The sequence below is a fragment of the Ixodes scapularis genome, unplaced genomic scaffold (genome assembly GCF_016920785.2).
Source record: "Ixodes scapularis isolate PalLabHiFi unplaced genomic scaffold, ASM1692078v2 PGA_scaffold4__175_contigs__length_147842914, whole genome shotgun sequence".
Classification (NCBI taxonomy): Eukaryota; Metazoa; Arthropoda; class Arachnida; order Ixodida; family Ixodidae; genus Ixodes; species Ixodes scapularis.
Window position 1 is genome coordinate 87,644,660 of NW_024609879.1, and position 144,179 is coordinate 87,788,838.

At 46.4% G+C, this 144,179-nt stretch overlaps 4 protein-coding genes, 1 non-coding gene and 1 pseudogene across 6 annotated transcripts; 3 read left to right on the forward strand and 3 right to left on the reverse strand.

Annotated features, from left to right (window-relative positions):
• Window positions 1-5,204: 5,204 nt before the first annotated feature.
• LOC8039615 lies at window positions 5,205-7,043 on the reverse strand. Its single transcript, XM_002413540.3, has one exon. It carries the CDS (start codon window positions 7,041-7,043, stop codon window positions 5,205-5,207), a length of 1,839 nt encoding a protein of 612 aa, XP_002413585.3.
• Window positions 7,044-14,901: 7,858 nt separating this feature from the next.
• Window positions 14,902-67,973, forward strand: LOC115325334 (baculoviral IAP repeat-containing protein 7-B). 2 transcript variants are annotated; one of them, XM_040207616.3, is made up of 6 exons: window positions 14,902-15,118; window positions 19,856-19,928; window positions 48,024-48,392; window positions 53,906-54,084; window positions 59,970-60,201; window positions 65,342-67,973. In XM_040207616.3, exons 2-6 carry the CDS (start codon window positions 19,919-19,921, stop codon window positions 65,524-65,526), a joined length of 975 nt encoding a protein of 324 aa, XP_040063550.1. In that variant the 5' UTR covers window positions 14,902-15,118; window positions 19,856-19,918; the 3' UTR covers window positions 65,527-67,973. The 2 variants fall into 2 exon arrangements, with proteins under 2 accessions (XP_040063550.1, XP_040063549.1); XM_040207615.3 differs by lacking the exon at window positions 14,902-15,118 and having other exon boundaries at window positions 19,768-19,928.
• LOC115313924 lies at window positions 33,219-35,241 on the forward strand. The gene has a single exon (XM_040207614.3). It carries the CDS (start codon window positions 33,223-33,225, stop codon window positions 35,239-35,241), a length of 2,019 nt encoding a protein of 672 aa, XP_040063548.3. The 5' UTR covers window positions 33,219-33,222.
• Window positions 67,974-99,182: 31,209 nt separating the features above from the next.
• Window positions 99,183-99,797, reverse strand: LOC121837559 (annotated as a pseudogene).
• Window positions 99,798-102,920: 3,123 nt separating this feature from the next.
• LOC115324647 lies at window positions 102,921-104,195 on the reverse strand. Its single transcript, XM_029985259.2, has one exon. It carries the CDS (start codon window positions 104,193-104,195, stop codon window positions 102,921-102,923), a length of 1,275 nt encoding a protein of 424 aa, XP_029841119.2.
• A 37,312-nt stretch (window positions 104,196-141,507) lies between these two features.
• Trnar-ccu lies at window positions 141,508-141,580 on the forward strand. The gene has a single exon. It is a non-coding gene; the product is annotated as a tRNA-Arg (tRNA).
• The last annotated feature ends 2,599 nt before the right edge of the window (window positions 141,581-144,179 follow it).

The following is a 144,179-nucleotide window of genomic DNA, read 5'->3' on the forward strand; positions in this document are numbered from 1 at the left end:
CGTGATCAAGTTTTTCGAAGGAGAGATTTAATGAAAACGCTCGTTTTTGTCCTTGAAATTACACCGCAGCAAAGGACTTTCTTGGCCAGTGCAGTTGCGTGCGAGTACCCTTGGGTTTCACCAGTCTTAGTAAGCTCGCGTGAAGTGAATGACACCGAACTAGATATCGTTGCACCGCCCCTTTAACTCGGTTCTCATGATATAGACCCTTTCTAGAGTGCCTCAATGTTGCTTGCCGGCTGCGCCTTGCTAGAGTGGGGACATCCTTTGGGAGGGCAAGTGCCGCTTTTTCTTGTTTTCCCCCTCTCGCTCCCGGCCGCCGCCGCCATTTTGCCTCCCCGATCGGCCGCCGGTGCACATGTGGGATCGCTGAACTGGCTTGTTCTTTTGCAAATGCCGGGTTGCTGCGTGCCGCAGTGTTCGAATCACTCGAGGAATGGGTGGAAGCTGTACGGCGTCCCAACAAACGCCGAACGGAGTCGTCTGTGGCTCGTACAGATAAAGCGGGACGACTGGGAGCCGAGCCGTTCGTCGTCTGTGTGCGGCGTGAGTACCAACTTTGTTTCCTTGAAATCGCCGGGTCTTTTGCCGCACAGTTAATTGCTAGATAGTGGTATTTCAGGTCGTGTTCCTGTAAGTTGGTTTATTTAGATAGGTTGTCATTTTTCTTGTGGGATGTATCTGTTTGGTTGTGTGAGATTGATCCTTTTGGATTTTGTGTGTGTGTTCTACATCTTTGTTTTCCTATCCAGGCATGCACCTACAAGTCCTGTTTTTTTGTACATCTGTGTTGTGCAGTCTCAGATTTTTTTGCACTACTGCATGTTTCAGTAAGTTGGTTTGTTAATGTATGTTGCCACCATTCTTGTGGAAAGTGTCTGTTTGATTATTTTTTTATATTTTATGTGGATTCTATATCTGTGGATTCCTATCCAGGCATCTATGTGTCCTGTTTTTTGTATTGTATTGTACAATCCCAGATATTTTTTTTTTTACTATTAGTTATTTTGGTAAGTTGGTTCGTTTAGGTGTGTAATCACTTTATGGAATCTGTGTTTGGTTGTGTGTAATTGATTCTTTTGGATTTAGTGTGTTTTATTTCTGGGGTTTCCTCTACAAGCATCTGCGAGTCCTGTTTTTTTTTTTTTTTTTTTTTGTATGTATTAAGCTGCTGTGTCAAATAAATCCTCATGTTTGAGATTTCTACGTTCTCTGCCTTTTTTTATTTCCATTTCCTTAGTGTCGGGTCTTCATCCTTAAATCTGACCCATGTCTAAACAATACTCTAAATTTTAATTACTGCCTTCAAAATGTCGAGTAAACACGTGTTGTAATGAATCCTGTACTGAGTGCACCACCATAACGATCTCCATCCTCTCCACTTTAAGCTTACTTTGTAAGACTTTCGCATGTTGTAAAATGTTCTTCAATACAACCCTGTTGCAGGTGCTGATACTCTGTGTTGAGAATTACTTTCTATTTGAAAACAGGGGAGCGCGTATGTTAATTGTAATGCTGTTTCTTATTTTAGGGATCAAGGCTATAAACCTATCTAATATTACATGTTACTTACCTAAAGATATGTGTAAACTGAACGTACATCTATTGATTTATGTCTGCATCAGTGCATTTTAAGGAAACAGATGAGCAAAAATGTAATAGTAACAAATAAAATATTTTGATTTCTGTCTGCGGAAGGTCTTTTGAGAATACAGGCCAGCAAACAAAATTTATAGACACCCTACTGTGGCCGTTTAGGGGAATATAGGAGAAAAACTTAAATCTCTCTGGATTTGTGCGTGCACTTGTGTGTGCGCTGGTGCCTAAAGGGCACCAGCGTGCATACAAAATAGGCAAGCAATTTTTTTTTTTGTTTTGAAAAGGTAAGGTGTAAGGTTTTTAGAACACCTGCACCAACAAGTGAGAAACTTTTAAATTCTAAATGAGCCATGGAAAAAAACAGAAATGTTTACTTGTCAAATTACCTCTCAACCCTGCACAGCGGCCGCCTATTCAGTGGTTTTTCTTGCATCAAATGGCCCATTTGAGTTTCATAGCTTTTGGAAGCACAGCGCGTCCAAGTATACTCAGAATTCCAGCGATATTAGCTTAGTTTCGGTTTCTAAATTTGGCTCCTTCCGATTAAAAACCAAACACAAAAACCTCAACAGGTCCTCATGGGATGTCTCTTATTAAGTAGCTCTTATTTCAGAAGCTCTGAATGCTAATCCAGAACTTATCACGATAACAATATAGTCGAATAAGAAGCGATAGAAAGCAGAACGTATATGTTCATATCAGCACCTCGCTCGTTGATCGCTTTCATTTTCCTCATTCAATGCAAGGCCAAACACGGGTAGGTATTGCAGCAGATGATAGCGCATATAGTCGGTATCAAATGTACTTTCATAGGTTGACCATCTGTAAGAACTGGGCCAGAATGCCAGCAGCAGCCGATGGAACTTTCGCGAGCACATTTGCGTTGTATGCGGACTAAATCGTAATTTTAAATGGGAAATCAAACGCATATTTGACTAAACGCGTGACGTTACGTGTCTTGAAGTGGTCACACTCTATTTCACAGGTGAGAATGCTCACTAGCTGCGTAGAGAGCTCACAAACGGCTGCATAAGCCCTCTTCCACATAGACTCGGCGGGCGAAGAAGGCGGCAATATGGCGACTCCGCTAGCAGACGACAGAGTTGTCTCCACTCTGGTACGGCGGGAGCCAGCAACATTGAGGCACTCTAACCCTTTCCAAAATTCAGTGCCATCTGGTGGTTCGTAAAGCAGTTTAGGTTTTGCCATATCAATGGCGGAAATGAACTTGTATCAACACCGTCACTTTCGCAAGTCAACGGCACGCGAGGGATTGTTCAGTGTGAGCTAGTTCTTTCTCGATCACTTTCAGTTCAATGGTGACCAAGAACCTGCATTCAGAACAAATCTCCAACCCACTCAGATGCCTCCAGCTGCTTCAAAGCCGATTGTGTGCCGCCCACAGAATGACTGAATCTGAGTTATTAGAAATCAACGCTTACGTAGCTCTTGTGTTCCATTCCTACGTCGCGTCGTACTGACCCCCCGAATGTACAGGCCTCGCATCATCCGCTTAGGAGCATCTTCAACGTCTTCCTTTATCAGTCACTAGAAGGCCGCCATTGGTATGGCACAGATGCCGTTCCACAGATGATGATAGTGATCAAAGTGGCCATACTGAATTTCGGAAAGGGTCTATTAGGGCAATTTATTTGTGTACTCAAATAGTCGCTCTTTAGTTTCAGTTAGAAGACGAAAAGAATTAAAAGGGCCGCGAAATTCAGAAAAAGGAATTGTAAGCAACAAGGTCACCATAACGATGTCGCAAGACCCGTCACTCAATCAGTGTACTTGACCATCCAGGTCCGTGAACAACATATTCTTGTGGACGTTTCGTGAAGGGTTCGTACTGTACTTGCAGCAGGTTATCATATTTTGCTTGTACGACTCCCACTTTGTCGGGACCATTGACACTCGTGCGAAACTATCTGTCCGGGAACCCTCAAATATGGCGGAAATTTGACAATAGACCGATCTCACCAAGCGTTCCACGCATGCTTGACGCCGCCATAACTGTAGTTCGTGGAGGCAGATGCCAGTTCACGCGACAGCTCATGCTGCCTTGTGGTCTGCTCGCGCAGACCTCCAGCAGGGTTGTCGCGCGTGCAGAAAGACTACAGCTCCCACGATGAATAGGGAGTTTTAGAATAGCGCACGCTAAAGCTTTGCGCACGCAAAGAATAGCGTCGTCGCCACTGCGCATGCTCCGAACGCAAAGCAGGTTTTGCGCTTTGCGTGCGCAGTTTTAGCGTGCGCTATTTCTCGGAAATAGCGTGCGTACACAAAGAGCCTTTGCGCTTCTCCTAGGAGGATTCGTGATGAGAAGTTGGCTAAAGCCAAGACGAGCACAGTTAAAAAAAATGGCGGCTTCCAGGATTATGTCGGCGGCTGCTTTGGCGGCGTCGTGAGTTCGACGTTGGCGGTATCCTCGCGACTGCAATTTTCAGTACGGGACGACATTGTACTCGGTTTGGCAGCGATCACCGACAACTTGATGCTTGCCACGCGCGAACATTTCACGGCGAAGGAACGATGTGCGAAGGTCAGTACACGAGACCTCTCTTGCCGAGGCGACGCAAACGGACACGACCGCTCAACCGCTCGCGTCGCGTTCTCATGTTTAAACAAATTAAAATGATACTCTGGACCATAAAACTCGTTTTTTTCCCTAAAGTTACAGCATTTCGTGTGTGAAATAAAATTTTTTACTGTATCTTGGTGGCGTCGCAAGCGCGAGATGCTTGGGCTTTTGCGTCGCGGCGGAGAAACGCTATTCTAAAACTCTCTTGCGTCGCGTGCGCTAATACAAGCGCTAAATTTAGCGCTAGCGTGCGCTAAAATTGCGTACGTTATTCTAAAACTCCCTAATGTCGGCAGCGGTGGCGTACTCAAACTAGCTAGTGAGATCGGTCTATTGATCATGGGTACACTATACTCTATTTCATCTTATGATGTACCGCAATAAAGGCTACAAGCGCGAGCTCCTTGCTTTGGGACACATGTCGGCGGCACAAGCTCTCGTGCATTAAGGGTAGCTGCCACAGCTACGAGCTCGTGCTTCCAGCCTTCACTGCGGTACAACGTAAGGTGAAACGGAGTATAGATGTCTTGTTTTTTTGCATGAGGTAAATTTAAGTTTCTGTACTTGTACAGTGACCATACAGTCATCTCGGGACCTCCGCTTGCTTTATTAAAAAGCCAATATATAGGGAGTTTTGTGATCTCGTATTTTATTTAGAGCTCTGCATGCACAAATTCATAAATGTTTTTTTTTTCTACATATATTTCAATTCTGGCGACTAAGTGTCTGATTTTATTTAATATATATAAACCTCGAGAAATTAAGTAGCTATTATGGAAAACTAAAATTTTCGGTTTTATCACGCTGTCGTGTTCAAACAATCATGAGCATTGTCACTAATACTGAATGATTTTCAAGTAATAGAAAAGCAGTAATAAGAAAAATAACAAGTAATGTATAAAAACAAGTTACCAAGTGCTTTACTATGAAAAAAAAAAAAAAGCCTAGCTAGGTTGTCTGAGCTCCGCAAGGTTAAGCGTTCCTAAATATTTCCATTATTAAGAATAATTGAACAACTTAGTCATCAGCTGCACGGTAACTTCCTCGAGCAGCTATGTCGGTAGCCCATGGCTTTGGCCCCGGAACAGTTGAAGCTATACGCGAAGCCGGGAATGTGTTTCAGAGGGACGTTACATCTCCACGCATTCTCCGCAGGCGTCCCGGCATAGTTGCACCAAACTGAGCAAAACCGAATAAAAAAGAACTGTCTCCAGGTGAAGGTCTTGCCATTGATCTGAACATTTCCGTCGTCCAGGCCAGAAGCGACTACGTCCTCCCAAACCAACTCGAGTCCTTCGCTGATGGCCCAAATTTCGTCGAGCAGAGAAGGCGATGGCTCGCCGTCGCTCACGTCGATGTACTCGCGCCTGAAGCAATTTTGCTGTTCCGCTATGGCAACATCCAGGTTGTGAGTCCACCAGCGTTTCTCGTTCCCGTTGGCGTCGTGATTCTGGCCGCTCCTTCCCACTGCCCGGTGCGTTAGACCCGCCAAAATAGCTCCTATCACGGCGTAGTTGACGAAAGGCTCAGACTTGGGGTAAAACATGGGCTGCTGGAACCACGAGGGCGTCAGGTACACAGAATTTTCCTCAGGGAAGTACCTGAAGCCCAACTTTTCATCGTCCATAATCCCTTCAGACATCCTGGTTTGTGCTCGACGGACCTTGACCTCTTGAGAGTAGCGTTTCAAGGCGATGTAGTTTAGTACAAAATTAGGCGTCATGGTGGGTAGTGCAATGTCCCGGTAAACATTTTCTTCCGGCATGCGGATGCGCAGTTTGGTCACCTTATCATGTACCAAGTGCCAAAGCTTGTACTTCGCGCCGCAATGTCCCACCAACTGCTTCAAGGCAGCCCTGGTAACGTCCTTCTTAATCTGCTGGACAATGAGGGTTCCATTCTGGGGAATGTATTCTAGGGAAGCTAGTCTCCACGTTTCTCTGAAAGAGAGCGCCTCCATTTCGCAGTAATGAAAATACCAATGAGGCCACTTCTTTCGATACTGAAGTGAAATCAGTTGATCGAGTATTGCGGCAAAGACGTTGATTAGTGCTAGAGTGACAGCCACCACTCGCTGGTTGGGTTGAAAAAAAGTGTTCATTGCAATTTTTATCACGCTTGTGTTCGAGCTCTGTATATTTGCCAATTCATTGAATTCAATCCCCTTAGGGAGAGAGGAGGATATGTGGTACCTGAAAGCTCTAGGTGAGACACCAATGATAATATCAGCAATTTCTTCTATCGATGTATTCGTAAAGCTTTTATATGCATCAGGCGGACCGAGGTTAAGAGACATCTCCATTCGATCTATCATGTCAATCGTGACGTTTGAGTGGAGATATGTGTTCGTCCACAATAGCATCCTAATGATCGAGTACCTAAAGTAGGCCATTTCGCCTCCCCATCTGGTTTCCAGACTGGGACCTAAGGCGAATGTCAGCGACAGAGAGCCATTCGATCCTCCGATGCTGACAAGGTTGATGGAGAGGATCGTTGGGATGTTGTAGCGAAGTGACATCAAGGTAATCAGCTGGAAGAGCATGCCCTGTGTGGCGTTGGAAGCCAATAAACCTGATGTCTCATTGATATGCTTTAAGAAGGCGACTGCCTGTCTGTCTGCTTCCAAGGGAGAATCTGCGGGACGAAGGCAAGAGCGATAGAAGCGCATAAGCGTCACCATTGCTTCCGACTTTCCGATCGTTTCACCCAAGTGCAATTCTAGACTGACGTTTATGAAGATGGCCTGGTACGCCCGGTCCAATATGCTCCCTCTCCATTCGGCATCCGAACCGCCGCATACGAACGCGTGAAAGTTGCGACACGGGTCCACGCCGAAGCTGACGGTCCGGTTAAGGTACTCCATGACGTCGGAGCAGCAAAAGGGAGGCGAAACGGGTAATGTTGGAAGCGTTGCTGACCTGATGGCCATCGCAGCGATCACTGCGGCCACGAGTAAAAGCATGAACAACGACAAGAGTAAGCAGCAGCGGGCGGCTTTGGAGTGTTTGTTTTTGATGTTCGGCTTGGCTGTTGAGATAGCCCGTGTCGTTTCGAATTCCTGCAGTAACAGCTGCATCGGCGTTGATGGCTGCAGTTTCTGTTCAAACTGTAATGACCGTTCAGGCGGTGAGTTTGGTGGCGATTGGGAGGACCGTCCTGGCTGCACCGGTTGGGAAGTGGATCCTGGCTGGGCTCGTTCGGATGGCAGTGATGGTTGTGGTGCACTTTGGTGACGAAGTAGACGTTCTGGTTGATCTGATTGTTCTGATTCTTCTGATACTGGCATCAATGAAAAGAGCATCGACCTCTTTGGCAAATGTTCTGGTAGCGACGACTGTGTTGGTTGTGACGGGTATGCCGTCTGCCCTTGGCTTGAGACTGCCGAATGCAAGGACAACCGGTCGTCTTCACTCGAAGAAGAACTAGAAACAGAAATAAATTAAGAATAAAAGGTATAATTATAACGGGCTATGATGTTAGTTTTTTAGCACCTTGGAAGATTATTGTTTTGTAGAACAATAAATCTAAAGATGAAATGAGATTGTAAGAGTGTTCCCGACTTGAAGCCGGGACGACACACTTTTCACGCTGCATGATTGGCTTAATCGCACGGCAGCGTCGTCTGCGGTCCGACTTTGCCAAAAGAAAGCTTTTTGACATTCCGCACTCTGTCTGATTTCCTGTGCTATAGAACAGCATGAGGTAGGCGCGCGAACGACTACTATACCTCGTTTCGCACACAGTTCGCGGGCGCAGCCGGCACTGCAACTCGATGGAGCCAACGATGCTTTGCCAAAAGCGAATCGTTCCGTATCAATACAAAAAGGAGCTGTAGCTAAATATTTCTATCCGTGAAACCTCGGATTTTCTTATTTGAGATAACTCCGATTCAAAGTTTTTCGTTTATTTTTTTTTTTTGCCAGATTTTTATAGAACGGGTGTGAGGGTTAACTTTCGTGTTTTATAAGTATTTGCTAAAAACGCATAACCCTCGGTGGATTTCGAGTGGTTTTAAAGCGGTTTTTTGCTGGTATATTTTGGGCGTACGCAACGAGCTTGAGTAAGCCAAAGGCCTGTTCACACATGCAGCGGAGCGCTACAAGTATGGCGCTGATCTTGCGCTAAGTGCTTGCTGACGAGAGCGTTCACCACCTTTGTATCGCACCTTCAAAACTGTTGCTCATGACAGACGATAAGTAGCTTGACGACACATGAGCAGCGCAACCTCAGCGCTTCGCTGCATGTATGAACCGGCCTTAATGGTACGTTTACACTTGCGGATCCTCTAGCGGATCTGCCCAGGTTTTGCCGCTGGGGCGAAACGCTGGGCGGAAAACGCGGCGGCGAGCCGTTTTGGTCCAGGACCTATTTCTGCCGCCGAACGAGGCGTTTCGCTGACCGGAAGTGACATTCTTGTGCGGCGCGACGTTGCCTACGTCACGAGTACGCGTTCTTCCGGGAGCAGCAACGCCCGGGAGAGAGAGAGCCGAGGCGGGAACTCTCGTGCCTTCTCGTCATATTTAACGAGATGCTACGGGAACCGCTGCCGCAGCCTGCGCTGCCGCCATTCCTCGAAGGAAATAGATGTAAACGCAACCCGCTCGTCGCCGCCGCCGCCGGAAGCGGATCCGCTCCCGCGGCAGCGGATTTCTTCTCAGGTGTAAACGTACCATTAGAGCGGTAAACTAGCGGCCGAAAATGGCAACCCCCCGGTTGCCGCCATTTTTCCCGTTTTCCACATTAGTGAGCACGGGAAGTTAAGATGGCATCGCCCGAAGGTGGGCCAGATCAGCTTATCACGGTGAGCAGGGCCGTGTTCCAAAATTTACTCGATCTCACTCTAGGGTAAAGCTGTACCTTGGCGTTCAAAAACCTTCCCTCGGCCATTTGCTCTATCTGCCTTGTCACGTGACATATGATCCATCCGAGTAGCTCGGATCCATTCGAGTGAGATCGGAAGACAGCGCCAGTAGGCCCATTTGCTGTCCGAGATCTGGCCAATCTGATCTGGCCCACCTCTGGGTGCTGCCATCTTGACGTCACGTGATCACCAATGAAGCAAACAGGCAAGATGGCGGCAACTGGGGGGGAGGGGGGGCTGCCATTTCCGTTGCAGGCCGTCGGTTCATGTCACGGTGTAAGATACACTCCTTAGGTGAGGACACGGCGGGGCTGAACACGTGGCACGAGAAATCAGATAGCGTTCGTTCCACGGGCATCCGAAAGGCTGCATCATCCCGCGGCCACCGTGCCCCCGGCTGACAGTGTCGCCGGCGGCCAGTGTCGCCGGCGGCCAAATGACTAAACTGTGTGAGAGCGAAAAAAATTATCTCGTTGCCATGACACCCCGGTACACCGTGGTGTTCCTGCACGTGCGACAACTTCGCTGGAGCTCTGCGCGCGTGGAGCATGAGGCGGCACGAGCCGTCTTGTGCACTGCTGCCTGCCTCCTGCGTCTTACACCGTGCCCACGGGTCGACGAGTCACCTGGCGGCGCCGCTTGAAACCATAGGGAGAGAGAGGGAGAGAGAGAGAGTGAAAAGCGAACTTTATCGGCACGGCCGCGAGGAGCGCGCTGTCCTCACCTGAAAAGTATTATCTTACACCGTGGTTCAGGTTTACCGCTCTAAGGTGATACTCAAGCTCGTTGCGTACGCAAGTGAGCTCTCTTATATACTATATAGGACTCCTGCTCTGATGCTCTGAGCAAAATGTGGTGCCTTTTTGTTTAGATAGAACAAGCTCACCTGATTTGGCTTCGCACTACTTGTGGCGCCATCGCTAAGATTTTTTTTCTTTTTTGTAGGGCTGAAGAACGGAAAAACACCTTTCGACGTCATTCGAAATAAGTTAGGTTCAACGACCGTTAAACAATTGAAAGTGCGGGATTCATACCACCATCGCTAGGGTACACGCATCCTATCACTGTGACGTCAAAATACCTAACTAATCTAGCATCAAGTTTTTTTGTGTTTTTTTTTTTTTTGCTTTGGAGTGTGTGATTGGCCTTTTTTGGCTCACGCTCTTAGCGTCTTAGCTTTGACAATAACCTCCTCTATACTCACAAAGCCTGGCACGACGACGGAGCCTAAAGGCCGGTTCACACATGCAGCGAAGCACTGAGGTAGCGCTGCTCACGTGCCGTCAGTTACTTATTGTCTGTCATGAGCAACAGTTTACAACATGCGATAAAAAGCTGGCGAACGCTCCCGTCAGTACGCGTTTAGCGCGAGGCCAGCGCTACACTTGTAGTGGTGTGAACAGGCCTATACAGTGCCCGGTCGCAGATTTGGAGCGCGAGGATCTGGTAGCACACAGCATCAAAGAGCCATTTCTCGGGGAACCTAAAGGGGAACCTGGGCGTCAGCGCACCACTTTTGCAATGGCGAAGACCCGAAACAAACTTGTTCGCTCGGGGGAAGTGTTTCGGCGTCTCGCCACAGCGGGGCGCTAGTCACGTGGCTCTCCTCTCATCCGTTGTCTGCCGCTCCACCTTTCTCATTTTGGTGGCCGCTTCTCGTAGCGATCTGCCAGCTTTCATAGTATATAGGAGGCTATGCTTTGGCCTGTGCTTCGACGGCGTTCGAATTCTGATTGTTTCTTTATATTTTACTCGTGATCGCGTTTAGCACCAGAGCAGGCACGCTTCTACCCGTGTGACAGGCTGTGTTCCAAATCTTACCGAAATGAATTCAAGTTACTCCAGAATGTCGTGTCACGTGACAACACAGATATACAGGGTGTCACAAAAGAAAATTTACATGGTCTTTTTTACCGCAAAAATAAACTAGGCATCGCCGAACGCTCATTCGTCTAAAGTGGCGAAGCGGGCGAGTTGGTTCCCTCTTTTGTCCTAGTCTTTGTCAGCGCTTTTAAATTTTAGCTCATTCTCCCCCAAAGGTAGCGCTAGAGGTCACAACCAAATGCCAGAGTTTCAGCTCGATCCGATTACTTAATCAAAAGTTATAAGTGATTTTCTGAAAATTTTAATGGGAAAATGGCGGCCGACGGAGTTTCCGAACACATGGGGCTCTATGGCTTCAAAAACCCAAAACGGGCAGTAATGGGCTCCATTTTCCCATTGAAATTTTCAGAAAATCAGTTATAACTTTTGATTAAGTTATCGGATCGGGCTGAAACTTTGGCATCTGGTTGGGACCCTTAGGGGGCTTTGTTTCGTTTTTTGCACTCCCAGGAGACTAGGGAGAGGGAAGTGACGTCAACAACGCAGCAAATGCAGATTGGTTGTTGATTTTGTTTTCTTCCGTCAACATCCAATCTGCGTTTGCTCTAGTCGTTGACGTCACTTCCTTCTTCCAAGTCTCTTGGGAGTGCAAAAAGTACAACATAGCACCCCTAGCTCTACCTTTGGGTGGAGGATGAGCGTTCGTCGATGCCTAGTTTATTTTGCGGTTAAAAAGACCGTGTAAATTTTCTTTTGTGACACCCTGTAGAAAAACGCTAAACGTGGGTATGTTTTTCGAACGCCAAGGTACAAAACCCTTACCCAAGGGTAAGAACGAGTAAATTTTGGAACACAACCTCGGTCTAAGGCGCAGAAGTTTGTACTACCCAAAACAGGACGCTGTTCGCAGCACACCGTGGGCAACGCAGGAGGCCTATACTGCACTAAAGGCGCGAACATGAACCGCTTTCGATTACTCCAAATCCAGCAAGGGAATAATCCCACGTTACACTAACAAGAGCATATTTTTTTAGTTTATTTTATTTTTATACTAGGAAATTCTAGACGCTTTAGCTGCCTTAATTGGTCATGTTCGTTCGCTTCGGATCGATAGTATAAGTGTTCTCAAGTGTTAACATAGTAAAAGTTTTCGAAAGAAAACTGGGAGAATGAGCTATTTTCTTACTTGCCCTTGGCGTCATTAGATGTTGGAAGTATTGAGGACTGATCCATCGATAGATCGCAGGCAGAGGCTGGCGTCGTTGTTCCCAGTTGGGTTGTGAGACAAAATTACGGAACCACCTCATGGAAAGATCAACAGAATCGAGAGCGCGAGCGACATCGTCTTTTACTTCTTCCTTCTTGTGCTCATAAGTAGCTTCGTCGTCCTTATATCAAATAAACTGTACAAACCTGCATATTAACTATTTTCATCTATTTATATGTTTATTTGTTAAATTGCTGCATTTATTTACGCATTCACTGATATGATATGATATATGATATCTTTATTTCAGCTCAGAAAAGCCGCGGCGCCATATCTAGAAGCCTTGCGGTGCCGCTTCCTGTGATCGGTGGGCGAGTGGGCTAGCGCGCACCAGCTCGGAGTACGTGGAGCGAAAGCTCGCGCTGCAGAACTCAGGGACTCAGGGATCCAAGGTTTAATTCCCACCCCTGCCCGTTTCGATCTGGATGAGCATCGTACCGGCGTCCGGTCGTGTATTACTACTGCGTGGTGCACGTTAAAGACCCCAGGCTAGCGGTTGTACTGCACTGGCTAAATTGCTCATCTACAGTGAGTGACTCGTCCCAGCTTTGAAATGGCGGACCAACTACACGCGCTGTCTAAATATCCACATGACACCAATTATTGTTGGTATTGTACAAATGAATCGTGTGGATGATAAGGATGATGATGTGATGATGAAGAAAAAAAGCCCCCTCATATTTCGCGTTGGAAAGGTTAGACTACAACCACTCTTTACGCGTGGGTTATGTGATCGCCTCTTCAAAGCAGCGGGCCCGATCGTCAACAAGCAAAGAAACTCCCTCCTGTCTGAAAATGGGAACAAACTTCTTTTCCTCCGCTGCTGGCATAACGATTTCTGAGTATCTTTTTGACTGTACTGAACTGCACATCCGATTGTGACTTTAGTTCAAAATATAGGGTGTCCCCAAGTCACCAGGTTCGATCTAAAATGGACTGTAAAAATCGACGCCTGCACGTAGCAATCTAAACTTTTCGTGAAAGGTGTATTTCGCACGTCGGTTGCTTTCTTGTAAAATTAAAAAGCGTAACTCCTTTTCTGTAAAAAAAAAAAAAAAAAAGGCAAAAAAACTTGCCAGGGTCAACGCCGGACGGCGACGCAGACGACCAATTTAAATTACGGGGGTGCGTTTGGCGCGTAGATGGCGTCGGGAGCAACGTTGGAAGGTGCAGCCGACCAGCGAAAGATAGCAGACGGCACGGAGACGATATCTGTTGGCAGCAAAAGCGCCGCCGTTATGCAGACGCGTTTTTCTTTTTACAGCGGAGCTGTTAAGAGCTAGGTTCCCCGGGATCGTGTCCGGTATGTCGACACAAACCTACCTGGACAGATACCACCATATATGCGCCTCGCAAGTGGGCTCATTTTCGTCTTCTGCGCATGAGAAAGGAAGAGCGGTGACGTCAGAACGCCGAGCCCTGATTGGCTGATCGCGACCCCCTATCTGAGCGTCGTCTGCTCCTTGGTCACGGTCCACCGAAGCTTGCTAATCCCCGTACTCTGCAGGCAGCCGAGGACAAACTGTCGTCGAGGACAAACTGTCCTACCGATTGCCCCATCGCTTCGACGAGAAAGGAAGATGGCGTCGAACGATGAGTTCGGTTACTTTGTTGATATTCGTGAAAAGCATGGCGGATGGTTGAAGTCCAGTTCTTAATCAATAATGTAAATATTGTCAGTCCGACGGTGCTCGTATTTACGTCGATGAAAAGATGAATCGCAATGTCAGACTGGCAACCTTATCGCTTTTGGCATGCAAAAAGGCGACGACCCCGAACTTTGCCATGCTTTTTACACAGCACGTCGAACTTTACGTTCAACGACATATTATTTTCTCGCCGGAACGGTGGGACAATCCCCAGCTCTCGGCAGAGTGATGCAATACCGGGGTTAGCAAGCATTTGTGACATGGCTCACGTAACTTCGAAACGCGATGCCGTCTGCTGCTTTGTGCGTGGAAAACCTTCTTTGTGCGAGTACATCGTAATTTGTTGTTAGATGTTTAAGCAGTGCAAAGTTAAACTACCCCAAGAAGCGCCTATAGTCTTTTTAAGGTGGGCGAAATTTTTAGCACGCCGATACGATGCTCATCCAGATCGAAACGGGCGGCGGCGTGGTTCGAGTCGATGATTCCTTGTTTCTGCGGCGCACGTTTTCCCTCCGCGTTATTCTCCTGACATGTTTAGGTACGAAGCCAAGTGTGGCGAAAGAACATGCGCTTACCTCGTTCAGCAGTTGGAAGACCCATTGCCGGGCTAGAGAGAACCAGCGCGAACTCTGTATGACATGTGTTATGTACAGATCTCCGTATAACACGTCACGAGGTCTCTGTGTAACACTTCACGAGGTCTCTGTATAACATCTCCGTATAACACGCCATGATTCCCTCCTCGCACCGAACGCGTCGGGAAGGAGGGGCTCCAGAGCTAATTTGAAAGCGCTATTGTGGCTGCTTGCCGCATCAATCTCAAATATAATTTTGATATTCGTAATCCTTGAGGCCAAGTAAAGGCGATTTAAATGTGTTTTTTCTCAAATACGAAACCGCTTCAGTTTCTTAAGGCATACTCCTTGCACACTCTACTTCTGAATTAATGTAATCTTGAACATTCTTGATGATCCCGATGAAAAATTGAGTGTGTCGCGTGTACAACATATTCGAAAGTATTCCAAGCTTTCCGTCACCAAACGTAACAAATCATAATGTACGCAAGATGCTCTCCTTTCCTCGATTCTCGAGGGAAGGAGAGCAAGGGGCTGCTTTCTGTACACAGGGACTTTAGGCTCTCCGCGGCAACGTGGCCAAGCCCAGCTTGATACGGGAGCTGATAAGTGCGGCGAATGCAGCGGTTTTTTTTTTCGTCTCGCTCAGGGCTCGATAAAGCTCTCGGTTCAGATATGGTCTTCGTACCTGCGTATCTAGCCCAGCAGAGTTCTGAAGAACTCTCGTCAAAAGCAATCGCTAACGCCCCAGGAATCAAGACGGTAAGTCCTCGAGCTTGTAACGTGTGCCGTTGATGGTTGGGCGTTGTTGTAGGCGTTACAGGTTGTGACAATTCGCTGCAAAAGGAAGGCGCACTGCAATGGCAACAATAAACCTTTAGAAAAGCCTGCAACTATACTTTAGCATTTTCGCGAACGTTGTTATCATTAAACTTCCTAAAATGAGGCTGAGCAGCTGGCCCAGGTAAAACATATTTCGTAGTATTAAGTATTAGCTCGTTTTGTGTAATGTCAGAATAATTGTACAAAGGTGTTTGCGAGTCTTTCAAATTTAGATACGAATGCGAAAACCGTTACGCTCGAGAGTAACAAAAAGTCGTTACACGCCGGCCAATTGGCAACAGAAATCAAGCATAGCTGACGGCGGGCGATACATAAGTATATAGAAAGCATATTGAACGAATGCTTGGAAATTATAATTAAGCATAAATAATTCTAATTTACGAAATTTAGCGAATAACAGAGCGGGAATCAAATCTCGAAGCGTGAGATCTGCAACCTGACGCCTTTGCTCGGCGCCACGAAGATGGGGTGGAGACTCCAGCAAAACGGACGGAGCCTAGCGGGAAAAAACACTGAACTGGCCAGAACAGTTCCTTTCACCATTTCCGTTCATCTCTTGTGGCTTCCATGATTGCATGTTGTCGGTGGTCTGCGAGATGGAACTGTTGTCCCGCTGACTCTGTCGTTTGTCTCGGTTGTCTTGTATTGTCTGATCGCTTTTCTCAACAGCTGCTTGCGCCCGTGTTAGTGTACGCGTTGGTTCTTGTCGCCTTCTTTGTTGCAACATGCATATAAAACTCAATGTCTCAAATAAAGTTTTAATAACTTTTTAAGCTGCATTTTTCTATATGGCTCAAAGTCATCTGGGCGCCTGTAAGGCCGAAGTATCTGAAGGCTGAAGAGATTTGAAGGGCTAAATGGGTTTGATGGGCTGAAGGGTTTGATGGGTTGAGGGTTTCGAAAGGCTGATCGGTCCCTATAACACATCAGGGCTAAAGGGTTTGATATAGTTACACAATGCCTTGTACATATTTTTAACTTGTGTTTTTCATGCGGAAAATTTCCACAAAATGAAACTTGCGAAAGTGTCTGTGATATTTAAGGGGGCGACAGAAATGTCCTGTCAAATTATAGACCAAAATCCATTTTGCCTGTTTTGAAAAGATTATTTTTTATCGTATTGATAGTTTTCTCCAGAAACACTTTGTAATTACAAAATCCCAGTTTTGCTTTAGAAAAGGAAAATCTACTGAATCCGCCCTTCTTTTACAGAATGAGATCATATTACAAAATATAGAAAGCAAACTCTTGACACTTGACATATTTATCGATTTCAGTAAAGCTTTCGATTGTCGCAATCCTAACATATTAATTGACAAGCTAATAAGCGGATATGGTATACGTGGTACATCACTTTCACTTTTATTCTGACACTTAAATGAACGTAGGCAATCTGTAATAATCGATGGTCATTTCTCATCACTGTTACAGATAAAGTACGGCGTGCCACAAGGTAGCATTTTGGTTCCATTGCTTTTTAATATTTATGTCCACGAATATTTCCGAACATCCCCTTTTTGTCTTGTATGCCTACGACACCAGTCTGTTCCTCAGTGACGCGAATGCGGATAACCTAATAACCATACCAAACTTTATATTGTCTAGATTTGTTTGTGGTCGCAAACAAATGGCTTATATATTGATGAAACAAAAACAAAGGAAATTGTATTCAAATCCTTCACTAGACACGAAAATATAAATGAAATTTTCTATTTTCAATCTATACGATTGAATTAGTGAGAGAACATAAAACAATAGAAATTATATTTTCAGAAAACTCACAATTGAATAAATAGTTCGGCAATAAATTATGTAAAATTGTTCGTGTACTTGCACGTTGCAGAGCCATTCTCCACGAAAAAAATAAAAAATAAAACTACAAATTATCATGCGTTGTTTAAATCCCAAATAGCTTATTGTCATCTCGTTTGGGGAATGACCACAGGGACAAATCTGAACAAAATATTATTACTACAAAAAAAAGCTCTTCGCTTTGTTGAAAACGTGTCTTTTTAGCCAACAGATAAGCTCGATTTTCACGATCTAAAATTATAAATATACATAGATTTTATGAGTACTTTTTGACTCGGCCATTTCGTTTTTCTTTCCCTGAATTTATTAGTTTTCTAAAACAATTTTCAGGATTGGTCAAAAATATGCCTGCCATCCGCACCCGTCACTCCGAGGAATGGAAGTGTTTCCGTTTCGGACGAACTACAGTTATAGTCTTTAAAACACAATCTATCCTCACTGCTCAACAAATATCATGCAGATGACGTGGACATTCATAGTATAAACCCTAAATCATTCTACTTATTTTTTGTATAAAATTTTTGTGTAAACCTTTTGTTTGCAAAATTCTATGTATGTATTTTACTTGTTGCCTGTTGCTATGCTCTCTGCAGTTATTTTTGTACTCCCGTAGCTGTCTGCCAAAGTGCACGGGGCCCGGACCTCCTGAAGTCAACATACGTTGACGTTTTGTCAGCGGCTCCGGCGTGTGTAACCTGCGCAGATGCAAGAATAAAAATTATTATTATTATTATTATTATTATTATTATTGATCATCGACCATTCTGCCGACAATGCTGCTTAGCACGTATACCTTATGGAGCTTACAGTTCGTACCATCGGGCAAGGACAAGCAGGTTTAACCACCAGCATAATGGAATGGCGTCGCATGCTAGCCATGTACAAGGTGTCCCAACAATGGCTGGGGTATTTTACCGTAAAAATGAACTATGCAATGCCAAACGCTCATTTTCCACCCAAATGTATCGCTGGTGGTCCAAAACAGGTACCAAAGTGTCAGAGCGAACCGTTACCTTGATCAAAAACTATAGGTGATTTTCTGAGAAGTTTATTGGGAAAATGAGGCCCTTTTTTGCCCGTTTTCTGTAACTGGCGCCATTCAGCTCCATGCATTCGAGATCTCAATCGGGTGCAATTTTCCCACTTAAAATGTTAGAAAATAACTCACATTTTTTTTAAGATAGTGGTTTGTTTTGAAACTTTGCCATCTGGTTTGGACCATTAGCATAACATTTGGCGTGAGAATGTGCATTCGGCGATGCATACTTTATTTGTTGAGGTGAAAAAACTTTATAATTCGGGGGGGGGGGGGGGGGGGGGGCGGGGGGGGGGGGAGCGCACACTTTGTATACTTTAGTAAATTAACTTGCGAAAGGAGCATTTTTCTTTAGGATGAGCACATTTCAATAATATATACTTTTCTGGTTTATACCGAAGTAATGCACATCAGTATGTGCAATATAAGACAGCGCCCGTAATCGTATGATCATAAAAAATACATGTTCCGCGGCGTTGACTCTTCTGCCATACTGTCACGAATGACAAATTATGAGGCTGCGAATAGCTGTAAAAACTGAACGTTTAATGGGGCGAACTTGTGCCCAAAACAAAATATAAAAAGGCTAGCGTCGCAGGCGTCCATGTCGGCGAAACAGCAGAATCGAGCGCTGGGGCGAGACTGACTCCGCTCGCCATGCTGAGTCCCTTATGTACGCGCGTGGGTTTCTGAAAAAATTCGGCGTAGAACTTTCGGCGCGTAGAACATTCGGAACTCAATCAGACGAGAATGTTTTCGAACTTACAAGAACGCCAAGTTGAAAGAATATATAAAAGAACATTCCACCTGACTGGAATCGAACCTAGACCTACCGCGCGTCACTCCAGCTCAATAATCATTCAGCCACGCGCGCTTTCTTTTTTTTTTTTTTTTTTTTCGGTCACGCTTGCGCTTGTTTGGCAACGCGCGTGGCAGTATTGTAAGGTTTTCTGAACTGTGAAGAGAGGTGCTAGAGCTCTGCGAGGGGCCGAGCCTACCCGAAAGCCCAGTCCCGGGCCGGATAAGACGGATTGTTTGAGGTCTCAGGTCGGGCCAAGGCCGGGTAGCGTGGGTTGTTTCCGGGCCCGGGCCGCGGTCGGGCAATGGTGTAGCACACTTCGTACAACGTTGAAAAAAAAAATGCTACCGCAATGATCGTCTAAATTTGAAAGCAACGAAAAAGCCGAAGTTTAAACTCGCTACGACGAACACATAAATACTGAACAGTTTTAATACATCGTGATTTCATACTGGACCGTGTAATCAGTGACTTGTATATACACTATAATGTCTCGAAGCTTTTCTTTATATTTTGGACAAGGGCTATTAAAATCTTTATGTTGACATTCGCCTTTTTATGCCGACACATAACGTCTTAGCAGCGTCGTTCATGCAACTTAGGCTAAGCGAAGAAAATGCACTAACACCTTAGGTTAGTAAAGAAATATAAAATAGCGCAAAAAAGACAAGGACAAAAAGCATACAGGACAGGCGTAGCGCCTGTCCTGTATACTTCTTGTCCTTGTCCTTTTTGCGCTCTTTTATGTTTTATAAAGATGAACCAACAAGCCCAACAACGTACCCTATTAGTACCTTAGGCTAGCTATGAATTTAAGAGATGAGGCACGCCTAGACCTCTCACTGGGATGGGCCTAATCAGGTACATCCCATAAAACCGGGTCCGGGTTGGTTAAGACTGAGAGCCAACGGGCCTGGGCTGGACAGGGCCGGGCCTCATTAAGCAGGTCTCAGAGGCGCCCTCTTTTTGAAGAAGGGTCTCTACCGCCGAACTGTGTCTATACTTTCAGTGCTGACGGATTTCGTTTCCTGACAACCGGTGGCCCTGACGGGGACCGTCAGGAATCTGCATTATGACAACCGGTAAGACAGCTTACTTCGATATCTCTGTTGTAAAACTTGTGATGTGTATAAATTAATTTCGTTTATCAATCCCTTATATGCCCACGTGGGGCTCTACATAAGGGGGCATACAGTCCTCGGTATGTGTATGGCACAGTGGCCAAATGAAAGAAAGACATAACAAAGAGTAACAATTGAAAAGTTGGGGTATATTCTGTAAAAGGTGGCAAGCGCTTCCCCCATTGTTTATTTTTTTGTAATATCAGATATTATTACTTTTGATGTAGGTTTAGAAAGAGTTATATATGTAAAGACAGAGGACGGGACAACACCATCTGTCTTTACATTTATAACTCTGTCTAAACCTACATCATTACCAACGCGCTCACTAACAAGTGTATTACTTTTGAATCGGGTAATTTATTGCGATTGTTGGTAGCTCGCTGCAAGGGGGGCATTTTAAAGGTATTAGATTAAAGCGCTTTGCAAGGAATCTAGGTGACGCGAGATGTGTTTTTCGGGTGTTTAGTACAAGTTATTTTTGAAAGGTAGATGGTAGCAAAACTTGCGTAGTATGGTTATTACGGATACGGGGAGCCGAGTTGTGTTTTCAAGCGATACTTCAAGAAAATTTGAAATATACCCGTCGTGGTCAGAAATAGGCTGATTATAATCTAGAATATAAGTAAATGACAATCACACGTTTGTATTTTGAGCCTGAGGGATGTATTCTCGTTAAAAACGGCCCATTCTGGCAAGCGCTCGGAGAGCAGCCAGCGGATAGCACGTGACATACGCCGCAATTGTGACGTAGATTGTCTCGGGACGAGCAAAGCTGCGGCGAGGCTCACGTCGAGAGCGTGTCCTAGCCGTTCCAGCCAACGAAGCGGCCGAAGCACGCCAGCGATCGGGCCATTACCACTAACCCCGAGGCTGCTTTTGTAGGAATTTTGAGTGAAGGGTTAATCTTCCATAATCTTGTAGAGGGACAATAGTGACGTCTGCGACACACAAAACAAAGTCTCGGGGAGAGTGGAGTTCCTCCTTCCCCTCTTCTTTCGTAGTGGCGAGAAGCGAGACAGTTATCGTCACTACCTGTCAAGGTTCCTAGACGGGCATTACAAACGAGGCGTTAGCGACATCCACCAGGTGCTCTTTCCTAATCGTGTAATTCGTTTTTAAAATTCCTTTCCTTGTCTTTTTCAACAAGAAAATGATGTGTCTTATGTGATACTGCTCCCTTGAACACGAATTTACCAAAAAATAAGCGCCAAAATTTTGCTGTAGTATCCCTTTATGTGCGCTGACACTAGACAAAGCTATAGTTCCGGGGAATAAATCGTACGGCACCGTTTTGAATAGCCTATAACCTCTCTTTTTAAGAATAACTGATGGGGACTCCAAACGGACCAGGCGTGCTATAGTTGTGTTTGAGCAAGTGAGTTGTATGCCAGGAGTTCACTGTCTTTCGAAGCCAGAAAAACTTTCAGCCTTTCCACTCTGGTGAAGAAGGAAGAGCAGCTGAGCTGGGTAGCTTCTGTTTTCGGCGGTGGCTTTCCAGACGAGCGATCTGCTCTTCTTTCGCAGGGGAATCTGAAGCGCTCGACGTCCTGAAACTTTAAGCGATAGCGGCCTCGCGGCGGTTGCGGAACCATTTCCGCTGTTGCGCGCATCGCCGCTCGTTCCGTTCCCGCTCATCTTCCTGCGAAGAAATGTTGCCGCCATTAATGAGCGACGGAAGCAACCAGTTGTCTGGTTGCCGAGGTAAAAAGGTTGCAGCGATCTTTGAGCGACGGCGGCAAGCAGACAATCGGCAAGCAGAACGCTCTGGACAGCTACCGCCACCTATGAGCGCTGGCGGCAATCAGAGTGTTGTGCCGACCACCGGTATCGACATTTGTTTGGTACCGGACACGATTTTGGGGAAACTAGCCCTTAACAGCTCCGCAATAAAAAAAAAAAAAAGGCTATGTCGCAGAAAACCAAGTGTCTGGTTAGCTTTGCTAATAATGTGAGTTATGTGACGTTCTCATGAAAGATTACATGTTCACACGGAGAAAAAAGGTGTAATTCTTACACGCCTCGTAACATATAAGACACCCCCAAACTTGTGTTCTACAAACAACGCTTTGAGGTTGAACCGACGGTACCAACTTTCATGAGCGGCTTGATAGCCGAGTTGTACAACTTAATAAATAGCCAATGTACATGTGACGACTCCTCCTCAGTGAAAACATTGGCAAAAAAGAAAGTTGAGGGTGTCGCAGCTTTCCCTTTCTGAGGCTTCATTCTTCTCAGGGTCAACAATGCGGGGTGGTATTTTTTTTTAGCTTAGGTTTTATAGCCGTCCAGAATTTCTTGGGATTTGTTTCCTATAAGTAAAACAAATTTATATTTAAAAAGAAAGAAAAAAAAACATATATTTATATTTTTTTAATTTTGTACGTACAGGTCGAAGCGCATTCTCGAGATTTTGACGATGTAGATGGAGTACTATTTATACTTCCGCACATGACCTGAAATACGTGACCTGAAATAAACTCTATGAACGAATGTATGCATTTCATCGATTAACGGAGTCTTAATAAAATTCCAAATCTCATCCACGTTCTATTTTCAGAGCTTTCAAAAACGGTCAGCATGAAACTCGACAGGCAAAAAATTGGGGCCTGTTGATCAGCGCGTGGATAGCTGAACGCTGTCTTACCTAAAGGGCTAAACTTTGGAGTCAGTATGTTTAATTGAACGTGAATAGAAGAATGGTCACTAGGTGGCTCTAGGTGTTCAACAGCCGTGACGCACTCGGGGTCTCACTGAGTAAGAAAGAGGTCAAGTGTTGCAGGTTCGTGAGTTGGTTTGATAATCATTTGTGAGTATGGGAGTCCGCGTTGCACACGTCAATAAAAAAACGCGCCTGAGGGGGAAGACAATGCCACAAATTAAAGGGCATGCGAGCAGGCACAACGAGCCACACAATTTCGGGATAATTAAATTCGCCGGCTAATATGAATACATCTTTAGAAAACAGCTGCACAAGTGATTCAAGACATTTCTGAAAGACGGCTGATAAGCCAAGGAAGTCGGGTGGCCTGTAACAAGAAATGATTAATACATAAGGCGAGAGCGTCTTTGTTCCTAATCGAAAGTGCTTCACAATCTGTCAGTACATCGGTTTTTAAAACGTGCAGTGTGTTTTTAACCACCACAAAAACTCCCCTCTTCCTACGTCCCGCTCTGCCTCTGCGATAAATCGAGTACGAATCGTTCAGTAGCAGTTCAGAGTTGCAGATATTTTTCCTTAGCCAATTTTCTGTTATAACCACGATATCAGCCAAACGCGAATCAACAGCAGACAACAGTTCCTCCTGTTTTGAGCACACGTTTCCAGCGGTTGGAATAAAAAGGGGAATGCAATCGAATCAGTCAGGTCGAGGTAATGCGCTTCATTTTGGCTGGGGTTGCTACGGTGAAACAGCTTTCAAGGAACTTGCGTGCTTGTCGTAAACATACCGACTGCATCCGGTGAAAGGCTTATCGCGCCGTAACCGTATATCGCGACCTTGGCTCTTTGAAAATACCATGCAGTGCTCGTCTTGTCGTGCGTACGGCCGGGACGAAGTCCTTGCTCATCCGAAAGGTATAGTTCCCTTTGAAGAGGGTCCCTTAGATTAAACAAGTTTTTTTAAATTATTTTTGAGTTAGGTAAATATGACAATCATCGATCTGGGAGGAGCTCCCTCGCCACGGTGCGTTCCGAGCCCGTGCACGCGCTCTGAATATGGCGTGAAGTTTGACGGGCCCACTGTGCGTCTGACGTCTCTGTTGTAGGAGAAAGTTTGCCAGTGCAATACGACTGCCAACCCCTGGACGTCTTTCATGTGCATCGCGCGGTATAGTCATACTACACCATACGCCGGTACGATCCCCCCCAGATGAAAGCGGGCAGAGATGGGGATTGAGCCCAAAATCTCTGGGTTCCGAAGAGTGTGTTTCTCGCTCCACGTGCTCCGAGCCGCCTCGCGTCAGCGCACTCGCGGCCGCCGATCTCCCATTCTTTCCGCTGTTCGCACGCTCCCAATTTCCATCTTCTGGCCTGCGCACCCGGAACTCGGATTGTCATTATTCGGATGCCAATGACTGGCAGCTAAATAAACTAATCGTTTGGCTTATATTTTGTTCCGGCTTCCTGCGTTGTGAGGGGTTTCGTAGGCATTTTTTTCGGCCGGTGCACTAATTTTACTGGTTACGGAGCGATCATTAGATGCTCGGCTTTTGCCACGCTTTTTTTCTTAAGCTGGCAGTGGCTATATCCGAATTATTTGCAGACAAAGACATTTCGCAGTCTTAAGGTGGCATCGCCTCCCGAAGCTGCAGTACAGGTACGAGACATTCCCTTGCAACTAGCAGCAGGCGCTCCTTGAACACGCTGAAAGCCCAACCGGTAAAATGGATGTCGGCGTGGCCGCGATTCATTCGGGTGAATAGTTTGTGGTTGGAGCTCTTGGGGTATAGCTGCGAAAATGATTCAAAAGCCGGGAGAATTCATTGATAGAAATGTTTACCTCTGCTTAATGCAACAAAGAAGTAAGCAAGGAGATAGACGCTTCGCCACCTATGCGGGTGGTATCTTCAGTATACACGAATGAAAACGTAGCAAATTTCAACCCAAATCAAAATAATTTTATTAGCAGTTTGAAACTGCGTTTTTGCGTGCTCTGCATACTTCCAAAGTACCCTTCTGCATGTTCAAATTAAGATGGCCTCGATGCGGAAGCGTTCGTTCAGCGGGAGTGCTCGGTCGGAATTTTATTTCGTGTGAGTTGTAGCCTCGAGTCCAGGCAAGTGCGAAAAACACAAATGCAAAACAATAGAAAAAAAAACGCACTCGTCTATGTTGCCGGCACGAGCGGAGCACGCGGGAACTGCGAGCCACGTGTTTTCGCTCGACCGCGAGCATCCCCGCCAAGATCATTCCGACGCTTCGCCAACACCTTGTACACGTCGTCGAACTTGGCTGCCCGGCGCTCAGTTCATTCCAGAAGCTAAAGAAAAAAAAAAAAAAAAATTCAACAAGCCGGACCGGTCTCCAGATGACGTCACGGCTGGATTAGCCAATAGCAAAACGAAGCGGCACCCGGCGCCTGTTTTCCACTTTTTGTACGTCTTCATCAATATTTATGAGTGAAATGGTTGTGATATTTGGGTTCACGGGATAAAACTACGCAAGAGTTTATCTTTATTTTTTTTGGACGAGTTTTTTAGTTGTTTTTTAACACTAGGTTTCTGGTTTTGTAGGTACGACCAGTGTGTCCTCATGTGGCACGCTAGAGAAACTCCTAAAGCATCGTTCATGCAGTTGCGTAGACTGCGTTGCGCTGCGTTGAGTTCTGCAGCCCAGCGCCTCCTTATTAGCTCGTCTTAAGGGTTGCCATAGCAACCGATCGACGCAAGCAGTCTTAACGCAGTCAGAGGCAACTGTGTGAACGACCTTTAAAGGAATTGTCTGATAAAAAAATGTTGTCGTTCAGAAAACAATTAAATTAAATTGTCGGTGTTTTTAGAAATATTGTTCGCACAATATCCGAAAATTTACTCCTCCGCCGCACAAATAATCCAATTTTAAGGAGTCCAACTGCTCAGACTGCAGACACAAAACACACAACGTTTTAGCTGGCAACAGCGAAAGCTCTGACGTAACGTCAGGCAAAAAGAACCACCTCAGCTTTTGACTGATGTCTCAGTAAAATAACTTCGTTCTAAAAAATACAAGATTTGCGGTATTTAGGGAAGTTCAATTCTTCCACGATGATCTTTATACGTGCCATCAACCATGTTGATCAAAACCGGGAATAAGTCAACGCGCCACTTTGACGTTACCATGCCTGATGTGACGTCGCGACACGACCAGCCATGCATACTCGCGAAATTTGGTGCGAAGTTTCGTATTTATATTCATAATTGATTTAACAAATTTTGAAGTATCTTTTAATGAAATGAATATCACATATGAGAATATTTAGGCCCTGTCTACATGTCCAGCGAAAAAAAACTTAGTAACTTCAATCCATTTAACTTGGCACAAGCTTGGCAAGAGGGATCGGCGCTCGGGTGTGCTAGCGCACTCAAGCTCGGGGCACGTGAGCGAAAGCTGGCGCTGAAGAGCCTAGGGATCCTGGGTTCGAGCCCCACCCCTGCCCGTTTCGATCTGGATGAGCATCGTACCAGCGCGCAGTCGTGTGTCACTACTGTGTGGTGCACGTTAAAGACCCCAGGTTAGCGGTTGAACTGCACTGGCTAAATTTCTCATCTACAGCTGAGACACCAGACGCCCACTGAGGCAGACTAACTTTCGGATGGATAAACATGCACAGAATACAATCTAGAAACCCTGGGAGCACAATTTGGGCCTAATAGGGTTTTCATCCAAGACATTGTTAGTGCGAGAGGAATTTTTTCTTTTGAGTTTATTTAACTCTTTTCTGACTTGCCACATTGCCCAAGTGCCAGACTTGAGCCAAACATGGAATGTATGAACCGTAAAAAACAAAACAAAAAAAACAACAGTGAAGCCTATATTTTGCACGCTTGTTTGTCAATTTAGGCCCAAAATTGCTATATGAAAACTGAACAACGAGAAGTGGAGCCTAACTCTGGCACCTGTTCGGCGATTTAGCTCCTAGTATGCCAGATGACAGCCAAACTACCGAAAACGAAGCCTAGTTTTGGCATACGTTTCGTGAATTTGGGCCATGATACCGAGGCTTTGGCCAAAGGTCAAGTCAAGCCATGGCTATACCTCGGTTTTTTCGGACTTTTGAAAGTCCCTAAATTCCCAGACAAAAACCAAATGTGTCTAAAAAAATTGTGTTAACATCGGTCCGCAACAGACTCGATTGCATCAATACCTCTTTTTCCTACGACTTTCGCAGAGACTTCTAGTCCCAACTTCCAGGTGCAACCTTAGCGTCCTCACATGGAAATATTTGCCCTTGCCACTCGGCCTCTTCCCCGACCTCCTTGCTGAAGGGGAGCAGCTGTCGAGCAACCTGCGGCCAAAATAAAGGAACTACAATGGCACGAGCAAGGGTCGAGTACCGATAGTGTTGAACAAAACAGACCTAAGAATAGATATCTTCGTAAATAACACAATAACATCCGGGTCTGGCGATAAAAAAGTGCGCTATCTTTCTTCACTATGTGCAAAATGAGTAACGACTGGGACCCTTTGTGACTGCTCTGACCCGTTTATTAGATGCGGAGCATCTCTTGCTCGGGTCTATGTCCCGCGGCGTCGTAGTCCGCACTCACACTACGCATGCGCAACTCTCCTCCTTCCCTCTCTCCAACAGCTGCGCGTTACTCTCTCCGCTCTCTCTCTCTACCAGCTGCGTGCACTTCGCGTGCGTTCGCTTCTACTCACACCGCGCGCGCATGGGCAACTCTCCTCCTCTAGTCTCCTCTCCTTCAAGTGTGAAGATAAGCAGCGGTAGCGCGCTGCGCGCGTTCATTTCACCCGCTGTTGACTTCACTCCGTTCTTCCGATGAAGTGTGATGGAAGCAACGGTCCCGTCAATTAGTGGGTTGGCGCAAGCAAGCGTCAGCACCACCCCACAAACTAACAGCAACGCTACGTCCACTGAAGACAAAGCAGCGAAGGGCACGCGACGCTGAGCGCAAACGCTTGAAGCGAGCGGCAGACCTTGAAACAACGAGAAGCGGCGTCCATTCGTCAACGTCGAGCGGCGAATGCTGAACTACGACAACGTGAAGCAGCGGCGGTTCGAGAACGTCTGTCGGCACGTTAAAGCTTTGCGAGCGCCAGGCCACCGGCAACGACGACGCCTACCCCAAACGCCTGTGGCTACAGTTTGACGTTCCCACCACCGGCAGGATCACTCGTGCGTGTTCCAAACGAGCGGTACAAGAAGCCACACGCAACGGGTACGTCGTTGAAAGCGCGTGGATCCCGATCGAACCACAGTCTCTAACGCTAACCATCGACCGCAAGTCCGGAGTTGCCTGCAAACGGCTCTAATTCCTTCTCGTGCAGGCCAGCGCCATTACCGTACACAAGTCTCAGGGCGGCACGTACTCCGAGTTCGTGTACGAGTACGCAAAGACCTACCCGCAAAAGTTGGTGTACGTTGCGCTGAGCCGTTGCGCCGACATCAACAACCTATTCCTCACCAACTCGTCCGGCGATGACTGCTTCCATCACAGAGACGCCAACGCCGACAAGAACATGGCGGACGAGTTTGAACGCTTGCAGAAACACAAGCTGGACACCGTCACGCACCGGTACTTGCACGTGCTCGAGACCCGCGTTCACGCAGAGACCGAATTCACGCTAGCGCTTCTAAACACCAGATCGCTCAGCGCTCATGCGTTGGCATTGAGCGAGATCCAGTGCTCAGCAAAGTGGACGTGCTCTGCTTTACGGATACGTGGAACGCCGTGAACGTTGACATTGCGGGCTACGCTGCGGTCGCGCGTACGCAGGGGTTTGGACGACCTGCGGGCGGTGTAGAAATCTACGTCAAGCCTTCCGACAAACGTTCCGTCAACGCGCTGAACCTACAACTGCGCCCCACTGCATGCTGACCATGCAGCGTATCAACGGCGAGCATTGTGCCGCTAGCGTCTACGGCGTTAACGTCATGACCATGTACCTCGCACCCAACCTCTCACGCACAGCCGTGGAGCAGTACATCGACGAGGCCATGGGTGACTACCAAAAGCAATACGCAGACACACATCCTTTCATGCACGTTGGCGACTTTAATGTCAACGTCATGAAGAGCCATTGGATAGTTGAGTACATGTCATCACACCACTCGCTGCAACACGTATCATACGACGACCGCAAACAACAGCCAACTACCATTCACGGCCCATGCATTGATCACGTCTTCACCAATTTCAAGATCCACCCACTGCACCAAGATCCCCTCACGGTTCACTTCAGCGACCACAAAGCCATCCGCATCAAAGCAAAGTGCACACCTCAAGTACTAGACGCTGCTCAATAAAGACCTTCGTTAACCGTTTCACCTTCGTCTACGCAATTAAAAAAATTACACCATCTTCCCGAGGGGAACCATGGGGTGATGCGGAGCATCGCGGAGTTTCCAACAACGTTCACGCGATCTGTGGTAACCAACACAAGTTAACAACGTAATAACACGCAAGTTAACAACGTTACTAACAACGTTACTAACACCGTTAATAACACCGTTAATAACGATCCGCGATGCTTCGCATCAGCCCATGGTTCCCCTCGGGAAGATGGTGTAATTATTTATCCCCACACCTCAGTGTTTACTCAACACAAGGCCTGTGCACATGCCCATGGGCCTTAAGGCCTGTTTACACATACAGCGGAGCGCTAAGTTAGCGCTACGTGAGCGCTCCAAGGAGCGCTCATGTGGCGCTTCCAGCGCGTGACTTCGTTCTAATATAGCGCGTGGTTAGTGCTTTAGTAGCGCCTTGTTAGCGCTCCTGTAGCGCTTCAGTAGCGCCGTGTTAGCGCTCCAGTAGCGCTTTGTTAGCGCTTCAGTAGCGCTTCTTGTACCGCGGTGCAGCGGATTAGCAGGTGCACTGCGGTTTCGGTTCCTGTGGTTGGGTGTGCATCAGCAGCACCATGGCGGACATGTGGGATGCTGAAATAGAAATGCGACAAATACGCTTACATACTCGATTCGCGCATATCTGTGTGGACGGCTTAACTCCCAGAAGAGCCTTCTGGGTGCGCGACATCTTCCGCCACCGAGCTAGCGACGGGTGCCCGGCGAACCTTGTTCCTATAGGACGACAGCCTGGCGTCTTGCTCTCATTTCGTGTTCCGAATATTTAGCCCCGACACCTGGCTTTCGAGTTTCACCTATTGAAATATTCGTGCAGACCGTGGCTTTGAGGCTTCCAGCTCCCGTTTCACATCATATCATCGGTTGTATGTCTTAATTTTTCGGATTACCAGCGATCTACAGTTCCAAGGCTTCGGTAGCCCCGTTAAGCCTTGCGTCGTCAGCGCCTGACGCCTGACTTCAAAAACCCACCCAGCAATGGATGCCACCGAACTGGAACCGACGGCCTCGACATGTGTAGGCACGTCGGCTGCTGAAGCTACCTTCGACACCGAGTCGATGCACTACTCCGACGAATTTCACCAGGCAGAAGACCCGAACGAGGGGTGGATCACGCCCCGCAAGTCCAGGAGCCAACGCACCCTGCCGCGCCAGGTAAATGAGCTCCATACGGTGGTGGTGCCAATTCCGCATAGCCTGCAACTCCAAGACATCAAACGGTACGATCTCCTCCCTTTCTTCCTGGCCGCAGCCTCCCTGCCACCTCACGCTAGTGAAGAGGTAAATATCGACGTCCGCCTCCAACAAAGAGTCATACTCCTTAAAACCGCCTTTGAAAGTTCAGCACGTCGCCTCAGCCAAACTAAACGCATTCGTGTCAGGAATCGGCTCCATGAAATCAGCCCCTACCTAGCCGCCCCGATAAATTCCTGCAAAGGGGTCATCCACGGTGTAGAAGCGGGACTCACAACCAATGACCTCATGCACTCTCTTGAAAGCTTTCAAACCACCATTATCACCGCACGCATGATGGGGGACACTGAGTCAGTCCTTATCACGTTCGAAGGAGCCAACGTCCCCCGCACCATCCTCTTTCGCCGGGCAACCTACCGGTGTCACCCACACCGCCCACGTGCCCTGAGATGTGAGAAGTGCCGTATGTACGGCCACCGGACCTTTAATTGCCCAGAGAGCCCAACATTTTGGAGATGCCCCACATGCGCCGCGCAAATACCTCACCAACAAGCCTCTCACGCTTGCTACCCTCGGTGCTACCACTGCGGGGGTGAACACTCTTCCTTCGACTCGACTTGCCCGGTCCAGCGCCAAAAAGATCAAGCCAGCATGAAGGCGGCATACGAACATCGTGTGCATCTCCGAAAAACCCTTCCACGTAATATGCAAAAGCCCCCAGCTTACCCCGTGCAGACTGCGAACAAAAAGCAATCGGCGGCTCAACACAAGACGGAGCTGAGTTCCTCAAACTCATATCAACCACCATCCTTAAACAAGTACCATCTAGAGGCACAAGCGCAACTGAAAGCATCACTCCGCAACGCGCAAAAACCGACAGAATCGCAAACCCGTAAGGGAATGTCACCTGCAACGGCCACCTGGGGGCACGCCTCTGCGGGCTTCTCAACGACTCCACGTTCACCGTCATCCCAGACTGAAGACTTACCACAACAACGGTCACTTCTGCACCCTGCCGACCTAACAACATCTCAACCAAAGTCTGACATAGTCTCCCAAGAACCGAAGACCACACGAGCAAACCTCACAGAACCAGCACCATCGCCGCCATCGATAGGTGCTCCTGCTCCATCACTTACTCCCTCTCCCTGCAAGCGTTCACCTGCACTCACTTCGCTTACTCCCCCCGTCTATGATTCTCCTAACTACCAACGACACATGGAGCATGAACTCATAATGTTAAAAGAACGACTAACCCCATGTGAAGAACAAATCGCCCAACTCACAGAACGTATAGCCAACATCGAAACACTAGTGTCCAACATATTAGGCACAGTAAACCCTCTCGTATCCCGCATTGAAGAACTAACAAAGGCGGTAGCATCCCTCGAAAAAGCTGTCGGTATGCTCTCCGCATCACCCATACTCATGGAAGCAACATCCCAATCTCTTAAAAGACCCCTTTCTCCTGAATCCACTGAACACCCCTGTTCCCTTCAAAGGGCACACCCTCCTGCCCCCTCCTCAGTCACGACCTCATAATGGTAGAAAATTCCCAGTTCCAAGTCATCCAGTGGAACTGCCGGAACATCAAAACAAACCGCACTCCCCTTCATCAATGGCTCCTTACCCTAGATTCTCTTCCCCATATTCTACTACTCCAGGAGACACGCTATGCAGTTAACATACCAGGATACCGAGCTTTGCATGGCCATCCAAACAAGGCCCCTTTAGTTTCCACATTCATAAGACGGGATATCCAGTATGAACCACTGATCATCCCTACATCTCTCAGACAAAATGTAGTGGCATGTGCTCATTATCCCTTCCCTAAACACAGACCTATATGCTTCCTCAACCTATATTATCCCCCCACAGAGCACCGCCTATTCAAATCTCTTTTCGACTTTGCTGCAGAGTTGACACCTAATTACGAGGTACTCCTGGGCGGTGATTTTAATGCCCCAAATGTCAGCTGGGGTTACCTATCCACACTTCGCCCAGGGCGACTTCTGCAATCGTACATTTCACAGCGCCAGTTCACTGTCTTAAATACTCCCGACATGCCAACCCGACAAGGCACACGCCAGCAACACTGTACCACCCCAGATCTCACACTATACCACGGCAGAAACTCGAGTGTCTGGGTTCATACTCAAGAGAGACTTCTAAGTGACCACTTCATTCTCTCAATATCACTCAGCATCTCTAGCCGCTCACGGAAAATATCAGTCAAAAATACAAACTGGGATAAATTTCGCAGCATCCTTGTTTCACCCGGGCAGCAATCAGGCTCTTACGAGACCTGGATATGCGCCATCAAACAAGCCCGAACACAAGCCACAAAAATAGAAAACACCACAGCCCCGGCGATACGGCCAGACCCGCATCTAGTGCGCTTCTGGAGACGTCGTAAGCGTATCTTAAGATGCATTAGCCAGCAACCCCACAATCAACAACTCCGAGAACGTTTACAACACCTAGATGCAGACATTACTACACACTGCAGCACTCTCGACATCTCGAACTGGAACAGAGTATGTGATCAGAGAAACGGTACCCTCCACCAAAAGACCGCATGGCATCTCCTCCGTTCACTTCTAGGGCCTCAGCCACCTCCCGTTCCCACGCTAGACAAACACTTAGCTTTACAAGGTAGCACAGACCTAATCCAAGCCTTACAGAACCTATACATCCCTCCAGCATTGACCTCAAACTACCCCTCCTACTCGGGCCCTGAAAACCCGACTTTAGACAGCCCTTTCACACTAGCAGACTTAGACTTGGCCCTAGCAAAAAACTCACGAAAATCAGCCCCAGGAGAAGATACCATCACGTACTGCCTCCTCCGTAACCTTCCAGATGCGAATAAAAAACAGCTCCTGACCTACATAAATGAACATTGGTCGGAGGGTACATACCCAAAGGAATGGAAATCTTCTACTATTATCATGATCCCCAAACTTGGAAAACCCCCATCACTTAATAACCTCCGTCCCATTTCCTTAACCTCTTGCGTGGGCAAGACGATGGAGCGGATGGTCCTCGATCGTTTTCAAGAACATCTTGAAGCCACTGCATTCCTGCCACACACCCAAATCGGCTTTCGTTCCCATGTTTCCACTCAAGACCTATTCCTTTTACTCCAGCACACATTCCTCTCCCCATCTTCCTGTCAGGTGCATGCGCTCGTCACAGTAGACGTTCGCAAAGCATTTGACAACATAAGTCATGATCACATACTCGCTTCAGTTCGAGAAACAGAATGCGGACAAAATTTGTATACCTACATCCAAAACTTCCTTAAGGACCGCACTGCATGCTTTCGTATAGGGGGCGAGTTGTCCCAACCACTCTCACTCACACGAGGTACACCTCAAGGGGCTGTCCTCTCCCCTACTCTTTTCAATCTGGGTATGGCCCAGCTAGCTCGCTGCCTGCAGCAGATACCCCACCTTTCCCACATATTTTATGCTGATGACCTCACCCTCTGGTGCACTCACGGATCACCAGGGGAAGTTCAATCTACTCTTCAGAAAGGTCTAGACACCATAACTGCGTTCCTAACCCAAGCAGGGCTGAAACCGGCCCCAGAAAAATCGGAATTACTCCTGCTGTCTCAAACCCAGTATCAGCGCTCTGTAAACCATCTCATTTCTCTCTATTTAGACCATCAGACCATCCCGCGAGTATCCTTATGCAAGGTCCTCGGCATCCATCTCCACGATCGATCAAATCAGGCTAACATCACTCCGGCGATAAACACGTGCCACTCGGTAACACATCTTGTCCGCAGAGTCATGCAAAAACGTGCGGGCCTCAATGAAAAACAAGCGAGTCAATTGGTTCATGCATTGGCTCTTAGTAAAATTCTTTATTCGGTTCCATATTTCACGCTCACACGACAGCAACTTAATAAACTCAGCTCTGCATTGAGCACTCTGTACAAGGCCTCCCTTAACCTTCCAATCCATACCTCAACGCAAAGACTCTACGAGACCGGCCTATTCCTTCCCCTCTCCTCACTCCTACACCTCCATCGTGACCGACAGCTAGCCCGCCTCTCGGGGTCACATCAAGGGCGCTGGATCCTAGAACAAGCTGGACTCTCACCAATTGATTTTTACTTGCACTTACCCGCTTCGCCATTGCCCTCTGATCTGCGTTTCGCTCTTCTGCCCCGCCGCATGGCTCCGGGCCTGGTCGACGGTCGCAGAGATGCTCAGGCCTTGCATCATAATCCACCATTTCAGACACAGACGGTAGCCTATACCGACGCTTCCATCTTGGACACCGGCACGGCTGCGTACGCAATCTACATACCTAAACATTCCTTACCTATTCTTCACACGTGCGGTCCATACAGCGACCCCCCGTCAATCACCACGTTAGAACTTGTCCCCATTATCCATGCCATCATATCATTCTCCCAATTGCCGCGCACGTCCGCTTACACTGTCTACTCTGATTCTATGGCTGCTATACGCTCCTTGCAACAGAGACAAATTCCTGCCGATCTTCGAGAGGACCTTGAAATGGCCCTACACTCTCTCTCCTCATCCTCGGTCACGATTCGATGGGTCCCTGGTCATGCAGGGATAGCAGGTAATGAGCTGGTACATCAGCTCGCCCGCGAATTTCACAGCCGGGCACCTGCAATCCCCTGGCTAAGCCCCCCGACCAATGACGAGGCAGCAGAGTACAAAAAAACACTCAAGTTACATTACAAACAGATCCTTATATCTCATGAACTTCTACCTCGACCACATCCACAGCTTAGTGTCGCGCAGACCCACATTCTCCGTAAAATCCAGACAAACACCCTCGTCACACCTGCTCGCCTTTACCTCTTCCGCTATCGATCAGACCCTTCCTGTCCCAACTGCCCAGCTCCCTATGCCAATCAAGAACATTGTCTCCTTCATTGCCCGGTCGCCTACACCACCTCATTTCTTCCTAACCCCCCACCACCCTCCTGGAGTGCATGGTTGGCGTCGCCGCAACTGGAAGATCAGCTCGCCCTGGTACTTCAGGCGGAGGATATCTTGGGTACTTAATCTGTGCTCTAATTAAAGTGATGTTCTCTCTCTCTTGTTCCTATAGGCTGAGGGACCGAGATAGAGCTCTTTCGAAGGCGATTATTTTTACCTGCGTGTCCTTAAAACCAGCGTCACACATATCGAATGGAAAGCTGAGGTCATACCCAATCAATTAGTCGCTCAGAGTCCATGACTCTGGGTCCCCTGCCCGACCCTCTGCTTAGAGAGCGGCTCTTTTACTTCCTCTTCTTTCAATGCCAAAGGAAAAAACAATCGCCGTGCACGCGCTATTCCGCAGCAGAACACTGTAGCAGCAGCAAGCACGGCACAAGGGGCGTGAGAGCGCTAACAGAGCGCTTCTGTAGCGCTAACAGAGCGCTAACAAAGCGCTTCTGACGCGCTCACAGAGCGCTACATCACGCGCCAGGAAGCGCCACATGAGCGCTCCTTGGAGCGCTCACGTAGCGCTCACTTAGCGCTCCGCTGTATGTGTGAACCGGCCTTTATGGGCACGTCCATGCCAACTTCTACAATAGAGCGCCGGGCACAGTGTAATGTAAAAAAATACTAACAATCAACGAAGTGACGTTTAGTGCCGGATCTATCCCGAAAGCAGTCGTCAGAGAATGCGAGCTTGACCTTCTTCGGCTTTTGTGCTGAGCTGGGCACCGTGCATGCTGCAAATTGTTCATGCAGGCTGGAGTGGTAACAAAAGAGCCCCTCCCCGGAAAACACGAACTACAGCCGAACACTGACGCCGCGTTCGGTTATGTCGGCCGAGCGCTGAGTCATTGTATTTATTGTCCCCATCCGTTTAGTTCTAAAGTTAACCGCTTCGGGCGTAACGGTCAGCCGTCCTCGCCAATTGCAGGTTGGCACGAAACTCCTACAACGCTGTCGCGAAATGTGTATTGCTCCTGTGGAATTTTTGTTTCAGACTCCAGATTAGCAACAATTAACACTTCGGTTAGTTCAAAGTGCTAAATCCAGATGAAGGCAACAGCTACTTTGTAAGGTTCGCGAAGGTATGTTATTGATTCATATGACCAGTATCGTGCCAGACCACGAGGCACCTTCTCACAAGATGTTGTGCCGAACATCAAGCGATCGCGTGGTTTCGGATGCCCCCAGTACTGAAAGGAAGAAGAAAAAAAAAGAAGAAAGAAAGCTGATCGATGACCATGCCAACCAGATTCGGGGAAAACTTCTTACTCAGCTGGTTAATCGTTGTTGAGTAATCACAGCTCGTTTCGATGTTATTTTAAATCAAACCTGTCGGGACGACTACGCTGGTACCCCTTAATACAGCCGCAATATACGGCATGCAAGCTGGCCTGCTGCTTGCGCATCGCGGGCGTTTGTCTACCCGCCGAATGCGGCCTCGCGCTTCTGTGTGCCCCCGATCTCAACCAATGACGGCATGAGCTTGGCCGCCTCGTCATCGCGCATCCCTGCGCGTTCTCTGCGTTGTCCTTTGACTGGGGTGCACCTCCTTGCGTTTGGATTCGCCAAATACATATTTTGGATACACTTGCTCGCCGCATTTTTCACCAACTCAACTCTCCGACGTCAGGCCACTGCCGCGGCGGAGCTGTCGGTTCTGCGCATGCGCCGACTTTTCCCTTTCCAGATTTGGCTTTTGCGCACGCGCACTGCCCACACCTGGTGCGGACGCAACGCGGGCTTGTTTGTAAACAATACTTTGATCTATTGGGAAATGGGTGACAACGGGGCAGGGCAGCGGGGGGCGCCTCGAAGCGGCGTGCACGGGTGGGCCAGGTGGGTTAATATTTTTTAATGAGCCATATCCGGAGACCGTTGCCGCAAAGTGTCGTAAACCCGGGGGGGGGGGGGGGGGGGGGGGGGAGTTCGCGGTTAACGCGCGCCCCAGTGATACACCCGATGTCCCCTATTGCGCCTCCGAAAAGTGCGACCCCCCCCTGGCCCACAGGTTCCCAGGATGCGACACACGCGGTGACGGATTTATGAAAGAGTCTATTGCAAGCATGGCGTCTCACTGGTGACCCACGCGTGCGAGCATGTGCAGCGTGCGCGTGAGCGTAGCTATGACAAGCTTGCAGTAGACTTATTCTAAAACTCGAAGCGCCTCATTGTGGCATTATGCCACGTTATGCATTGTTAGAATCAGTGGGAAGTAAAGTCCATACGCGCTCCGCTTCCTGGCTCACAAGTTCCCAGAATGCAACGCGCCGGTGACGGATTTATGAAAGTAGTGTCTTGCACGTATTTGCCCTTATAAGCAGAGACATGGTGGCGGCCAGATGCCCTGCTTGCAAACGTCTATAGGCGCTTTGCATACGCGTCAGATTACATCCACCATTACTGACCTTCTCTTGTTTTACCGAGATACCGAACCATTAGAACGGACGTTGGCGAGTCTCCATGAAAGACCGATTTAGAGGAGAAGGACACAGTAGAATATAAAATGGCAATGACCTAGTCTGCTATAATAATGATGAAGTGAAGTAAACGGAATTAGAGGAAACCAAAACTGAAAGTCGGTTATGGCGGCGCCCCATGCACAGCTGCTGCAAAATGTCTATATCCCATTTGCGCGGTCAGCGAGGTGCAGTCGCGGACGATAGGAGAAACGCCATACGAGCGCATGGCCTCCAGCCACAGGGCCTGCCGTGCTATCTACCAGAAGAAGGCTCCACCATTATCTAGCCTTTAGCGACGGATTAGATTTCGTCGTTACTCTCCGCTCGACCAGCCGTTGCTGAGTTAGTGCTTCAGGTCTCGCCGATAATAAAGGTGTTCTGCAACAAAAGGCAAAATCAGGTGTGACTGAATCCACCGGGTCGGCAGGTTGAACGATCAGTTTTCGGACGTCTGATGCTAAGTTAGCGGGATAGATGACGATAAGTTGTTTTTATACATAATTAAACAGCGCACAAGGAGAGGGACAGAAAAGGAAGACAGAACAGGCAAGCGCTGACTCGCAACTGACGATTTACTATGAAAAGGAGAAGGAAGAAAACTACACACATGAACATATATCGGAAAAGAGAAAGATGTGAAAAAGCTAATAAATTAAATAAAATTACATCTAAAATAATTATAGCTGAAAAGGAAAACCAAATAAAATAAAATAAAAATCAATCTCTCAAAGTCCTAGGCATGTCCAGTGCCGGCACTCCGAAGCCTTGACCATACACCTATTTGTGCGCAGCTGCCCCCATAAACTCATACTCGCTGTCTTGTAGTGTTAATGATGGCTGGCTCACACATTTGGATTCGAGCTTTCTTATCCAAAAGGCTTCCACTATTTCTCTTGTTGTTTTTTCTTTATGGGAAGCTAGAACAGTTGTTGCACAAAAATCTGGATCACATCCACAGGTTCTGCAGTGGATGGCTAGGTGGCTTCCAGTGGTGGTTTGAAGAGACTGTTTATGTTCCCTCAAGCGGTCGTTGAGGCAACGCCCAGTCTGTCCTCCAGGAAGAACAAACAGAAGACTTAATAGATACAATCCTGAGTGTTTTCTCCAGAAGCGGTAAAGGTCTGAGTTTTACGTATGAACAACCTATTCTAAATGTGCTGCAGTTCCTGGACCTATCTATAAAAATCTCAGATCACCACATTTGTTTGTCCTACCTACCACGCTCCAAAAAAGAAATTCTTAATTACCAATCTGCCCTTTCAAAATTAATAAAAAGAGGGATAGCCAGTTCGTGCATGTATTCAGCTTTGAAAAAATCCTGTCACCACACCATCGAACAGAGTTTCAGCACTCAAGTAAACAAACTCTCAAGATCCGGCTTTCCATCAGCCATGTTAAGTGAAGTTGCGGGCACTCTGATACAAACCTGTAAAGGATCGACCAAAAGAAAAAAGAGCAAAGACCTTACCAATATCCGACCACTAGTTATACCATACATCCACAAGACGTCGCACAACTTAAAAAATGTTGCCAATAGATACAACGTGCCCATGGTGTTTTCAGCCCCAAACAAACTGGGTAGAATTTGCACGCTTGTGGACAAGAACAATGACAGCAGGGCTTGCTGCATGAAAAACCACAAGGTGCACTTTGTGTCTTGCATTCTACAAGTGGTTTACCATCTTCCTCTGTCCTGCGGGAAAACCTATGTCGGACAGACTGGGCGTTGCCTCAACGACCGCTTGAGGGAACATAAACAGTCTCTTCAAACCACCACTGGAAGCCACCTAGCCATCCACTGCAGAACCTGTGGATGTGATCCAGATTTTTGTGCAACAACGGTTCTAGCTTCCCATAAAGAAAAAACAACAAGAGAAATAGTGGAAGCCTTTTGGATAAGAAAGCTCGAATCCAAATGTGTGAGCCAGCCATCATTAACACTACAAGACAGCGAGTATGAGTTTATGGGGGCAGCTGCGCACAAATAGGTGTATGGTCAAGGCTTCGGAGTGCCGGCACTGGACATGCCTAGGACTTTGAGAGATTGATTTTCATTTTATTTTATTTGGTTTTCCTTTTCAGCTATAATTATTTTAGGTGTAATTTTATTTAATTTATTAGCTTTTTCACATCTTTCTCTTTTCCGATATATGTTCATGTGTGTAGTTTTCTTCCTTCTCCTTTTCATAGTAAATCGTCAGTTGCGAGTCAGCGCTTGCCTGTGCTGTCTTCCTTTTCTGTCCCTCTCCTTGTGCGCTGTTTAATTATGTATAGCAACCACCAACTAGCCCAAGTATCCACCATTTTGAAGTTGTTTTTATTTTATTTCACCGAGCACTATACTATTAGCGGTGTTAGCTCAACGATCGTTTGCCGGCCGAGTGGGGAGTAATCAGAAAAGTCGAAAAGCCGATGGAATACCGCTCATTCACGCAATAACCTCGATGGTAACTCAAATTTCTTCCGTTAGAGAGCACTTGTGGTCTTCTGAGCAACGCCCTTGGCCACGCGCTCGCCTGCAGGCTCCTTCTTATCGTCCGCGGCTATACTTTCAAAGCGGTCATAAAGCGATATCGGGTTGTAATGTTCATGACTTTGCAGAGGCGTACTGGTCCTATAGTCTGGCCCAAGTATACGCGCACAGACCGCCGCTGATTCCGAAGCTTGTTTGTCACGGTGCAATTGTGAAGATAAAAGGGGACTATTTTTTTTACTTTTGCCTTTGCAAACCTTGACGTAATTCTGGAATCGATACAATCGGCCTGACGACATTCGAGCGCGGCTCATAGATTGAACAAGGTATATGTACCTTAGATTGAATACGAAAACTGCGTGAGCACTCGACTTCGGCTCGTAATAATCCATGCCTCGGCGCACACACGGGTAGTGGCTCGTGTCCAACCACTGTGTTGATGAGAATAGCCCAACTAATGCCTGGAGCTCATCACGCATTTTCAGCTTTGCCAACCGCAGCACGTGGCTATGACTAGAGCGACCATAAAATTATTTTTCAACTTCTTCCTCCTTAGCTCTAATCCACAACTCATAAGGCGAAATGAGAAATCACGTGGTCATGACGTGCTCGGGCACCGGAACCACTAGAAATCTGGGGCACGAAGAAAATGCCCCCATCTACATAAACGAAAACTTGTGCCCTACTCTCAGAAAACTGCTGGGAATGGCAGTGGCAAGAAGAAAGGAAAAGCTATGGAAATTTGTGTGGACAAAGAGCGGCCGCGTCTTTGCTAGGAAGGACGAGACTTCGCAGGTGGTTCGGGTGGCTTGTATGGGTGACAGATAAAATAATCTGAGACCCGAACTGTACCAGGTGTAATGTCATTGCAAAATTATCATGCAATCTCCCCTTTTGACGCCCGCTGACGTGAGCGCTTTGTTTGCCAGAAACAAGAAGCACAGTTCCTTTTTCCACCTAAACACTCAATCCCTGCTAAATAAAGAAGATGACATAGCAGCCTTCCGTAGCATGCTAGATTTCACTTTCGACATCATTATGATAACTGAAACGTGGCACCAAAATGATAGCAAAGTAATTGACCTGCCGCAGCATAACACTTTCCTTCAAAATTGCCAAGATAAAAGAGGAGGAGGGGTTATGATAGCTATCAAAAAATCTTTTGAACGTTCTGCCGTCCCCGCTTTTTCAAGAGTTGATAGTGATTGCGAAATGTTATCCTTGAAGTGTGGTAAAAACGTGTTCTCTGTTGTCTATTGCCCTCCCAACGGTAACGTCTCTAGATTTTTATCTTTTCTTGATAAATATTTATTTTGGATTAACGAAAACAAGCTTAATTTAATTACTGGAGGCGACCTAAACATCGACTTTTTATCCCCGTCTCTAGTAGAGCGTGAAATAAATAGAATACTAGAATGTAATAGTTTTGCAAACGTCATAAAAGAAGCAACACGCATACAGAGGACATCAACGTCAATTGATGCATTCATTACAAACATGCACATCTCATCTCTTCTGCCAGGAGTAATATCTACTCAAATAAGCGATCACTTGCCAACTCTTCTTTTTGCCGACTGTCCCACCGATTTATCACGACGCAAACCTTGCTATGAAACATACCAAAGCATAAATGATAGCACGCTTCAACTTTTTAGAACCAGTCTCGAAGATGTGAACTGGGATCATGTTTATCAGAAAACTGATCCAGAGAACGCGTATAATGCTTTTATTACTACATTTACATCATTGTATCTTCAGTGTTTCCCATATAAAACATACAAAATACCAAGAAAAGCGCGCAAGCCATGGATTACTGGAGAATGTTTAAACATGATTCAAAGAAAAAACTTCCTTTACGGTCGCTTTCTTCGCAGTAGACGCTTAGATGACCTTGTAAATTTTAAAACTTACAGAAATAAAGTCACGTCTCATCTCCGTCAGACCAAAAAAGATTACATGCACAGATTATTTAACACAGACATATTGAAAAAAAGCGATCTCGTCTGGAAACAAATAAACCAGATTTTGAATGGCAGAAAAGCCACAAATCATACTATTGAAATCATATCAAATAATAAAAAAATTTCCGGAAAAAAATTAGCCGACTGCTTTAATGACTATTATGTGTCCTTAATTAAGAGCGACCATGATCCAAATTGTATGACGTACTTGGGCCCGCGTAATTCCCACAGTGCTTATTTGTTTCCAACGGACGCAAATGAAATTATAAGCTCTTTTTTGACTCTCCGCAACAGTAAATCACGTGATCCGCATAATCTACAAATTTACCCCATAAAACATGTAATAGATCTAGTCAGTCCCGTCTTGGAGCATATATTTAACAGCTGCCTCGCGCAAGGAGTATTTCCAAAGAGCATGCAAATGGCCAAAGTAACTGTAATTCATAAAGGAGGAGACAAAAATGATATATCTAACTATCGCCCATTATCAATTCTTCCAATTTTTTCAAAATGCCTAGAGAAGATAATTTACAAGCGAATTTGCGGTTTTTGTGATAAATATAGCCTATTAGGGAGTTTTAGCAGGTCGTTCCCACACGAACGGTTCGCACTCGAACGCATCCGCGACGCCACTGCGCATGCGCGCGCGAGTCGTTCGGGGAGTCGGGAGGCTCTTCTCGTTCGTTTCTCCCATTCCGGCCGCTCGAGTCGTCACCGCAACGCAGCCAGCACCGTCCACGACTCGGGTAAAAAAAAGATGGCGATCGGTTTGGCGACCGCCTTCGCCGACCCAGCCGAGCGTTAGGCTTAGGACAGCGGGAGGCGATTTGTCATCCTGTTTAAATCTGCTTCATTTGAGAGGTTGAACCAAATCATTTCGAGGACTGCTCACAATGGTAAGCGATCGTGAATGCTGTAAACTGCGCATGCTAGTAAATGTTTGCGATCTGCGGGCAGACTAGCTGCCGTGGCGACCGCAAGCAGACGAAATGATTTGGTTCGACGGCACACGACGTGAACGATCGTTCAAGTTGAAGATGACGGAGACACACCACATACCTTTACGGTCGTTCAGACACTTTTTACTCTATCTAGCTTCGCAGTTCTTGAAATTCCGACCGGCAAATGTTACGTTGGCCGTCTTGTTTACATCAGTCGTACGCCGGAAACACGAACCGCCACCACGGAGTCCGCCACCGTCGCCACTGATTTACACGTTGCAGAATGTTTCACATGTTTACAAGAAAATGGCGCCACCGTTAAGCATCATCATCATCATCGTTTACACGGTCGCACCACTTTCACGATTCGCTAAAGTATGTCAAATTTGACGTACGGTTTCACGGCACGGACCAGCTGTACCGTTCGTGATTTCGGAACCGTGTGCTTGAAAAACGACTCGCTAAAACTCCCTATTGACACCCTGCCAACACGGTTTTCGAAAGTTTCGTTTAACAGAGACCGCCCTTCTCACTCAAAAAGAGCCAATTTTGGGATCTTTTGAAAAAAGAGAAATTACACTTGGTGTGTTCATAGACTTTTCGAAAGCATTTGACTCTATAAATCACAAAACACTGCTTTTAAAACTTGATTCCTAGGGTTTTCGTGGTACATTTCTACAAATAATCAAATCATATCTAGATTTTCGCTGTCAGCAAGTTGTAATAAATAACGAATTATCAGACCTCAAACCCATTTCTGGCGGTGTTCCTCAAGGTAGCATATTAAGACCTTTACTATTTAATCTTTACATCAACGACATTGTTTTTATTGATTCTAACCAAACATTCGTTATTTACGCCGACGACACCAGTTTATTCTTTAGTGCCGCACAAGTGTCGGACCTCGAAGAACAAGCTTCCCACAGTTTGAGCTTGCTTCAAAACTAGGAAACATTTCAAATTCATTAACCATAAACACAAGCAAATCTCATGCAGTACTCTTCAGACCCCGAAATAAATAGCCTTGTGTTCCCACTCTTGACCTTATGCTTGGCTCAGAATCCATTCAAATTGTTTCAGTGGTAAAACTCCTAGGAGTGTTATTTGAAGAGCCCACATGGAATCAGCATATTGATATGTCTGCCGAAAAAATCTCCAAAATTGTAGGTGTACTATCTAAATTACGTTATTATATGCCTGAATGTATTAAGAAACTTTTCTACAACTCATTATTTTTCTCTGTAATTTCTTATTGTTTTTTTGTTGGGGGGACAACGACTTTCTCCAACATAAACAAATTGCATGTAATCCAAGAACGAGCAATTAGAATCATAGCAAACATACCATATGATGCCCATACAAATTATGTTTTGGAAACACACAAAATACTCCCAATATTTCAATTATTTAACAATATTTTACTAAAACGGTACAATATGAGCATTAGGCAACATAACACGGCATTTTTAAATTTATCACATCTACAACGTAGGGTACACATACACGATAAACGTTCCACTTGTCACTGGATTATTCCACAAACACGTACAAGTTACGGTCGTCAGATGCTTTATTGAATAATCTAAATGTTGATTAGCATTTGCAAGTCACAGTATGTTCTTTTTTTCTGTTGCTATACCGCTCTTACAGTGTTCTGTTCACGAAATTCAGGCTCACCTCCAATGTGATTTGTTATGACGTGCCCCTGTTGCAATGCCAAGTTTTTGTTGGGGGCGCAGACCCTTAGTCAAGCCTTTTATAGGCTTTTTGTCTGCGCCCCCAACATCCGTGCTATGTTGATAAAAAATTCGATTGATTGACTCCAAGCTTCCGCCGTGCTTTTTAAGCGCACCATGGAACTTGTCATTCTAAAGTGATGATAAGGTCCGTCGCGGCACTCATTGGCCACTAACGCGAATTAAAATATTCGTCAACCAATAGACCCTTTACGAAAGTCAGTCTACCCACCTTGTGCAGAGCCAGACCCGACGCTCTAATGGCGGAACTACACTGTTTCTCCACACCAGAAAAATCGAACGTCTTCGAAAGCATAGAGCAGAAAAAGGAAAAGATGTTGGTCCTTTCACGTCACCTTCGATGCACGGAATCGAGGGTGTTTGATTTAGCCGCGCATGATCTCCTATCACCGCCATTAGAGCGGCAATAATGGAGCTTTTTATACTGCCACAAGAGGACTCTGACTTTTGAAAATGGTCTATTGATTGATGACGAGCGCATAACTCTGAGTTACGCAGTGTTCGTGTACAATGTGTGAGCTACGTTCGGCTGATGTGCTTGGGCGCCGCGGATATATTAGAGTGAAAAGGCGGAGAGCTTTGTAAGGAAAAGAGGTACGAAATAGCTGCTATATTTTCCAATTTTCGTACAACGCAAACTTTTTACGCTCGCGCGCTAGTTCTCCGAGTTGAGGGGATAAACGGTACTCACATTTCGCGAATATTTTTTTTTGGTGACTGCCATTGCCTAGAAGGAAAGACTAAGGCAAGTTTATTCAGTTATTAACGTGAGAAAGGAATTCTAAGTATTATTTTGCGAAAGCGGAAAAATCTTTTCGTGGTTGCTTTGACAGTTGCCATTTTGCAATCGGCGAATCAGCGCCTGCCTTTGGGTTCAGAACACACGCCACGCACGCGGAGTGTCTTGAACTGAATTGCCCCCGACCATAAAGGCCCTTTTTCGAAATGTGATTTTAGGATCGTGAAAAATAAAGTTTGTTACCTCGCAAATATAGCAAGAAAACGCCTTCAACAAAGCTCTCTGCACGTCATGAATGATAAGTTCTTCCTCTACAGCGTTCGCTCTGCAAAAGTGAAAGCGAGTGGAGGGCTTTGTGAAAGGAGCCTTTCCTGCATTTATTGACCTGCAAAAGACTAGAATGATTCGCTACCTTCACTTATCGCGGTGAAAGCGCTGGGTAAATAAACTTTCAGTTGTGTGGCACAAGATTCAGGTGGGCAAAAATAATCCTCATTCGTTCGCTGGGGACGTGCGACATGCTTCATTTATTTTTCACGTAAACTCTCAAGATTTCGGCTGCTGATGCCCTAAGGCAAGAGCGGCATTAACAAGACATAATGAAAAAGTTTCTCATCTTATCCCTCAAAATCTGCTGGCTATACTACCAGTTTGTGTTTGTTTGAGCGAAAATACTTTTGCATCACTTTGAGACTTTTTTTTCAATTGCCATTTTTAATTAAAACAAGCGGTATATATATATATATATATATATATATATATATATATATATATATATATATATATATATATATATATATATATATATATATATATATAAGTCAGAGATCCGTACTTGCGGAGTTGCTATGCTAGGAGTTTATTGCATGTATTTCGACAGTTTCGCCAAGAGGCTCGGCTTCGTCAGGAGATGGCATACATGTGAGGGCATCAGACTGTGCAAAGCAGTAAGGGGCCAATGGGGCGAGGAGGACGTGACGTCACGAAAAAAAAAAAAAGGTTGTATTTGAGCGCGTTCCCACGTTAGGGCGGCGGGTTTCAAAGCTAAGGAGGCGTATATGAAATCTCCGACACTGCGGTGGGTACAATAGGTCATAAACGGACGGCACTGGCTCTGGAACGACATCTTCGGTACTAATTGTCCGTAAGGCTAAGCCGATGTGGGCGTCCGTCTCCGCGACGGTCACCCCTCGTCCCCTCGGGCGCCGCACGCCGCGGAAGAGAGGGGAGAGGTGAGCAAGGAGCAGATCGCGGGGCAGGGGGGCGCAGGGGAGGGTGGGGCGAATACCCCCGGATAGTTGCAAAGCCGTCGTCGTACCGGACAGAGAATTAAAAATACAAATTTAAAAGATAAAACATTAAAGTAAAACTTCAAATAAATTGAAGTTTTACTTTAATGTTTTATCTTTTAAATTTGTATTTTTAATTCTCTGTCCGGTACGACGACGGCTTTGCAACTATCCGGGGGTATTCGCCCCACCCTCCCCTGCGCCCCCCTGCCCCGCGATCTGCTCCTTGAAATTGAAGTTTTACTTTAATGTTTTATCTTTTAAATTTGTATTTTTAATTCTCTGTCCGGTACGACGACGGCTTTGCAACTATCCGGGGGTATTCGCCCCACCCTCCCCTGCGCCCCCCTGCCCCGCGATCTGCTCCTTGCTCACCTCTCCCCTCTCTTCCGCGGCGTGCGGCGCCCGAGGGGACGAGGGGTGACCGTCGCGGAGACGGACGCCCACATCGGCTTAGCCTTACGGACAATTAGTACCGAAGATGTCGTTCCAGAGCCAGTGCCGTCCGTTTATGACCTATTGTACCCACCGCAGTGTCGGAGATTTCATATACGCCTCCTTAGCTTTGAAACCCGCCGCCCTAACGTGGGAACGCGCTCAAATACAACCTTTTTTTTTTTTTCGTGACGTCACGTCCTCCTCGCCCCATTGGCCCCTTACTGCTTTGCACAGTCTGATGCCCTCACATGTATGCCATCTCCTGACGAAGCCGAGCCTCTCGGCGAAACTGTCGAAATACATGCAATAAACTCCTAGCATAGCAACTCCGCAAGTACGGATCTCTGACTTATTACATTTTCCCGGTCCACTGTTCCCAAGCTACTCTGCCTCACCTATATATATATATATATATATATATATATATATATATATATATATATATATATATATATTGTACTAATAAGCGTATATGAACCTCGGCGGTTCTTCAGAACAAAAGAAAAGTAAATATCGATTTACCCTAAAGTAAAGGAGCGCAGACGATGCGTGACGCCCGGGTGATCACCTGTAATAGAGATTAAGAGGATCACTCACGCTCCACAAAGATGACCGCCAGTGAACACCGATACTGAATACGACCTTGATGGCGATGCCCAACTTAAACGGTCATTCGCAAAGGTTCTCTGTCGATGCGCCTTACAGAAACAGCACTATTGACAGCTCGAATCTGCCAGTAATGCTGGCATATTTCTGTCAACAGGCAGGAGTTTGACGTGCGCACATGTTGTTCTCTCTAGGACCTACCACCTCCCTGCACACCCTCAGCCTGTTGAAGCAGCTAAATCTGCCTCGACCAGAAGACGTCACTGACCCAGGCTCAACTGGATTTGAGTCTGACCAATCACCCCCATCATCCTTATCATCAGCATCGTCGGAAGACGAAGGGGCTTCTTTGACATCTTTATCGAGCGACGAAGGCAGTACATCACGGGCTATTCAACTTCCCAGTGCGAGCGGTAGTTCCGTACCGACGGGACAAAGCAGTCGAGGTCCGACTCACCCAGGTTACAGCCTCAGGGAGAAAAGAAGAGCATCTTTTGTCAACTGGCCCCGTCACGCCTTCTCCAATGTGGAAGCACTCGTCGATGCCGGTCTTTTCTACGAAGGTAAGCGCGACCCCCTTCTTTGACTCTCGTAGGTTTCTCTTTATTCTCACCGAGAGATATCAGTAGATTTGAGGTCCCTCTCCTATTTTTCCGGTTGCAGGAAATTCTTAAAATGAAGATTCTTAAAGTGACTATCAGAATAGACCATTTTTAAAAGTTAGCTCCCACACCTGTTTGCCACCGCTTGATAACATACTCTAGTACAGTCGCTTAAAGGGGTAGTGTAACGAACGAAGCTGGAGGAGCGGACTCGCGCTGGAAGACGGCCGCGTGGCGGCGCTAGGGCGTGCAACACCGCGGTCACCGCGACAGATTCGCAGCAGCCGACACTGTTGTGAGCGTCGTTGCTCTGTGTGCACGCTTTTCAACTGCAGATGACGGTGTTCTGTTGATCGCCTGTGGTCGTGATTGGAAGCCATGATCAGGAACCTTACTCTAACACATATGTTTCAATATGATATTGGCGCTAGATATACCTGAGTACTTTAGCACATGCGGACGGCAGATGAAAGGGCGAACTGAATCCCTTGGTGGAGGCGCGAAAGATGACGGGTTTCAGATATTATTCTTCGGGCGTGTCAACAGACGCTAGTTAGGCCTTCATTGTCAATTATTGTAATAAATAAAGGTGTACCACTTCTGTAGCCTGGTTCTGTACTGATTACCCTCTTAGTGAAGTCTCGTTGGCGGTAGCACGACAACTAATACACCGTTGTAAAACGCAAGACGTAGGACAAAAGGAGAAGAAAAAAGGGGAGAACACAGACACAGGTTCTTCTCCTTTTGTCCTACGTCTCGGGTTTTACAATGCTGAAAGTTCACCGGCTTGCTTGCATCTTCTCTGTAATTTCAATACACCGCCTGTTTTTTTTTTCATATAGCCTTGATATTACATTTTTGAACAGTGATTACAGTGTATTAACTTAATTAGTTTGTCAACTGGCTCCGCACACAGCCCCTGTTGTCTCTTGTACCATACCGCGGCAAAGAATAGCAATGAAGAAGCTGTAAAATTCAAACATTGCACGTTCTCCTTTAATATTCGAATTGTACTTATAAAGGCAATAAAATCCAAAAAAGTACTCACAATTGTTGTTAATAATTCGACAAGATGATAATATAAACTAAATGTACGCACAGACGCTTACCATCACCAGATAAAACGTACGAAGTAAGATAATAAATTACAATACATATTTCGGGGTACGTAACCAAGGCTTAACTGCTAGCTTTATCTAAGATGAAATTAACAAAGCACTTGGGTAATATAAAGAGGTTCAATTAAGTAAGAGACGCGTGCTTAGTAGTTTTGACTGAAAGAAATATACCAATAATCTATGCAAAGAAAGGAATTACGTGAAACAGCAAAGCTCCGTAGAGCACGAGCGAAAACCGTTAAATAGCGAATTTTGTTTAGTAGCAGTAGCCAAAACAAAACTTTTATTTTGATTGTCGACAATCGAAACCGCGAATCAAAACCGAAATCAATTACCATGGTTGCCAATATATCACAGGGGTTCGACAACAAACACCTTTTGGCAAATATATTTTTAAAAAGAAATCTCACAACGTGGGTTGCTTCCATACTAAAGGATGGAAGAAACCCACGTTGTGAGATTTATTGTTATAATACAAAACACGTGATTGAGCTACAGTTGTAGGCTGCGGCCAAGTCTTGTAGAAGTAAATCGGAATGGATCAAACAATAGAGCGTTAACTATTTCCCCCAAGCGCCCCGGCCTGCGCTGAAGAATCACGGGAACGGTGTTCCTTCAGCTTTTTAGTGCTTGGTAATTTCAACCCTATCCTTGGTTATACAACTTTTGAGCGTAATTCGAAGTCAACCTGAACAAGCACCTGATTAATTCCAATGACCTGTGATATCGCTTTTAAAATTTCTCCTTAATGTCAGCGTTTTTGATACTGTTCATGCTGTCCACCCTTCAATTTTGGATTGGCTGCAGAAATCTCTTACATTATTATCATTCTCGTACAGCTTCAAAGACGCTTATATTAAGTTAGAAACGCTAAAAATGCTATAAAGAGCCCCGCGTACTCCAAGCTAAATTCTGATTTTTGTTGTTGTGAATTCTCGGCTTTGTAAGCAATTCCTGCTAAAACAACAATCACGAGAATGGTAATATTGTAAGAGATTTCTGCAGCTCAGGCCAGGTTGAAAGTTGGATGTATCAAAAATGCTGACATTGATAAAAAAATTGTAAAATATATATAACAGGTCCTTGGGGTATATCAGGCGCTTGCATGCAATGTTCATGGTGACTCCGAATTACGTTTAAAACGTGTGTAACCGTGGAGCTGAAGAAACACCCTTCTTATGATTTCTCGAGTGCGGGCTGGGGCGCTTGGGAATATTGCAAATGCTCTATTCCTGATTGATTGGCTGTTTAACGTCATTTTTAGGTTATTTATTGTCGTATCAATACTGCTATCCTTCTAGCGATCTGCTCTCTGAAAGGCTCGAGGCCAAACGACAACAACATAATACGTTGCTAATAGTGCTGGGATTTGACTCTTCATTAACCGAAATGAAAGCGAGGAACAGAAAGAACTCTCGTGCAGTAAAGAAAGGTACAATTTTTAAATAAAAAACCGACATTAGAAAATTGCGAAGGGAAATAAAATTCCCTATCATATATTTTACAAGTCATCTACCGTTGCCCATAAAGCCATTGAGAAACCTTCAACATTTACATCTCTTTTTTTACTAAACTTTTTCATTAAACTGAAAAAAAAAAAGACATTCTATTTTGTTTTGTTTTCGATAGTTTTTGCGCGAATATTTTGAGTCACAAATGAAGCGAGCAAGTTCAAAAGCACACCAACGCAAAGCAGCAGGGGCCGGGATAGAGAATTTTACATATATCATTTTGGGACTGCACAATTAGTTCACATGTGACACCGAACTTCAGACAACTTCTCACTCGGCGTATCAATTGATGACAAAAAATAGAATAAAGATATTTTCACTTCAGCATGTGACGAAATTATAATATATTGTGTCGCGTACGTATGCGTCATCTGAATTAATCCTATAGACGCTTTGCACACGTACCAGACTACAGCCGCCATTGCTGACCTTCTCTTGTCTTATACCAGATGCCGAGTCACTGAAGCGGGCGTTGACGAGCCTCCCCAAAGGTCAATCCTGGGGAGGAGGACACAGTAGAATCTTAAATGGCAATAACCCTGCCCTGCTGTGGCGATGATGAAGGGAAGTAAGCGGAATAAGAGGAAACAAAAACTGAAGGTCAGTTATGGCGGCGCCCATGTGCAGCTGCTGCAAAACGTTCATTGTGTGCAGTCCGCAAAAATAGGATAATATGAAATCTATCGCGTGAGCACGGACATAGCAAAAGGAGCAGCTATCAAAGACGCCAGAAAGATAAACGCACTTAAGACAGAAGGAGAACGGACACATCTTCTTGCAACAACAGATTGTCATTTAGTCCTGCACGTGCAGTGGCTGTGTTTCAAGTTTCGAGTTACGATTAAACGAGGATTTCGGGAGGGCACAGTAACAGATTTGGCAGAGAAATTATAGAATCCTTAAGCATGAATGCAGTTATTAATGATATTTCGGCGCCTTCAATCATTTTAACTAAGCATGAGATAGAATTCCTTACTCTGGAATTGGCATAATCGCATTTCCTCTTCCAGATGTAATATGGAAGCAATATGTACGAATAGTGCTTACAATCAAATAGAGCTGTGTCATTTATAGCCTTCACAATGTAAGGAAAAGCCAGGAAAACCAGCTCTGTTAGCATTGTTGACGCTAAGGATGATCCAGCGCTCTTTTTCATTCGAACCAGTCTTTGCACACCCTATAAACTGGCCTCAGACCAACCGAATCCTGGCAAGTATCTGTCAATACTGTTAAGAATCTGGGTTCCAGTTTGTTGTCTGGCGTATTCCTGAAAATTTCTGAATCCTTCATAACCCCTTTTCAAAAGTCAATTTGTTTACTCGTTCAAGGCTATAAACCGCCGCATCACTGATGGCAAAATATATATATAAAAAAGAGAGAAACAGCAGGACATATTGGTGTGGAAAACTGTGTATTTGTTGACGGATCGACGGCGTCTGAAGGCTTGGCTTACATATTTTTGTTTAAGTGTGTTCGGCTCAGTTGCGTTTCACTGTAACTGCGCTTGTGATGAGTGAACACACTTAAATACGTGCACGCTGGCGCCATCTATAATCAGGTGGCCGTGGAAACGCTTAATATACGCGCGTATACCAGACTGAACTCGCTTCGCAGTATTTGCGAGATCGAATTTGCGCTCTATATTTACGAGAAATGGTTGCTTATAATATTGTCAGAACTATTTCAAGATCACAGTGAAAGAAAGATACGTAAAAAAAGTATAAAAATATACTCCATTCAGATGTGTTCCAGGACTACCTTATGAATGACGCAAGCGAGCCAGTGTGGTAACAGTGTCTTCTCGTTGTAGGCGGTTGCAAGGGAACGCTGCGCGCCCGCTAACACTAAAACACACAATACTCCGTTGCAACTTAAGAAGATAGGGCAAGGGAAAGGAAGGCCGGGGAGGAGGAAGCAGGCGGAACGCTCGAGAAGTGAGGGGGAAACCTAGCTCCTCGTGTCTTTAGCCTTTCGTCTGCTCTTATTTTCTTTAGCCTTTCGTCTGCTTCCTTTCCCTCGCCCTACCTTCTTGAGTTGCAACGGACTGTAGTGTGAACCAACGCTATAGCCTCCACAGTTTCAAGGGCGCTTTATGGAATTCAGTGCCACCTGGTGGTTCAAAAAGCGGCTTCACTTTTGACAAAAATAATGCCGGTTAGAAGCTGCTCTTCATCGGGCACCGTCACGTCCACACGTCATTGGCAGATGAGGCTAGAGAAACACGTTACATTCTTGCAAATTGTATCAACTGATCTAGCTTCTCATAATGAATGCCTTCGCAACTGCTAATGTATTCAGCTATTTATTCGTACACTCAAACGACTTCCAATGTATTATTGTTGGTTCGGAGATACAATGAATTTTATTTGTTGAAGATTATATTTTCTATATTTTTCAGAATGGCCCAAGTCAGACAGAGCTAACAAGAGACAAATTTGAAATCCCCCCCATTCCCGTGTTACTCTGCGTCTATCTTTAATCAATGTACTCTCGCTTTAGCTTCAATACATCGTGCATCTTTCGTGCATCAAAAGATTAACGTACACGAAGGTCTGCAATGCCTGCTGTGAGGTTCAACTACTCATTTTCAAACATAAACAGAAATGTCCCTGCATCGAAATATCCGTGTACCGAAATGACCGTACACCGAAATGTCCAGATCCCCATTTTCTTCAGGAGACTCATACCCTTTTCAACTGCGCTTAGGGTGCCCGATGGGGCATCCTAAACCATACGTAGTTCAGGATGCCCGTCGGCATTCTATACTGCGGTTTACGTTTCTTAAGGCATCTTAAGGACCCTTTTTCTTAAAGCGTTTTTATTTCCTGTCCGTAATGGCATCCAGGCGAGGACGACATGGCCATATGTTACTACTGCGGAGGAGCCTTGCGAAGCTGGCAAAAGGACGACATTCCTTTCGTGGAGCACGCTAGGTGGTACCCCGAGTGCACCTTCGTGAAACTATCGATGGAACCGGCCCTCTACAACACCGTTCGCAGCCTCCAGGAAGAGTGCTTGATGGAGGTGAGCATTACCGGTGTGATCGATACCAGAGGAACCTCTCGAGCTGCCCTCCACATGATTGGCATTTGTGAAAAATATAAAGATGGACGCCCAGAATATTTCGTGGTAGATGTATTAATTTTTTTTTCTTACAAGAAAAAAAAAAAAAAAAAAAAAAAAACCTCTGAAATAACGCAGAAAATCACCAGAACTGCGGACATCCATTGCCTCACTGCAGCTGTCTAAACCCTTCAAAAAGCGTATGTGATGACTAAGCTTAAAGAAAGGCTAATTCTTTTAGTCCTGGCTTTAGAAATAAAGCTATGCAACTCCAATTAATTTGTGGTTTAGCATTGAACAAATTAACTCAGCAAGTTGAGGGGAAAGGAAAATTTAATTGTCAGTCATATTGCAGCTTGGGTCAGCAAGCTGGCAGCACACGGGGCAGCTTCGCTGAAACTTGCAATTCCAACCCCGCTACTTTAATTTATCATATTACTTTTGTTGCTCTTACAAATTTTCGGGGAAGCCGCGAACATTATTGCATTTTTTTTGTCTAGGATTTTAGGTTGTTTTTTTTTTTTTTGACAACATAACCCGTTTAAAAGACGCCCGTCATCATCGAACATATAAGTAGATTTCTATTTGAGTTTACAGGCCAAATGACGCCTGAATCAAGTTTTATTGTGTCGGTTCTTAATTCTCTTTTTTAATACATTACATTTTTTTTCTTAAAGAACTTGACTTCTCTAAGCAAATTGGACATTATATGAACGTGTACGGCACACTAGACCGAACTTACGGCGAGACGACTTTAACGCGGCTGGAAAGTGCACGACAAATTCGTGAACGGAATTAAATAAGCCCGCCTCAAGTCCATTATCAAGAATGTTGTTGAGAAGGTGGCATGTATCCTTAAAGTGAACAACTGCCTTGAATTCGGCGCTGGAGAGTTCCAAGTCCTTGTGAAACTTCTGTACAAGGGAGGGGGCGGAGGGGGGAGGGGGGGGGGCTGAATCGGAACACAACACAGCTACATCGACTAAGGTCTTCCCAACTTTCTGGAGAGCTGCTTGTATCAGGATGCCAAATGACACTGTGTTGCACTGTTTGGAGCACTTACAAGTCTAACATCAAAGTCCTACGGATTGGAATTTCGTCGTCGTAGTACGTTGCTAGTATACTGCTGCTGCTGGACCACAACGGAGTTTTGACGTTTCATCAACGGTGATGGAGATTGGACGTCCTTTCACCGCATATCATCTCATTGCGATGTCTTTTTCGTGAACCTCAAGCGTGTATTTCCGGTAGAGCTGATCACTTGCCGTCATTGTGCGTGCAGTCGGGCACTTGTTTTGAAATAGTCCGCCAATGGGTTCGTCTGCCTGGTGTAGGGGAACCCCAGAATGGCAGAGTGCACGACCAAACTTATGCGGAATGTCATCTTCTTATGATAGCCCGGACACGCGTGATGGATTCCTAGATTGATGTTTGGTGCGACAAGTTACCTGAAGGCTACACAAAAAAAGTTAGAAAAGTGCCTGTGTTGACGCAATTTTCAAAACGTGAGTATATATAACAATACTTAGAACGAACCATGCGAAGGAAAGTTATTCGTTTAGGATTCTTTTAGGTATCGTCTTCCACCAGTCTTACATAACCGAAAATGCATAGTATTAGTAGTAAAATGACTCGCCTGTATCAAGACGAGGCTTTTCAGGTGTACGTGACATACAGATTGCAGATGCTCCCGAATTCTGACGGTAATGCTGATGGTTACTGGAGTTACGCCTTTCCAGCTGGCACACGGTCAGAAAGTAAGGACTATGCTGCCCACGGTGCTGAGGATGGCGAATGTCGAGGTACTCCTCGATGTATTGAGGGCGTTCGCCGTATCTTGGGAGCGGTCGTTCGGGTGGAACCCGCGCAGCCCCAGTTGTCGGTATGGGCATCGATGGTAAACATGGTCCGCTTCACCGCAGTGGTTGCAGATGGGTCGTCGGTCCACTGTATTCACACAGGACTTCCTGTGTGAATACAGTGTCGTAATCGATTTCGGAGCAAACAGGTTGACGCTGCGAAAGCCCATCCTACCTCCGGAGGGATCCAAAACGAGGCAAGCCGCCGTCCGAGTCATTCAGACCACGCGAAAATGTCGCCGCGATCGAGTCTTCTTGTGTACGTCGTGATTGATGCAGTCGTCTGCGGGGAAATTCTTCCGGAGGGCAGCGTTCAACTGCTCCTGGGAAAAGGAACTGGCGTCTCACGAGACATCGCGGATATCCGAGAAGGACATGCAACTGTTCTCGTGACGAACTTTCGACAGGTGTCGCAGCACCTAACGAAGGGTACCGCCGTGGGCTACGTCGAGCAACTTCAAGCGTCAGCCGCCATTACCGCAGTCTCCGAGGGACCTTCGCCGTTACAGTCACACAGCACGCCGCCATCGCATCTCGACGTCGACCTCGAGCTGTACACTTCAGCACGGCGACGGCTAGTTGAACTTCTCTGCGAGGTCAGCGAGTGCCTCGCGACATCCCCAAGGGTGCGACAAACGACGGTAGCAAAGCAGCACATCGTTACTAACGACGACGCACTGCCTATTCACCAGTCGCAGTATCGGGTCTCTTTAAAAGAGAGGGAGGCGATACAAGAACAGGTTCAGGAAATGCTCGACGCCAACATTATCCAACATTAAGGTAGTCCATGGGAGTCCCCAGTTGTCTTTGTAAAGAAGAAGGACGAAACACTGAAGTTCTGTGTGGACTGTGAACTAAATGTCGTGAAAAAGAAAAATGTCTACCTGCTTCCCCGACTCGACGACACCCTAGATCGGCTGCGCCACGTCCGATATTTATTGTCAATGGACTTGAAGAGCGGCTACTGGCAGATTGAAGTCGACAAACAAGATCGCGATAAGACAGCTTTCGTTACGCTGGACGGACCGTGCGAATTTAAAGTAATGCCCTTCGGACTATGCACAACACCGGCAACATTTCAGCGCGTTATGGACACCGCGCTGGCTGGCCTTAAATGAAAAAGCTGCCTCGCCTACCTCGATGACGTCGTGGTATATTCAAGCGACTTTGACGAACACTTGAGGCGACTTCGGACCGTGCTTCAAGCCATCAAGACCGCCGGACTGACACTGAAGACGACGAAGTGCCGGTTCGTTTATGGTGAACTGAAATTTCTACGTTATGTCTAGGTGCACGGCCTGACCCTGCGAGTACGTCCTTCGAGTACTTCCCCCCCCCCCCCCCCCCCGGCCCCCAACGGACAAAAAGAGGGTCCAAAGATTTTATGGGCTTTGCGCCTACTATAGACGCTTCGCTCGGGACTTCGCCAAACTCTCCGCGACGTTGACATACCTTTCCAATGATGCCGTCAAATTCGAGTGGACAGAAGAACGACAGCGGGTCTTCGACGAGCTCAAACGAAGACCCCATGGACGCCTCTGATTCGCTTCCACTTCGACCAACTTGGAGCCACCGAAATTCACACGGACGCGAGTAATACAGGACTTTGCGCGGTGCTCGTCCAACTGCAGGACTGCACAGAAATAGTAAATGTCTACGTCAGTCGGACGCTGTCCCAAGCAGAGAGCAATTATTCAACGACCGAGGAGGAATGCCTTGCTGTCGTCTGGGGGATAGGCAAGTTTCACCCGTATCTGTATGGAAACCAGTTTCGAGTGGTCACAGACCACCACTCGCTTTCTTGGCTCGCAAACCTCAAGGATCCCTCAGGACGTCTCGCGCGGTGGAGTCTTCGACTTGAAGAATTCGACGTGAGTGTGGTCTACAAGTGTGGCCGCAAGCACAGCGACGCTGATTGTTTGTCGAGGGCACCCTTCGCAGTGACTGAGCGCACCGACGACAGTGACGACGACGACGTATTTGTCGGCGCGGTGACCGTGAACAACGTGCCAACACTTCAACGAGACGATCCTGAGCTGCGTGCACCTATCGGGCATCAGGAAGGGCGAGGGAGCGCAGTTCCACGTGTCTTCACACGAGTCCTGACAACCTTCGTTGTTCGAGAAAGTGTACTGTACAAAAACACCTTCGGCGGCACCAACTCGAGGTGGCTGCGGGTTATCCCTGCGAGTCTTCAAGCGGAAGTCTTCCAAATGTTCCATGACGATCCGACAGCGGGGCACCTGGACTACAGCAGAACACTTGCAAGAATTCAAGAAAAGTACTACTGGCTTAAGCTTTTGAAGACTGTCCACATCTACGCCCGATCGTATCGCGAATGCCAACGAAGCAAGAAGCCACCTACTAAGCCGGCAGGACTCCTGACGTCGATCACTCCCCCGACTATGCCGTCCCAGCAGGTCGAATTGAACTTGCTTGGACCATTTATACCATCGACGTAAGGGAACCGGTGGATCATCGTCGCGACCGATTACCTCACAAGGTATGCCGAGAACAAAGCCCTTCCATCGGGCACTGCAGTTGAAGTCGAGAAGTTCTTCATCCAATCTATCGTCCTCAGGAACAGTGCCGCCAGTACTGGTTACAGACTGAAGGTCGTCGTTTTTGGCACAGCTTTTTCAAGAGATCTTCCGGCTCAACCCCGTCAGTCATCGTCGAACGACAACGTACCATTCGCAGGCGAACGGACTGACGGAACGGCTAAACAAGACCATCGCCGACATGGTCGCCAAGTACGTCGACGTGGAGCACAAGACGTGGTACGAAGTCTTACCCTACGTCACAATTGCCTACAACACGGCCGATCAAGAATCCACTGGAGTTACACCTTTCCAGCCGGTACATGGTCCGAAAGTAACGACCACGCTGAACGCAATGCTGCCCGACGAGCCAGCTGACAATTGGAGCGACGACGAAGTGGCTGCTCAACGGTCTGAAGAAGTCCGCCAGCTCGCCCGACTCCGGATTCAAGAACAGCAGTGTGTCGACGCTGGCCGCTGCAACCTTCGTCGTCGAGACGTTCACTTTCTGCCCGGGGACAGGGTGTGGGTGTGGACACCCTTTTTCGCCGCAGCCTCAGCGAAAAACTGTTGAAACGTCACTTCGGACCGTACAATATATTTCGTCACCTTGTGGAGCTCAACTACGAAGTGATGCCGGATGGAATGCAAACATCATCATGACCCCACCACAACCCGAAGTGGTTCACGTCGTTGGACTCAATCTGTTCTACGCTAGGTAGCACTGGGGACTTTTCGTTTTCTAGCGAACATGTTAAGCCTAGAGTTATTTTGTTTTGTATTGCGTTACATCGGGGCGATGCACTTTTAAATGGAGGAATAATGCCGATACGCTTCTCGGTTCATCTAGAAGGTTTGCGTAGACCTTTGCGTCGCGTATCACTTGGGAGAAAAAGGCTGAGTGACCGAGCTGTGGACGCATGCGCAGCGTCTGGTATACCGCACAGCAAAGAAACAGCGCATGCTCAAAAGGCGTTCCAGAGCCCAGCAGACCAAAATGGTAGCGCGCAGAAGGCGATGTTTGTTTACAAAGGTTTATACTGTTACCCCGAGCGGAAAAGATCAGGAGGCCAGTATGACCTCGCCTAATCAGTCCCGCTCTCGCTTGCTATAACGCCGCCAAATCGCCGCCCGCTTTTCTTCTGTCTCGACGCTCCATCTTTATTTTGTGAAAGGCGACCGTACACGTCTTCTGACGAAGACGTGTGCGGCCGCCTTTCACCCTAGCGTCCGCCTAACAATAAAAAAATTACACATAAATAATGCAGGTATATCCCACTTCAATCATGATATATTCTAAACATACTTCTTGCGTAATAATATTCTGAATTTGACATATTTCTATGTAGCTTTTTGTCAGATTTTAAAAGCAATATGACTTTTTTAATGCCAGATCAAAATTCGGAACAAATATTGTTTCAATTTTATTTTATTTTTATCTTTGCAGACAGACCCTGTGACAACGAACACCGACGAGGTGAAAGACAAGCTCATTTCTGAAATTTTTGATGAGTCGACTCTGGAGTTCTACAGAAAGGTCGGGATTGGGCAGAACAAATTCCGACAAGCTGTCACGCATCTCTTGGATCAGGGCCTGACCATCGGTGACATCAAGGAGAAACGCCAAATTGAAGAGGCCCTCAAAGTTGTCACCACAATCAAGAAGGAAGAGATACAGGGCACGTTGAAACTTACTCAAGCTTATTAGTGTTTTTTTTTCTTTAAGGCGATATACTTTAGTTTCGTACGTGGATCCCGTGTCTGTTTGCAACCCGCTAAACTTAGCGGGAAAAATTATTCGCTAAGTTTAGCGGGAAATTCGTGTCGGAAATTTGCAACGTCACCGTGCAACGTGACGTCATGTCACGACGTCTCAGTTTAGCCGTTAGATTTAGCGAAGAAAGTTTCTCGCCAAAATCAGTGAGAAATTTTTCGGCCAAATTTAGAGGGATTAAGTGTCGCGTGACATCATTGTTCCACGTGACGTCATAACGTCGGGTCGTATCATGACGTCACGTAACGTCCCAGCGTCCCATGAACACCATTCGCCAGTCTTTAACTGGACGTGAGCCCGCTTACTAGACCCTTTAAGTCCAGAAGACGCCGGCGAAGCGTTGCCATTTTCGGCTCATGGCGTATCATCCAGACGCGCACGCTCCTATTGGTCTCCTGTGGCTGTCGGTGACTCGCCGCCGTTTGCAAGCACGCTCCAATTGGTCTCCTGCGGCTGTCGGTGACGCGTCGCCGTTTGCAAGCACGCTCCAATTGGTCACCTGCGGCTGTCGGTGACGTGCCGCCGTTTGCAAGCACGCTTCAATTGGTCTCCTGCGGCTCTCGGTGACGCGCTGCCGTTTGCAAGCACGCTCCAAATGGTCTCCTGCGGCTGCCGGTGACTCGCCGCCGTTTGCAAGCACGCTCCAATTGGTCTCCTGCGGCTGTCGGTGACTCGCCCCCATTTGCAAGCACGCTCCAATTGGTCTCCTGCGGCTGTCGGTGACTCGCCGCCGTTTGCAAGCACTCTCCAATTGGTCTCCTGCGGCTGTCGGTGACGCGCCGCCGTTTGCAAGCACGCTCCAATTGGTCTCCTCAGGCTGTCGGTGACGCGCCGCCGTTTCCAAGCACGCTCCAATTGGTCTCCTGCGGCTGCCGGTGACGCGCCGCCGTTTGCAAGCACGCTCCTATTGGTCTCCTGTTGGTGTTGGTGACGCGCCGGCGTTTGCAAGCACGCTCCTATTGGTCTACTGAAGATGCCGGTGGCGCGCCGCCGTGCCAAACTAGGTTGGCGGCGACGCTCCGCCATTTTTGGCTCAAGTGCGTCCCATGCATGCACCAGCTTGGCGATACTTGTTTATAAAACCCATCCAGCGCTTTAATTCTCAACACATCTTCGCACGTTTCGGCGGCGATAATCACAGCATTTGGTGGGCGTTATTTTTACAAAGAGAAGAGGGGAAGGTCGCCAAACCACACACAGCGGTTTTTGTCGACGTCTTCTTGGCGTTTGGTGTAGTGTGGCCCGACACGCGCTCTTCATGAAACGTGGCAAAATGTAGATCGGCTGCTATATTATCGCGTTCCGCAAGAGGACAAAAGAAAACGAAATGTGAATTAGCCACGAAAGCCTAATTTGCTAACTGTTGTCTCAAAAATGTACGTTGCACTAGCCAAGTTACTAACAAGTCCCGGCAGGGGCCCGGCGGCGAGCTCTGCTCAGAAAACCCGTCCTTTTATAAATTTTTTTCTTATCGCGCGCCACTTAAATGTTTTTTTTTTCTTCTGACTCAGTCGTTCATCGGCTGTTCGAAAGAGATATGCGATTTCTTAGAGTTCGCCGATAAATCGTTGAACGCGACAAGCTAGCGCCCATTTTGGCGGCTGAGTCAAGTCAGCCAGCCGGCCACAAAGCAAGGCAAGCCGATCAATGCTTCAGCAACTTCCGGCTGTCAGCTCGCGAACTGGTTGGTCGGCACCGCGCCATACACTTCCGGATACGCCACGCGAAAATACGCAAAAGCGCTGAAATCTGTCTCGGTCGGATCGCCGAATAAGCGTGTATTTACGCTGACCTTGAGTAGTCGAAGAGGCGTTCGTACGTCCTCTGAAACGCCCGTGAATACGCCGAAAATACGTTCTAGGGCTCAAATCCCGCCCCCCTCCCTTTAATCCGCCGATGGATGGATGGGTGGATGGATCTGGCTAAACCCTGTGAATCGGGCGGTGGCTTGCGCCACCTAGCCAACATTATAAATCTAATTATATGTTTTGAATTCCAAGATTAAATCTCACCCCTGCCTCGATTTTAGCCACCAGTCTGATAAGGCTCCGCTTGGTTATTTCTACCCGTGTAAAGTCTATTTTTCCTCCACTGTCTTTAAAACCCAATGCTTTGATTAAATCCGCCCGGTCACTGTTAACTGTTGGGTGAAGCCCATCAGTTAACTGTTGGGCTCCACCCAACACACTGTTGGGCCTTCCGTCGTTTGAAGCGCCATCTAGAGTTTCGTTTTCAAACTGTGTTCCAGAGGGTACAGTGAAACGCCATCTAGACGCTGTGCTTCGAAACATACTTTGATAACGCAGTTAATGCAAAGGTGCAGCGAGAATAGTTATAATAATACTCCCTGGAGACGGGGAACCTAGGGGACAAACGCAAATCTCCAAACACCCCTAGGTAACTGGTGCGCGACTGAAAAAATTCGCCTGGTCCCGAAGCAGGGACCTCTCTATTTCCACTGGAGCGCTCTACCAACTGAGCTAACCAGGAGTGAGACGTCAGTAGAGCGACCAGTCTTTAACAGATGCCACCAGTCTAACACCAACAAGGGTGAACAGCCTGCATTTTAAGGTTATCATGATAATTATGCATTTAATTCAAAAGTGCAAGCGAGCTGGACAATAATAGCGATAATCCCTGGAGAAATGGAAGAAGTGCGACAAAGGACAAACTTTGGTTGCGGTCAACGTTACTTAATTAACTCAGTTACGGAACCCCCGATAGTCGCTGCTTTTTTGCACGAGCAGTACACCCCTCTTCCCCTATGCCTAGCTTCCTGCAGATCCGTATATGTAGAAAGTTCGGTCATTAATTGGCAAGAATAGGGCGAAATTAAGGGCATGTCATTGACAGAAATTCTCTAAATGACCTTGGGCGGGTTGATTGACAGCTCTTGTCAATCAACCCCACCTACCGCACTAGCCACAAATATTCCCCTGGCAGAGGCAATAAGTTTAACTGATTTCTTCCAATCACGATTTGAAGGTAAGGATGTGTTCAAGCATTTCATTTCAGCACGCTGGAGTTGATGTTTGCAAACCTCCGTAACTGAAGTGACAACGCGCATAAGTCGTCACGGCGACGTTCAGAATGAGCTCCATCTCTCTTGTGATCGCAGACGCAGCCGCGGCCACGACCGAGTGGACGGTGAAAACCGTGGACAAGGCTTCACGGGAATTTTGACCCCAACACCGAATGTACACCCCACGTTCGCAGTTTCGATTCATGTTTTTCGTTGACCACGTTGCTCCCTCCGCTAAGCGTTCCGCAACAAAGAAACTGCACCTGCGCCCCGATAGCCTTGACAGTGGAGTTCCCGCTATCTTAGCGGATTGCGGAGGGCCTTGCGGGACGGCGAAAACGATCTACGAAAACTCCCTAATGTCACCTTTTCTGGCTCAGTAAACGCACTCAGTATCACGAAACTCACTATTTCCTCAATCTCTTACAATTATCCATTCATATAGTTTCAGCCTCATTCAGAAACAAAAAAAATACCTGTCCCGCAGTACGCGACACCTTCAAGGTCATCTCGGATATTTTTACTTCGCAGTATCATCACGGAGGAAATATGCGACGCTGGTGGTGGCGCCGCAAGCGCCGCATATTCCACCTCGGCTCCCGCCGGCCCCTCCCATTGACCAAAACGGCTCTAGCCTCCCGTAGTTCAACACGCCACCGTTTTGTGAGACGGCCGCTATGGTAACTGCAATGTATTCTATGGAATGCATATATCTCGATGCGCACCATCTAGATTGCGTTTCACCGTACTCTATGGAGTGCACAGTTTTGCAACGACAATCTAGACGGCGCTTCAAAAGATGGGAGGCGGATTGAAGTGAGCGACGAAAGGGGGGAGGGGGGGGGGGGGGGGGTTATCGCCTCCGCGGGAGTTCCACAACTGACCTAACCTAATAACGTTGGTCGTTGTGTCAAGTCACGTGACACCCTGACGCAACATGACGTCATTTTACCCGCCGAATTTGGTGGGGAAATGCGCAGCCGGACGGAGGCAGAAATGTCCAGGATTATACGTCAACTATTTCGTGCAACGTTGTCAAGGCTATACTCCGTTCAGCTGAGACTAGAAGCTCTGCCTTCAGCGCGAGCTTTCTGCCCTTGATAACACAAGTGTGAACGCGCAGGCGCACGCAGGACGCGTAACCAAAGCACTGCGAAGCATGTGAGCTCGCCCTAAAGGCGGAGCTCCTGGTCTCAGCTTAAAGGTGCACTAGCGACGTTTCTGAGATCGTCTGTTCATGGTGATATACTTATCTTACGGGCTCCAAGCATCCTAGAAATCCAAAGATCACGCTTGTGCCACGTCGATTTCCCTACTAAAAGTGTGATCGAAGTTCGTCCCACGCCCCTTTCTCAGCGGAAAAACCTCGAGCATAGAATCCAGCGGAGGCGCCGGCGGCGTAACGACGGTTGCGCGTCAACCAAATGTCTGACGCGCACTAAAGGTGGCTGACGCGCATCTTTAGTGCACCTTTAAGGCTGAACGGAGTATAGCATAGCTCTTGTATTGCTCTAAAGGTGCATGATATTTGCACGAGCGCGTGCGTATGAGTAGCACGACAAAGCCACGTACCCTCGCAGCAAGAGGGGGGAGAGTGAGGGGGGGGGGGGGGGGGGGGGGAGAACTGCAGCACTGCGGAAGAGCCTTTGCGACGTAGCACATGATAGTCCACGCCGAGTAGTGGAGATTTTCATCGCGTGTTTTCGAACCTATTTTCTCGGTTCCGTCCTTAGACCCCTAGGCGCTGTGAATATATGATTGGCCTGAGAAGACTGGAGAGGGAACCTGCCACAATAGGTTTCTGTTCGAGCCGCTAGGTGCCGTGGATTTTGCTGGAGTCGCCAGTAGGTGCTCGGATGAGAAGCATTCCATGCTTCAAAAACAAATCCTCAAGATCATTAAAATCTCTCTTTTCCCTCGCTGCCGTCTGTCCATGTCTCTGACGATAGAACCTCTCATTATGAAGGTTCTACAGATCAATTCGCAGTGACGCTAAGCGTTCTCCGCTGTTTTTTTCTTTCAGTGGACAAAAAGCCGACTCAAAAGCAGGTGGACAACTCCTGTGCAGTGTGTCTCGGGGACCAGAAGTCGGTGCTGTTCATGCCGTGCCAGCACCTCGTCACTTGCGTCGACTGTGCCACCAAAGTGGACCAGTGCCCAATGTGCAGAGAACAAATCAGCGCAAGAATTCGCGCATTTCTGTGTTAAGTGCATGTCGCTTTCTCTGCTTATGTTCAGCTATACCTAATGCTCGTGTAGTCGCATTTTTAAATCATTACGCCCGCTCTGCACTAAGCTCTAAAATGGCGGCACCCACAAGAAACCCCAGGAGTAGCGTGGCGATACTCTAAACGTAGATTGTTCAGTAGCAATAGGTCACCCCAAACCAGCAGAATCTTTGCTTCTTTAATCGGTTTTATATGCCCTCAGTGCGCCCCAAACGTATCTCATGACGCTCCGCTAATCCCTTCCTGTTCCTCGATTCCCTGGCCTTTGTCAGTCTCGTAAGAAGTTCGATTTTGAACGAATTTCTTCGTCAAGGCGTACCCCGCACACCAACAGTTATTTAATTTATGGGACCCATGAAACACGTAGATCGAATTGAGGCCATAAAAAGACGGAGCGCTGATTCTTCTTAGAGCACCTCTTGGAAGCTGGAACAAGTGTTTAAACTTTTCTTTTAACCTGCGAATTTTAAACATTGAAGCGCTACTGTATGATTTCGTGATATTTGTTTTCTTCACTGAATTAATTCCTTAGCGAAGAAAAGGCGAAAACCTTTGGTGCGTGCCTTCGGCGGCAACCGTTTTTGCTCAAACCATTTAGTTCATTTGTTCATACCATACGTGACTGGAATTAGAGTGTACTAGTACATTCTAGATCTTGTACAATCTAATTGCAATGTATTGCTGGAAGAAGTTACGTTTCTTCGATGCTGGTCGTTTTTACGATATATTACCAAAATTCATCAAAACAATGCTGTCTTCAAGGGACAGAGGCAGCGTCCATACAGTTCGTTGAAAAAATGTGGAATGCTTCACGATTTTGCTAAATAGTAGCGTAATTTGTATGAAGCAAACACGTTTTGTACATATTGTTGAAGGGTGAATTTTATGAAGAGGCTTTATATATATCCATCAAAAGCAGAGCATTCTCGCTTTGCAGGAGACTGAGCTTTCGACAAAGCAAGAAAACGGAACGCTGGATGCGTTCCAATACGATCTTGAAGTATTCGGAAATCCCCTGTGTAGCATTGCAATGAGACGTTTACTGCCCTGGAAAGCTATATGAAGCGTATTTATCCATCTTTCACCATTGACCAAGAGGAGCACTTTAGTTTCTGGGACTATTGTGGGAAACCTTTGGCTTTGCCTCCATGTGGCCGGTGCCGAAGGCCCCATTCCCCGTTGGTGTGTACACTTGTTGACTCCTCCAACGTCTCCAGTGCCGATGCCGACATTTTCCCCCAGTCTGGGACCCTTCGAACACCGCCACGTAAACAACGTCGAGGAGGGTATACGCCCCGCTTGCCAATCGGCGAACATCCGTTAACATATTCACAGTACCAAGCCTGGATTTCTCGCCAGAAAAAATTTGGTGTGCGTATATTTATACAGTAAAACTTAATTTGCCTTGCCTTGGTTTTTCAGTTTTTTTTTTTTTGTTAGACAGGCGCGGTGGAGCTCGCCCGTGATTTTTTATGGGCATGAGATTCTTCGCGAGAGCGAGAGGTGACAGTAAACAAAGGAATCGGGCTAGCTATCCGCAAGTTCCAGCGAATATAGGGGGCGCGCTGGTCGCGCCAACATGGTGGTCAAGAGGGTGATCATTCCACAGTGCCGGTAGACCAGTAACGTGTAAAGTAAAATAAATGTTTAGTTCTCTGCTTGTTATTGGGTACGACGCGATCACCGCCTCAAGCAATATACCTATCGTGATGTTGCTGGGGAAGGGGTCGAGCCGATCGTGGGCAGGAAATGTCTCACACAACTAGAAAAGTGTTCGGCGCGGACTCTGTCACGTACTGTCCTGCTGTCAGGAGGTCGAAAAAGGGGTTCCCGGCTGAAAAAGTAGTTATACACTAGAATTGGAGCGTTAATGCCATTTCGCGTATCATCTAGATCTTAGTTTGTCGGCATGCAGTGATGGACTTTTTTGTTGACACCACCATAGGTGCGATTCTCGTAGTTGTGCCGTCGTGCCTTTGGAATGAAAGAAGTGTTATGCGCTTCTTTTGTGTATATGTTTCTTTCGCCCATAACTTAAAAAAAAAAAAAAGCCTTGCGTTGAAACGGTAGCAGCAAGAAACAATCGGAATAGTTTTCGCTCGTCCCTTGTCGCCAAGGGTACAGTTTTATGCCGCATACGTCGCCATCAGCTTGCTGCCTTCTTGGTTCTACGATAATTATTTTACAGGAATGCTTCACGGGTCGTTTTATAAACCATCCAGCGTCCTGGAATGAAATTTTACTCGTTATGCAACTGTTTCTTACTCTTTTTAGTCAGGAAGATTCTTAACATTCACTCTTTTGCAGCCGGGCGAATGCCATTTGTTGTTAAACGTCTTCATGCAATGCAAAATAAAGAATACTGGGAGAGCAAAATGTTATTTACCTTTTCCAAAACGCAGGAATGCATTTGAAAAAAAAAAAAACGATAAATGTAATTTTAAGCCGCTACAACGTGTTTCCGTGCACTGTCAGGTGTGTCAATCAATCAATCAATCAATCAATCAGTCTTTATTATTGGCCTTATAGCCAACGGTGCCCCACACAAAAAGCTGTCAAAGGCAGCTTGACGACGTCTGGGGCGCATGTATGTCAGGTATGTCATGTACGAGTATATTTAACAACACATGTCTAGTTTGCGTACATAATAATTGTTCAATTCATTCTGCATCTTGCACAATTCTAAAGAATGAAAGCATCTTGATAGTCTACTTTGGGAATAAAATTTGTCATTGATATATCAATCCTCTCTGTGTGCTAGTGCAACATATACTTTTACTTATGTTTCTTCACATCGTAGAACTTAAGAACGGGTGCACTGGCATGGCTTCATGTAATGACAACTGTGTGGTGCCTCTTGACGCTTTTCAGGCTCGTTCACACTTGCGACAAGGGACCGCCATCTTCAGACCTGCAAGTTGCTCTTTGAAAGCGACTTCTTCGTTTTTGCTTGGGAAAGCGAGTGTTACGCGAAAAGGAATATGAAATGCACACAGTGGCAAAACATAATCCGTTTTATTGAAACGCATTCACGCTAAGAGAGACACTTGGGACAACATGCAACACATTTTATCTAAAAAGACTTGGCTGACCGGGTGACTAAGCGCAAGAAACAACCGTGCTGAACGCAAGCATCTAACTGTCTGCAGCCAACCTCGACAAGTCTCCGCACTTTCTGCGTGCTAAAAGATCAATTAGTGAAAACAATGATGATCAGCAGCAGCGCCTTGTATCCACGATTGCGTAGAGATAAAGGAATCACCACTAGCCGGCAGCCGCCTCGGTGGCTCCGAGGCGGATCTCCATGTGGCGGGTTTGAATCCCGGCCGAGGTGCCCGCAATCTGACGGAGGCCTATTGCGGAGAAGGCGCCGTGTAACCAAGCTTTCGGTTGCACGTCAAACGATCCCCAGGTGGTCGAAATTAATCCTCAGTCCTCCGCTGAGGCGTGCCAGATGCCCGTCGTTGGTTTGGCTCGTAAAACTCCCAATTTTTTTTATTTTGACCACTAGCCGGCGATGTCTGGGGGTCGCAACGCACCTGCAGCTGAATAGGTGCCGACAACGCTTTGACACCGCTTCAAATGTTTTACTTAGAAGTTCGGCGAGCAAGCCTTCTTCCATCCACTGCATGTCACGCTCAGAAAGTGCACGAAATGTCCAGTGGTTGTGCCTGCCTTGACGTCCCGATTTGACATATAGTAAAAGAACCGTTCACAAGACTCCAAATCATGTAAAGGGAATTATGTTCCCCTGAGGCGTCTATGAGAGGACGGAAATAGTCACGGATCGGGAGATGACACACTCTAAGAAAAAAGGGAGGAGAAAGGTAGCAAAAGCGACTGTTCCTCCTTGTTGCGGACAAGTTGCCCAGAGAAGGGAGGAACGGCAGTTCAGATGACAGGAGGAGGCCGAGTTGCTCCTTGTTCAGTTGGCGTAGGGGTAGAACATCGCGCTACTGACCAAGTGGTCAACGGTTCGATCCCCAGAAAAGTTTTTTTTTTTTTTTTTTTTGTAAATTTTTTTTTTTGTTTATTAAAACACACATAAACAAACCCAGATCGATGAAAGGAAAATTAAAGTCCTTATTATTCTCCGAGACGTTTTCCTCCTCCAGGCAGACCGGAGAAAGCTTTCGCCCTCCCGACTCATCTTCTTTCGGTTTCGTTTTTCGAGCACATCGCGCACGTTGTTTAATAAATTAATGTTGAGTTGATTGAGCTTCAGCGGCAGCGAAGGCCGCCTGTAATTTTGTCTTCTAGTCCAAACGTGCAGAACATTTCGGTTGCATTGACGTTTTTACCACTAATTTTATCAAACGAGCTAACGAAGCCGCTAGAAACAGCGAAGTTCCGGAGCAGTGCCAGCAGCGCTACATACACTGGGTAAGACGGCCGTCTCCGATTTGCGGGACACACGCGGAACTACAGCAGCGAAACCACGAGGAACTGTGTCGACGTTTTCGACGTTATGGAAATCGCGGGAACTGCGTCCAACGCGTCCAAGGAAGGCAGGTTTTCCTGCCGGCTGCCTGGGTGCCTTCCGTGCTGAGTTTGGTTCCGTTGTCCCCTGCCGAGTGCCAACCGGCGTTCAACGTGATTCTTCTGCGTGTCAGCAACATCGTCAACGTGGTTCTGTATTTCTTCGTGTCAGCGACATCGTGATGGCAGTGTCGTGGGTTGTGAACAGAAGACTGGAATTATCGCCGATGTGACCGTGTGTTCGCGTATCAGTGGTGTAACAACAAGATGAGATGACGTAAACTGTCGGGCATTGATGCCGCTGGTCGGGCCGTTATCGGAGGGGCCGGGGTGTCGCAGGATCACATTCCGCTTTACATTAAAGAGTTTAAAACCACTTGAGGGATTAGGTGCAGTCGATCGACGTGTGGATAGTCATGTTGGAACGCTGGTCTGAACGGTAAGCTCCTATCGTACAGTGGCCAATGTGACTGTCGGTCCCCGAGAGCGATTGCGCTCTGGGGAAAAGACAACACTACGAAAGTATGACGGAAAGTACGTATATTTATAATGGAAGTTTAGCATGAAAAAAAAAAGACAGGCAAAATAAAAAAAAAACAAAAAACGCTATCCTTTATTTTACTGTTTAAATATATTACGGTTCCTGTAGAAACTGCCCTCTAAGTGGCGCGCTGGCATGAGCGCTAGAAGTTTTCGAGCTCGCAACGGCGCAGCTCCGTACACTTAACAGTTGTCGCAAGTCGCGGCTTTGACTGCATTCAAGTTGATCGAAAAGCGATTTCTGTGCCCGTGAAGCATCACTTCCAGCTGAGTGGATATCCGCTCTACAGAGATTAATTCAAGACGGCAATTGCAGCTTTGCGCGAACAGCACAAATAGAAAAACGAACACTACAATATAAATACTGGCTACGAAGGGCCATGCGGGAAAACGAACTCATGGCTTGGAACCACATTGGAGCGGCTCGATTTATTGGCTTTCAAATAATTATGGCATGATCGAGCGTCTTCTTTTTAATAAGAGATTCATCCCCTGAGCCATTAAAAATAGCCTCAGATGTATGACATTGCTGGAAAGAAATGAACATGTTCGGAATATTTTTTTTTGCTTAGGGAGTCACCGAAAAATTCCGTACGTTCAAAACGACCACTATAAAAGACGGAAACGCAGGGCTCGGTAGTAGTGATCGGGGTTGTGTGCTGTTGTATTGATGATTGTATGTGCGATGCCTGTGTATGCGTTCAATATATGTTGACCTGATGTTTGTAGTGTGCGCAACGTGTCTACATGTGTTAGAGATTCCGAAGAAAAGGAAACGTAATTGTGGCGTAAGGAAATAAAAATATTTTTTTGTAAAACATGAATTGGGCGGTACCTAGCGCCACCTAGCCTAGCTACGTGCGATTACTCTGCTTGACCCTGCCATCTGGTGGCAAGCGATTTAACATCCTTTTACGCTACGCGGCTACGCCATAATTTCGTGTTACCGTGTTGAGATAAGCCAAGAGGTTGCTTCGGATTTGCTTATTTTTGAGAGCGGCTTTTGGTTTTGCGGGCGAATGATTTTCACTCCTCCGTGATGTGCGGTTGAGGCAACGCTTGACGAAGGAATTGTGGCTCGAGGAATAGCAAAGGTAGGACATAAAGTGCGCGAACTGAGTGCCGGTTGTCTCCGTTGAACATCGCAGTGCTGACGATGAGAAGACTGAGTGACTGCATGCTTTCGAAACGTAAGTTTCTTTACCTGCAGGGGTAAAGAAACTTCGGAAATAAATACAGTTCGCGGAAAGCTCGTGTTACGTTTTTATTTCCTGCTCCTCTCGCTTCGTGCAATAGACTAAGTGTTCTCGTTAAGCCTTACCGAGCTCGATTTGCTCGATTCGTGGCCGCCATAATGAGATGCAGTCGACGGAGGAACTTTTCCTCCCCTGCTTAAGGGACGAAAGTTTCTCCCTTTCTGAAGGAACATATGTGTCAAGAGCGTTCCTCCCTTTAGGGAGGACTATACTGACCCTTTTTTCTAAGAGTGCACAAAGAGAATGTGAGCTGCTGACGACCGATTGGAAACCGTTTCGTTGAAGGTGCAGTGCGAGAAGCGTCGAACGGTGCTGTCGAAATTCTGCCTTCTCGTCAACGCACTACCACGGTCAAAATGAGAAAGCTCAACTGCTCACTTGATAAGCATCGCTTTGAGCTAGCTGTGGTCACGTCTCCATGGGGGCCAGACGTCAGCAAGCCTCTTCCGAAATTTTACTAATTGCCGTAATCGCAAGGATTGCCCGTGGCCCTGATGATCTTGCATGTCGCTTTGTTGCGGAAACTATTATTTTGTACATACTGTCTTTGTTTCTTTTGGTCTACTTTTTTCTTTGGAAAGGGGGGGGGGGGGGGGGCTCAAGTTATGAAATACGGTTTTTGTGTGGGGGTTGCCGGAGGGCGTTAAAACTTTTAGGAGTCCCAGGCTCAAAACGTTTGCGCACCTGTCCTAGCGCACATCGCAGAGCTTGCTCTACGAGCTTGATGTAAGAAGATAAGAATATGTATCATGCTAAACGCAGAGCCCTTGAGTATTCTGATGTATTTAACGTCATTCGCGGAAGACGATAACTGCAAATGACATCAGAATTAATTGGGGGGCTAGTTGGTTGAACATCCAGAAGGTGGTTTTAAAAGCACAAAGGACTAAGAAGAGAAGGAGGGGACAGGACAGAGCGCTCTGTCCTGTCCCTTCCTTCTCTTCTTAGTCATTCGCGCTTTTAAAACCACCGTCTAACCGCAAATGACATCTGAATCACTGGCAGAAACAGTTGTTCACTCAAAACCGCTGCAAACACTCCATATCACAGAGTATACTGACTTTGTTACAAGCAAAATAAACCAAAATTCAGCATACCCTTGGTGTCAGAACTAATTTCCAAAAGTTACATGAAAGCAGATGTTGATCACCCGTCGCACGCCAGCTTTTGTGGTTGTGTTCGTTTAGCGCCAGTCATCACTTTCACAATCACTCTCACGCCCGAGGCCCGTTCATTGAGAATCACCGAGATGGCCGAGCACACACGCACTCTCAAGAGAACTGTCGACAAGGAGCGAAGCTTCTCAGGCGGAAATTCGTCATCCGGCAACGAGCGAGCGGCGATGGTGACGTGGAGTCTCGTGTGGTCACGGCATCTTTATTTAGCGCACTTGCGTCGCTTGGTATTCGTCCTAAACACCGCTTTCCTTTTTCCCAACCATATACACAACGAAAACAATCCCCCAAGTGGTGTTTCGGAGGGTGGCCACCATGGTGGCGACTAGGTAACTGGAACATGCAGATTTAAGGAGATGGCAGGCGGTAGTCAGGTCAGTCTTCACTTTATTTTTTTTTTTATTTTTTATTTAGGAATACCGCAGGCCAATTGCGGCCCAAGCAGGATTGGGGGTTACAAAAGTGGAGTCAAAAAGCGCAACACCAGGTAATCCGTAAAATGGGAAAGGGGAGTCTTTTTTGGGGAGTCTAGACCTGCCAGTTTTGATTCGACGGTCTTCTGTTAGGGTTTTGAGTTATGAGTCTTTGAGGGACAGCCTCCATAAAGTCTTTATTGGGAGGCTTCATCGGAGGTCTTGAATAGAGAGTCTCGACAAGGGGGAGGGGGAGCCGTTCAGCTGCATCCGCCACAGGAGGAAATGGGACTCGTGGCGACGTAAGGTGAGTTGATAAAGTTTGATTGAACTTTCTGTGTTGTGTGACTTGTATACGGGAACGACTGGAGCGTGTCTTGATCGAATCGGGCGTAGTATAATTAAGGTAGGACGGTCCCACACAACTTATGATAAGAGTTGACGATTTGTATATGTGTGCCCCAACACAGTGCGAACTAGAAATTTAATTTGCTTCTCTACCACTATAGGTACACAAGTGTAAATACCGTATTTTCGGGCAACTTAAACTCTGCGTGTTATATTGGAGATCGTTCGGCAACGTCGAGATATGCTTTGAGCGCAGTCGGACTAAACTTATTTGCCATAGATGAAACTCTTGTAGACATCAGCGGTGTAAACGTTAACGATCTGCATTGACATACATTCAATATTTGTTGCAAGCTCTCTTTGGCAGGAGACATGTGCACGAGAAATTGTCCGTTTAAAATAGTAAAGATCGTTTCTTTATTGCTGCCGAAACCATCAACTTACATCGGGGTTCGAAAACGGTCACCTCTTTGCTCACGCTGACAGATGAGGGAATTTAGTCTTACGCTTTGTTTCCAAAATAAAAATGATCACTGCTTGTATTTTATGTATGTTATCATCTGGTTTGCATTTCCCCGCAATTACCATCTTCCCAAAGTGGGATATGTTTAAATAAGACGTTAAGACCTAAACCAGTGTATATTCTGCCCTCAGGGAGTTGGATCGAAATATTGAACACTATAACACCCTCGAAACTACATAACGTTGAGTATCGTAATCTTGGAGCTCACACGAAAAACGGTAACGCAATTAAGACAATTACAATGACACGGCGCAAAAACAAAGTTCTAGAGTAACAGAAATGTGTTCGCAAAAGAAGCGGTTTGTTTTATAAAAAAACCTCTTCACGTCCTTCGCTAAATTGTGAGTGAAGATACGTTCAATAATAATAATTTTAAAAAAAGATGAGCGGCTCTGTGTTAATCCACAATACTGTCGCAGCCTGTCGCTGTGACGTGTCACGGCGAAGTCGTTGGGCATCGGCGTCCAGTTCAGGCAATGTTGGTCGCGTGAACAAAAGTGTTCGGCACAAAACAGACATCTGACCATTTTGTTCCGAACGGTTTTGTTTCTTTTTTTGTTCAGGAGCGCGTGAACGTTGTCTCCCGTCTCGAGCTCTTGGCATTGACAGTGCTACGATGGCATTTTGTTATCGACTATATATTTTTTTCTCAGATAGCGTGTGCAATAGGCATCGAACACAACAAAAATCCCAAAGTATAAAGCAGGAATTGTTAACGCTGCCGCATATCTCTGTGGGAACTACTCCGCTTCGCACGAAGCGGCACCAGGTTCGATCCTTGCTGGCTGCGGGAGATCTTTTTCAAGGATTTCGCAAGAACGACGACGGACACCTTACGCCCTACTACGCCAACTACAGCATCAACAACGTCAATTACAGCACCAATAACGGACGTCATTTCCAGTGACGGGAACATCCCATATAACAGCTATCGCATGTAAACAAAAGCGACTGATAAAAAAAGAAAATGAATTAGTTGTTAGTTATTGTTTATACAGCGGGAGTTTAGTCTCTCCCAAAACGTGGCGACAATGTTACCTGCTGTAGATGAGAAATTTAGACAACGCAGTACCAGTGCTAGCCTGGGGTCTTTAACGTGCATCACGCAGGACAAACGACCGCACGCCGGTATGATTCTCATCCAGATCGAAACGGGCAGGGGCCGGTGGGGATTGAACTAGCGAGTGATAACTGAGGCCGTCCATCGGCCTGCCGCGACGCAGATTCAAGACGGCGACGTTAACCGTTTGCACAAACCCACGGCAAAAAAAAAAAAAAAAGAAAAAAAAAAAAAGAAAAGAAAACATTTCGTTTGTATTTAGGCTTGGAGTCAACCGCTACATCTCTTGCGTCCGCAACACACAACGGGCTACTATAGGAGGTATTCACTGGAGGCCATATTTGTGGGTGCTGTTTAGGGCGCATGCTCAGAACGAGCTCCCATTAATAGCCTGCTAAGACCGGCAACCTTGATGGTGCTAAATGCACGCTCCAAAAGGACTGCGGAAGCTCGCCGTCAGCACGCGCTCAGCAGCAGCGCACACAGATATGGCCGCCACTGAATACTCCCTATAAAGGCCGGTTCACACATACAGCGGAGCTCTAAGTTAGCGCTACGTGAGCGTGAGCGTTCGAAGGAGCGCTCATGTCGCGCTTCCTGGCGCGTGATGTAGCGCTCTGTTAGCGCTTCAGAAGCGCTTTGTTAGCGCTGTGTTAGCACTACAGAAGCGCTCTGTTTTGCTCTGTTAGCGCTCTCACGCCACTTGTGCCGTGCTTGCTGCTCCGGAATAGCGCGTGCACGGCGATTCTTTGGTTGTGGTTTTTTCTTTGGCATTGAAAGAAGAGGAAGTAAAATAGCCGCTCTCCAAGCCAAGGGTCCGGCAGGCGACCCAGAGTCATGGACTCTGAGCGACTAATTGATTGGGTACGACCTCATAGCTTTCTATTTGATATGTCTGGCGCTGATTTCAAGGACACGCAGGTAAAAATAATCGCCTTCGAAAGAGCTCTGTGTCTCGGTCCCTCACCCTAGGAACAAGGTTCACTAGGTACCTGTCGGTATCTCGGTGGCGAAAGATGTCGCGCACCCAGAAGGCTCTTCTGGGATTTAAACCGTCCACACAGATATGCACTAATCGCGTATGTAAGAGCACTTGTCGCATTTCTATTTCAGCATCCCACATGTCCGCCATCGTGCTTCTGATGCACACCCAACCACAGGAACCGAAACCGCAGTGCACCTGCTAATCCGCAGCACCGCGGTACAAGAAGCGCTAATGACGCGCTAACACGGCGCTACTGAAGCGCTAACAAGGCGCTACTGGAGCGCTAACAAGGCGCTACTGGAGCGCTAACAAAGCGCTACTAAAGCGCTAACCACGCGCTATATTAGAACGAAGTCACGCGCTGGAAGCGCCACATGAGCGCTCGTTGGAGCACTCACGTAGCGCTAACTTAGCGCTCCGCTGTATGTGTGAACAGGCCTTAACAATGGCATCACCGTTTCACACATTTTGTTTCTACGAAGGCAGGACGTGACACCAGGCGGGACATCAGCGGGACGCAACAAACCACATTTTAGTTGAACCGTCAGAGGTAAGTCAGAGGATTCGAGCTTGACCCACTTCGGACTTTGTGTATAATCAGGTGCTGGACACATGCACGCTCCATGCTGAATTCTTCACGCAGGCCGAAGCGGCTACAAGGGGGCCCCTCCTCGGGCGGCGGGGAACCCGAGCCCAAGTTGAACGATGACGCGGTGTTCGGCTACGTCAGCCGAACTCTGCGTCATTGTTGCCGTTCCCATCATGGCCTCCGAGATTCTTGGCGCGCAAAACTGTCCTTTGGCCCTTCAAAATGCTCGTTTGCCCAGCAGGAGGAGCGTATAGATTTTTCGGCGCTTATTACCCAGGCGAAAAGCGCTTAGGGCTGTGAACGCATGTGCGGCGTCTTATATTTTGTGAAAGAAAGTTACTGCGCATTCTCAGAACGCGTTTCGCAACACAGTAGGCAAATATTGCAGCCCACTGAAGGCGATCATTAGAAAGGTCAATAGCACAGGTTCTCCGGAGCTCCGCGAGACGGCGCTGATGATACAGAGCCGGCAGAGCCGTTTATACTGAGAGAGTTTGGCCTTCTTAAGGAGATTTTGGCAGTCTGACAACCACAGCAGCGTAGTCTGACAACCGGGGGATGACTACTTCCGTCCGCCATATTGTGGATCTGACTCATAGGAACTCTACGCGATTTCACAGGAATGAACAAGACAAAGAAGTAACGCCATATTGTGTTATCGCGAAATCCGCTGGTTCTAGCGGCCAACAAGCTCCGCCCATCGGCCAAACTCTCTCAGTATAAACGGCTCTGAGAGCCGGCATCAGGATCCCATACTTGCAAAAGAAAAGCCATCTTGTAATAGAATAATATTGACAAGGAGAACGCATCTTCAGTTTATTAATTAGAGGACATCTCGATGCGTTTTTTTTTTAATATTCAATATTTTTAATATTTAATATATTAATATTGAGCGCGTTCGGCATGCGATGAGGTCACTTTCATTTTGAAGTTTATGAAGTGCACCTTCAAAAACCCAGCCAGAACTTGCAATGGCAGGTTGATATACAATTGCCTTAGAATTCTGTATACAGTCTCAAAAAACCCCACGCGTCAAAACTTCATAACTTACCTGGGGCTCTCTGCCCTACCTGAATCTTATCTTGTAGCTCATTTGCTAAACTAGAGTAATAAACAACTTTGAACTGGCTGCAGCGTGATGACCACTGTCATTAGGCTAGGGGTCAGGAGTGGCCCCTAGTCCAATGACAGTGGTCGTCACTGTCATTGGCAGCTAGGGGCCTGGGGTAACCCTCAAAAATTCTTTGAAGTCTTGTCGCGTCACCATGTTGGGGAGAGCAGAAACCTCTGCCAAAGGGTTACGACGCTTGGAGTCATTCAAAGCTATATAATCTGGATTGCAAATGCTCTACAATGACCGCACCCATGTGGACGAAATGTTTATTTCGTCCATATGGGCCCGGTCATTCTGGTACGCTTCCTCTCAAACCTCGTATATTATACAAGGTTTGACGGAGCAATACGTGAGCACCCTTGTGTTACACTACCTGGAAAAGAAGTTTCGTTTTTAAACGCTTCGATGCGCCGAAGCCATCGCCCCGCGCCCTAAAGTTCTCGTGCCATGAGGACATGCCCGTTGGTTATGTCATCTTCTTTCTTTTCTTCTGAATGAAATATTGAGTTGTGTGTTCAGCGTTTATCCTGTTTCCTGTATCCTTCTACAGTTTCCTCACGTTGCTCGCTGACTATGACCATGTACGAGCTGATGTGCCCTCCACTCGGCCACCGATCCCCTTTTATGATTTGGCGCATTTGACACTTCTTGCCAAAAAAAACACCGGCACATCAAGGGGCTTCAGAGAGCATAGGCCTTTTCGGCTTGGTCTGGGGGCTGGCGGAGCGCGAGGTCACATGGCATGTTGTTATCACTGAATGATACATAGCCTATGGCTGGATTGGCTGTCGCCGCGGTCTATTTGAAAGTGAAAGCGCGGCGCACGGCGGTGAGCTATTGCAAGTTGCCGTGGCCTCACTACGTCATACATTCGTTGCCCCTCATTGGTCCTCCCACTTTTTGTGCGACGCAGATGACTTACATTGAATGCAGACCATTATCCGCACGACGGGGAAATTTCGCCGATGAGCAAAACCAAGCACCTCCTAAACAGCTTTTAAGCCTGCGCGTCACGTGACATGACGTCACGGCCTGGAGGCCTGCACGGGCGCCGATTGGATTCGAGTGCCACATCATTTTTCGCGTGGGTCTATGATAGAAAACGAGTCCCACGCGAACGCTGACGTAGCACTCGCATCCAATAAGCGCCTGTGCAGGCCTCCGGACGTGACGTCATGTCACGTGACGCGCAGGCTTAAAAGCTGTCTAGCAGGTGCTGGCCAAACCGACCTTCGCGGCAAACGCGTGCCAAGAGCAGCCGTCCTTGTGAGCTCGAGAAAAGAACAACAAATGCTCTTGCTTGGGGCACTTGATGCAGGGGTGCCTATCTCGGTCAACTTATTGAAAATAATCCAGCTTTGCCAAATGTATTTATACAAAACACGCAAATACAACAATAACTATAGTCTTCTCGCAATGGTCTTAAACTTAAGCCGGCAAAAACATTGAGTACGTCTACCGTACATTTTGCCACTTTTTTCTTCTCAGTAATGTTAATTTTAAAATTGCCTCAAAAGGCGCTCCAGTTAAAAACGACCATAATTATTGATCCTACTAAAAACCTCGAGCACCGTCAAGGGAAAATCGAAGGGTCGTACAACCTTCATTACGTTCTCATAATTAACCAGCGAAAAAAAAAAAAATCAACATTGTCGTGCATTCCTAAGACTCATGTTTGTGTAGCGAATGTTGCCCATTAAGTGACGAACAGGGGAGAATCCCCCCCACCAAGATACGTTTTGCTTTCAGTACTAAACACAAATATACTTTGCGCGTTTACCATGAATAAGGTGAATTTATTTTAGATGGCTCGAACGCTTTCAAGAAACCAGCCAGAACGTGCGATCAGGAGTAAAAATGTTTTGCCACAGCTTTAGTATTAGCGGCGAGATGTTTTGGTGGCGCCCTCCCACGGTTCCCCCTTGTGACGTCTTGACCTTGCAAACAACAAGTTCGATGGTGTTTGTTATTAGCATGGCGGAAGCCTGAAATCATTGCGCTCTCAAAGGAACACTGCCAACACCGTCAAAATTAAAGTTCTTTCATTCCCCTTATTTCCGTCGATGATAAATCCCCTTTCCGACGTCATAGTCAGCGTTCGGCCAATCGTGAAAGGCCGACCACAGCGACGCTTTCGGTCGCGCACGGGGCTAATACTCTGGATGCGGTCCCAAAAGGCCTCGGCGTCCAAATCGTGGCAACTTACCCGGGGGGCTCACGAGTGTCACGCGTTAAGCTCCCGCGCTCTGCCATAGCAACTGACAGCTGACAGAGCGAGAACGGCAGGAGGCGCGTGTCTTTCGAACGCCCGAGGCTCCAGCACGCGCTCCGTGCCTTCCGCCGTACTTCGGCCGACCGCGCGCGCTCGATGTGCGCGAGACACCGAAGCATTGTCGAAGGTAGCACGTTCGCGTTGGAGGTGTGATAACCGGCTGTACAACACTAGAGCGCACGGCACTTGAGCGCCGACATTAGAGCGCCGACAGTTGAGCGCCACGACGTTAGCGCGCGCGACACTAGAGCGCCGCGACTCGAGAGCGCGGCGACGTTAGCGCGAGCGGAGGTCGCATCGCATTTTGGAACGGGGAAGATTATGGGGAAGCGCTCGCTGCGGGAGCGAGTGAACAGCTGAGAACATGGGGGCGGTCAACCTCGTCTTCGGCGCGGAGAGCGGTCCCGTATGGTCGCCCGCAATTTTTTCCCGGGAGCTCCCAGCACTGTAGAACACTGCATGGTAGCGCAGAACGAGCAGCTCCTACCTCAGTGCCGTTCCTGGCTGCGCAGGAGCCTTTCGGACTCGGGGTCCGGTTGGTCCGGTCGCGGCGAGGTCTGGCGCGGCGAAGCGCGGAGGCTGCGGAGGCTTCCTCAAAGCAAGTGCACACACGTCGCCTTTGGTCCAGAGTGACCCAGCGGCACGGCCTCGAGCCCGAATCGCTTGGGGTTTTGATGTCTCTTCCGTCTCGTAACTTTTTCCACAGCGCCGAAGACAGCGGGCACGATCTTTGCGTTCACTGAATGCGTCGAAAGGCCTCCAGTGCGATGCACCGGAAAACGTGGTAAGGCTGGTGCCGGAACGGCATAAATTCGAGCTTTGACACGGCGTGGCGCGCCTTCGTGTATTTATTTATTTATTTAGTACATACTGCGGACCTTTCGAGGTCCAAGCAGGATGGGCGGTAAACATATATAACGCTACAAAAAACAATGGTTGCACATAAAACAAGAAAGCAATGGTGGAAAAATTGCTGCGCAGTAATACATGATATAGAAAATATACATATATCAAAATCTAGTAAATCACAAAGTTATAACAATGACCCATCGAAATATACTCGGTGCGCATTCATGTAAACGTTGCCGCGTCGGCTTCGTTCGAAGAACGAGTGAAGTCGATGCGCTGAAGTCGCTTTCAAGTAAGCGAGGTTATATATGCGGTGCTTGCACTCCTCGCGACTGTTGATGAATCTGCACCGCGCCACCGACCCGTTCTGCTAAAGCGCCGTTACCTGCAACCGAGTAGGAACAAGACTCGTCGCCTGTACGCACCGCTTCTCCGCTTGTCGGTCGCCATGTTCGCTTTTTTTTCTTTCAGCTTTGGCTCGGATGCGGAATCGGCCAAAAATCAGACTCCTCCAAGAGCTCGCTCCTTCTCGAAGGCCAGACTACATATCGAAGTCAAGCGGCCATTGGCGGCGTCCGCGTTTCTCCTTCGGGTGATTGACAGGCCTCGGTGAGGTTTCAGCGAAAAATTGCTCCAGAAGCGAGGACCACGCGCCACTTATTTCGAAGGCGCGCCACTTTTTCGGTCGCGTTCAGACGGGGAATCTGTTTCCCGAAACCTAGTTTCGCGACAAGATTCGCCAACAAGGTCCATCGTTTGAATAGACCTTTAGAGCGCCCGTCATGACAGCGCAGAGCCAGTCTAGCGCGAGTGCCCCGACCAGACTGACCACTTCTTCGGGCATTGCGTGTTTTATGTACAATAGACCCTTTCCGGAATTCAGTGCCATCTGGTGATTCAAATGGCAGCTTATCTTTTACTATACTAATGGCGGCAATGAACGTTTGGTCTGCAGTATTTTATGGGGCGCCGTCACTTTTAAAGGTCAACAATAAACGACAATGTGCACTTCACTACAATTATTTTTCAATCTCTCTTAGCGTCGACGGCGAAACAAATGCGGCCAGTCGGAACGAAGCGCCGACCCACATAGACGCCTTGATAGAGTTCTTTACATCAAGGGGCTTTGAAGCCCAGTGAGTGCTACTAACAGATTGACTGGGACCGAGTTAGAAATGAACGCTTACGCAGCTCTTGCGTCCAATTCCTGCTTCACGCTGCGCTAACATCTAGAATGTATAGGCCTCGAATCATCTGCTTAGGAGCATCTTCAACTTCTTCCTTCATCAGTAAACAGAGGGCCGCCATTAGTATAGCACATATTTCGTTTTCAGATGATCATGATAGTGATCAAAGTGGCCAGACTGAATTCCGGAAAGGGTTTATTGGCAGGGATGTATGCCGCGGAATTTAGCAATGACATTGCGAAATTAGTCGACGAAATGTTTGCATGTGACAAACGAAAATGTGTTACAAAACGCTAACAGAAAAAAAAAAAGAATATCTGTAGCGTGCATTTTTGCAGAAAGAAAAAAAAAAAGCATTGCCGGTGAGATAGCCAAGATCAGCTGCCATGTTTTTCTCTAACTTTTAACTTTTTCTCTAACGTTTTCTAAATCAAATAACTAATGAAGGCTTCAATAGTTCTTTGATTTTGTATATCACAGATTTTCAGGGGAGGTTTTCTTGTATCCGTTAAAAGGCTGGAAAGATCTGCATGCGATAAAATTGCGCTGAGCTTTCCTTCGATGAGTTTTTTATAGATACTTTTTAGCGGTGATCTTTCTTCATTACCGACATCGACGTCAGAATACAATTTAAGCTTATGCGAGGGGTGTCTAAATAGCCACCAAATAGGTCGGACCTCAAATACATGTCAACAATAGACAAAATATTGTAAAAATTAAACTATTTATAGAATATCCGAGAGGCGCACCGCAGCACTGCGAAGAAATCTTAAGCTCGCTGCTACACTCAACTGCAACCTTTCCCGGTACCAATATGCCCCAGCCCACTCCCCTGCCCCCCTTTCTCTCCAATCTCAATAAACAATTGGTTAGAAAGAGTCGTACCCTTTTTATTTTTATTAAAGGCATACTTAATGAATAAAAAAATTACCAATGGTTCAATCCGATGAGTCGCATAATTTTGTTCTGTCTGTGGAGCCGGGGGTACATCACACATTTTTCGGTGTTTGCTCAACTGGGGTGCGCTCTCGTGTCGCGCGCTCAATTGGTCGTGCGCTCTCGTGTCGCGCGCTCTATTGTCAAGCGCGCAACTGTCGCAGCGCCCTCGTGTCGTGCGCTCTAACGTCGGCGCTCTAGTGTCGCGCGCTCTAAAGGCGCTCACCGGTGATAACCGAAGCTCCCCCCATCCCTTCTCACCTTGTCAGTGACTAGATAAAGTTATCAAACAAACTGGACGTATCTACGGTGTCGTGACCACCGTCAACGAGTTATTATTTCATAAGAGATTGTGCAAATAATTCGGTGGTAGCAGCTAGAAGCTCGAGGGCGCCTCGGAAAGTTCCTTGAAGGCCTCTCGCGCCACCATGTCGTGGAAAGCAAAGAACCTCTGCCAAGAGGTCACGACGGTCGGGGTCATCCGAAGACTCATCTTGGCTTTCAACTGCTCCACGATGACCACGCCCAAGTGGACGAAGTGCTCGGGCCTCACCCGTCGTTTCATGTGGTTGCGCACGTTCTTCTTAATGAACTCCACCTGCTTGACGAGGGAAGAATATGTAGCGTATTTTAGAAATAGAACAGCCTCGAAACGACGACATTGTAGCTTCGTTTGATGTACCTGCACCTCCTGCACCGGTGCGGAAAAGTGCAGCGCGGTCTACTTCCGGTATGTGTATTGAGATACGACCGGAAATACATCGTCCTACACTTTTCTGCTCCTATGCAGGAGGTAGAAGTAAATCCAAAAAAGTTTGGATGTTGAAAATGCGGCAGTTCAATACCTTTGCCCCATGATCCGGGGGGAAACACATCGCCGGATGGCAAAAATCAAAACATGTTAAGAGGGCGCGGTACCTCTATTTATTCGTCCGTTTCAGCCACCAGATGGCGCGCGGCTCGAAACGTGGTTGAACGCGCAACTTCTAGATGGCGCCAGTATCGAGGTGTGAAAAGGCCCGCGTTATCCGCTGCGTGAAATAGATCCCGAAATGTGCCGTGTTCTCCCGGCGGAGGAAGTTTCTCCCTCCCTCGCGCGCGCTTGGTATGTACGCGCGGTGGCCGAGTCCGGCCTCTGCGCTGTGTGATGCAGTGGGTGGCGCTCGTTTCTGTTCGGAGGTAGGAATAAAAATGCCGGTCCCCTTTTTTACGACGCTCGTTTCTATAGCTTGTTTTTCTTTTCTTTTTTTTTTTTTTTATCTCAAGTGACCTACAGTACCGCCTGTTCGAAATCGTCCTTTGCGGTGAGCGATTGAGAGTCAGGTTAGCATTTTATTTGGGTCAGCACTACACGTTCAATGGAAACCTCGGGCGGCGATGTAAATATGCATTGCTCCCCAAAGTGTGTCCAAGGCGCCCGACCGTCGGTTGGTAAAATACGCGCGTCAGATTCACTTATTCAGTCTAATCATTTTTGCCAAGGTCTTTTATCCGTTTCGACAAATGACATGGTCGAGTCTATTGATAACCTTAGCTAGATTGGACTTACGGAGTGTCCGGGCTTTGAATAAATTTGCTTCGTTTATGTGAATGAATAACTGTTTTCTCTTTTCCGTGCTCGGTGCTACGCAAAAATCGCTGAGATGTTATGGTAGCTCAGTGTGGCGGCGTTTTGCACGCTGACTCGCTATTGCATTCGCTGTGCACAATATGTGTTCAGATGGAATGTGCCAAATCGTATTTCCGATCGATATGATAGATTTACTTTGCTACAGTGTTAATTATATTTTCCTTATTTAAACTGGTTCGTCCCTGATCTGAGCCTAAGTTCAAATTCGAAGGGCAGACAGACTTAGCGTCGTAACAGCCGTAATGCGCAGAAAGAAATTAGTACCATGAAAGAAAAACAAAAGGATAGGAGGTGGCTCAGTGTTATAGAAGTAATGAGTGTGCAAAGGATGCCATCGTACGTGTTTTTTTTTTTTTTTAACTCTCCGCATTGTTGGGAAACGCTCAAGATACCAGCAAAGACAGCGAGCTGGCGTGAAATTTCCATCGAGCGGAAAACGAGTGTCATTTTTATTTCATCATGCGCTTTCATTTTGATATGGCTCAAAATGGGCGCGAAATAGTAACAGGTAAGGCAACAAAATTTAGATGTTAGGTCTGGAGCACCGCCATACTCAGCCGTGTTGGGGGCATCTCTCGCGAGTCAATACGGCAAAGGTATTGCGCGTCGAACTGTACGTGAGAGTTATCCATTTCAGCGAAACCTTGATTTCGCAAAACTATTGTGGCTCGAGTCGTGGCTTCCAGTACTTGGAAGCCACGAGCGAGAAATAAATTTTTTTTAATTTTTTTATATGTGTTTGTGGATCCTTGTTACTTTGGAAGAGGTAATGGTCCTTTTGTTATATTTTGGGGGAGATTGCTGAGTTATCTTTGTGAATCGGCATGAAGGCCGTCCATAGCGCTAGTTTGGAACAGGGTTACCAGATTGGGCTATTAATAGCCAAATTGGGCTACTTCTTTTTTTTATTTGGCGTCAAAATGTGGCGGTTGGCTATGTGGCTATTTTTGGGCTATTTCAAATCATGACGGAGAAAAATAATTCAACATGACAAACATTGAGACTGCGGGACACGAAGACACAGAAATCTCTATTATTTATTTTTCTTGTGCTTGCTTTAGGGTAGAGAGATAAAAGACACTTTAGGATGGACACAAATCAACAGTCCATTTTTTACGGATTCCTGCTTTCAAGGTTTTCTGTGAAGATGCGTAGGCATGACGTCAGGACCACGGCTTTGACCTAGATTCAGTTCTAATGGCATCGCTTCTGTATTCATTGTCGCTTATCTTATGCCTCCTAGTTCACACAAAGGACCTTGCCCCTGCATCCTCCTCCCTGACCTTTCTTTTCATCACCCTACCATTTCCTAGGAAAGAGGTGGATTGGGAGGCTACATCTAGGTCAAAGCCGTGCAAGGGCAACTCTTCGATATTGATGAAACGAGTAATCATGCCGAATTACGCATCACCCGAATGCGCGGACTGGGAAACGAACGTGCTTCATGTACACATCGCGACACTGTTAGCACGAACACGACATCGGCGCATTTTCGCATTTTGCTTCTAAATAGTATTAGCGAGCACAAAATATTATCGCTTACATTATAGAGCTCAATGAGCTCTTTCTGTTGCAATAATAACTTGGATGACACCCCTTGGTGTGAAAGAGGAAAACTGGAAAAACCGGCGATCGCTTGTTCGCGCTAACAGTGTCGCGCTCTGTACGTGCATGTGGCTTCGGAAGTGTTTTTCTGGATACTCTTGAACAGTCCTCGCTTTGCGAGAAGGACAGAATTGCGCTCTTGGAAGTATGTCGGAGGTTTGTGATTGCGTGTATCAAAAGTGTGATGAAACGCCTCCCTGCGAACATGCAGCTTCTCAACGATTTGTTGTTTCTCAAGCATGGCAGCATCACACAGTTTTCTTTTGACAGTTTTTACAAAGCGTTTTCGCCTTTTATACAGACTTTGGTGATCTCGGCCATGGAGTCCGAGTACAGGCTTCTCCAGACGAATATCAGAGATTTGTCTGATGATTGTTTAGAGCTATCTTGGAAAATTGTAAGGGAGGCAAGAAACAGCTCCGGGGCAGCCATGTTCCCGTTGCTCTCTGCGCTTGGCACCGCGCTTTTGACACTACCCATGTCAAATGCCGCCGTTGAGAGGGTGCTTAGTTAGGTGTCCCTCACGAAGTCGGACCTCAGAAACAGATTGTCCCATTCGACCCTGGAAAGCATCCTGTTTGTGAAGTTCGCATTCCTTGGGAAGAAAGAGTGCTGCAAGGACTTCAAGCCCACAGAAGAATTTTTTGCGCGCTTCAACTCGTAACTGATGTATGAGGTCAGCCAGCCCTGCACGAGCGATTGTTAACTCTATGTGACTGTACAAACGTGTGTCAATACTTAAAAATGCCGATACTTTTTTGTGTGTTTTTCCAATAAAATGTTTCATACATTTCAAGATGTTGCTGTTCTTGGAAGCTTCTTCTACACAATATATGCAGATGCAGTTCCGGCTCCAGTTCCTACTTGCGAGAGCATAATTTTGAATTTTGTGGACCCTGACACTCAGCTGGATTTTGGCTACTTTTTGGCTATACACATTTTTTGCATTTGGCTACTTTTGGGCTACACCGTTTGGCATTTTGGCGGTTTGAGCTAAACCTACCTGGCAACCCTGGTTTGGAATTACAGGGTTTGGCGTTTGGACTGTTTAGAGGTTGTCCCTTTGTGTTGGTAGTGACTGTCTGGAGGGTTTGGCGGTTGAACTGGTTAGAGTTGCCCCTTTGTGTTGGTGGTGGGCTGTTTGTGGACTATATAAGGAGGAGGACTGAATAAACCTGGTAGCTGAGTTTGAGACGTCGTCCTGTCCCATTCTGTTTCTTCGACTTTTATGTTTTTCTACCCCAGTCTCAGGTATATTCAACATGGAGAAATAAATGACAGTTGATTTTGAAGGACAATCGCGACGTGGAAACCCATAAAAGAGAGTTTCAATAAGACGAGAGCTTCCCCTTCTCTTCAAGTGCGTGGGTTACGCTCTCAATCCTGCACCTGTGGTAACACTGCAGGCTCCTAAAATCGCCTTAAAAACGTTCCTGATCGCAACTTTTTTTTTTTTTTTTGTCGAGGCGCTATTTCATTTTTTTTTTCTTTTTGTCTACCTTGATACCCCATCAGCGCAAAAACTACCATAAACCAAAAAAAAAAAAAAAAATAGTGGGCATACAACGACAACGCACCAACTGGGACCCGAGTCAAGGCAAGAACAACCAACTACTAAAAGGGGAAAAAAATCATGTTCGCATATACAGACAGAACGCCTCCATCGAAAGAAATGAATCATGCGCTTGTTCTGCCAGTCTCGTTGTGCGTCTGTCAAAAGCCACAAAGGAGGAAGACAATAAGCGCCTACACCACTCCCCTCCCCTTCCCCCCCCCCCCCCCCCCCCCACCACCACCCCTAAAAAGAAGAAAAAAAAGGTTTCTTGGGCGCGCGCGCGGTCGCCCAAGCGATGACCTTGGAAGGGTATGCGATTGTAGCACGTTTGTCCCCCGGTTGTGCCCCTGTCTCAAATGCCACGGTCCGTTTCTCCCAAGTGCCCGTCTTATCTTCCCGAGTATCAACTCCGCAGTGATTCTGAATCATTCCGATGCTTTCCAACGTTGCAAAACTCTTAGACGAATATCTGCACAGAAGTATACACTGTTCGCAGAACTATCTACGGCGCTAAAATTCAAAAGCGCCGTGTTGGATTCGGGAACTCGTGTAGGTTTAGCTCATTGTTGGAACATTCTTATTCGCTCGATGAACTCCACAAAACGTGTAAATATTAGAATGAACTTTCCAGAGAACGATAGTTGTTGTCGGGGTTCCAGGCGACCGGACAGGTCGCAATTATTGGCTGATTAAAAATTTTATTTCATAATCACAATCGTATCATCAAGGGCACGCCATTTCCTCATCACTTCTTCTACGAAAAGAGTTGCTGTATTCATAGCACACACAGACGGAAACGGTTGAGACTGTGCCCAAATAATATCTTCTTTTGGCAGGTACTGCGCAGCGATTACACACAATGCCTCTAACATAAACATGCTGCTCCACATGTCTATTCACAAGATGCAATACATCGTTCTCCCAACTTTGTTGAAATGGGCATGAAAGCGCGTAACCGTCACTTTTTTGAAGTTCTACTTAGAGGTGAAGTGTTTACCGTAAAAAGTCGTTAATTATTTATTTTTTCCCGTTCCACTACAATGCTCGATTCACCTAAAGTTTTGTTTTTATATCGTCTCTACAGCGCTTTTACGTCGGTACTTTCGTGTTAGAGGACATCACATAATGTGCGAAAAAAAAACAAGAAAAAAAAAACGGTAGGATCGATGCTGCATAGCCTTTTTTTTGTGGACATCAAGAAAAAAGAAAAGGTAGTAGTTGTCTTCACTTCGCACTGCATGTTTTAGCACGGAAGTTCCTATTTGGTTATGATGTCTTTATTTTCTTAAAAATTGTATGCAGTAATTTAAATTACCGAATTACAAAAACGTCGAAATTGTATAATTGCTTTTCGTTGGGACGCCATGACGACAGCGACACTCGTGTTCCCTCGTGGTTTTCGCCAGCATTTCTACGATGAATTGCCAGGATCGCGAGATGCAACAGCGTGACACTCCGTCTTCTGTGACGTCATTTGTTGCACTTCGGGACAACTTTTGATGTATGGCCAGCATAAGACGCTAAACACACCGGTCGGAGACGCGCTGCAGGTGCCATAGTACTGCTCCTAAAAGTAGCTGTCACGTGCTTTGCTCCGCGACTGTGATTCCCTCACAGCAGCTCTGACTGAGGGTTGCCAAATTACGGCTCCTTGCACATGACGTCATTTCCGATACCCTCCAGAGAAGAGGGGGAGAAGGAGCTCCCCTCTTATCAGGACCCTCCTTTGTGCCTTCCGGATTTGCACAGGCGTCGCTATTCTCCTCCCAGAAGATTATAGAAGATTTACCCGTCACTCAAAATTCTTACAAAAGCAGCTTCCCTCTCCTCCTTTTACTTGGTGTGCAAATGTGTGCGATGTGACGTCAATGCAAGGAGCCCAAAACAGACCGGAAACGAGCTGCCAGCATACGATAGTCGAACTCCAACAAAAAGGATTAGTTTCTTCCCAAGCTGGACGACATTTACCGGGCATCTTTAGAGCTGCGAAGCTCAAAATCACGCGTACTCATAAGATTTTTTTTTCTCGCGTGTTTGTGATTTTTATGATGTCCTGCAAGCAAGAAAAAAATATATATGGTGAAGTCACTCCGAGGGGGTACCGATAACTGCGAGCCACGAACATGAAGTATTCGCTAACATCCGTCAGGGGTGTGAACGGTAAATCGTCACGCAAACATATTCTCACAAGCTGCAAATATTTATTTGGCTTAGCAAGTAGGATATACTAATGACATGTGATTATTGTATACAAGATACCATTTCTCGGTTCTTCAAAACCATTTCCCTAGTCTGAACGGTCGCGCTACGGGCCGCGGCTAGCCGTGCCCTCGATAGACTACGGAGCTGCGTTGTGTCGTCTGCTACTGTACCGCCAACAGGAGAGCGATAGCTCTGTGTGCTCCACAGATGCGTGTTGCGGTATAACTCTGTACGTCTGTCCTAGAGGAAGACAAAAAGATAGGCTCTGTGACCCCCTCCTAAGCTAACAAAAACAAACAAAAGTATACTCGTTTGGACTGAAAGGTTTACAAAATAGTGACCAGACATTGGAAAAGCATATGTCACAGAACTTGGTTTATGATATGGCATCATTGTTTCGAGCAAGAAATCACCTGCTCACCACTGGGACGATGAAATCGTCACTATTTATTGCGTCAGGTATATTTTCGCTCATGAAGAAAAATCTGAACACATCCTTCTCCCAAAGTCCTATGTCGAATAATAAACACTTTTTTAAACATCTATGCACATATAACTCATTTTTTTCTACACTTGTATATACACGTTAATTAAACGACGTCAAACCGCATTTTTGATTAGATCTTGATGTCTACACCAACTACATTCATATTTTTAGGGCTTTATTGAATGATAACTTCAACTATAGTTAATGGAACACGATGGCTCGATCTCACCAAAAACCTTAACGTGCGAAGCTTCCACAGACGGTCACTTGCGAGTATTCTCAATAGGGAGTTTTCGTAGATCGTTTCCGCTGTCCCGCAACGCTCTCCGCAAGCAGTTACGCTAGCCGGAACTCCACAGTCAAGGCCATCGGCGCGCCGGCGCAGTAGCGGCTGCTTCGTTGCGGAGGGCTTAGCGGAGGTGGAAACGCGGTCTACGAAAACTCCCTAATGTGAGACTTCAGAAGCTTTCGCTTGCCATAGGGAGCTTGATTTCGACTACAGCACTGCACGGGCCCGGAAAGCGCTGCTGTGGGGAGAGGTTGACTTACAAGATGACGTGTTACGTGGTCACGTAAGATGGCGTCATTTCGTGCACCGTGATCACGTAAGATGACGTCATTTCGTGTAACGAGATCATGTAAGATGACGTGTTTGTGTCACGTGATCACGTAAGATGACGTCAGTTCGTATGAACTGACGTCATCTTACGACAACGCCAACAACATTAGTGCCGTCCGGAACCATTGACCTTAGAAACGCGCCTCTTCGCTTGAAGAGCTGATATGCGTTGATTGTTATTTGTTTCTTTTGCCTACTACAGACCATTCAAAAACTCGCCTTCTGGGTGACACCAACTTCGTCTGCTGGTCTGTGAAGCGCGTTCGAGCGTGCGCAATACCTCTCTAGGCCGAAAGATTGTACACTGAGTATGCGTTCACAGCTCAATGACTTAGGCATTTTTCGTCAGGATGGATGCTCCCACGAGAAGAGCGTAATGGATATGTGAATAGAATTGGAAATTTGAAAGGTTCTTGTCCAATCGCATTTTTCTTTGGTTATCAACGCTTTTTAGCGTCATCACAAGACGTTCAACCCATAATACACTGGTGATTAAAAAATAAGCACCGAAAAACATGCACCGATTTTCGCTCAAAAATAAACACCGGAAAAAACATACCGTAATCATTACCCATGTCACCTTTTTGGGTGATAAGTGAATTTCCAGAAGAACAGCCCCTAGGAATACCCTGACTACAGAGCAGGCGACCCGTTTTTCCCCGCGTTAGATTGCGGTGACCACGAATCGTACGGAGGTCACAGGACGTCCGTAAAAAATAATAAGGACGCAAACAACGATCTACTCTGTGCACGCTTCATCCCCGATTTCCACGACCCCAAGGCCGAAGGACGTTTGTGTGAAGGATAACGATAAAATAAAACTTTGCGTCAAAAAAAAAAAAGCCCGTTTTTAAAAGAAAAAAAAAAGTAGAAACAAGCACAACGCGTTGACGGACCGCGAGGTTGTGGAACACCTCGCGGTCCGCTTGCCACAGGACGGTTGTCTTCGACCCATGGCTCCAAGGTGAATTTGCCACTTGCGAAAACACGGAGACCTACCCAGCGAGAACCACGAAAGCAAGACACGCACACTGACGCCTCGGCGTGCAGAATGAAACAGGATACGGGCGCGGAATACGGCCGCGGAAGAACACCTCGCACAGTGCCGATCCGGCCGATCTCCGAACGGACGATTTCGCATTTCGTGGACAGCGAGCGCCACCGCACGGGAGAGAGAGGTACCTTAAAAACGACGAAAACAAGCACCGACACCTTGGTTCTTTATATTTGCTGTAGTTACGAAACAAATCGACTTACACGAATAATTTGAATATTATTCGATTCCGTAATAAATTTAGAAGACATTAAACGCAATACTTCTTATGTTTGAATTTAGATAATTTTGTAAATTCGCTCCGAACGCAAGAGTGCCGAATTAGCCGATTTTGACCATTTTCATGGTTTTTTACAGAATATAATTAAATTTATGATGAAACATTTGTTGCGCTTAGTGACTCGATAATGACTCAATGTCTTTAAAGCCGAAATTTTCAGGAAGATCCGCGCAGCCGTTATTATCTGAGAATTTTTTTAATTTGGTGAAAAACCTCATGTGTTCTCTATGGGGCTCTGAGGTGCGCCCCCTCTTAAAGCAAGAAATGTTTTGTAACACTACACCGAACTCAAAGCCTTTGACCGTCCATCCGTTCATCCGTCTGTGCATTTCCCTCTAAATTTAGCGGAAAAACTGACGTCACGTGACCTACACAACAATATAGCTTTCCCGCTAAATATGGCGGAAAACTGGCGTCACGTGACGTCACTTCATGTTACGTTACCTGTACACCTTGGGGTAATTGACGAAACGTGAGCTATACGTCAACTCAGTTTTCCAGCTAAATTTAGCTGGAAAATTTACATCTTGTGGCCAACACACCAGTTCAGTTTCCCCGCTACATTTAGCGGAAAAATGTATGTCACGTAACACATCTATTCCCCATAATGCATTGCATGCATTATAGAACTTTGAAGGTAACGGTCGGTGTCAAATTATTTGTGTGTGTGTGTGTGTGTGTGTTTTTAATGCTTATTAACATGTTAGGCGCTGGAGAAAATCAGCAATCCGCATTAAGTTCTTATTTTGAGATCTCTTTCGTTAACGTTCACTTATCAAGTACCGCCTGAAGGCACGATGAGGCTACACTCTACTCTTCAGAAGTCCTGCCATCAGTCTATGCTTGACAACTTCCAAGAAGATGAGCCGAGTTTCCAGCGCTGGTTTTACAGCCTCGGTTCTGCTCGGTGTGGCTCAGACTCCGCCGAAAAAGATCAAAAGCGGATGTCAAAAAGCAAAAGATGAGTCAAACCAAAGAACTTCAGTCATTCCATACTTGTACAAGCTATCGCACAATTTGAAGCAGGTGGTGCAACGTTTTGATGTACCGCTTGTATTCTCGGCACCACGCAGGTTGGCACAAGCATGCCCGCGAATACATGCCTTGCACGTGACGTCATACGGCATCATAACAGCCGCCATTGCTCCGTACCATGCGCATGCGCCTGTATCTTCTGCAGCATATATTTCGCACAATCGAATTTGTTATTCTCGGCAAGCCTTGCTGAGAACAAATTCGATGGTGCGAAATGCAAGCTGCAGAAGGTACGGTACAGGAGCATGGTACGGCGCAATGGCGACTGATGTGACGTCAATGCAAGCCATGTATAAATAAAGTGACCAAAGCTATAGGTGGTGTGCTCACGAGCAGGCCAAAAAGTTTCTGAAGTGCGACGAGTTGTTTATAATTATAATGCAATTAAATGCAAAGGTGCAAGCGAGCAGGACAAGAATGACGAAAATAATCCCTGGAGAAGGGGAACAAGGGGGACAAAGGACAAAAAATCTCCAAACACAGCTAGGTGACTGGTGAGCTTATATATAAAAATCTTTCCCTTGCGGCCGGGATTGCATAAGCCAAACAGGTCTATGCGAGTCCATGAAAGAATGCACGATCATGACCTGTCTCTGCGATCAACGACCAGAAGACATACGGCGAATTCGCGTGGTTCTTTCTGCGCGCTCCCGAGCGCTCTGTCCAGAGCGCGCGAGAAAAGGTGTGCGATGGCCTTGGGTATGCCTGATCGGCTGGTTCTTTCCGAGGGCAAATATCATGCACATGTCAGTGAACGCGCCGCTGCACTCTTCTCCTGCCATCGGAGGGCGGAGCAGCGCAGTCGTCACGTGATGCTTGGACGGGGTTCACGCGGTTTTGTTGACGATGGTCGTCTGTGGTCTGCTGTGGTGTGCGGTGGTGTGTGGGGTCCGGCATGACGGCGATGAATATCTGGTTCTTCGAAGTGATCGTACGTTCGACGGTGCAAGGATTACAATGGACGGGACGACATTCAACCATGACAAGAAAACTCGACGTGTATTTCCGGTGCTTTTACGAGATCGTCCATATCGCGGCGGTGAACCCGCTAAGCCTAACCGAAGAAGAAACAGCTCGCAAAGCTCGTAGCTGTTTTACCGGGTTTTGCGGATGCATCATCGCACCGTGACCACATGCGGCGCCGGTACTTGACGGCATGCAAAGTGTTGTAAGTTGGGCGAGTTTAGATCGGACTATGGGACAAAGACATTGTAGTTAAATGGTGTTGTGTCGCGTGTGACACGCACTGGGTTCACTGCGTGTCTTTTAGAACGTCCTCTTCTTCTTTCCTTTGTGTATAAATTCAGTTGCGAATTAGTGCTTGTGTGTTGCGTATGTTTCTCTCCCTGTCCTTGTCTTTTTGTGCGCTGTTCTGCATTTAAAAAATAATTTTCCCCTTTTTAGAGAGATACGGAAACGAAATGTTTGCACTTATTTCTTCTTGTACACTCTCAAGAAAAAAGGGTGACAAAAGGTGTATTCTTACACCCTTTGTCCCATATAATACAGCCCCAAACTTCAATTCGACGTACAGCGCCCTACAGTCGAACAGACGGCCCGAAATTTTACGAGGGGCTTGATAGCCGTGTGGTACAACTTATTAAAATAGGTAATGCACGTTTTACTGGCAGCAAGAAAAATAATCGGGGTTTTCTTGGCCCTACTGTAAAAACTTGGTGTTTTGTTTATGTGGTCCTTGATACGTACTTTAGCTATTTAAAATGTTGTACCACTCGGCTATCAAGCCCCTCGTAAAGTTTTGGGACCTCTGCTCGACTGTAGGGCATTGTACGTCGAATTGAAATTCTGGGGTGTATTATATGGGAAAAAGGGTGTAAGAATACACCTTTTGACACCCTTTTTTCTTGAGAGTGTAGATGTAGTCTATGTTATGCCGGCAGCTCAGAGACACTAATCTAGACTAGTGTTTCTGAACTGTCGGCAGAAAAGTCAAGAAAACTAAATTTAAGACGAGTTAACAGATTTTAATACTGCGTCTGGTGGCGGTTTGTAAAGTACGATGCCGCCACTTCATGGATGAAGAAAGAATAAAACAATAAAAACAGGAACAACACAACTTTGTGATGTGATGTGGTTGTGTTGTCCCTGTTTTAATTGTTTTATTCTTTCTTCATCCATGACATGTCTAGCGTGTCTGCTGACGAAGCATTTAATTGTTTTCTTGAAAGGTTTAAAATGATATATGACCGCTGCTTTCCTTATGAATTGCATAGGGTTCCTCGAAAGTCTCGTAAACCCTGGGTTACACCAGAAATAAAAAAAAAAATGAGAAATAAGAAAAATAATGTAGTACCACAGGTTTGTGCACACTAAAGATGTTAACATCTTGGTTGCATTTAAGAAACTTAGAAATCAATTAACAAAAACTTTAAGGCAGGCTAAACGCGTGTATTTCAATGATTTATTTAAATATGACAAGAGATCCGAGGTAGTGTGGGAAAAAAGTAAACGAGTTAATAAAACAAGGGTGGCATGCGGATAAAGTAACGAAAATAAAAATCGAAGGCATCGTTGTAAAAGGGGCTGCTTTGGCCGAAAAGTTTAGTGATCATTTTGCCACACTTTTCCAGAGTGTACACTGTGCGGATGCCGTTAGGTATGTCCAGAAGGTTTCACATAGTATGTTTCTGTTTTCAACTGACGAACATGAAGTATTTTCTGTTTTCCAAAGCTTAAAAAATAGTAAGAGCTCCGATATATATGATTTTCAAATTAAACTTATCAAGCATGTTTTGCGGTGGATTGTTCCTTGTTTAACATATTTTTTTAATCTAGCAATCGAGAACGGAACTTTTCCGCAAAAGATGCAGGTAGCAAAGGTATCTGTGCTATATAAAGCTGGAGATAAAAACAACCTCGAAAATTATAGACCGATTTCTGTCTTGCCGATATTTTCAAAAGCTCTAGAAAAAATAATACATCACAGGTTGTATAGTTTCTGCGAAAAGTTTTCTATTTTGACGCCCTGTCAATATGGATTTAGGAGGGGTTTCTCTACCGAACTTGCCTTGTTAAAACAAAATGAATTAATTTTAAACAATATTGAAAAAACGTTATTAACACTCGGAGTATTCATTGATTTTTCAAAGGCGTTCGACCGCATTAATCAATGCACGTTACTACAAAAGCTGCATATCTATGGCGTTCGTGGCGTTGCTCTAGATATAATTAGAAGTTATCTTAGTTATCGGTACCAGTGTGTTGAAATAAATAAAAAAACAATCTGATCTTAGGAAACAGACTGCCGGCGTACCGCAAGGGAGCATTTTGGGACCACTTCTTTTTAATCTATACATAAATGACATCGTAAATATTGATCAAAATGTGAGTCTCATTATTTACTCTGATGATACCAGTATATTCTTTTCAGGTGACAATACTGATCAGATTATAAGTGCCGCAAATATTTTTTTGGAAAAGTTAAATGCCTGGACAAATTTAAATTCATTAAAAATAAATGGCAGTAAGACAAAAGCCGTATTATTTTGATCACGAAATACAAACTGTTTCTATACGTCCATTCTTTCTCTTGGAACACACTGTATAGATATAGTTGAAAGCGTAAAAGTTCTCGGAATTATATTTAATCAATACATGTCATGGGACGAAACTCTACAACAGACATGTCAAAAATTATCGAGAGTTGTAGGTATTATGTACAAATATCGCCACATCCCCCCGATCTCGGTAATGCTCCTTATATATAATTCCCTTTTCTACTCAAAATATAATTATTGCTTCTTGTTATGGGGGAATACGACCACTACGAGCATAAAACTGCTACATACTCTACAAAAAAAAAGCGGTTCGTATTATATGTAATACTTAGTATAATAGTCATACTAGTCCATTATTTATTAAATTGAATATTGTACAGACTCCTAATCAGTATTATTATAAACTTTTTATTGCATTGAAAAGATATTTTTGCCAAAAAGAAAATATATTCATATCTATTTCCAACCTTAGGATGAGGGAGGTTACTTATGAAACTAGGTCTGCAGACGCATGGTTAGTGCCGCACTCCAGAACGAACTACGGAAATCAGACATTGAAATATATAGTACCTTGTTTTTTAAATCGCCTGAGTGAGTTGAATGTAAGAGTTTTGAGGGGGAATCGGTGGCCGAGTGGTCTAGCGCACACTAAAGTCACTGGATCCTGGGAAAGTAACGCCAAGCTCCGCGTGTGGTCGCCATCTTGGTCCATGAAATGAGCAATTTCTTCTTGACCCCTTCGTTCTTGGTGAGTCTATTTAGATTCGCTGGTGACGGGTAGTTTTATGGAGACCTTTCTTGTATACTGAGATTTTGCTACCTACACACCGGCGAAACAAGCGTACATGTTCGTACCACCTTACTGTCTTGAAATACGCAAGAGGAACAATATAATTGTAAGAGATCCATGGAGATGGGCCTGATTAATAAGTTGATCGCATACGAAGTGCCAAAGACTCTTATATTGAAGAGGAACGCTTCCAGTACGATGATGCTCCATGCTCCATGGTCGTTCTAAACCATGGCTGGTTTAGAACGACCCCCTGGAAGCTTCGAAGATTTAAATGGACCAAGATGGCGATTTCCATGGCAACGTAGGCCGATTAGCCAATCGCCTTGCGAAGTTTGGGTCGTCTGTATGTTAGTATTCGTTTGTGTCCGGCTAGCAGGTAGGGAAGGCAATAGCGCTACTTTCCCAGGATCCAGTGACTTTAGCGCACACCAGCTCGGAGCACGTGGAGCGAAAGCTCGCGCTGCAGAGATCCTGGGTTCGAGCCCCACCCCTGCCCGTTTCGATCTGGATGAGCATCGTACCGGCGTGCGGTCGTGTATCACTACTGCGTGATGCACGTTAAAGACCCCAGGCTAGCGGCTGTACCGCACTGGCTAAATTTCTCATCTACAGCTGGGAGACTCGTCGCCCCTGTGAGGCAGACCAAGTTCTAGGCTGTATAAACACACACACAACCCAATTTTTTTTTTTTTTAAGTTTTGAATGAAACCGTAAAAAATGTACGTTCCATGTTTGTGAGAGAGTGCCCCTGGAATTTGTAAACTTGGCTAAATCGATTCCTTTCCCCCCTTCCCCCTTCCCCCATCTAATGTTAGTAATTCCTATCCGGATGTTTATGAATACAATATTTGTGCTATGAATTCCCTTGATATAGAATGTGCCGGTATAGTGAAAGTCATCGCCAACCTTAAACTATCGTCATCGTGTGGAATTGCTAATATTAACTCGAGAGAGTGAGAGAGGTATGTTTATTTACAGGAAAGCAAAGAGGTCAACCTGCTTGTGAGTGCTGGTTTGCTACTTTGCGTGAAAAGGAAGAGAGCAGAGAGACAGCAGACAGAATAGAGAAGTAAAGAAAGAGTGAGATCACATATCCACTCCTATCCCCCCTCCCCCACACACATCCCACACACATACTAAAACACATATATACGCACTCAAAGATTGGCGAAAAATAAATAGCCACACGTAAATTAAAAATAGTGATGTCAGTTCACAGCTCTTGGTCCAGGCGGGTGTCCTTTAAGAACCGGAGTAAAGCGTTGGTTGCTTTGGATTCTTTTGCTACTGAAGTCCAGGGTCCTAATATATGGCAGAGCTCCATGTCCTGATCATGTATCTTCAAGGATTGTTTTAGTATTTTCCTTTGGGAACTATATAGTGAACAATGGCAGAGTACATGTTTAATGTCGTGTGTTGTTGAGCATGCTGTACAATGCGGTGAATCTACTTGGCCGATCATATGAAGATATTTTCTAGTAAAAGCCACATTCAAGCGTATTCGATGCAGCACAGTTTCTGTTCGTCGTTTTATATTTCCCGGCATTCGGAACTTTAATTCCGGGTCAATATGTTTCAAGTGCGCATAATAGTAGCATGGATCTTTCCATAGTCTGGATGATATTTCTCTCCCAATTTTTCGGACTATATCATTTGCATCTGTCCTTGACAGTGGAATTGCACAGGTATTATCAGCTTCGTGGGCGTCCCTAGCAGCTTTGTCAGCATAAATGTTGCCGGGTATGCCACTATGCCCCGGTACCCACTGTAAGACAATTTCATGTCCCTGACACCTCACATCATGGAACTTCTGCATTATGTCATATATCAGTTGAGCATTTACGTTATTCTTTCTTTTATGCATGAGTGCGCTGAGAGCGGACTTAGAGTCTACAAATATTGTCCAGTTTTGGGGGTTTTGGGTGCTGATGTACGCAGCAGCTGCCCGGATAGCCGCAAGTTCAGCTGCTGTCGAGGATGTAATATGGCTCAGTTTCGTTTTGATTGTCGTGCTAGTTGACGGAATATAGGCTCCAATGGATGATGATATAAAGTTAGTTGACCCGTCCGTATATATGTGTCGCGATGAGAGATAGGCATGATGTATATACTCAAGTGTTAGCTGCATCATAACAGGTGTTGGGGTTGCTGCTTTTTGCGTAACACCTGGGATGTTCAATTTAATGTCGATAGAACTGCACGTCCACGGTGCTTGCTGCGGAGTTTTAACTAATTCAAAAGTATTTGGAATAGACCCATGGAGTTGTGAGATGACCTTCGAAAAGCGAGCAGAGGGTTTAACCTCCGTAATATTCGCCAGATGATGTGCTTGGCTGCGCGCTTGGTGTCGTAGGTGAACTCGAATAGTTTCTTGGGTTCTGAGGATACCGGGCGAATTTTCTCTAGCTTCAACAAGAGTTCCAATGTTTGATGTGCATTTTGGTAGTCCTAGGCAAACTTTTAGAGCCTGTGCTTGAACACTTTCCAGGTCTTTCATTGACGACTTGGAGATACCATGCATGACTGAAATACTGTAGCGTAATAGTCCGACAAACAGAGCGTTGTAAAAGGTCAAAAGTGCTCTTACTGAACATCCCCATCTCGTTCCACTTATCATTTTAATAATTTGTGTGAAGGACTTCAGTTTTTTCTTTATGCGCCTGATGTGTGGGGACCATGACAAAGATCGATGTAGGGTCACTCCTAAGAATGTATGTTCTTTGACGTATTCAAGTGGTGTCCCCTCTATTAGAATGGGATATCTCCTTGTATCCTTTCTCGTGAAGGCGATAGCAGCGGATTTGGCTGGGGAGATTTGCATTCCATGTGAATGGAGGTATTTTACAGTTATATTGATTGCTTTTTGTATACGTGCTCTGTTTATATATAACGATCTGCTAGAGACCCAGAAGCAAATATCATCGGCGTAAAAAGATGTATGCACATTTTTTCGGAAGCAGTTTGACAAGATGAATTAGAGATATGTTGAAAAGAGTGGGACTCAGGACACCTCCCTGGGGTACTCCTCTTGTAACTTCATAGAGATCGGTGTCTCCATCTTCAGTGGAAATAAAGATGTGTCTACCTTTCAGGTAACCGGAGACCCACGTACATAGTCTTGTACTTAGACCGATCCTTCTCATATCTGTAAGGATGGCGTTATGATCCACAGAATCAAAGGCAGCTTTTATATCAATATAGACGGCAGTTGTTTTCAATTTGCTCGCGTTTGCTTGTTCAATGGTGGCTACTAGGTCTAAAACATTGTCAACACTGTTCCTTCCTCGGCGGAATCCTGACATGCATGTAGGAAGTATCTTTCTGTTTTCGAGGTCCCATTCGAGTCGTGACAGTATCATTTTTTCCATGACTTTCCCGACACAGCTCGATAAAGCGATGGGTCGATATGAGCTAATCTCCAAAGGGGTCTTGGCTGGCTTAAGTATGGGAATCACTCGTGAAGTCTTCCACTCTTTTGGTATTCTACCAGATTCCCACGAAGCGTTATAGACATCGAGTAAGAATGTTCTAGCCGCGCTACCAAGATGTGCTAATGTAGAATAGCGGACACCATCTGGACCAGCGGATGAGTTCTTGTTTGTTGAAGACAGTGCCTCTTTCAGTTCTATTAAAGTAAATGGAGCGTCGATGACATCGTTTTGCACTGATGCAGTGTTATGACTAGCTATAGGGATAGCCAAGTGTGATATTGAGGAGTCGCGAGTAATCTGCAAGCAATAATCTTTTGCTACTTCCTTTTGTGTAACTTGCCGATGTAGTGCGATCGAACGAAATGGGTAAGTTTGCTGCGGCCTGGAACCTAAACTTCGCGTCATATGTCATATTTGCGTTACAGGCTTCCTGGGATCCAGTCTAGCACTGTTCGATCTCCATCGTTTCATTGAAAGCTTATCGAGATGGCGTTGCACCTTTCTTTGCGCTTGTCTGGACTTTCTTATATCTTCTCTATTTTTAGTTTTTCTTGCCCTTCGTTCGGCTCGTCGACGGATGGCTCGAAGTCGTTCGTACTCCTCATCTACAGCTATTCGGCTGATCTGCATTCTTAAAGATTTTGTAGCATCCGATGTTGTTTTCTCAATCATATTAGAAAAATTTTCAATTGTGGTTATCTCCTGGCATGCTATTTCAACTTTTTCGCTGAACATATTCCAGTTAGTATATGTAAGGAGTTTTTTACGACGACTGTTATTTAGTCCGGGTATCAATGTGTAAGTCGGAAAGTGATCACTGCCATGAGTTTCGATGTCTACAAACCAGCGAGGTGGGGGCGAAATGGAAGACGATGCCAGCGTGATATCTAAGCAGCTGCTAAGTGTTGCACCTTTAATAAATGTTGGACTTCCGTCATTCAATATAGTTAGGTTGTGTTGGTGAGCAATGTTTAAAATATTTTTTCCTCGTACTGTGGTTTTTACCCCTCCCCATAAAGGATGGTGGGCGTTAAAATCCCCAGTCAAAATATGTGGAGACGGGGTTGCCTTAATTAGCTCGTCTAGAATGTCTTTGTCGAATCTGGCTCTTGGTTCAATATATGCAGCTATTACTGTTAGAACCGTAGTGTCCTTGCTAATTGTTGCTGCCACGTATTCATTGGTAGGATGGGGATTTACATCGTGTACCACATATGTGAGGTCTTTACGTATCGCCAGTAAAAGCCTGCTGGGACTTCTTCCACGACTTGAGTGGAATACTTCATAACCGGACAAGCGTAATGTTCGAGTAACACGTGATTCCGATATTGCTATTACGGGGAATTGATATTTGAAGGTTAATTGACGAAAGTCTGAAAGACGGTTCCGGAGGCCTCGAGCATTCCACTGAAAAATGAATGAGTTGTTACGGACCTTCTCTACCTGCACCAGGAGCTGATCAGAGGAAGAGCGATGTCTATGATTGTGATTGTAGCTTGTGCCAGTGGAGAATCAAGGGAAACAAGAAGATTACGAATCAGCGTTGCTATCGTGTGTAGCGCATTTCCCAGGCTCTGTGATTTTGGTGTTTCACTCGATCTTAAAAGCGGTGGGGCCTTACACTCGTTATGGAGCTGCTTTGGAACCCACTGGAGCTTCTTCGATTGGCTGACGCTTTCTTGGTGTTGGCCGTGTGAAGATCCAGGTGACGTTTGAACAGGATTTGTCCCGTCAGTTGAATGGCTTGGCAGAGGTGGGAAGGCTGCATCTCTCGCTGGGGGTACCACAACAACTTGCGATGTTTTCTCGATTTTGTTACTTTGGCGGTGATGACTTCTCTGCTCAGGATCTTGATGTCTGGGGCCAGATGGCTTCACCACAGATCGGGCAGCTGTGTAGTTGACATTGTTTTCGCTGCAGTAGGCTGATATCTTCTTTTCTGTCTTGTAGAAGGTGCATTGGCGTGATGTCGATTCGTGGTTCTTTTTGCAGTTGATGCACTGCGGTTCTTTTGCTTCACAGGCACTGCGTTGGTGGTTGCCGCCACAGCGACTACACCGCTCCACCTTGTTGCATACACTTGCAACATGGCCAAAGCGACTGCATTTTGGACATTGTCGAGGTTTGTCTGTGTATGGTAGGATTTTGAATCTGGTGTGGCCTAGAGTGACGTACTCTGGAGTAGTTTCTGTGGCAAAGGCGAGCTTGACGATATCTGATTTCCCTAGCCTTCTCACTTGGGTGACAGGGACAGTCGCGCGTATCCCTTCCTGGAGGTCCGCTTCTATGATCTCCTGAGAAACTCCACGGATGATTCCAATAGTTGAAGATCTTTGATGTGCCTCATATACAGTGATTTTCATTCCGCAGAGGGTTGTCATTTTGAGCAGAGTCTTTTTGGACTCGGTGTTTCTCGTGTCGATCGCCAGAAGATTAAGTCGGTAGTTTGGTCTGATGAGGATCACTCCGTCAGGTGCAATGTCGTTTAACTTCTCAGATAGCTTTAGAGGATTGACCTTCGTGATGATTTGGCTCGGATCTGCAGGTTTGACGACGACGGTGAGGCCGGGGCTTGGCGTTGTGATGATGGTGTCGTCACTGGATGCAGATTCCTTCGAGACATGCTTTCTCTTCCTGGTCCTTTTCGATTTCACCAGAGTAAAGCCTGCGTTGTCGTCAGGGTCGCTCATAATGATGCTAGAGTCATCAGACATGCTGGATGCATCTGATGACTGCGCTGCGCTGCCGGCCTCATGGATCATGGTGTTTGTCCCCTAAGGGACCAAATCAGGGCCTTTTTTCAGGCGTCGTCGCAGATTTGTAGTGCTCTGATCGGGTAAGATAGAGACGAACGGCCAGATACCTGCGCAGTTTTCTGGATCCTGTTGTTTGATTTAAGGAGCGAAGAAATGGAGCCGTGTTCCAAAACACTTCGTCGTCGTCTCCCTATTAACTCGAAGTTTCTCAAAAACACTACTGTGTATTCCTCTATTATCTTAACAAAGCTATTTCGGCAATCACTCGAACTCGGAAGCCTTCCCGAGGACTGGAGGGTGGGGAGGGTGATTCCTATCCATAAAGGTGGTGACAAATCCAGCCCAAGTAATTATCGCCCAATTTCCGTAACAAGTGTCCCTTGCAAAATTTTAGAGCACATAATCTATTCGCATCTCGTTAATTTTCTTAATTCCCATACATTCTTTTCTCCTGCTCAACATGGCTTTAGAAAACTGTTCTCATGCGAAACTCAGCTATTAACACTTACGCTTAACCTTCACGCTTGCCTCGATCGTTCATCTCAGGTTGACCGCATTTTTTTAGATCTCTCTAAGGCATTTGACAAGGTTTCACATAGGCTCCTTTTGTATAAACTCAGTAAACTGAACATTGACTCTCATGTTTTGAGTTGGATCAACGCCTTTTTAACTAACCGTTCTCAATTTGTTCATGTTAATGGCATTAACTCGCACCCCTCTCCTGTGACTTCTGGTGTCCCCCAGGGTTCAGTACTCGGCCCTTTTTTGTTTTTAATATATATCAATGACCTTCCTTCGCATATCTCATCCTCAGTTGGTCTCTTCGCAGACGATTGTGTCATTTATTCTGAAGTAACTAACGATTTTGACGTTCTTGCGCTCCAGTCTGACCTTGACAGTATTTCTCGTTGGTGTGATAAATGGCAAATGGAACTCAATATTAACAAGTGCAAATCCATGAGAGTATCACGTCAAAATAACACCTGTCCCTCGTACCATATAAGAACTGTTGAGCTGGAATCCGTGTCCTCATTTAAACATCTTGGTGTTCATATCACTAACAACCTCTCATGGAACATTCATATTGAGTATATAATTAAAAACGCTAACCGCATGTTGGGCTTTCTAAAAAGGAACTTCTCTCTTGCCCCACTGTCCTTAAAACTATTTCTTTACAAATCATTGGTCCGCAGCAAACTTGAGTATTCTTCCGCTATCTGGGACCCCGGTATAACGCTTGCATTATCATTAGAAGCTGCTCAAAACCGTTCTGTTCGTTTCATACTGCATAACTATCATCGCACATCTAGCGCAACAGCAATGAAAACTACCCTAAACTTGTCTGACCTCTCCCTACGTAGAAAAATATCTCGTCTATGTTTATTTCATAAAATTTACCACCACAATGCAAATCTTCGTCAGCATCTGTTAATACAACCATCATACGTCTCATCACGTTTCGACCATCAAAATAAAGTTGGCATCCCTCAGTGTCGCACCTCAAGCTTTCATCAGTCTTTCATACCCATGACATCACTGGACTTTGAATCGCCTTCCCGCACCTGTTGCCAGCATAGCCGAGAATTCCGGATTCAAAGCTGCACTTTGCGAATATTTTTTTGATTTTGGTTGACAGTGTTTTGTTTTAACAATGTTCTGTTTTTGGATTTTTATGCTTACCCGCCTAATTACTGTTTGTCTTTGTGTGCAATTAGATGTGTGTGTCCACTCCCCTCTATAATGCCTTCGGGCCCTGAGGCCTTCGGGCTCTGAATAAATAAATAAATAAATAAATAAATGTTGTTTATTTTTGTGCTATAAGTGTGATGGTGAAAAAAACATTTGTATGTACATGTTGTCCTCTTTCGCTGCACTGGGGAGGCAGAGGCTCGTCAAGCAACAACTGAGTTGCTATTTTCTCTGTCTCCCCTCTCCAAACGGAGAGAAATAAAGAGTTTGAGTTTGACTCAACCAACACACTCTTCTCCCAAGCACGCCACTTCATGAGTTTCTAAGCAGCGCCAGATCGCGGCAGTATTGCTTGTTCGTAGGGTAATACCCAATTCACACGGCAGCGTTAAGGTACCTTTACCTTAGGTCCTTTAGCTGAAGGTAAACGGCGTTCTTGATCACACGAGAACACTGCCATACGATAAATAAACGGAGCACTTTAAACTGATGTCGATCGCATCCCTGCTAAGCCGCGAGAGGACCACGTGATAAAACATTAGACCTCGAAATCGGCTTGACGCGTTTTTTTTTTTTAATTGTGTGTGAAATATCACGATTAAAACCCCAATATTATTTGTGTTTGCTTTTGCGGCACTTCATTTTTTTCTCTAAGTCTAAGGGCACACCTACCTAACTGAGTCATGATTTAAAACGTCCGACCCGTCTAGCCACACTGACCCTAAGTCATCTGCGTTTAAGAGTTTCCATTGCGAGGTGGGCGACCTTTTTGAGTTTAGCAGCTCCATTTTTCCGCGAAGTTCTCACTTAAGTAGCTAAATAGTGCCCGGCAGAAACGAACCACGTCGGAGTCTCACGGTTACGTCAGTCACGCCTTCGAAAGGGATGGACGACGACGAGGATAACGGGTCCTGGGCGGGAGTGTCGGACGACTCGTCTAGAACCTCGAAAAAGACCTCGCAGTGGTCCATCGTGCTCGGGTTCGTAGCAGACATTGTTTTCCCCGTGCCGCCGCTGCTACCTGCGAGCTAGAGTATGCGTTAATCGTTAATACATTATTCTATCATATTTGCGTTCCCAATAATTTCACAATTTGCGACTTTTATAGTCAATTTGTTATAATGCATTAAACAATAAATATTTATATATCTGTGATCTTTATTTTGAGTTCGTGGGTCCGAGGGCACTCCCTTTAGCTGTAAAGGGAGTTTGGCGAGCTCCGTTTAGCACAGGAGATTCCTTAGCAAAAAGGACCTTTATGCGCCGTGTGATTCCAATCTCCAGCTCCATTTACTACAGGTACCTTTGCCAAAGTACCACCGTTGCCGTCTGAATTGGGTGTCACTTAGTCCTGAATGGGCGGAGAACGTTAACGAATTTACTAAGTTGCATATGGCGAAGCTTCCAGAGTGCCTCCGCGACGTGCATTTAACACCATAATGATTGCCGTTTTGCGCAGACGATATGTAGGAGCTTGATCTGAGAATGCATAAACCTCTGCCAGGCCAACACTCTTTCTCCGCAGGACGTACTGTGACTATAACAGCTCAAATATGGCACCCGGTGAATACCTTATATTCGCGGTGAGAAGCTCGCGAGGGGCGCTGCTGTTTTCCTCACTATGGGACGTGCACGTGCTACCCACGCGGTTATGTTTTAATTACCATGGTGCATAGAACTTTGGCATTGGAAGTGCTTGCACCAGCAGAGGGAACTGAAGTATCCTCGTTCTGGGTTGCGAAGAAATTCTACCACGCGGCGATACCCGAACTTCTCGCCGCGAATGCATAGCTTGAAGGTGTCGCCATTGCTGCGTACTGACGGTTATTTCTAGTTGCTAGTTCCCTCGAGCTACCATTTCTGCGGTGTGAAATTAACACATGTGAACCAAACGCTCGTGGCACATAACATTCCTGCATGGTCGCGGATGACGCTACGGGCAAGCTGTGAATAGGCCATAGGGCGTACAGTCCTCGGATATTATTCCCAGGCGAGATTGTCACGCGTTGACTACAAGCGGCAACCACAGTGCCCTTGGCTGTGCAGAGCCATTAACGTCACGAGCGCGATACGCATTGCTCTTCTCGCTGGCAGATTTTTAAGTGAGAGGTAGAGTGCTCGCGGTGACGTCCATCTCGTTTTCGTACCTCTTCAAATACGCAAGAACAACAATACCGTTGTAAGCAATCTATGGTGATAGGCATGATTAAAACGTGAATTGCGAGCACAGTGCCAAAGGTGCTTATCTTGGGGAGGAACGCTTTTGGTAGCACAAGGCTCCATAGCGATCTTGGTGCGGATAGTTCAGAATTAACGACCCTTTCGAAGATTGGAATGGACCAAGTGACCATTGCCATGGCAACTGATACCAATCGCCTTGCAAGGTTCGGTCGTCTGTAGGTTAGCATCTGTTCGTGCCCGGCTAGCAGGCAAGGAAGGCAAATGGCGCTACTTTCCCTATATCCAGTGGCTTTAGCAGTAGGTCGTGGTCTTTAGTATTCTCTGGCGGCCATAGCTGAGTCCGCGGCTGCTGGGCGCTTGCTGAGAACAAGCTTCCGCAGTTGTTTCATGCACGGGCATTCCTCACCATCAATAATGCCGGGCTTAGCAGCTTAAAAACGTGTGCTCAATCTGAGCATGTGCAGGGAACTGCGCACTCAAATATGGCGTCCAGTGAATACTGGGGGGCTATGTTGCGCTTTTTGCACTCCCAGGAAACTAGGGAGAGGGAAGTGACGTCAACAACGCAGCAAATGCAGATTGGATGTTGATTTTGTTTTCTTCTGTCAACATCCAATCTGCATTTGCTCTAGTCGTTGACGTCACTTCCTTCTTCCAAGTCTCCTGGGAGTGCAAAAAGCGTAACATAGCACCCCTGCTGCAGAAAATACGCGATCGGCGGCGGCAGATATCAATGCGAGCCACGTATAAGTAAAGAATAGGAGACGATGGATAGACAGAGAGGTTTCCTGGACCGGTTAGCCTATAGCGAGCTACTCCGTAAAAATAAACGAATAAAATTAGAAGTTGACTTGCGAGGGTATCTTTGTCGTCGATGTTGTCCACCATGGCCGTGAAGAAATAGACGAAGGCGAGAGCATGCGCCATAGCGCAAGGGTTCTCATGTAGCTCGTTCACAGGGTCGTTGGCAAAGACCGGAAAAAGCTTCTGGTACTCCGGATGCTTCGTAAACAAGGTTTGGAACAAGCCCACGGAGTTGCTGCGCACGTCTTGGCGGAAGAGGGACCACGAGTCGATGATGTTAACCCTGTCTTGCTCGGACAGGCCCGTTATTGCATCGACCACTGTGCTCTTGCTGTGTCCGAACAGCCAAGACATCGTGCAGTATTCAGTAATAGCCGAACTTCTTCGGTCGCTGGCAGGGAGCAGGGTTCCCCGAAAAGGAACGTATACGGTGGTTTCAGATGGCCTTGCTGACTGCAATCCTGACGTGGTGGAGGAGTTGGAATGATGATCGGCTAATGGCGGCGGAAGTTTCCAAAGGTTGGTGCAGCGCTGGTTGGTGCCACAATCAACTCTATACTTAAGACCATTAGGACCAATCCAGCACACACCTTCCGGAGGGCCGAGTTTCAGCGGCGCCTGTGGCGGGGCCTGAAACTCTGTATATTTTTTTTTTTGTCTTTTCCGCGCTGCACCAGGTTGTTTTGGCCCCTATGGTGTTGGCGGCGCGGTCGCAGCCAATACCATCTGGTGTTGGCTGGGCAAACTAAAAAAAAAAAGCGAACTAATTGACGAATTGCATTCCTTCAGTATTCTTTACATAGAGAAAAACATTTTACAGCGTGAACGCGCTTGAAACCAGAAAGCCCGACCAGTTGGAACGCACCCACGGATAACAGAAGAACCCGACGAGGTAGGACGACTAAAGCCCCTTGATAAAAGCGTTTTTTACAAGTACCGCCAACCATTGTTGTGGAAGCGCACGAGACACGTGCCATGAGCGGGTGCTCCGCCGCCATTCGCTTCCAAGGCTCGCTCATTTCAGTGCTGCGCCGCCATTTGCTTCCAAGGGCCGCTCGAGACATGGGCCTCGTGCACTCGTGCATTTGACGCTACTTGCAAGACAAACGCAACCACATCGAGGGGCTTTAAGGACGACCGAGCATTTGTGCCACCTAGTGAGAACGCCTCTCACTAGGCGGCACTAAAACTCGGCCCTCAGTAAAGCCTTTAGCCCCCAGCAGGGAGCAGGCTCTTCCATAGGGAGCGCTCAGATGACGTGGTCGTAAGTATAGAGTTGGTCGTGGTTGGTGCTAACCAAGGTTAATAAAACACTCAGTTGGGAAACTCACCCTTGAAACCCTGACCGCTGGCGTCCACCGAGACCAATCTAAATTAAAGCCCCTTCATGTTTCAAAAGTAGCGCAAGGTTCGTCGATGCACGAGGCACGTGCAACGTGCAGCCCTTGGGAAGATCATGGCGGCACAGCCCAGCACTACAGTGGCAGCACTGAGCTAGATTTCAGACGCCATGAATTTCCCAGAAGTGGCGCGCGGCACGCGCCTCGAACATTTCTACAACAATGAATGGCGCCACTTTTCCCAGGATAAAGGGGCTTTAAACTAAATACGATAACAGCGCCACCCTCCAGCGACGAGTCAGCATATGAAAGTGGATTGATATAGCTACTGCGAAATGGCACTGCGAGAAGGCGCCACCGACCCTTGCGCGACTCGACCTGAGCCAATACGTGCGGCCATGCGGCTCCCGGAGTGACCTCTGCGGGAAGAATTGCGGCGTTGCCATCGCCTCTAGTTCGGATCTCAAGCACGGATCGGAGCCACTTTTTCAAAGCAGGCTCTATGGCAGTTTCCCAACTGAGTTCTTCTAGTAGCGTTGGTGCTATAACCACAGTGTAAGAAACATATTTCTTCCACCGTGTTTCTTCTGACATAGTGCTAACCAACGCTGGCGGGTTGTTCCCTAGCTTTTCCGAGATCGACACGAGTTGCTGAGATTGGAACCGGCTCTAGAAAAGGGAGCAACTCGGAGCAATCCGAAGACGTTTGAAGCGACTGCAGCCAATCAGGTACGCGATATTTTCACGTGACACCCCCGTGATGGTGATGATGGCAACTAAAGACTTAGTTCTGGTTTGAAATTCATCGTTTTTGGAAATAAACTGTTTCAGAAAGATAAGCTAGTATTCTCAACGAGATTTAAATGCATAAAAACACGTTTATAGCGCGTAACTGTGTGTCTAAATAGTGCAAGAAAAATAAATGTTCATCATAATGATGGCAAATTGCAGCAATTGGTTGCTGCGTGTAGACGCGGGCGGCCCGTGTTGCTGGTGTTGCGACGTCAAGTTGCTGGGCGAAATTGCCCCGTCTGAAGCGGGCCTAACGGTGGTCAGAAGGGGAAGGTTCGGGGTTTGCCAAGACACTTCTGCCAGCTAATAGGAGTGTTTTGGCAAAGGGTGGTGTCCGAGGGATTCACCGCTCGTTGGGGCTGGGAGGTTATGGGCTGAGAAAGCCCTGGTGGTGTGGTGGTGATGAGGACGACGTGCTCTTCTGATCCGCAGAACGGGTCTTGGAGTTTCGGCAACGGTTCAGGCAACTAGACTAGCGATACAAGGTGACCTTCGGCAGGCTGTTCATTGCATGTTCTGTAAAAGGAATTGTCAGCAGCGAGGTCGCAAGTCTCGTCACTCAAGCTGTGAATTTGGACATTCAGGTCAACGGTTTTTATCGAAGACGTTGTGTGAGATGTTCGTACCGTATTCTCAGCAGGTGATCATATTTTAGTTCTACGATTCCCACTTTGCTGGGAGCATTGTTTCTTGGGCGAAAGTACCGGTACGGAAACCCTCCAATATGGTGGAAATCTGATAATTGATCATGCCTATACTAGATGACGCTTTTCTTTTTGCATGCGGTCTATTCACTGGCGGGCCTATAGTTCATCTCAGAAGTTTCGTGCAGCATTGTGGAAGCAAAAATTTGGGTTGTGTGTATGTTTATACAGCATGAAACATGCCTCAACGGGCGACGAATCTCGTAGCTGTAGATGAGAAATTCAGCCAGTGCAGTACAACTGCTAGCCTGGGGTATTTAACGCTTTAACGTGCATCACGCACTATATCATACATTACTCTCTTCGGGGTCCACGTAGGCTAAGTGGAGCGCGCTACGATAAAGTTCTGTGGTGCACGACGCGTTTTAACTTTTATTACCCTCAAAAAGATAAGAAAAATGCATGCTTCTAAGATGCTTTGACCTTGCCGAATTGTAAACTACCTTTCTTTGTTCATCGAAAGCAGGGGTGGCCAAGCTGCGGTTCTTCGCGTGTTAAAGTGCGGCTCGCGGCTCCCCCCCCCCCCCCCCCCCCCCCCTCCCCCACCCACCTCCCTCTCGGTCACGCGAGCACTTCCCCAAAAACAGAAATGGAACGCGTTTTAAATCGAAAGACAGGTTGCGGTTTGGTAATCTTGTGCTACAGCTATCTTACGTGCAGCTTGACTGCTTTTGACTCGGATAGGTTGAAAGTAGTTTGAGTTTCGTTTTTTGCTCTAAACACAAGTTTGCCCCCCCCCCCCCCCCCCCCTCAAGGCTCTTGGAAGTTTTGTGGTTTTGTTTGCAACTCTTAGGCCGGGTCAGCCTGGCCATGCGCCCCTCATCCAAAGCATTCAGTGAGGAATTTTGGTTTTGCTCGGTGTAGTAACAAGTAAGAAAGAGATCATAGAAACACTCACACACCGGTTATTAGGAGAGATGGAGCGAAAATATATTTTTCTAAATAGGGTAGTTTGTTGTGTCACGCAAGATATCTGAATATGTTTTATCATGAAAAGAAAACATTTCCCTTAGGTTTTGATTCAGACGAAGCGGATATAAGTTCTTATGAGGCACTTCGGTCCCCCCCCCCCCCCCAAAAAAAAAAAATGGCAGCTGCCGAGACACCGATGCTGTGCCGCACTAAGTTTTTCTTTTTTTTTTTTTTTATCTCCAAGAGGCCAAGCAAGTCGCTTTGAATATTTTAGGATACTTGCTGGAGGGACGAGGAGGAGGAGGAGGAATTCCGTAAAGCGGTAGAGAGGACGGAGCGTGCCATGCAGGAATAACGCCGACGATGTCCCGTCCGAAAAATAGAGGGAAACGTAAAGAAGAGCAGAGAAAGAAAAGAGGAGAGGGGGAAGGAGGAAGGAAGGAAAGAGGAGGAAATCCGGCGGTCAATATTAACAATCACTTGTTGCTACAGACAAAATACACACACACACGCACGCACACACATACACACATACACACACACGTGCTGTTCTGGAATTGGCTGCTTTTAAAATTTTGGCAAAAGTTCAGAGTCCCTTAAAAACGCAGGAAAAGGACCTGAATATGTCTGCGGCGGGCTCGAGAGCCCAGTGGAAAAAAAAACAAAAAACGTCATCAATTTCCTCCATTGGCAGACAAAGGTCCTACAGTCATTCCTTATAATTAATATTGAACGGTCCAGGGGGTGAATCTCTTGGTAAAAAGTAAATATTCACTTTGTAATTATTGGTGGCAGTCTGTATAACAATCTGCTTATCTGTGATTCTAAAGACCATATGTTTCTGCTTCTTCGCATAGCTGCGTAACAACAGTGGTAAGGATTACTAGCTCGACTGTCTTGGCTAGTAATGATTACTAACTCGACTTCCTTGGCTATAGTAACAAACGCATTTACTACCTGTGGCGTCAATGATGTAGTAAACAGCTCTTCTGCATTTACTAACATCTTACCAACTTTTATCTTTAAGTGTATATATCTTAGACTGCAGTCGGACATGAAGCGAAACAAAGTTACAGCCCTTGACCGCGCTCTGGCGTATGGTGAAACAAAAATAAGGACACCACAGATCATCACAAGACGTACGCGATGTAACTCCGATGGCCCGCGATCTCTCTCCTCGTAATCTCTCGCGGCGTTATTCGAGCATCGGAGCAATCATCCTGTGTCAACCCAAACTCCGTATCTGTGGAAAACAAGCCCACAAACGCTGGCGTGAGTCCAACTCAGCAGGATCCCTTTCCGCTTTTTCTCAACGATCGTGTTTACGCCAGCCTTCTTGTTGCCGAAAAAAAAAAAAAGAACGTAACGGTAAAAAGGGGGCGAAAATGTTTGCTCGCCGACGTCCGGACTTCAAGGGCCGGAAAGCCACGCGCGCGGCATCACCCGACATTTGTCGCAACGTCCGAACTGCCCAAGGACTCATTGTCCGAAAACTGGCAGAGTGACCGTCAGATCCGAGGGATTCGTGTCAGGCTGGGCTAGTCATACATCATACAAAAGACGGTCTGGAACCACGAGCCACCGAAATATCCGTGGTTTGAATGCCCCGTACCAAAGTTTCTCTCAGAACTCATTGCCATGTGGCATTCGAAGTACGGATCTCGCGCTGACTCGCGTTCGGATCTGTATGCAGAATCTCTTTTGTATGATGTATAAGTGGTGTGAACCTTACTTTACGGAAGTAACGCAATTACACTCGGTGTCAACCACTTCTTAATATATTCGCAGCTTCGCTAGCACTGCTGCGAGATCACGTAGCGTCGCCTGGATTCTGGCCATGCACAAGCCGCAGGCGCCGCCACTATATAGTCATTGACAATTTAAAACGCGGGCGAAGCGAGTCCCGATCATGTGATTATCGTTTCGCGTTTCTAAAAATATCGGTTACCAACTTTGACAGAGTTAGAGCGCTGCTAAGCAATGTCGGCGTTGACAACGTAACGCAAAGTAGTTGACGCCGAGCATAGTTACCGCAGGAAGGACTCTGGGTAGATGTGTACGATTATAGGACACCAAAATGATTGTTCAGAACTGAACAGAATTCTGGCACTGTTACCACTGGTCAAGAAACAATACTCAAACTTCTTGATGTGACTCGGTTGTTTCCTAAATTGGGCGCAACGAGGTAGAGGGGCTTAGAGCGATAAACCGGGGTTCCGGTCTGCACTCGAAAGTGACCCCCATAAGGCGGCTGCCATTGTACGCAAACTTGACCACTCGTCACATGACCGAACCAAATCCGTGACGTCATAGGAAAGATGGCAGCGCCCATGTAGCGGCTGGCCCCAGCTGGGCCGGAGCTTGTCGGATTCTTTGTTGGTTGTCGTTCGCCTCGGCGAGTTGATTTCAGACGCGGAGGCCGTCATATGAGGCCGGTCGAAAGCGAGTTCAGAGTTCAGCGTGGTGTTTGACGTAGGTATAACGTGAAAATACGGAGGAACGGTGTGCATTTCGCTGGTGACCGACCGGGATATTGCCACGGAAGAGACAATCTGACCTACGTTGCTCGGACCTCGGATTGATTCGGATACCGCTAGGATAAAATTTAAGGCGACGTTTCTGTGCTCTCTTTGACCATCGGAATCTTCGAGGTTTGCAGTGAAGCGTGTGCAATATATTTGGATACACAGTTTAGCGACGGAAATTGCGTGAGTCGTGCTTGGCGGTGTGCAATCGCGGTGCAGCTTCGATCAAATGACCGAGTGCTTACTTCGTTCTGCGGCGCACCGGAAGGCTGCCTTGAAGCTGGTAGTTCCCGTGCCGTGCTGAATGATGCTGTGCTGCTTACAAATTGTTCCGGCGTAGAAGTGCACTTTCACGGAGCACAGGTGTGCGGCGCACCGAGGAGCTGCCTTCAAGCTGGTAGTTCCTGTGCCATGCTTTAGGTGATGCTGTGCTGCTTCCGAGATTGTTCCGGCGTAGACGTGAACTTTCACGGAGCACAGGTGTTGCAGTTGGTATTGATCCCGCTGTTCTGTCGCACGTTTCGTCAACACAAACGTTTCATCCACACTCGTAACGCGACTTTCAAGCTGTCCGGACATTTCATCGAGCGTGTTACGTACCCAGCTCACGCCGCTTTGTGGCAATAGTCTGCAGTGGCTCATTACCAGAAAAGTGGTCCCACATCCATTTCAGTTCAGTTCGTCCACGGCAGTCGCCAAACCCCGAAGGAGAGGATTTATTCGGACAGAATGCCACTAAAGCAATGCAGCTTCTTCAGTGGTCAGGATAGATTCTCTTCTGCTAGTTTTGTTATACTGTCACGGATCCTTGTTCCAGTCCTATCTTCTATCAATATTCGCTATTCTGGGACACTGCAGGTCATGCTCAGCTGTAATCGTATGTTCAGGTGGAGGTGCGGGGCACTTTACCCATAGCCCTTCACTCTGTGTGAACCCGGCGGCTCTTCAGCCGAGTTACCCGATAATGGGACACGGCTGGCGGACTATCCTGCGTCTTATACCCCTGTCGAGCCGTAAGCAAAGTCCTGACCCGAGCCTGGCAGAACAACCGCAAGACGACCGAGTACCACAAGAAGTAACCTCGGAAATACACCACGAAGCACCTGAAATCCGAGCCAGTTGCTGCTACCAGGGAAAACCACCGGAATTCGGTCTCCTGTCAGAAAATTCGAAGCTGACTAAGCCAACAATGACAAACCTGTAGCAGCAAACCGTGTCCCCTCCCACCATCGTTTGCATGCCCGTCGCAAATCACACTCCGACGCTTTTTCAAGCAAGCTGTATGAAGACGTCAAGGACTGGATTGAACAATATGACAGTGTCGCCCGCCACATTGGGTGGACAGACAATCAGCTCCTGCAGAACCTATACTTCTCGTGGAAGAAACTGCCGGCGCTGGTCTGAGAACCATGGATCCTCCTTAACGTCACGGGAAGTTTGCAAGACCGAGCTGAAGCGCGCATTCGTCACCAACATCAACGAGAGAGAGCCGCATTCTTGATTCTGTCCAGGACATTGCCCCAATGAGAGCGCCGCCGCACTCGTGGAGGATGTTTTGCGCTTGATCGAGCGACCACGCCCACGCCCACGCCGACCTTGATGCTACAGGAGACAAGAACCTAAGAATCCCATGCCCCTCACGTGAGGGACAACACCTTCGGCAGCCTTGTCCGCAACCCCCCAACAACAGTCGAAGTGTTCATATCACTGAGGCTTCCAACATGGAATGTGCACTGCATGCCCGAGCCTGCCACTATGAACAACTTCCCGGCGTCTCGACACTCGGGTTGTCCAGCTACTACTTCGACGCCAGCCTCCCAGGCATCCACGACGTTGTCTGGGAGGAGATCAGGAAGCTACTTCCTGCCATCAGTTGCCCGGCTCTTATTTTGATAATGCCGAGATTGTTTCGGAACAAGTTTGACAGGTATTTCAACCGAGACTTCTGCGAGCGAAGCGGCATCTGACAAACCAAGGGCAACTTACGCCACAATGGCACGGCGACCGCCACCGGCTGCCCCTTAGTATTCAATGCCAATTCAATGAGACACTCTAACGCCGAAGCATCCCGACATCATGTGTAGGTCTGTGCTCAACAAAGTACACCGAGGAAAACATAGGTGATGCGAATGTGCGACCGAAAACCACTTTGCTACCACTGCATGAAGCCGACCATGTCTACCAAAGCAGCCCGTACCAATGAATTGGTCGGCGAGGGTTCGTGCCAAACGACCCTCGATTACGTCTCGAGGAGCGACCACGGGAGATTAAGGATTACCTTCGGCGACCTTTGTCCCTGATGCCGAAGGTGCTGAATCGAAGATTCTTAATCCCTGATTACCCCAAAGCTCCTCATGTCCATCATCTCAACAAGAGGTAAGCACGACAAAGCAGGTGAGCGGCGATGCAGTGACAGTGGATTTGGTGTCGGTTGTCGTCCAAGGACAATACCTAAAAATTTGCTGACACCAATTTTCTGTGTCCACCCCACGAAGCACACAATTTCCAACTTTGAGGGAGAATGCCCCTGAGTGACTTGAAGGAATAGAATGGTTGGTTGCTCTCAAAAGTGAACTGCAAGCATCACCAGACTTGGATAGCAAACAAAAATTGTTGCCATCTTTCAAGTCAACGGTATATCAAAAGGCACAGCCACATAAGCAATACATGCCCGAGCTTGCTACATTGATGCCGAAAACTACCAGGAAAATTTTTCGGATTAGAAGCCAGCCCTGCAGCTTCAGTGCATCAGATGTCAGTGGCCGCACATGACGTATGATTACAAGACGGCATGAGTCGGTCAAAGTTGCTACTCGACCAAACTGAACACCGACGTGCCAGGAGCGTCATCCGACAAGGTCCACAGGTACTACGACTGAACGCCCGACACAAGACTTTCGCAGAAAGAATTCGTTATAGAACCATTTACTAAGAATCAATAATTATGTAATCAAGTGAAAATAAACATATTTGATACACTAACCAAATAAACATATTTCCGCTCGCCTTTACGCCTTCAGAGTCTATACACAAAGAATTGTGCTCACCGCACGTGCTGGACCTTTCGAGGACACTCGCATCTCTGACCCCTTAATATTAATTAATGGGACATACCAGACTGGCAGACTGGTTGCAATGGGCTGCACTCATTCCACTTCTCCTGAACATGTGGCACATCCGAAAACCAACTCCAGTGATGTGAAAATGTTATTTATTAATTTATTCCCTCCAGGGGCCTTTGTAGGCACTGCAGAGAGGATACTTAAAACAACACACATGATAATAGCATTAAAGCACACTGCTGTAACTTGTTAATTGGAAAAACAAACACACCTCTGAGCATATAGTTTAATAGTATGTGTTGATGCATTGTTATATACCATGACACTTCCTATATGTATGACACTATAGACCCTTTGCAGAACCTTATCAAGCAACGCAACCGTCACCATTTTTTTCGGCGTAAAGCACACGAATGGGCCCCAGTTCACGTCGAACGCTAATGCAGCATTCGAGTCCAATAGGTACTGAGCCGAATTCACAGGGATGGCGGAGCATAACATTCTTGTCGAACAAATACTTAAAGTATGAAAACCTGGGGTAATTACAGTAGTAGCTACTGTAATTTGTTTCATCAGAATTTGGCAGACGGCAAAGGCTACAGTCTCGGTGAGTCAATACACACATTGGAGAGAGGCACATGACAGCATATCACCAGAGTGCTCGTCTGCACAGATTTGTCACACACCTTCGCTCCCTCTCTCTGATTGGCTCGAGGGGGCTGTGGCGGTTGGCCTTTTCCAAGTTACGCTGATGCGAAGTATAGACAGCCCACACTTTTAAAAAGAGTCTATTGAAGAGACTGAAAGGAATGGTAGTCAACATTTTTCAACAAGACTGCTCTCCAGGCAAGGGATGAACACAAATATGAATCATCTTATCCAGGTAATTAGAACAATTAAATAATTGACCGACTAATACAATGCACTCCTGATGGAAAGGAGTATAGCTGCAATAAATCCTACAAAACAGAAAAAATGCGCAGTTAATCTATGCATGCACCAAAACAGTTGTTATTATAGCAAGTCGAATAGCTTTGAAGCAGGTGCCTGCAACGATTTATTCTTCCCCATACTCAATAAAACGCCAACCTCGTAGCTGAAAATAAGGGTGCACTTCGCACTCACACACACACAAAAAAAAAGGAAGAAAAGCGATCGAATGTAGAATCGTGGATTAGCACAAAAGGTTAAAATCGCAGGAGCTTCCTCGCTAAAAGTTGCTATGGTTGTTCGGTGACGGAGGGCTGAAACAACTTCCCTTAGGCCCTAACGCAACGTATACATTTCGCGTAGATTCCCAAATATTTCAACGTTCAAACAAAGCTAAGAGAATGCGAAAATTTCATGTTAAAAGCACTCAAAGTTCTATCGATCCTCGGACACATCTCGGAATCCGAGCACCGGTACGGCGATGCAGAGCTGATGCTGTCTCACAGGCGTTAATATCCAGATGATCCAGAGCGATCTTGCGCAAAAACGGTATAAAGTCTCATTCCTTCATATTTTCACATTATACCTGCGTCAGCGAGCACGAAGAAGCCCGAAGTCGTCGCCGTGATGTGCAGCTGCACATCACGGCTACCGCGCACCGAACAAACTCGCATCCGCCAGCTCTGGGCGCTGCCATCTTACCTGTGACGTCACGGCTCTTGGGAGGTCACGTGACGAGTGGTCACATTTGCGTAAAATATGGCGGCAACCGGGGGGGTGCCACTTCCGAACTTCCGGTTTATCACTCTAAGCCCCTCTACCTCGTTGATTGGGCGTAATAAAGGGTGCGACCGTAAAGCCGGGGTCAGACTGCTTGAACATCACACAAAAGACAGTCTGAAAACAGATTCGAACGCAAATCACCTCGAGATTTCTGCTTGGAATGCCGCATGGTAACGAATTTAAGGCGAAACTGTGCACACGGCGTTCAAACCATAGATGTCGCCGTGACTGCTGTCCGCCGGCTGTCTTTTGTATAATGTATAAGCAGTGTGACCCCGCGGCTAAAAAACTAACGCATTTGCCGCGTCTTGCAAAATTCGAACCTCAAATGTTGTTTGTGAACGTTTTCAGATTGCTAAATTTCTGAAACTGAACTCCTCGAACGCGCCGTAATTTGCCATTGATTTTTTTTTTTTAATGGCTTACAGTTTTTAGCACTTTAGCACTTTTCTCTGAACATTCGGCATCTTGTTCCAAGCACTGGACGCGTTCTCGTGAAGGCCGACAGCCCTAAACTTTTTTTTTTTTTCGAATAGAAAAAACTCTTACCTTTCAATCATCCGACAGAGGAAAATATGGTTTGTCACGAAATAGTCACTCGGATTTATGGAAGCGGTCAGGTTATGACCGTTTCTGCAAGAACGCGTGCATATATATTGCCTATGTGTACAAGTCGGTATCAGACCACCTTCGACAAACAAATCTTCTCAGAACTACTTTCCGCAGCGCATGAAGAATACGCCAAATTTCATTTTATTTTGTGATGTAACCAGTATAAAAGAAAGATAGCTAAAACATGTTGCTGATTGGCGTTTTTTTTTTTTGTTTTGTTTTTCGTTTTGAGTTTTGTCTTTTCGATTTTTTGCTGGTAGTATCCAGACTGCGTAAAGCCGTGGTCACAGTTGGCGGAAACGCGTTACATGTAACGGCGTTTCCGTTAACGCGCTATTCTTTCCGGTAGCGTTGTAACGTACTCGTAATATTTTCAAAAAGGTAACGGGTAACGTACTTGCGTAACTTATTTCGATTAAGGTGTAACGTAGTTACGTTGCAACTTGCTTGTTACGTAATCTTCCCGAAACCGCCCCAAAAAACACACTTCCATATCTTTTTGTGTGTGTTTCTGGAACCCAAAACATATAAATATTGCAGTTTGTTACGTTTTTTTCGCGTTTTTTTTTTTCGAGTGTATTTTGGTGGAGCCGTAAAAAAAAGATACGGTAATTATGTCCAGTTTCTGGATGCACATAATGTTTCTGAAATATGGCGCTCATGCACGCCTGTAACATCAAAGGAGTAAAACATGTTAATTAATGATTCAAAAAGGTAACGCAAAAGTAACCTGCGTTATACGCTTTAACGTTAGCGCGTTCCTTTTTATTTTAAGGTGACGTAGGTCGGGGATGCACTCTTTTTATCCGCAAGTGACAAGTAAAGTATTTCGTTACTTTTTTTTTTCGGTAAAGCTTACAACACTGCTGCTAATACGTCATACAAAAGACAACTTGCAGACACCGTCCAAGACGTGTTTGTCCGGAATGAGACCGTCTCATTGGTCGTACAAAATATGACGGCAGACATGTCCTACACATGAATGAAGCAAACATGCTTGAATAAACGTGCATGGAGCACGACCGCAGAGAACATCCTGTCTTTTCAATGTTGCTTCAGCAGTGTGAGTGACCCCGACTTAATAATGCTGCCCTTATCGGAATTCCAGCATTGCTATAGCCGCAGAACTATAGCTGTGAAAGCAGACTTCTGTTCCACGACAGTTCGCTCACCTGCTGGTCAGCCGTGGGAGTGGTGCTATCGCAACAGATTGGGGGGGGGGGGGGGGGTTGTTGTTTTTTTAGGTTTTAGCGCGAAGCTCTTAGGCGCCCGTTTCCGGGTTGAGCGGCGTCGGTGTTGGCGTCGGTGTAACCGCGCGCGCTGCATTATGGGACATTTCCCGACTAAAGTTAGCGGGAAATTTTTCCTAAATTTTCCCGCTAAATTTAGCCGAGAAGTTTTTTCGGCATATTTTGCGGGAAAATTTCCCCGCGACTTTTAGCGGGTGAAGTTTCCCCGCTAAATTTGTAGAGGAAATTCACGTCATGTGACCTCAAAAGCAAGTCAGTTTCCCCGCTAAATTCAGCCAGGAAAATGACGTCATGATTTCGTGACACGTCACCCATGAACAACAGCGGTAGGATGAGAGGAGGACAAAAAAAGGAGGAGGAGGAGAAGGAGATGAGAAGGAGGGAGAGGGGGAAGGTACGGAAGAGGAGGGGTACCCTACCCTCCTCCATCTCAAGAGCTGCGTTCTAGTTTCGCGTTACAAAAATGTGTAAAAATCTTTTTTCTTTCTTTTTTTTTTTTAACTTCAAGTAGATAACGAAAGACGCTGGGTACCTGATCTCAATAGTTGCCTCGTATGTAATCGTTCGTGTTACTGCGTCATTCTTTGTTGTGCGCACCCGACTTTGGCAAATAAACATGCTGTTTCTTGTATCTACATTTTAGGTCTAATAACTTTGTGGCCGCATTGGCAAAAAAAGTCATACAACTCATAAAACCTAGTGACAGCGCCACGCTGAAGAAAGCCATTTGTTAATAGACCGATCTCATTGAGGGTTCGTCGCATGCCTGAAGCCACCTTAATTTTAGTTTACAGGAGGCAGGGTTCCAGCGAGGTTGGAGAAATTGAGAAATACCAAAATACCCTCGATTCATCGCAGCAGCGGTGGCGTAGTCAAACTGGCTGGTGAGATCGGTATATCGGCTACCGCTATATAGAAACCCCCCGGTAGTTACGAATGAAATTGGAGCAAAGACTACGCGGTTTCGTAATATTGGGGAGGAGGAGCTACCGTGACGTACCAAGCGGTTAACTTTAGAACTACACGGATGGGGACAACAAATACAATGACTGCTCTGCCGACATAACCGAACGCGGCGTCAGCGTTCGGCTGGAGCAGACTTGTACCGTATGCATTACAAGTAATCAAATTACTTGTAATCGATTACTTTTTGGAGTAATTTTGTAATCAGTTGATTACTTTTATTAGGCAGTAATCACAAGAGTAATCTGATTACTTTTTTGAAGTAATAAAATTACTTGTAACCGTTACAATTTGTCCACGGGACCCCCCCCCCCCCCCCCCCCCCCCGGGCACACGCCTTTTTTTTATAAAATGACAAAAATAAAATTTGCCTTTATTTTTTCGCACAGAAAAAAGAGATTTTTGCGGAGCTGCAGGAAACGAGGTCAATCTCTTTTTATGTACAGGTTCTGTGGGATGTCCGTTTTTTTTTTTTTTTTTTCGAGCTGGGATTGGGAGTGGGAAGCCCCAGGGAAGCCAAAGTACGTGACAAAGGTCATTCGGGGCGAAGTTTGAGGAAGCAGAATGTAGCTTTGTGAGTCCTTCGTTCAAACTAGCCCCCTCTTGCACACACACACACACAAATAAAAAAAATTAAAAAATCCTGCTTAGGGTACCTACTCGCAGCTCGTAGGAGAACCAGAGCCGAAGAATGCCTAAAGCGGATGCAAAATATAACAAAGGCAGTTGAAATATTTCCCCATTTCCCCTACGTGGTCTTTGTGATAAGCAATGTTTCGAGTTGAGAAGTGGTCGGGGCGATCTCTTCTGCTAACGGATACTACATACATGATCCGTTTCAAATCCTGGAGCTGCTGCTCTTTTGTATAACATGCGAGCTCATCCACATGTGAATAATAAAATGAGCGACGCAAACTTTGAGCGACAACCCTTGCTCAAGCTTAACAAGATCTAGAACCCCCTCCGCTCCCCCCCCCCCCCCCCCCCACACACACACACACACACTGGCGAACGCCCAAATCATTAAACGTCTTCAAACGAATTGTATGCTTGTGTCCGCATTGTGAAGGTGCAACGACCACGAAGAGGGAGCCAGTTTTTCTACAGTACTTGTGCAGATGCGAAATATAGGTTAGAAGTAGTTCATTGTTATGAGCGCGAAAGATGTGTCTTCACGCAATAAAGTAATCGGAAAAGTAACGATTACTTCTTTAAGTAATGTCCAATTACTTTTGCCGTCGAGTAATCAAGTAATCTAATCGAATACTTTTTATCCAAGAGTAATAGTAATTGTGGTCGATTACTTTTTTTTAGTAACGTGTACAAGACTGGGCTGGAGTTCTTGTTCTCCGGTGAGGGGGAAGAGGGGCTCTTTTGTATCCACTCTGGCCTGCATGAACAATGCAGCACGCACGGTGGCAGCTCAGTACAAAAGCCGAGGTGGGTTAAGCTCGCATTCTCTGAGGATAGATCCGGCACTTAACGTCGCTTCGTTGATTGTTAGTATTTTTTACATTAAACTGTGCCCCGCGCTCTATTGTAGAAGATAATATGGACATGCCTATAAAACCTCTGGGCATGTGAACAGGCCTTGTGTTGAGTAAACACCGAGTATGGGGACAACAAACGGGTCAGAGTTCGATCTCCTGCCCAATTCGCGACTCCAGCAAAACGGACGCCGCCAAGCGGGAAAACCGGGAACCAGCCGGTCCAGGTCGCTCCGCGCCCCTCCGCGTCTCTGGTAGCTTTCGCGGAGACGTGTTGTCGGCGCGGAGGCGAACAATGTAATTTGACGAAGGTCCGAATATTTCTTAAGTTTGCCTGAGTGATCATTAGTGTGGTGAAGCCTCAGCAGATTGTTTTCTTCTATTACGTGTTTGAAATCCCGTTTACTCCACAGCACACGGTCGCGTGCTTTCGATTTCTTGGTTGGGGAGAAATCACGGAAAAACTTTTTGATTTCTTGTCTGTCTCGAATCGCATTCAAAATGACGACTGCTTGGTAACTGATACTGGAGGGAACATCAATGTTGCAGTCAAGTGAATGGGAAGGTCGGATAGCTGCTTTTCTTGAGTTTGGTTGTGTTCGGTTAGCTTCAAGTTTGAGCCACCCACGCCCGTCGTTGCTTTGGCTATTCATCTTGGCTGCTTTTCGCCGAAAAAGCCTCTGGACCACACTGAAGGAGTTGGGCTGATTTCGCGATTACTTGATACAGGAAAACTTGCTCGCTGCAAATGATGAAAGAGATGAAAAAGATGGAAGGTGGGAGACAAGTCTCGCAACGTTAGATGCTGTCACGGCATTTTGACCTATCGAGCCTCCAATATTTATATTACCTGGACGTCGAAGGCAGCAGCAATATACGTCTACATTGGTCAGGTTGACAGGCCACAAAAAAATACTAATTTTCTCCGTTCAGGATTCGAAGCAAAGTTCAATGCAGAGAGGTTCTGTGTGGATCTTCAATGAAGACTCTCTTAAGTTTGTCTCCGTGCTGCCGGCTATAGAACCATTTGGCTAAGTTTAAACTCCGTCTGTCAGATATACTTTTATTCAGCAGCTCACCTAATAGCTAGTCAACTAAGCTCATATTTCAACCCGAAGGATATACTAATATCGCCTGAGTGGGACTCCACCCCCCATAGTACGTAATATAATACATAACCCGCTCGTCAAAATGACTTCTCGATTTCTACTAAAACCTGAATTGAAATACGAGTACCAGCTGCTTAGTGGAGCGCCGGCGGGTTAACATGCTCCTTGGCTCAAGAAGCGGTCGCTTAATTTTCATAATTTTCCTGCAGCCTGTGTTGTTGGCCGAGCAGACGACTGGAGCTGTTTCTTAAACGCGGATACGCACAAAAGCTTGATTTCGCGGACAGATAAGTCGCATGATCTAGGCATGCGAGTTAGCTGAAAGTTACTCTCTGTGGAACAATTCTATAGTTATCGCCGCTTTTCTTAGATAATCAAAACTGATTAGTATATTACCGTTTCTCCGTAGCCCATAGTTTCGGTTTTGAACGAAATCTCCGAAACGAAAGTTTGGCACGAAAAGAACAAAAAAAACACCGGCAAAACAAAATTATGCTTTGCAAGTTTATATGCACCGGCTACACTTAACTGTCTCAGTTCAAATACCTATAAAATTGGGCATTAAACAAAAGAAAATTTGTTAAATTGAACGCGCCACCTGTTCAGGCGGCCCGGCCGAGCCGCCGCGACCTGGACTCAGCCGCCATGTTTGTTTGGTGGTGGCGCCCCCTATAGGTCGCTGGAGTCGCGAATAGCTGAGGTCACAGAGAAACTTACAACCACGCGCAACCTCTCGATCGGCACGTCGTGTACGGTTGTAAGTTTAGTTTTCCTGGCAACATCTAGGTTTATTATAAAACAATATGGTATTAGTTATGCTTTTCGGGTTGTGAGCACGTACCGTACCCTCGCCTACCTGGGCGTCAGGATAAGAAATAGCTCCCGCTATTCAGGACTTCGCAAACATTAACAAGAAATTTTCCAGAAGAGCAGAGTTTTCTTCAAGTTCCTTAAAGTCTTGTGTACGAAATTACAGCGTTTATGTATACCATGAAGCTGTATGCATAGGGAGTATTCACTGGACGCCATATTTGTGGGTGCTGTTTAGAGCGCATGCTCAGAACAAGCTTACATCAATAGGCTGCTAAGACCGGCAGTCTTGATGGTGCGGAATGCACGTTGCAAAAGAACTGTGGAAGCTCGCCATCAGCACGCGCTCAGCATTCGCGCACACAGCTATGGCCGCCAGTGAATACTCCCTATACCATGAAGCTTGTCTTTTTCTCGCTCCGCTTCAGCGGAGCGAGAAGAAGACGGGGACGTTAGTTAGACTGGGCCTGAGCGCGAGCTACATTTTCTATCGGGGATTTTCGTTTGGAACTAGGAAGTGTGAGTAACGCAGTTACCGGTGATTAAAGTAGTGTTTTTTCTTGTAGTCATCAAAACTTCGGCTCAATGGTTTCGACAATTTTTAGTGCCAAAACCCGGGATCAGGACTGTACGATAGGCCAGATGAAAATGTGTCGCAAGAGTTGATGTAACAAGGCTACAGGACAAGACACCATCCAGCTCGAGAACGCAAGGGTTCATAACGACGCTGCCACGGATAGGCTGAAACAGAAGTGAAAAGTCCTGCGTTCACAGGTAACTAAGCTGCTGACGGAAATTGATACAGCTACTTAAACCGAAGCGCCAGTTGAGGAAGAGCTCAACGTCTCACTGACTCGCCTCAACGCACTACATGGTTAGCTTACCGAAACGGACTCTGCCCTCGAACCATTGTTGGCAGCGAGTGACATCGAACAAGAGTATGCTCGCATTGTCGAGTACAGCGATCGTATCGTCACCTACTCGGCAAGACTGACCTTCAAGGTGCGGACCCTACACGAAAGAGCGAGTACAAGTGGTCAAGAAATCGCAAGAAACCACCGTAGTCCCACTTTGTCAGTCAAGGTCAAATTACCGAACTCTTTAAATTCAACGGAAAACGTCAACAATGGCAGCCCTTCTGGGAGCAGTTCGAGCAACTTAGAACTGTCATCAGCCGAGAAGTTCCACTACCTGAGATCGGTGTTGTCGGGAGAGGCTGCTGCAGCGATTGCCGGATTGCCACCAACGGCCAGTTGTTATGAAGATGCGCGGAAGATCATAAAGTCCCGTTACGGCTACGAGGCGCTGCTAGTAGATGACCACATAATGAAACTAGCAGAACGGCAGCCAGCTTGGACATCGCAAGACATCCGAGGACTACGACGACTACACGATGACCTCCAAGCGCACATAAGAGGACTCAAGCCTCTATGGGTTAACGAAGATTCCTATTCAACTCTTCTTTGCCCCCTTGTACTTCGGCTGATTCCAGAAGATGTTGTGCTAACCTTCAACAGAAATGTCGCTCGGAAGAAAGAACAGCGTCGCCCGGAAGATGTGGCTGTAAACGCGGCTGGCGAAGGAAACCAACACGCTCTAGAACAGTCCCAGTTAAGGCAACTACCATCACTTATGCAATTTCTGAGAATTGAAGTTGAAAGTAGCAAAAGAACGACAGTCATAAAAAAAAAGCAGAATCAGGAGGCATAAGAAGTAAAGCAGGAAAAGAAAGTGGAGTAGCATCTCGTGCAGCAAAGCACAATTCAAAACCATGGACAAAAGGAACGGCCGCGACACTTCTAGAGAAGAGTGACAAGCTGAGCTGTGTTTTCTGCAAGTCAGTAAACCATGAGATAGAGCTGTGCACGACAACGATAGGTCTTCCCGAGAAGTGGAAGGTTTTAACAAGCTAGGGAAGAGGCTTCAGGTGCGCGAAGAAAAACCACCTGGCCAAACAATGCAGGAAAAAATTTTTTTGCTCCAACTGCTAGGTCGAAACGCATCAGTCATGTGTGACCCAACGTTTTTGTCACGCTCAAGAGACGACAAAAGCAGACAAGAGGAAAAACTGACTTCTGCTGGTCCAGTGGCCCTGCAATCTACGATTAAAGACGGGGTCAACAAAACTGTCCTCCTACAAACAGCGGCAGTGTGGAGGTTGGGGCTGAAACAGAGCATTCCTGTAAGAGTGCTATTCGACGGCAGGAGCCAGGGGTCTTTTGCACAGAACTACTTTCACGATAGCTCAGATTCAAGCACCTGGGAAACGAAAGACTGACGGCAGGAGCATTTGCGACCACACGACAGAACGAAACTTTCGCAGAGTTCTTGTGACTCTTGAAAATCAGAGAGGTGAAGTTTTCCGTCTGGAAGCACTTGAGACAAGCCGTATTTGTGATCAACGATTGCCCTATCCAAGAGAAGAATGCGTCACCAACTAAAAAAAAAATGGGATACGCGGCCGCGGACTTTGGCGAAGCTGGGGGATCCAACGGCGTGGACATACGGATCGGAGGCGATTGCTATTGGAACTTTGTCACGGGCCAAGTTAGGAGACTCGACGGAAAACTTCGAGCAATCGAGACGTTGCTTGGCTGGACCGTACACGGTCCAACAGAACTTTCCGGATCTGTCATCGAGAGCTCCCAGATGGTCGTTCTCAATGCAACGACAAACAACATGGATGCATCTGGAATAATGCAAAGGTTTGGGAGCCTTGAATCGATTGGTGTAACCGACGAACCTCATCCAGAGACAGAACCCGTGATCGCGTCCTACAAAGAGACAGTTAAGAAGATTCGTCTTCGATACGAGATTGCCCTTCCGTGGAAACCCGTAGTAAATTTAGACGATAACAAACAAGTTGCGGAGAGGAGGCTTCAGCAGCTAACAAGGAAGTTAACTCAGAACCCTAAGTTGATGAGGGACTATGATGCCGCGATCCGGAAGTACACTGAAGGTGGAATTGCAGAACAAGTGTCAGATGAGCGGACTGGATCTCGGAAGTTCTACATGCCGCACCAATCAGTTTGTCGTGAATGGAGAACCACCACTAAATTGCGAGTGGTATTTGACGCTTCTCCCCATAACAAAAGCTCGAAGTCGTTGAACGACTGTTTGGAAAGTGGCCCCAACCTGAACCCGGATATTGTCGCGTTGCTTCTGAGCTTCAGAAGACATTGTATCGCGCTAGTGGCCGACATCGAGATGGTGTTTCTTTAGATAAGTATATAATTCCGAGTGGTATTTGACGCTTCTTTCCATAACAAAAGCTCGAAGTCGTTGAACGACTGTTTGGAAAGTGGCCCCAACCTGAACCAGGATATGGTCGCGTTGCTTCTGAGCTTCACAAGACATTGTATCGCGCTAGTGGCCGACATCGAGATGGCGTTTCTTCAGATAAGTATACAAAAAGATGATCGCGATGCGTTACACTTCCTGTGGTATGAAACTACCTCACAGGTCGAAAGACCAGTTCCTCCGATTCTCATCTGGAGGATGACGATAGTTCCTTTTGGAACTACATCGAGCCCATTTTTATTGTCTACGACGATAAAACATCACCTGAACACAATGAAGAACGAGTATCCAGACACCGCGGTGCTGCTGCAAGGTTCCATTTACGTGGATGACATTCTTACCGGTGCATCCAGCGAAGAAGACGCCACTAAGATCTTCAAGGAATCGACAGCAATTTTTAAGCAAGCGTCAATGAAGTTGCACAAGTGGGTGTCTAACTCAAAAATTCTCTTAAATGAGGTCGACTCGAATCACCACGAGGAATAACCATTGGGGCAGGTTGCGGGACTTTTCAAAGTGCTGGGACTAACGTGGAACCCTGCCACAGACTTCTTAACATTTGCACCAGACGATGTTCTGAACTTCGTGGAGAAGCACTCAAACACGAAAAGGTTTCTCCTACAGACTACAGCCAGACTCTACGATCCCCTAGGATTCATCGCGCCATTTGTCGTGCGAGCAAAGATCCTATTTCAACAAATCTGGAAACAGAAGATGGAGTGGGACGACCTACTGCCTCTTGACCTGCGCAGTGAATGACACCGATGGTGTGCGGATCTTCCATTGCTATGTGACGTCATGGTGCCACGTTTCTACAGACGGGGAACAGAGGGAGCGACGATCAAGACAAACCTGCACATCTTTGCCGATGCAAGTCCTCAGGCGTATGCAGCCGTAGCATACGTAACTATTGCGAATGATTCCGGCACCACGACATCCACCATACTGATTTGCAAGTCTCGAGTGGCACCTCTAAAAGAACTTTTTGTAGCGAGGCTAGAACTTTTTGGATGTCTTTTGACAACCAGACTAAGCGTCTACATTGAGACCAAGCTGTAGGAGAACATCCACGAAGTGCACTTGTGGACCGATGCGAAGATAGCTCTTCTTTGGGTCCTCGGCGAAGCAAACGACTGGAAACAGTTCGTAAGAAATAGAGTCGTTGAAATCCAGCGAAACTCTGATCCTTGCTCTTGGAAACACTGCCCAGGCAAAAAGAACCCAGCTTACCGGGTGACAAGAGGAATCACAGCCATGGAGCTGCTCGACAGTGAAGTATATATGGTCGAATGGACCTAGCTGGTGAACAGTTCGAGAGCGGTGGCCAGAAAAGTCTGAACGGCAAGAATTCGATATAGAAGAAACAGAGAAGAAAAAGGTGGCAGCGTTACCCAAGGCAACAGCAGACCAAACGATGGTTCCAGAAATTGAGCGGTTTAGCACACCTATGCGACTTCGGCGAACAATGGCGTGGGTACTCCACTTTATAATGAAGTCTAAAAGAATTAGCGCTCAAACTGGACCCTTAACCGCGGAAGAATTGAACAGAGCCGAAAGATATATAATAAAGAATGTACAACGTACAACCTTCGAACAGGAGATAAAGAATCATCAAGACGGCAAGAAACTACCGCCAGATTCTCCGATAAGACACATTTATCTTCTTTTGGATAACGATGGAATACTTCGGGTAGAAGGAAGACTACAGTTCTCCGATAAATCCTTTGAAGAAAGGCATCCCGTTGTGCTGCCGAACGACGACCACTTTTCGAAGTTGTTGATAACTGAAGCACATCGTAGACTATTGTACGCGGGAGTGCGTGACACAATCGTGCAATTGCTTGAGCGCTACTGGATCGTGAGAGTTTGGAAAATGATAAAAAAGAAATCAAGAAATGCATCGCATGTCAACGGCTGAACGCCAAACCAATGTCAGAAGTGACCGCGCCCTTGTCCGCAGATCGTGTCACAGAAGCGGAAGCCTTTGAGGTCGTGGGTGTTGACTTTGCGGGACCCGTATGCGTCACAGCGAGGAAAACAAAGAGGAAGGCATATCTCACATTGTTCACGTGTGCAGTTACTAGGGCAGTACACTTGGAAATGGTACCGGATATGACGGCAGAAACATTCCTGCGTGCGTTCCAACGATTTGTATCAAGAAGAGGCGTGCCAATGGTGATCTACTCTGACAATGCGTTGGCCTTTAAGAGAAGCAAGAAAGACTTAAGCGAGCTTTGGAATATTATACGAAATGAAGAAGTGCCGAATAACTTCGCAAACAGCAGGATACATTGGAAGTTCATTCAGGGCCGGCCTTAGAGCAGCAAGCGCCCTGGGCAAACTGCGGCCGTGGCGCCCCCCCCCCCCCCCCTTACCCCCCGCCTATTATCGCACCGAACATCACGTTGTTAGTAAACATGCCAGAGTGACCCATGGGTCGCGATTTTGTCATTGTCAGCCGAGAACCACATCCGAACGACGTTCGCGAGCATTGAGAGTTCTGTCGGCACCATGTTCAAATGGTTCAAAACACTGATATTTCTCAGATTAACCAAATTTCAGCAGTGGGTCTCCCATAGCCATGCTAACATCTGGCTATGGGAGAGAATTAGGCTACAGCTTGCGACATATCCAGGATAGAAGCTATCCAGTTTTCAATGGACAAAATTGCCAATGACAATAGTCTGGCACCTTGTTCTGGGGGAGTGAGCCAGTTTCCTTCCCTGGGATTCCACTAACCACCCGCGACAAACAGCCATCCACAGAGAAGACCCCAAACAACAGGTTACGAGGACCTAAGACTAGTTCCAGGTTCTGGGCTTCTCAGCAAGAGTAACGAGAGTATCTACAATAAAACTGGAACGAAAAGTCATCTACTCTCAGAGCAACAGTGTTCAGGAACGGACAACCAAGACAGACAGTGGAAAAGAAAAGAGGTTGATCTCTTATTGCACCCCTCAAGACCGACCTAGAGCCACTGAATGAGCTGCGCTTAGAGTATCGGCACTCCGTTCCCCGGCATTCTTGTGGGCGCCGCCATTTTGGCTCGTATGCAGAGCAGACGCAACTGCCGATCGTCATGATTCAAAAGTGCGACTTCCTCAGCATTAGATTCGGTGTTAGGAACCTCATGCAATATTGCTTTGCTCTGTCACGAACTGTTGAAACATTTGTAGAGAGCGGAAAAGTGTTTCCTGTGATTTCGGATAAAGCTTCAGATAACTGGCAACCATGATTTTACGACACAAAATGGCCAAGTGTCGTTACTCTGAAGCGTAGCTTATTTAGTGGCACTAGACCGACCACCAACAACAAACAACGTACGAAAAGAAAAGTAATACTGACGAAAACGACTAAATATTTAGTGTCTGTTTCAAGACATAACCTCATTCCTTCCAATCTCAAAAAAAAAAAAAAAAAAAAGAAAAAGATTAATAGCAACACATGATAAGAATACAGGATGCAAACATGAAGTTTTATAAGTGTGATCCTTCTCCTTCGGGGGAAAATGTAAATATGTAAATAGGTAAATACTAGGGTATGTATAGCTATAATAATAATCTCTTGCTGTAAAATATAATCATTAAGAAAATCAAAAACAACGAAAAATTACAATGCTCTCTGCTCCCTCCTCCCCCCCCCCCCCCCCCTTTTCAAAAAATAATTAAGGCGACAGACAAATAAGAAATAAAATGAAAACATACATGAGAACGCCAAGATACGTAGAAATACATAACTAATTTTAAAATAAAATCATTAAAAGAGAATAAAATTTTAACATGGTTTCCAATCCATTTTCTTATATATTCCAGTACGAAAATTTTAAAGAAGACAACTTCCTCGTCGTCAAGAACACAGAAGACAAGAGGCAGGACCAAGCGGAACAACAATTAATAACTTAATACCAAAGGAAAAAAAACGAAACACAAATACTCACAATTGCTCGCAAGATTCTCCAAGTTCGTTCCAATGCCAATGTTCAGCTGTCTCCCTGTTTTTCTTTTTAATTGGCTTTAAGGACTAAAGAAACGTTCGGTCAATTACGGCCCTCATTTTTTATATTATATTGGATCAAACCTGTTATACCGTTAGGTGGTGCAGGTCGAGAGGAACAGTTTATTTCCTTTTTTTATCTCTCACTTAGAAATTGAGTAATTGAGTAATTGAGTCTGGCACCTGCCATGGGTGATCTTAGGTATGTCTTATTAAGCTTTAATTTCGAGAAACTCCTTTCAGCGGTGATTACTGACACTGGCTAAGTGGGTAACCGGACAAAAGCTCACCGGACAAAAGCTCACCGGACAGAAGCTCACCGGACAAAAGCTCACCGGACAAAAGCTCACCCGTTTTTCGACAGACCCGGACGAAAGCTTACCCGTTTTTTGACAGACCCAGGCAAAAGCTCACCTCGATTTCTTTTTTTTTTTTTTCCTTCCCTGGCGAAATACGGGCTGAAATAAAGTGCGGACGCAATGGACATTTGACCATTTTTAGGAGAACTTGTACCTCATCCACCATTGAGTTGCGAATTTTTTTTAAATACTTTGAAACAACGGGAGTTCGGCCTTTTGGAAAAGTACAAGACAGATGACCAATTTAAAAAAAATTGTGTGGGATTTTAGATAGGCTCGGGTTCCTTCCACCACAGCTTGTTCTACAAGAACTAACCACCAGGGAAAAGTCTACCGGTGACATCGGCTACCTGCTGGACTATTTTGATTGCACGTATTTCAACGGCCGCTTTCGTTATGCTTCTGTTCCATCTGCGGCGGCACCCAGAGCGAATTCTTCCCTTCGCCTGACTCTGCGCCGACGGCGACCGGAGTTTCCCCCGGTACGGTGGAACATGTACGACACCACTCTTCAAGACAAAGACCGAATGTGCAACACCTGCGAAAGATAAAGTACCGGGTTCCAGAAGCTCGTCGGCCACGCCCATCCAAGCGTCTTGAGGCTGATTAAATGCCTACAGCAAAATCAGGCGCTCGTTGCCACGGCATCGACAAAAGCCCGGAGAGGTGAGCCCACCGTAAAGTGGGTGCGAAAAATCACTGTGCACCTGCATAATCGTCTTAGAAATATTTGCGAGGGCTTGCATGTGCATCGAGATCTACCAAGACTACTGGAGCTAGGGGGGACTGCATTCGCTTCTAACCAATCGATAAATAAACTTGTTTCTACTAAAATCAACAAACCATGCGCCTGTCAGATTTAATTTATCGTTGCCTTTTTGTCTCGCATGCATGCACCTAAGTTGTCCGCACTCGTGTTAAGACCAACATGAAATTTTCTCGTGGTGAGCTTTTGTCCGGGTCTGTGAAATTATGGGTGAGCTTTTGTCCGGGTCTCTGAAAAAATGGGTGAGCTTTTGTCCGGTGAGCTTTTGTCCGGTGAGCTTCTGTCCGGTGAGCTTTTGTCCGGTGAGCTTTTGTCCGGGATTCGGCTAAGTGAGGAGTATCACCAGCTCACCTCCCCACTGGCAAAGTGAGTGGGTGAGCTGGGTGGTTGCTACGATGTCCTTTCTTTTGCATTGCATGCTCTTACTTACAACATTAAAGGGGCGATGCAACGAGTTTCGTATTTTGCGGAAATATCGCTTAGAGCAGGTCCCTGACGTTAATGACCTGTGAAATACCCATTCGTTTTTCACCAGACGCAATCGAAGTCGCAGAAAAAAAAATAAAGAAAAACAAGCAGAGTTCACCCCCTCAACTCGCAGCCAGAACAAGCGGCCACGTGATCTGGAGCCGATTATATGCCGCCAATATTGATGATAGCCATGCGCTGGGGTTGGCAAGGCACAGGACACGCGCTGCGTTCCAGACATTGTTATGGTTCGGTTGTTGTCGTCATTGCAGCGATTGGACACAGGACACTACCCGAATGCTTCTCGAGCTATAGATTATCGCGAGCCCAAATCGAGTGCCGACGCAATGCTCGGGTCCAATCTATGAGCCGCATTCAAATATCGTCACTGGGCGGTACTGCTACCGCCCAGCTACGTCATCAGGTTTTGCGAAGGAGAGATTGAATGAAAACGACGAAAGTAATCCCTGGAGAAGGGGAACAAGAGGGACAAAGGACAAACACAAATCTCCAAACACAGCTAGGTGACTGGTGCGCGACCGAAAAAATCCGCCTGGTCCGGGTATCGAACCCGGGACCTCTCCATTACAGGTGGAGCGCTCTACCAACTGAGCTAACCAGGGATTAGACGTCAGTAGAGCAAACGGGTTTTATCAGCTGCCACCAGTCGTACACCAACAAGGGTGAAGCTTGCAATTTAATGTTATGATTATAATGCAATTAAATGCAAAGGTGCAAGCGAGCTGGACAAGAATGACGAAAGTAATCCCTGGAGAAGGGGAACAAGAGGGACAAAGGACAAACACACTGACTGGTGCGGTCGCGCACCAGTCACCTAGCTGTGTTTGGAGATTTGTGTTTGTCCTTTGTCCCTCTTGTTCCCCTTCTCCAGGGATTACTTTCGTCATTCTTGTCCAGCTCGCTTGCACCTTTGCATTTAATTGCATTATAAACAATGAAAACGCTTGGTTTTGTCCTCGAAATTACAGTGCAACAAAGGAGTTTCTTGGCCAGTGGCGTTGCGCACGAGTATCCTTGAGTCCCACTAGTGCCAGTAAGCTCGTGTAAAGTGAAAAACGTTCCGTGTAAAGTGAAAATCGTTGCACCGCCCCTTTAGCTTGAAAAAGAATGTCGCACCACACAACAATGGAAACGAGAAACTTAAGGTCCGTGAGCTGCCCTGCAAAGAGTTCGAGCTTCATGTCGGACGCCAGGGTTTTAGCGGTTTTCGGGATTCTTGCGGCGGGTTTCTGAATTTTGAGTGGGCAACACTGATCGGCATTGCGAGTCCGGAGTCGTCGCTGGTCGCTCATACACACAAAAAAGAAAACACTGCGGACCCAAAGTTCTTTAGACATAATATTTTCAGTCGGGTTGAAGCCTCTAGGCACAGATTCTCACCGCATGCCGAGGAGGCATCGGTTCGTTTAGCCTACTGCTAGAGACTCCACAACGAGCGAATGTCGGGAGGAATCAGGTTCATTTTACCACCGGTCAGACCTCCTGAGCGAAGGCATACTTCGGCTCAGAATAACTTCGCAAAGGGCGAAGCCTACATTTTCTGCGAGCCAATCAGAGACTCTGAGCGAAGCACGGGATAACTAAGAGCAAAAATCCGTTTCAATTGCATTTTGCCACGTGACTCCCTCCGACACACTGATTTGCTCGCCGATCAGCTTGGCGCCACCGTTTGGTAAGTTGCGCTAAGAATGCGGCATGCTGGCTCCATCACTTCTTGCGAGTCAGATTTTGCTCCGCCCGTAATCTGACCATGGTTAAAATCGCGCACAAAGAGACGAGGACAAACGAGGAAAGAACACAGAACACAAACAGGCGCGCACTCACAACTCTGGTATATTAAGGGAAGAAGAGAAAGATGAAGCACTATTTTTCACAGGGAACAACGTCACCAGGGGGGAACAGATCATCCGCAGTCAAATGATCGCAAGAAGGCAACTTATTTTTCGCTCAAAGCTATAGCGACGGCTGACTAACGCAGCGATCGGTCAGGCTCAAGATGGTAAACGCCTCGAGCACCTCGCGCGTTTGTTTTTCTTTAAAGCGGCCAATGATTGATGTTTTTTTTCTAAAGATGGTGTGCACATACAGGTTTTACAGTGCACCGAAAGGTGACCTCCTACATTGGATGTTAAAGCAAGTTTATGCTCTCGTAGCCGGTCATTCAGACACCGTCCCGTCTGTCCTATAGCATCTTCCACATGAAAGAGGAATGCTATATACAACACCCGATGAACAGGGAACAAATGGCCGCACATGTTTTTTGTGGCACGTGTTTTTTGATAATTTTTCCGCCTTTTCACGAACCTTAGAACAAATTTGTCGCATTTTTTTAGGGGCTGATAGTACTACGGGCACACCATACCTGCTGGCCACTTGTTTTAGGTTATGCGATATTTTGTGTAGGCATGGCATAACCACCACCCGGTTTTTTTTCAATGGGGCGCCTAGTTTTTTCACCCCCTTTTACATTCTTTACCATCGTTCCTATCACTTCGATTAAGACCTGATTCGGGAGCCCTGGAGATTTTAGTCTATCGATCTGGCCCAAGAAACTCCGATGAATGGCATGGAAACATGACTTTTTTAGGGCTGAGGTGAGGAAGAGATAGCAATGCCTCTCTTCGCCAACTTGGAGTGCGAGGATGTGTAGTGAACAATACCTTTTTTGGAACGTGGTGAGAATGCCCAAAACAAGTGATCGGCGTGCAATGAGAGGGAAAGGTCTAAGAATTGCAACGCCCCTTGGTTAGGCTGCTCAAAAGTAAAGGTGAGCCCAAAACCGCACGTATGAAAAATGTCCATAATCGTAGTAACTAAATCTTGATCCGCAGTCTTTTTGTACAGTAAAAGAAAATCATCTACATATCTGAACACGTTGGTGACAGGCGTGGACTTAATAGCTAAAGCAATGGCACTTTCGATTCTCGCAAGAAAAATATCACTTAAGACTGGCGCGACACAAGACCCAATACACACCCCCGATTTTTGTAAAAATACATAGTTTTGCCATCCGACGAATGTGGAATTTAAATAAAACTGCAGTAGTTCAAGAAAACTGTCTGTAGTCACTCCACTTGAGTTCCGAAAAGCAATTTCGTCTTTTGTGTTCTGTGTTCCTTCCTCGTTTGTCCACGTCTCTTTGTGCGCGATTTTAACCATGTTCAACGATACCAACTCGCCCAACTTACTACTCTTAATTCTACGTAATTTGAAACCTGTGCGGAGGTGATCGCTTGCCTAGTCGTTCAAGATTCATTCCATGGCGCTTTGAATTTCACGGAAAAGAGGTCCTCTATAGTAAAACATCCGCAGGTGGCTACGAGTTGATGGACTCCAGTTATAACAAAAACTAAGTCGTTGGTTTTGCGCCCGAAATACCAAACGGCAAGCGCCACCACCTTTTTCTACTTTTTTTTTTTTTTTTTTTTTTTGGGGGGGGGGGGGGGGGGGGGCGTTTTACGCGGTCCGGTTGTTTTTTATTTTGTTTTTATCACCTCGAGGTTTGAGCTCTGCATGATCTGGCGGCCATTTCGGCGCCCCCCTATGAATGGCGCCCTGTGCGGCTGCACAGGTCGACCACCCCCAAGCCCGGCCCTGAGTTCATTGCAGAACGTGCCCCGTGGTGGAACGGATTTTATGAGCGTTTGATCAGGTCAGTCAAGAACTCTTTGAAGAAAGCCATCGGACGACGAGTCCTGACAGAAGAAGAGTTAGTGACTCTTTTCACTGAGGTGGAAGCAATAATCAATCCTCGACCATTGACCTACGTGTACAGTGAAGCGCAAGAGCCTCAGCCACTATCACCGTCGCACTTCACGACAGGGAAAAGACTTACGTCGTTACGAAAACCGTCCGACTCCGACTTGCAAAACGGAGACGCAGAATCGCTGCGAAGGCTCTGGAAACTCAGAAAAGACTTCCTGAAAGCGTTCTGGCAACGATGGTCAAAGGAGTACCTAATGGAACTCTGATCACTGTACAAGAGAAGGAGGTCAAACCGACATCTCAAAGTTGGGGACCTGGTTATTCTTCACGAAAGCCAGCAACCACGCCAGCTCTGGAAGATGGGAGTTGTGAAAACATTGTTTTCCGGAAGAAACGGAAGAGTACGAGTCTGTGAGATCCGACTTCCCGCTGGTGCGATTGCAAAACGACCAATACAACTTGTGTAACGGCTAGAAAGTGGTTAAAAAATGAGCTTTGTTTCCTTTTGGGGAGTGGATGAAGAAACTCTTCAGCGGAGCGAGAAGAAGACGAGGACGTTAGTTAGACTGGGCTGGAGCGCGAGCTACATTTTCTATCGCGGATTTTCGTTTGGAATTGGGAAGTATGAGTAACGCAGTTACCGGTGATTAAAGTAGTGTTTTTTCTTGTAGTCATCAACGCTTCGGCTCAATGGTTTCAACTAGTTTCAACATATCATCTTCGTCAGCACGTTCAACAACCCGTGTACAAAAATATCACTTTCGAGATATGACCCTAAGTATTTTTTTTCTAATACAATTTATAAAATTGGATGAATTATACGGAAAGTCTGCATACCCGCCTAAATAAAAGAATTTAGTTTTTCGTATATGCTTTTACTAGGATAGTTTTTTTTTTTTTTTTTGCTTAGCTCAAGATCCATAAACATTTCAACACGATCAACTAATTAACTTGATGTGTTTAAATTTCAATCATGGTTGTCGTGACATTTGAAGTAGCTTCAATCAATCCACCAGTGTCAGAGTTTGCTAAGCGAGAATGGCTGTCACTCATTAGATTAATAGAAGCTGCATGGCGAAACAAATAAGACCTTCTTTTATAAGCTAACTACTAGCTGAGTTACTAAAAAATTAATATTTTAAAACAAAACACTTTAAGAGGCATGTCCTGCAGAAGAAATTACACCCCAGTCATTACCACAGTAGTTATTGTATATACAAGTCGCATAACGGCATTCTGGTGACGTTCTCGGGAAGACATGCTCTGCCACGAGAAGGTCAGTAACGAGTAGTGGTGTGCGAATACCCCTTCGAATCTAAAAGCGTATTGTCGCCAATAGCTTCAACACTGTACAGAAAGCTGGCATGCCGTGGCTTTTGTTGGCACTGTGAGGATTTTGAGGGTCGCATAACTAATTCAATCGAATCGTTATTCATATGCCCTCAGAAACGGGTCATACAGATGCGCCATAAATATTAAAACTCCGTTACAACCGGCGATTCGAGGGGAAAAAAATTCATATATATATATATATATATATATATATATATATATATATATATATATATATATATAATAAAACTTAATACGAACAATATATATTATTTTGCGTCTTGTTTGGATTGTTTGCGTGTGACACGTCTAAAGGTGGTGGGAAGGACATACTTATTTCACACGCATTTTTATGGTTTGCGTTTTCGCTTTCTCGCACTTTTCTGCTTCTCTCGGGGAGAGGAAAGGGGGAGGGGGTTGCACGTCTAAATATCCCACGGGACAAAATGTTCAACGGATCAAAATGTGCAATATAGGACGTTTCGTCTCTTCGACTCTATGGACATTTCGTCTCTTCGACTCTATGGACATTTCGTCTTGTTGGATGCCTTGACATCTTTGGACCCCCATCTCGTCTCGTCTCATCTTATCCGTTTTCGTATGTTTCTCTGTTTCCGTAATTTTTTTTTTAAATACACTTTTCGGTTTTTGTTTTTCGCGTAAAATAACCGAATTTCTGTTGCCCACAGCGTAGAAGCCTTCTCTCGTTGGACGTTTTAACTTGATGGGCATTATGCCATCCTTGAGCATTTTGAATCGTTGGATATCTTGAATCGGTGGACATTTTTATTTGTTTACATTCTGACTCGTTAAACGTTTGAACTACTTTGGAAATTTTGACTTGGTGGGAATTTCGACCTCTTTTGGGCATTTTGACTCTGGATATTTTGACTCGGTGGACACTGACTCGTTGGACGACTTAGTCTCCTTTTACATTTTGTCTCTTTGAACGTTTTGACCCCAGGGCATTATATCGTTCTTTGAAATTTTTAGTATTTGAACATTTTGCCACGACGAGCATTTGACGCGTATTGCGTGACCTGCTGTACATTTGGACTTGATGAACATTTTGACTCTTTGGGCATTTGGACCACAGGTGCTCTCGGTAGTATAGCTTAGGAAAAAAAAAAGGTAAGGAAAAAAAAGTAACTCTGAAGTTTGGCACGACTTTCCCTCCCCCCATGAGTCGCCTGCTCTCTCCCGCTCTCTTCGTCGTTTCGCTTCGCCCTCTCTCCCGGAGTGTCCCAGATCGGAAGGAGCGGGTTTTCTTGGCGTCGACGCAACAGGCGGCGCCTGCCTGCTGCTCGTAGCGGCGACTGCTTCCTGGAGAGCAGCGGCGGTGTTATCTTTAGCCGGAGCGAGATTCACCGTGCGCCCTCGTGGCCCAATGGATAAGGCATCGGTCTCCTAAACCGGGGATTGCGGGTTCGAGTCCCGCCGAGGGTACGAATCTTTTCGTCTGATTTTAAACTTTTCAAGAATTGCTGCCACCCTCGCGTTCAACATTGGCGTGCGCCGATTGCCGGTGGCGCGGCAACTCGCGTTCACGTCAGCCACCACGTGTGTAAACAAAGTCAGGTTGTCGCTCTCTAATCAGCACATTCATAGCAATTAGACGTGACTGTTTTTTTTTACCATATTTTAGTTGTAAGTTTGTGTTCCTTCGCGTTTTTTTCCTCTCCCCAGCATCAATGTGTGTATTTTATGCCTTTTTTTATTTAGTGAGTGTTACCTTGCTTAATGTGTTTGTTGTGACTGGTGACCAACACACTCAATGAACATTGAGTGTGTTGGTCACCCCACAATCAGGAAGATAACATTACCTTCCTGATTGTGTGAGTGTTACATGTCTCAATGCGTGATTGTTTTCTTGTGGTGCTACAATATTGGGTAGGGATATTTCCCACTTTATATAAGCTTTCCGGCATCATTGGGACACAAGTATACCCCTAAGCAATGCCTGTTTTTTAAGCTTTTTCTTTCTTTTTTTTTTTTTTTTTGCCGTGTAAATTTGAGGATAAAAGCGGACGTTTGCGTTCAGCCTCATCTTCGCAAAACTTGATGGCCAAATTGTGGGGATCGCATTGTTGGTGTTTTCAACAATGCGATTCGCATGATTTCGTCATCAAATTTCGCTACCCCCGCCCCGTGGCGAAGATATTTAAATGCTGTTCATTCAGTGGACACGAGCACTGTGTCAGTATTAGATCTGGGCTTGTGATTATGAATGCTTCGACATGCAATCGGGTAGTGGCTCGTGCCTAATAACTGGAATATTCGAAACATGGCCGAACCTCAACAATGTGAAAACTCGGCCTGTGCCCTGGACTTCGGCAACACAAGTGTGCAGGTGTGATAAACATTGACGGCATTTGTTTTCTGCTTCATACTTAAACTCCGTTCACCCTTAAGTTGTGGCTAGAAGCTCCGCCCTCAGCGCGAGCTCGCCATGGCTTCCGCAGTGATTTGGTTGCGCGTGCCTGCGCGTTCACACTTGTGTTAGCAAGGGCTGGAAGTTCGCGCTGAAGGCGGAGCTTCCACACTGTAAAAAATAACTGTGTAAAAAACAAAGAAAGCTTGGCAGCCCTTTTGGCACAAATGACCTGTTTTCTTATGTTTCTCTGTCTCCGTAATTTTTGTTAAAAATCTTTTCCGTTTTTGCCCTTTCTGTAAGATGACTGCACTCATGTTGCCCAGCTTAGTAGAAAAACAGTTTCTGTTCTTAAAAAGATCAAAGTTTTTGCAAAAAAAATCGTTTTTTTTTTCTGGAAGTGTGTGAAGAAATAGTTCCTGTTCTTAAAAATAACGAAGCTTTGTAAAAAAAAGAGGGTTTTTGTTTTAGAAGTTTGTGAAAGAACACCTTTTGTTTCTTCCAGGTTGCAAACAAAGTTTTTACAGAGAACTCTGTCGCTTGTATTTACCTCGCTAATTATGCTCTAAATACACAAAAAGAACGGAAAATTACGGTACAACGAACTCAAACACACATACAGGACAACACAAATAACAACAGTAGGACAACCACACCAATCACGCGCCCTTCCCATTTTTCCTTTGTTGCCAGTCTCTGACATGAGCAATGAATAAACAAGTAATTAAACAAAAAAACTTTATCTGATCAATGGTCAGCGCGATTTGGGTAAAGGGGCTTCAAGTCTCTAAGATTCTCTGTGACGGGTGCTCACTCTGAAACTTCAGACAGGGTCTTCCACACCTCCACGGCCTGTTGCACAGATTCTACAAATTATTCGTGTGCCTGTCGCATGTCAATATCGGCATGACGTACAGCCATGCGAGAACTTCAAATACGGTGAAGGCCTACGAGCATAACGAGATCATTCGGAACATCGTCATCCTTTTCAACAGCCAAGTACCTAATGCCACGCGAACTAGGCGGAAACTCTTTCTTTAATGTGCGTTGCAGGACGTCCCAAAAGAAAATGGCATTCCAGCAATCCAGAAAGACGGCGTGTTCTACACTCTTCGGTTTCTTGCACACCAAGCAGTTGACACCCCATGGTACGAACAAACCTTTTTCTTCCATCCATATCGTAAAGACCGACCAACAAGGAGAAAGTAGGAAACTCTCCCTCAATGGACTTCTTCCAAAACCGACGCGCCCCATCGCGGCGAAATACCACGCAGTGCACTCTGGGAACTAGTTGGCCGCTCAGTTTCGGTTTCGTTTGAGAAGCTTCATCTCATGCTATCACGCCGCGACCGAACGCGCCGCTTGCGTTTTCGATTATCTGACTTTTCACGAACGTACAATGCACTCATTCTCGAGCGATACGAAACGAAGACCGGGGCACTTTTCTTGGTTCCCGAAACACCGGATATTATGAGTGCGTATGCAAACGTGGTAAGACGTGGCTTAGTCACCTCACCCAACGAGTGCATCTTTGAGTTCAATTTCAATAATTCCGTCTAGTACCAGTGAACTAGAACTGAAATTTGTTCACCTGGAGCCTTTCACCTATTTTGTTTGCCAAACGTCCGCTTCTTGTTACTTCATTGGGCAAAAAGCAAGCCGAATTCTCACAGG

Bases quoted from the DNA above. Each gene is read 5' to 3' on its own strand.
- LOC8039615 (XM_002413540.3), bottom strand. From the start codon at position 7,043: ATGGAGTACCTTAACCGGACCGTCAGCTTCGGCGTGGACCCGTGTCGC.
- LOC115325334 (XM_040207616.3), top strand. The intron at 54,085-59,969 runs GTGAGCATTACC...TTATCTTTGCAG, and splicing joins AGGAAGAGTGCTTGATGGAG to ACAGACCCTGTGACAACGAA. The intron at 60,202-65,341 runs GCACGTTGAAAC...TTTTTCTTTCAG, and splicing joins CAAGAAGGAAGAGATACAGG to TGGACAAAAAGCCGACTCAA.
- LOC115313924 (XM_040207614.3), top strand. From the start codon at position 33,223: ATGGTCCTCGATCGTTTTCAAGAACATCTTGAAGCCACTGCATTCCTG.
- LOC115324647 (XM_029985259.2), bottom strand. From the start codon at position 104,195: ATGTCTGATGACTCTAGCATCATTATGAGCGACCCTGACGACAACGCA.